Below are 121896 nucleotides of genomic sequence, written 5' to 3' on the forward strand. Positions count from 1 at the left end.
AAAAGCAGGTACAGATGCCTCAGGGATGTGGCACAACCCTCAGCAAGTGAAAGCTTTGGCTTCAATGAAGTATGGTGTCACCACAGTGTGAGCCCTGGGACACCACCACTACTCAAATGGGGACACAGTGCAGTGGAACCCAGCTCAGGAGTGAAACTCAAAGGAAAGCACTGCAGAGCTGAATGGCCAAGAAGGGAAGAAGTGCTTGGGAACTCTTCATACTCAGGTGGAGGAAGGAACTATCCTGGGGTACTGTCATTTCATGCTTAGGACACAAAGAGTGACCTACCTATGTCAATATCTGTAAAGCCTTCTGCACTTATGGCATCCATTGTGCTTTTGTCTATTGTGTCAAGACAAAGACTAGCAAGCTGAGGTTCATCAAACAAACGAGCCTGGAAAGATAAAGAAATACATGTTAAGCATAAAGCTGACAAACTGCTAATCTTAAAAAGCAAGCATTTTACCTCTAGTATAGATATAAATTAAAATAAGTTAATTTGTCTAAGCACTCATTGTTTTTATACCTTAAAGAGCACTTGAAATCTCAAAGGAGTACATAATTAAGGAGAATTAGTAATTTCCCTCCAATTAGGAATTCTCCTAGTAAATCAAACTAAGCTTAAATTTACCTACTTGAGTAAGCAGCATAAAAGCATTATCTGCTCGGAGATGCTTTGTTAGGAAATCCACACAATGTGCTTCCAGGGCAGGGACTGCATACTTTTTAGCAGTGTATAAAGTAGTCATGACTGTTTCTGGACCAATCTGAACTTCATCTGAATAAAGAAACCTATAAATCAATACACAAATACAGATCATAAAAACATATCTTTAGAGGAGCAGCCAAACACAACAGTCTCTTTGCATTTAGAAAACAGGCCAAAGATTTGCACTGTGAACAGTGCAACAGTTGACCTCATAGCATTTTTATAAATAAAGAAGGTAAGTTAAAAGGTTCAAGAAAGACTATTATGATAACCTAATGGTATACATTTGTTTTAAATATGTATTACTCCCTAGGACTGATCTGGCTGTACTAGTTATACATAGCTCCCCAACTGTAAACAACAGCTGAGCTGCAGAATTACTTAACCTATGAATGCATGCTCTCAGTTTATCAGGAAAATATCAATGCACAATCCTCTATGGCAATGTTCCTGAAATTAATTTACTGACAGTGCACACTGGCTTCCCCTCCATAAGGGAATAGTGTCAAAGACTTAGACTGTGAGAACATCTTATGTCAAAGTTACCCCTCTGTAGTATTCAGAGAGAAAAGGGAGTACATTCTAGCAGATGACCTTGACTCTTCTATTCCTGTCACTCTTGCTTGTCTCCACTGCTTGAGGCAAGAGGATTGGTTGAGATTTTAGCATCAGCTGTGAACCACAAGATAGGAACCTCCACCAATACCAGGAAAAAATCCTGTTTCCTGAGCAGTTGTTATCTGAGACTAGACAAGGCAAGATTTATTTTAAGGTTGTGCATGGAAAATACAACTTTTTAAAAATAACTTTTCTTACAGGTAACATTTAAGATAATTTTAGCAAAATTTCATCAGCCTTTCAGATAACAATCAAGGATAATCTATGATTTACAAAAGTACATTTGTCCCCAACATACATTTGTCATTAAACATAATAAATCAGGGCACACTAGCGAATGAAAGAATTCCACAATGAAAACCAAGTCTTTCCATTATATTTCGTAGTATTTGTTGTTCAGAACATCCTGAAAATGAATGACACACAGACAGGTGTGTTTAGAAGGGTTTTTGAATGTAGCAATCAGTTTGTATCTAACAAGAGAAACTTGTGAAAATAACACTCTTTAAACTTCCTTGCAACATGGAGAAATTGAAGTAATATAAACCCAGAATTAAAGTTTCAACCTAAATGTCACTGTTTATATTTCTTATATTCCAAGAAAACTCTAATTCTCAGTAGCTGCAAACACACAACTAAATATAGTGTTCAGCAGTAAATTTGCTGCCACAACACAGGTACATATTTACCATTAAGAGACTCCAGTCTATTCAAACAGCCAGCTTGCACATCACTTTGGAGATGTGAAAGATGCTCTAATTATTTTTTTAAAACTGGATTTAAAACAATTTAAAAACTGGATTAAACAATGTTTAGGAAGAATTAATTTAATTAAATGCTAACTTTTTTTTTTTTTAAGTTTCACACAGTTCAATTAGAACTGATTTATGAAACTATGAACTATTATTACCTGTTAATGAAAATGATGGGCTGACTTGTTTGTCAGAACTCTTGACAAATTTACTTTTAACAAACAAATATTTCACAGGTGCACTTTTGCATACTAAACTGACAAGTTTTCTTCATTAAAGCACTAAAACAGTACATTTACTTTTTGGTTCTAATATTTAAAATAATCAGTTTAAAATGCCGTAACTTTTGTGGTATGACTTTATAGGAGCTTAAAGTCCAAATCACGTGAAAGCTGATTATCAGGCTGTAAAAAAAAGCAATACTGCCATACAAACTACAGTATGCATTTTACCTAACCAAAAAAACCCAAATCCCAAATTGGTTTTGGAACATGATTTTGGTTTTATTCCTCAAGTGAATCCAATGAAGCGACACACCAGAGGGGATCATCTGCCTTGTGTTTTACTTTCTGCTGTACCTTCCAAAGAAACAGGGTGCAGTCCTAGGTGTGTCTTGCCTCTAAACATCCCCTGCTCGTACGTGCCATGAGTTGTGTCTGTGTTAACTCTCCCCTCTGTGGCACGCCTGAACTAGCACAGCTTTATGTTTCACCACTGTGCCTCCTCCACTTAACTCAGTGGGACTGACAATCACTTCTCCTTCCCCCCTGCCTTCTTCCCTCTCTCCTTCCCTTGAGACAGAAACAACCTAATTTCATTGGTATCCAGGATGAGGGAACGGGAAGCTGGGGGTGTAAGTGCATAGTGGAAGAACATTTTTAGTGACAAGAACAAACAATTTTTCCAAGTGACCAATCAATCATTCACTCTATATAAGCCTCTCATACATTTTATGCTACTTTTCTTTACTCTCAGGTTACCCTTGTGTGAGCATCCTCTCAGTAGCTGAAATGTTTTCACCATTATAAAAGCACAGAGGAATCTTTTTTTCAAGTTAGTCATGATTGCCCCTTTATTTACTGCTTGCCAAAATTCTCTGAAAAGATTTTTGGAAGACAGACTGCTAACTTGTGCCATATCATCACTTTCCTTTATTCTGTGATCAAAGGACAAGTTAGCTTGTTATAAAATATGAATGAAAATTAAAAATAACAAACTTAGTAAAATCAGCAAAAAGAAACTGTAAAGCAGAACCCTACTGAGACAACTTGAATTTTCTTGATCATTGCTATTCAATTTGTAGTTAGAAACAGTTGTTTCATTGGGAAATAGATTCAAATCTTGTGACTTTGATATTATTTCAGCTCTTAAGGATTTATCTGTCAAACTATTTTTTTATAAAAAAATATTTCCCTTTAATTTACAAGTAGCATTTGTCAATAGATCTGCATGAAACACATAAACTACAGGCATGACTTAACAAACTACATGAGTAAATAAAATGGAAATTTAATATTAAAATTTAATACTAAAATCAAATATTAAATTTAAATAATTAGTAAATTATGCCTAGAAAGTTTTGCATTACTTAAACATTTCCTTTATTTGATGCTCATTTGTTATGTGTATTCAAAGATCCTGACTTAATTTTTAGCCAATATGCCTCAAACTGGTATTTACAAACATTAAAGAAATGCCCTGTGAAAGGTAACTATCATTATCTGAGTGATTTACTAATGATAGATAAAAGAGGCCAACTGTACAAGGCATCATTCCTGCCCCTTTCAGTCAAGAAAAGAATCCATGTTGTTCCCAGCATGGAAAAAGTCTATTACTGGCATGTATTACAGTTCTCCCTTCATTATACATGTTGCAATGTATATTTATTTCAATATAAATTCAAAGAAATATACATAGTGTGGAAGAATGTCCTAAAGAGCTGGCATAGCACACCTGAGAGGTTTCAGCAGTCCACCAGTGTGGTGATGTTCTGACAAGATACAAGCACAATCAGTTTACTGACGCAAGTCCCCTGGCCATTACGCACTGGCAGCCCTACCAACACAAGATGCTTTTGTTTGCTTCTAACAGCATCTCTTCATTCACTTCCACAGTGTTCAAATACCATCCTTCTTATCTTTACTTAGAAATCTCCGTTTCTGTGTTTCTGTTTTTACCCAAACTTCTCTTATTATATCCACTTTCCACCGTCCAACGTTGTCTGCCATATATATATAGCCAAACGCATACATGTGCACTGTCATTTACTTTTAACCTTTGAAACCAATTTGCTTGAAAGATACTTCCCACTACCTCTCGCTCCTCTGCACAAAAAAATCCACAAAGAATGCCAACAGCAACAGGACATTGCTTCTGCATGGGGGTCTGTTGGGTTTTGTGCACATCACTTGCTTTAACTCCTGTGCCTGTGACTACCTAAGGACCAGGTGACCTTTCTAAGTTTTCCTATCTCCTAGGCCTCAGCAAAAGAAGAAAGTTGCCAAGACTTTGGAGTTATTCCTATTACAAAAATCTTTGAGATACTACATATTTATTTCCAGACAGTATTACTTTTCACCCTAATATTCACTACAGAGAACTGTTTTATATATTTTATAGTTTATATTTTTTGCCTAGCAGAGTGGTTTCTTTGACAAAAACCTTAAAGTTATGCAGTTTAGTTGTATTACCACATCACAGCCCGAGGTACAAACAAACTATTAGTAATTGTTTCTATGAACACCATAAATTTTATTTGCCACTACACTGAGTAAAGAGAAATTATAGGTACACTCATCAGTTTTGCGAGCATGCAAACTAGCGGCTCCTATTCTGCCCAAATCAGAAATCACTAACACACTTTAGATCCTTTTTGCTATCACTGTGCTCCCAGTCTCATACTCAGGAAGTTCTGGGAGTAAAAATCAGCTGGTTACTGCCTTCTGCTGCATGTTCCCTCTCTGCCCAAGTATGATTACAATAGGTGTCATTATGGCAAAAAGATATAACAACTTACTATCATCGCTGACAAAGAAAAGTGAACAGGAAGATGACTAAGACTTCAAAGTAAGTATCAAATTTCAAAGTATCAAATGAAACTAAAAGCTTGGTACAACAGCCTCTGTCTCTTCTTAGTTACTATTAGAAGATGCCTGGATAGTTGCCATACCAAGGGGGCCCACTAATTCCCATCATTTTACTTTAACAAACCAAAACACTGATTCCAAGAGCCCAACCAGACACCCACCGAGTGCTTCCCTAAACGGACAGTCAGCTGCCATGGAATTAGGGCACTTCTCTTGGGAAAAGAGTGCAGGGTAAAGAGCGAGAAGGGACCAAAACATGTTGGAGGGGCGGTGTGACCTTGCGTGGAGTCCACAAGGTATTTCCGCGCCTTCCGTGCATGTCCCTCCAGGGACGGGCAGTAGGGACAGGCCGGGTTTTGTGGGGACAGGCGCCGGGAGGGGCCGCGGAGCGAGGAAAAGGCACGGGCGGCCAAGCGGGGCCGCGGCGCGGAGCCCCCTCCGTGCGCGGCCGCCCCCGCCCCGCGCTGACCTGAGGAGCGCCAGGAAGGCGGCGGGCTCCACGTCGGGCAGCTCGATCTCGGCCGAGGTGGTGGCCATGCCGCCGTTGAACATCGCGTCGAACACGGCGCTGCCGGCCGCCAGCACGAACCGGTGGGCGGGGATGCGCTGCTGGCCGGGCCCGGGGGGCGCCGCCCCGCCGCCGCCGCCGCCGCGGGCGCTGCCCTTGCCCACCACGAAGTGCACGTCGCTGAGGAGCTCGTTGGAGAAGAGGAAGGCGAAGCGCTCCCGCAGCGAGCCCTTGGTGGCCTGCCAGTTGTACAGCGGCTCCCGCTGCAACACCTCGGGACTGTGCCACTCGCCAGCCCCGTCAAGGCGTCTGGGACCGGCCGTGCACAGGGAATGCGCTGCCAGAGCCGCGGAGAGGGAACACGCGGACGGGCAGAGGGCACAGAGCCGCGGCAGGCGCGGAGCTGATAAGGGATGTACCTCGGGATGTACCTCGGGACTGTGCCACTCGCCAGCCCCGTCAAGGCGTCTGGGACCGGCCGTGCACAGGGAATGCGCTGCCAGAGCCGCGGAGAGGGAACACGCGGACGGGCAGGGCACAGAGCGCCGCGGCAGGCGCGGAGCTGATAACGCTACCCGTGGCAGCGAATAAATTGCATCGATCGTGCTTAGGAAGGCGAAGTGCAAATTCACTTTCACAGAGCCCGTTTCGTTGTGGTAACAGGGAGAACAAGGGCTGGTGAACTGTTTTAGATACTTGTGAAGTGAAGCTGAGACATCGGCGGCTTTAAGGCACGTACAGCTCGCAGTCCTCACACACGTACCGTGTGTCTGGACATTCCGTGTTTTAACTTGGAGAAGTCAAAGCAGAGAGGCCGCTTGTGCCCCGCAGCCCTCGGGCAATTCACCGCCCTTGGAGCAGGGCTGTAGGCAGGTGGATTAACTCTCCGGGGCTGGACACTGCCGTGCTGGCTTCTAGGAAAAAGAAGGGAAAGGAATAAAAGGTGTTTGCAGCTTCCCAGTCGTGTCAAACCGCTGCAGAACTGAGGCGATTCCTTTTGCCATCTGCTGGGGTTGTGCTGTAACCACAGCGGCGATTTCCACGGCGGCGCTGGGAGATGTTTGTCACCGCTCCCGGCTTGTCAGCATTTATGGAAGTGTGTGGCTAAAAGAGGAATAGAACATGTCACCGCTCTGCGTTCAGGTTTATAATTAGGACAAAACTGAGACCAAGCAAATGTGGTCCGTTTCGCAGAACAAGTTTTTGAGAACCTTTAGCAAGATGGAAGCAATTTCAACAGGGTAAACTATAGTGGGAAAGGGCACCAGAAGATATAGAGTACCAACCAGAAAGCAGCAGATAGCTTTGCACAGAGGCTATATTTAAAAATAAAATCATACTGCTGAGTTAGAAGAATGAAGGTATCATCTCTGCACTTTTCTTGTCCTAAGGTGGACAAAGAATGGAAGGAAGGAGAGACCCACATACCCTTGATAGCTTAGGGACAGAGATGTGAAACACTGACACCTTGGGCACAAATGGATAATTTTCATTTAAATGGGACCTTTTATTTCAGTGGTGGGATGGCCTGGGTATTAATGAGCATTTCTGCCACTGCTCGCCACTGTTCTCTTTTTTCTCTTATCATTCTGTGCTCACTCACAGGTTAATCAGTCAGCTGAGAGCCAACAAGCCATGACTGCTCTGCTTAGAGAGAGCCTTGTTTGCAAAAAGTGTCGGTAACACTCTAGAGAAGTTAATGGGGATGGGAGAGGGCTGGGGAAAAAGGGAAAGGTACACCAGAGAAGTAAAGGAGGTCAGCTGGGGCAGACAAAAAGTGTAAGACAGCTTCAGGGATGAGAAATCAGAATAAGAATAAGAAGGCAAGGCTATGAAACATAGGAAAAAATTGGAAAGACCTGTGTGATGGTCTGAGAAAGAAAATGGAGAATGAAAATGAGGGAAAAAAAAGGCAAGGGACAAAGAAAAGGAGAAATGTGACCAGGATGTCCATCTGATCTGTTCAGCTAAATGCCAAATGCGCTAATTGAAACAGTTTTGAAAGTGACAACTAAGAAAATATTAAGTAACATATTTCCTTTTCACACTGAGCTTTTCTTCATGTAGACAATGAGCCTCAGACATTTGTTTCACCTTGTAATCTTTGTGCTAGCTTCCTTGGAAAAAAAAAAATCAGCCAGCTTTTCTTTGGCATTCTCAGTGGGTGGATCACAGCCATTTTTAAATGTGATGTCATAGGATTGTATTTGCCAGTCCAGATCAGAAATAATACACAATGCTTTTCCCAAAAGGGCTACACATGAATGTCACTAAAATGCCATCCCATTATTTGCTTTCTTGATGTGTTTGAGTTTTGTCTAGGAAATATAGCAGAAATTAGTACAGGATAAAAAATATTTATATAAGCAGTTCAAGAAGACATTTTTTTTTGTTTGATCTCACATATCAAAATGGTTACAAATCAAGGGCTGCAAACAAAAGTTCAACAGTATTATATTATGTAGCTGTGAAGATTGCCCTGATCTCTAGCCAGCAAAACAGAAGGTCAGGGAGTGTCTACACTATTTGAGCAGCTAATTTTCAGTGTCTGTATAATAGCCTGAGCAAGCCCATGCTGACCTGGTGCCTTTTTTCTGTGGAAATTCATGAAAGAAGTTCTCTCCAAGTCTTGAGGTTCCTTCACCTGTCAGCAGGAAGAGAGAGGACAAAGTGTGTTTACATGTACTGAAGAAGAAGCAGAGAATGCCATGATCAAACTGCAGGGATTTCTGAGATACCTGTGATGCCAGGGGTGTCCCAGGGACACAGGAATGCCTACCCAGTGGCCCTGGCCTCCCCTGCCCCTGAAACAGGGCCAGCTCTGAGAGCCATCAAAAAGGTTTAGGTTACTAAGAGTATTGTTTTCAACCATTTGTTCCTGAAATGATTTAAATTCTCCTCCCTTTCCTTCTTTTCCCCACATGAACTCAGCTTTGTGTGTGCTCCAAGGAGCTGTTTGTTGTTAAGATCAGAGTTTTTAAGCTGGCAGATATTTTCACAGTGATTAGCAATTGTTCTCATAAGCAGTGAGCATCCTTTCTCTGCTTCAGGAGGGAAGGGAATAATTCAGAGTAAATCACAGATTTGTTTCTGATTAAGCTTCCTGGCTGGGGCCATTTGATGACATATTTTCCTTTCCATGCTCAATTAGACTCTTAAAATTGCCTACATCTGATCCATGCCACTGCTGTGAATGACAGACATGCATATTACTGTTCCCACCACTGAATTACCAGTAGCATTACAGTTGCTCAAATGTGTAATTTTTAATAACTACCGTTAATAACAACCACAAAAACAATGTTGTATCCTTGGGCTTTTCCTTGTGGTATTTATGGTTATCTTCTCTCTGGCTTGCATTAGCCTGTACTGTTGGGATGTGGGGTCTGCAGATAACAGTTTCAGTTTGTGGAGCACAGGATCCACTCATGCACAGAAAATTCAGTCTTAGATCTGAGTAATGCTAAGGGCAGGGGTTAAGTTTTATTCTTATGTCTTGTAAAATGCTTATATAATGTTGATTTTAAAAAGGCATAATAAGAGAAACTGGTGTTTTTTTTCTGTGGTATCAATTCACCTGCATTCTAAAACTGACCATAAGAATGCAACATTCTCAGAATTTTTAAAATTCATAATAATTCTTTGGCTATCATTTCTACAAGTAATTCTTGTATCTGAGCATTTTATTTTGCATTTTCAGCCGTGCTGGCTAGCTGTCCTGGAGTATTAAGGTAATTATGTATGTTGTGCCCTCTATTATAGTGATACTTTTCTCGTTTTTAGTGACAGTACTAATGGTTTGTACTTTAATTTCTATTACTGTATAGTAATTATAACTTACAGTACACTGTTACCATAAACATTCCTGCTGATCAAAGAATTTCTGTGAATTTTTTCAGAATTGTGGCTTAGAGATGTGTACATCTGATACAAATGTGACAAGGAAGTTTTTGAGGACTCCAATTGTGGAAGTGGCTCTTTCACTTCTCATTTGGCACATTTACACATTTCAAAAACATACAACAAGGGGCAACAGCAACATTCATCACATCTTTTCTCTTGAAAATGCAAAACCAATTATTTAAACCCTAGAAGATTCTACTCACCACATGCCTATTTTACATATAATTTCAAATACTGATGTGGCTGATTCTATGAAAAATGCTATACTTTGACATATAGTGGGAAGAATTAAAAATATTCTGCTACTGCATAGCTGAAGAAACAAAGTAGAGGAAATTATTTTATTTGTTATTATCCTCATGTCTTTATGACTGAGCAGTGGCTATTTTGTGAAGCTATTTACCTTTCAATCCCTGTTAAATGTGTTGAGGCACAGCAGTGTTCCAGACAGAATCCTTATTTCCTGTACTTCTACCAGAGTATTTAGCTAGCAGCTTAATTTCCACATAATTAACAAGAAATTGCACTTGCCATTTCCAGTTTAAGACAAATAGTACAATTTTAATCCTCCCTTTTAATGAAATGCCTATTAATTTTACTCTGGCATGTCTTTTTTCCCTCTTAACATCATTGTTTGGTAAATAGAGAGGTTGTAGCACAAACATCAGCTCTGTTTTTGAGGTACTGATACTCAGATTTGTAAATGTAATGGTCAGATCACTAATTCCTCTCTGGTTTCTACTTTGATGCTATGATTGCTGTTGGTGAATCCCCCCCAAATCCTCAGCAGATCATCAGCACATGGCCTCCTGACCCCCAGTGCATACCATGTGAGCTGCATTATGTTGCCTCTGATGCACCATGCAGTCTGAGATTTACAATACAGCATCCCTTATTACCTGTTACACCCTCAGCTAACAAGAAATTCAGAAACAGAAGAGGTTGGCTTTAAAACTGTTAGAGGATGGCAGTTATGTGTGGCCTAAGATGCTCCCTCAGCAAATTAGCACATTAACAAAACATTAGCAAAAGACCCAAACATGAAGCTTTTAATTCATCTCTTAATTCACCTTTTAATCCACAATCTTTATCTGGTCTATTGCTTACTGACTTCTCTTGCCTTAGAAACTCACTTGCATATATAGGAAAGCAGAACCTCCAAAATGTAGCAGCTTAGCTCCATAAAAATTGAATGACACAAGTTGTTTTGTAGCAGGATGGCATTTTGTAGCTGGCATCATAATGCAATGAAAGCTTGCTGCTTGGCAGAGGCCTGTGTGAACACATGAGCAGTGCTTCCAAGAGTTATAAATAGTGTCTCTTAATCCTTGCATTGATCTTCATGAACTTGCTCAAGGCTCAGCTACCTATGTTTGTCTAGATTACTGTGATTTTGACTTAAAATTAAGACAACTATGTTTTAATATAATGTTAAATCCTACAAGTAGTCATGATTTAATGGGCACTAATTAAAAGCAGGAGCTGTTTCTCAGGCTGAAAGTAGACACAAAGACCTAATGGCAAGTTAATCTCCTACTTTGTAGCTGACAATTAATAAATGACCTATTTTTATTTTCTCCACAGTGTTCTTTTGCTGGCAAACTTACAAATGCCTTCTCAGTCCTGACATCAGAACTGATCTGCCACCATTTAGTACAGAGACTGGAGAGAAACAACTTCCATATGATAAGAAGTGATTAATGTTCTGATCAAGAAGCAAGCAAACACCAGCCCAAGCACATTTACTGCTCGTGAGCTGAGCTTTGCCAGCTGAGGGGCCACACAAGTGGAACTGGCTTCTTGCTGTGGCCAGGATCCCCAGTGAAGAATCTGACATGTGGCATAAGGCTGATGCTTGTGATTTGACAGAGAGTTGGGTTGCCTATTTTAAAATGGCTGTTTAGACAGAAATTACGTAGATTCTGACACAAGAATGTTGCAGTGTGGTCAAGGATCACCAGTTTTGGCACTATGTTGCTGAAGGGACTGTCTTTCCCATGAAACAAAAGTTCAGAGCTCTAGGAATCTCTTGTCTGTAAATATGATCCTCTGACAATTTCTGCATGGGAAGGAGTCTCTGTTTTCATGTTTTCATGTTTTCTTTACTCCATTTTGCTTTCCTAAGCTTCAATGCAGTTTTTGTAGGATACATGTATTTTTCTATCTTATCCTGACATCTAATATTGCTAAATAGTTAAATAGTTGTTTGATTTTCTACAAGCTAGGGCATTCACATGTCTCAGTTTGATGTTACCATTTATAAAATCTGGGGGAAAAAATAAAGAGAAAAAGATTTTGCAACATCAAGAAATGAATATAATTGAGTATGTGACAGGGAGCTGGGAGGTTACATTTATTCTGGTGACAGCAGCTTATCAACACTGCTTTCATATAACACTGTGATTAGTAATTATGTTGTTAAAGACACCCTATTCCTACCTTCATTTTTATATCACTGTTCTGGTACATGTGAATAGAGGGTGGTGTTACAAGCAGTTGAAGTTGAAGTTCTTCTTTCCCCTTCCTCCCCCACAAGAACACTCGGAGTTGTCAAAAAATGCATGTGTTAGTTTTTGAGGACTCCTGGTTTTCAAGGGAAGGTGTTGTTTGATCAGTGAGATTGTTTGTTCTTTGACTTAATTTCTAAGTTAAGCGAAATTTTGAACTATTTGCCTTTGGGGAATATGGTCAGTGGTTTTTGGGCTGTGCCAGCCAAGCAAGTTTTCCTTTTTCTCTAGAATAGGTTTCATCTGTAAAAATAAAGTTAACAAGAATGCTGGTGGTTTTATTTTCTTCCTAAAGCCTGAAATAGAAGCCAGGATATTTTGGCACAGAGCAGGAAGGCCAGAGTTAGAAGGAACTGTAACGAGAAAAAAAAATAAAAAAAAAAAAATAGAGTTTCTGATATGGAAAGTGTGGCACACCAGAATCCACTCAATGAAATGTTCAGCATTATCATGGGTGGACTTGGGGGTCTCCTCTGTCAGGACATGGAAAGGAGCAATGGAGCTGGAAGGCTCACTAATGTTTCTTTCATAGGGTGAGAGATGAAAATGAAAGGGGAAAACATGTCCTTTGAACAAACATTTCAAATATAGTATTTCTGGGGTCTCTCCTGCTATCAGGTGCTCATAATTATTTTTCAAATCAAAAGTGGATAGATCTCAACACAAAAGGCTCAAACAATGCATCTCTGCTCTTGAGTTGCTATGTGATTACCACAGGATGTGCCTTGACATTTTCTATGCTGAAGTTTAAATAGGACTTGAGGAACAAGCTGGATGCAAATCAGCTGGAATATGCTGGCAGAGTGGCAAGGAAGAAGTTTCCCATGTAGTGTTTGACTTCAGAGACACAGGAACTGAGAAGCAAGGCTTGAGACATGAATCTTGAGATTGCGCTGTGGCAGCACATACAAATAAGCAGCCTATACATTTGAAAGCTTGAGAAGTAAACCGGCTGTGCATTGAAAGGTAGGCATTTGGAGGTGGTAAATTTAGCCCTGACTCATCCAATGGCAATTTTGACACTTGGGTGGACTAAATTACTTTTAGGAGTTGCATCATGTTTTTACCAGATAGTTTGATTGAGCATGGTTTAACCCATTTGTACGCCTATGGCCAGATTCTAGATCTTTCTCACTTGAAATAACTATGCAAGAATTTGTTTGTATAGAATAGGTAAGACATAGATACACTCTGGGTCACCAAGTTTCTTTCTGTGAGAAGTATTATATCAATTAGTCTATTGCTTAAACTGACCAAATCTACTGTAAAATACTTAGAATACTCTTTACTGCTCATAGCTGTTCCTGAAAACTAGTGACAGTTTCTTCACAGCTTCGTCCTTCAAATTAAAGAGTTCTTCCTCTCACTGGTGTTAACTCCTCAAGTATTTACAGAGAGCACTCTAAGCCAAGCTCTTCAGCCTTTCCTAGCGGGCAGGTCAGCCTCAGCCACCTTAGCAGTCTTCCTTTGTATCAATTCAACACGAGGGAGTCTGAATATTGCCCATTATTGCAGAGGGTGCTTTTACAATGGTGTTAAATTCTTCCAGAAAGAGCTTGCCTGGCACGCTAGGAGTGGATTTGTTGTTTTCTTCAGGCAATACATTCTCACTTGCCAAGGTCCTGGAATTAAACACTCAGTAACTTCTAGGAACAGCGGTTTTCATTTCTGTTTGCCTTGCACACAAGGCTCATTCCACCACTGACACTTCAGTGTTGATACTGAGGTATAGGCAAAGTTTGAAGCCAGAGGGAAAAGGCTGATGGATAAGGTCATATATATACCTAGTTTTTGCTAAAATTTTTTTGGCACTTAAATGGAAAAGATTAAGTCTTTTTTCCCCCAATATTTTAAAAACGCTAATGTCCATGTTCTTAATAACCCTTCTAAATACTGGCTCAAAAGAGATGCATTATTTTTTTACGGGTTTCTCAGGGAGTTCCGCACTAGCCGGACCAAGGGATCCTCTCTCCATCCACCACCTCTCATGAGACCGGATCGCTTCGCGGGGCTGCCCCGGTTCCTCGCCGCGCCTTCAGCCCGCGGTTAACCCGGGCTGTCACAGCGGCCCCTCGGCGCGCCGGCTCTGTCGGTCACCGGAGGAGCGTCCGTCCCCTCGGGGCTGGACCCGCACCCCCTGTCCCGAGAGGGCGGCATCGCCCGTCGGGCGCTCCCCGGCCCCCGGGTAGGGGCGAGGGGGAGCGGGGCGAGCCCCGGGGCTGGCGGAGGCGCTCCCCGAGCCGCCGGAGGAGCGCCGGGCGGCTCCGGTTTCCGAGGCGGATTTAACCTTTGCGGCGCGGGGCGGGGGGGCGGCAGCGATGGGGCGGGCGGCGGGCAGGGCCCGGGGCAGGGCCGGGGCAGGGGCCGGGGCGAGGCGGCGCCTCGGGCACGGCGCTGGGCTGGGCTGGGCGCGCAGGGCGGCCGCCGCCTCCCGCCGCGGGGATGAGCGCCTCGGCGGCCACCGGTGTGTTCGTGCTCTCGCTCACCGCCATCCCCGTCACGTACCTCTTCAACTGCCTGGCGGCCACCGGCAGGTGAGAAGGGACGAGCCCGGCGGGGTCGGTACCGGCGGCGCGGGGTGAGCGGGACGGGGCGGGCGGCGGAGCGGCCGGGTCCTGCCCGCGTCCTCTGACGGGAGCCGAGCCGGGATGCGGCGGCAGCGGCCGCTCGGCCCGGGACCCTGTCCCCGCCGGTGGCCACCGCCCGCAGCGCGTCCCGGCCGCTCCCCCGGGGCTCCCGGGCCGGCGCTGCCGCCGAGGGCGGCTCCCGCTCCCCGCCGGCACCCGCAGCCTCCCCCGGACAGCCGGCAGCAAAATGCAGCTCTGTGTCAAAGCCGGCGGGAGAACTCCGGCCCCGCAGAGCTCCCGAGGCGCGGGCTGCCCGCGGGCACCACGGCGAGTGCCGCTGGAAATGACCCTGTGCCCTCGCTCTGCCAAAAACCAGGATCCCGGGAGAAACCGCAGGTCTAGAAAAGGAAAGTCTTTCCTCATAGCAAAAACCGCTTCGCTTAAAGGTCTGTGTGGTATTTTGTGATCCCACAGCCCGGGGTGTTTTGCAACTTTACTGCACAAATATTTGCTTCTTGTTTTTAGGGCTTAGCTACATCTGTTCCTTCCTCATTTTCCTCCTTCTGGCCCATAACTGAATTTTTTTGTTTCTCATTGCTAGAGTAATGTCAAATAACACATGGTGACTGACTTGATTAACTGCCAATATTTATTTCAAATTGATAGACTGCAGTGAAAAGTCACTGCTATATTAACAGCTGTAATGGTATGAAGAAATTCATCACTGGGAAAACAGACTAGCAGAAGATTCAAAGCATAAAATAAATCAACAAGCTAGTACTGCTCATCCTGACTAACAAAGTATGTGTGTATATTTTCTGAAATATTTGGTCTTGCGAATTCTTTGCAATAATTTTAAGTCAAGTTTCACTAAGGTTGATATTGTCATAATATAATACGTTCATACACAACTTGTTCTCTTGATACAGGGTGGTACTATGCATGAAATGATGTACCAGATATTTTTAGCTTATGCTTCTGGACTTTACCAAATTTTCCCCTTTATTTTTTTCTCTTGCACAAGGACAAAACTGAAGACTGAGGAGGAGAATCTTACCTTAAAGAGAGCTAAAGATGATTTACACCCTTAGATCTATGAAACAATTTTAAATTGATTTTCCTAGCTTTCATTTTCTTGGGGAAGGAGACAAATTTGCTTTGTGCCAAAGATTTTTTGTGCTTTATGCCACTCCCACTGTAAATGCAGTAACATTATAGCTCCATCAACAGGGAAAAGATCCTTTTCCCTGAGCCCACCTGCACTGATCACTGAACATACTCAAGTGGTCCTGCCTTGTAGGGCTGGAGAGACCTCTGGTAGCACTTCCATAACTGACCATTAAGCCCAGATCTGTTAGGGGTGCTCCACATTGCTACTCCTATTCCACAGGACTGATGTAGTTTCTTTCTGAATTTGTAATTTCCTGAGTAGATAATTTATTGCTGAGGTTAGACAAAATGTCCCCAATGATCCTTTTTGGCTTTGAAATGTCTGTGGGTTTGATCCTCATCTTTTATTGCACATTAATTTTCCCATAGTTTCTGTTTATCTTAGTATAAAAACTGATTTTAGCCAGATAAATCTAGATTTCTGGATATGTTGTTTATCTAGTTATTTTCATATTTTCTTTTTTTAGCTGGTCACATGTGAAAAGAGAGGCACATGAATTCTGCAAAACTATAGGATGAATATTATGCTAGACTATGCAATAAACTTTAATATCTGTATTTTAAATTATTCAAAGTTACTTTATGAGTATGTGTGTTTGAGGAGAGCTGGCTGAAGAAGTAAAATTCTGTTTATCTTTTAAATTCTTCCTTTTTTTTTTTTTTTTTTACATACTGCTACAGTTCCTGGGTAATCGTTGCTGTTGGATTGCTGGTTCTGGTTCTTATTGCTCTGTCGGCTCGTGTTCTTGTCAAGAGAAAGCCACCCAAAGACCCTCTGTTTTATGGTATGTCCTGGGAAAGCTGAATGTCCTGGCTCACAGCAGTGAGGCTCACTCATAGCTTTGCTCTAGGCTGCCGTGGCTCGTGCACTTTGCCTTGCTCACCTGCAAAAATGACAGGTCGTGGTTTCCTCTCTGCCTCCTTTTGGTTGTCCTTTCTCCTTTGCAAGTGATGACAACAGTCAAGGCTGTAAACTTCATGTGCCCAAGTTATTTGAAAGGTTGCACAGTCCTTTCTACAGACACTGAACTTCTGTGGAGGCTGTGCCTACAGCTCTACAGAATTTCACATTCCTCAGAAAAGCTTCCTAAGAGCTGTGTTGACCAACTTCTAATTAAAAAATCCTGAGCTATATGGAAAAGTCATATTGTGTGTTAAATATCTGTGACCTCAAAGCTGACACATCCAGTTCAATAGTTCATCCAGTTCAATAGATCTGAATACCCTGACAATTTATTGGACTGTAAAGAAACATTGTGATTCCAAGTATTTATTAATTTTTTTCCTTTTTCTTATTACAGTTTATGCTGTATTTGCCTTTACCAGTGTAGTGAATCTAATAATTGGGCTGGAACAAGATGGAATTATTGATGGATTCATGACTCATTACTTGAGAGAGGTAAATAATAGTTTGTCTTAAAAATGTAAATAAAATCTTCACTATAAGTAACTTTTCTGTGTATTTGTCACAGAAAAATAGCCACTTATACCTTCAGAATGAACTTCTTCTTGAGTTTTGTAGTGGACTTGGTTCGTTATTGTTATGGATAAAACCTTCATTGCCTTGTAATTTACCAGGAGAAATAATGTAGCTTTCAAGCTCCATTGTTGTTACATTTAACTTCAGTAACACCGTTCTGTGTTAAATTTCTGTGGGAACTGAAGGGACTGCACATGATTGCAGAAATCCACAGATATCACTCAGGAGTGGATGAGTTACCACACCAAAATGTGTTAACAAGGAGAAAACAAAATTACTCCTTTATTTTTGCCTAATCACTTTACTAAAAGGAATTGAAGTAGAGTTAAAAAATGATGATGCCAGATACCTAGTCAGCAGAATCTGTTGGCTGCTGAATATCAACATCCACCAAAAATAGCTCAGTAAGAGCTTGACAGGAAAGTCACTGAAGTCATTGAAAAGATTCCATGAACTTAAGCATGAAATGAGTTGGATCCTACAAGGTTATATGTCGACATCCATATATTCAGTACTGCTGTAGATCTCCAGGTTGCTAAATATACCTGTATTTGTTCTATGCTAAATCTGTCTTTATTTTGTAGTTTTTTATCACTAAAATATGGAAAAGTCATATTTTCATAATGTGGCAGAGTAATGCTGACAGTCACACACAGGAGTTTCCCCTTCCACCTTGCACCCTCTATTGCAAAATGTAGAACTCATTCAGTTATGCCTGGTCCTGCCTAGGTCAGGTCTCTGCTTGGAAATGTGTATTGTCAGTCTGAAGCCTACCACTGCTAGAAGGATCTCCAGTTACTTTTCTGAACTTGTTTCTTGCTGTTCTTTATTAATTGTTACTCTTGCTCTAAGCACTGTATCTGTTCCCAAACGACCATGGCAGGGTGAGCCGTACCTGAACACCGCCTACGGCCACGTCATCTGCTACTGGGACGGCTCCGCGCACTACCTGATGTACCTGCTGATGGTGGCAGCTATTGCATGGGAGTGAGTCTCATTTGGGCACTGTTCACTTGGCTTGCATTCTCATATCATCTGCAAAGGCCTTTCTTTTCCATGCACTATTTACATTTTTATTTTGGGGTGGTTTCGCGTCATAGGCCGAAGCAATGCTGTTAAAATTTCATTGCTTTCAGGGGTTCTACCCTTGCCAAGTTACCCTTCCTCTCAGCTGGCTGAGCCCAGAACATGCATGAAGATGTACCCTGTCTTCACCCTGCAGCAGAGTGTAGCACATCTACATGGCTTTGTATTAGCTAAAAGCTGAAAGATGATGTGCATTAAAAGCATGTGTGAAAATAACTTGTGTTTCAAATAAAAAATTTATGGTAAGAATCATGTATTGCTTAGCACCATGATGATCTCTCATCCCTGTTAGAAAGTGATGGGAAGTTTAAGAGAAAATGGTTATTTCTAAAGATTCTTATGCTTCTTGCTGTTGAATAAAGAGTTTGAGAGAATAAGTACTTAAATTCCAGAGGCAAATGTACATGCTGGTAATAGTAGCATTAACAGTATGAAATTAATTATTAATTGTTTTATTGTCCTGTACAGAATGTGATGTGCACACTCATGCAGTCATACTTCAGAGGAGTGACACAACAGCAAATAACTGAGTATGCCCAAAGCCTGTGGTGTCCATGTGATAACCTTGTCCCACACCAATGCAGGATTTCTCCATGACCTCTCTCAGAGGCAAAATCCACTCTTGACTTGTGGCACAGATTTTAAAAGCCTCTGCTTGCTAAAATACAACCCCAGCAATGAGTATAATATTTAGGGTAGGGAATTTTTAGAAATAGTTCAATAATTATGTCTTGTTTTCTTTTGTAAACAGACAAAGCTATAGAACCATTGGTCTCTACTGGCTGGGTTCCATTATCATGAGCATCATTGTCTTTATGCCTGGAAATATTGTGGGTAAGGAAGTAATCTATATGACCATCTTTTTCCTGTGAAACATTTTCTAAATTCAGCATTGTGCTATTTATATTTTAGTGCAGTGTTGGTTCATTTCTGTAATAACATGAAAGAGGAATTTTAGGAATATCAGTAAAGAGACACAAGATACTCTAAAATTTAACTGTGATGAAGAAAAGATAGAGACTGGGGAAAAAAATATACCTTTAAATTTACTTTGCTTTCAAGGGGAAAAAAGAAAGTATTGTGTTTTGATATATCTATAAGGCTTTCATCTAAATCAGGTTTAAATAATGAGACAATAATGTCTCTTAGTACCATAAAAATATAAATCTTACTTTGCATAAAATTTCTAATTTGCTTAGAAGTCTGACTTTTCAGCAGCTTACAATGGGCATCCGAATCACCTTTAAAAGTAAAATCTGGAAGTTATTCTGTTTTCAAACTAAATTTAACATTGCTAGATTTCTAACATAAATCTGTGCATAGTGGTGCTGTTAGAGGTGAGGATTGCAATAAAAATAATTACATCATTGTTACTGGCAGGTGATCCATTAAGGGTGAAACCTTTCTGAAGATTTCCTTTTTAGCTGAGCTTAAACTTTTTAGCTTTAGTTGACAAATGCTCAGCTGAGAAAAACACACAGTTGATGTATCCAAATCCTGCAGTCAGCTTTTGGGAAGGTTGCTTTGGTGCTGCTTTTTATGGCAGAGGAGGAATATCCATAGTGCAGGCTGGGGCCAGCCCAGCTCCCTTCTCTGCAGATACACTCACCACAGAGAAAAGAGCTGGTTTAGTGGGACTGTCCCTTCCTCCCTCCTCTTCGAAAGCCTCTCAAGAGCATGCCTTCCGCCTTCCTTTCTGACCCACAGCACATTTCTCTGGTTTACCTGAGGCTGAGGAGAGCTCTCTGAAAGTTTTGTCCTCAATACAGCCCTTTGGGAGAAATCAGCACTTGGGAAAACAAACGCAGTATCAGGTCTTGAAAAATGGATACATTTTTTCCCCCCATTTTAGAAAGAATGAGGTCTCTATTTGAAGCAGGTTCCATTGAGAGATTTGGAAGCTGTCTCATCCTATGGGATTACCCAATGCAGAGTGACAGATGTGGCTTCCCATCTTCTCAAAAAGATTCTGAAATGGCTTCCTGTCTCATGGGCTCTCTTTTACCTGCATCTCAACTTCTATTGAGCACGTGATTTTCAAGAGGATTTGTGTGTTAACAGTGATTTCTAATGTTTTATGTTTGTTTACCATAGTTGCTTCAGGTTTGATGTTACATAGCATATTTTTTAATTCCTCTGCAACAGAGCTTACAAATTCTCATAAATCTTGTAATAATTTTTTAACAGGTAAATATGGAACAAAAGTGTGTCCTGCTATTTTCCTAAGCATACCATATGTGTGCCTCCCCATATGGGCTGGGTTTAGGATTTATAACCAACCTTCAGTGACTCACGACACTCCAGTCAAGGTAAATCTGTTGTATTTCAGTGCTGGCTGATTCTGGTGGGTTTTATAGGTCCCCTGGCAAGCATGGAATGGGCTGTCACTATTCACTCTTATGACAATTGTTGTCTGGCTCTGAAGACTGCAAAAATATCTATACTGCAGGACTATTTCATTATGGTGGAATAAAGAAAAAGCAAAAGAATTCCATGTCTAGAGTAAAGAAGCCATTCATAGGTGTAATTGTATTTCTACCCTCTATCCAGTTTCTGTCTCAGATTCTTAGCTGATGAAAATACTGGCATTTACCAGCTCCATAAAGCACCACAAAATCCTGTAGAAACACTGCAGTAAAGTACTCTTCTGCAGATGACTTACAGATTTAATGTAATTTAATAATTACATTATTAAATTACATTATTATTATAATTATGTGCTTTCTCTAATGTAAGATTTTATAGGTGACACACTGTACATGAATTGATACAAAAATTCTTTACACATTCCTTATAAAAAAATCTGTAAAAATGTTTACTTAAAACTTTTTAGACTTTTGCCTTTGAAATAACTAGATGGGTTTTAATAAGATTAACTGAGCCATCAAAACAATGCATTAATAGTTTATGCACTGTTTTATTTTAAAAAAAGTCTAAAAATCCCTGCAGTACATAGCACAGAACAGATATTTTAACTTTTAGTGGCTGTAAGCAAGCCAGTTTATTGCCACAGCACTCTGTACCGGTTGTAAGCAATATAATGAATTAATATTTTTGCATCCCAAGAGCTCCTGAGTCTCAGTCAGGTTCATTCTGTACCTGCAGACATGGGCAGAGATGAAGGATTAGTGGCTGCTCAGAGGCAGCAGGCAGCCAGAGTGCGAGTGGCAGAGCCCGTGGCACAGAGTGACAGCAGGCCAGGCAGGACAGACCTCCCCAGAGAGGTGTGAAACTCCAGCCAGCCACCCACCCATTCTTCAGGAGAACAGAGAAGCATAGAGACATGTTCATATCCCCTCAGGGCTGAAGAATACCTGCAGAAACACACCTTTTAGGGCAAATCCCAATGGAAGGCAAATTAGAGGAATCTTCAGATGCTAAACCTGCACAGGCTTATAGGAAACCACATGTCCCATTCCAAAGCCTTTTGAGCTGGTTTATTTAAAGGAGTCACTAATTCTGTCCAGGAGCACATTCTTTAGACTCATCAAGTGTAGTTAAAGGTAGTGATGGCAACTTCTACTGCACACATTAGTGAGAGCAGCCTGGATGAAGGTTTCAGTTTGTTTTCCTGGTATTAAGAATACTGCAGAAATAGAAATTATAGAAAATATGTGATGGATTGATTACTTGCTGAAATACAGCCATGTCTCCTGGGCTTGCCAAGAGATAAAGTGCTTACCTAGGTTTGATATTTTAATTCATTCAGTATTTCAGAGGAACTTAGATTTAATGGTCTGTTTCAAAAAGAGAGTGCAGGAAAAGCTGGTGACCTGAAAATTTAAGATTACACTTCTTTGTGAATACTTTTTTGGAAACCTAAACTTCCTTGCCCAGAAGGTTGTAGGAAAACCCTTGATTCTTTTCACTGGGACCTCATAGCCCACACAAGCTGTTTGTTTTTCAGAAGTTGTATTTAATCTTCACAGATAAGTTATGCTCCATATCTGAGCATGCCTTTAAATCTTAATGTGACTACTCATGAATTTTTCATGTGACTCTTTCAGTCCCAAATTAAGAATTGTTTCCAGGAAATAATTGTGTTTAATGCTACTAATCGGTGAGCTAATCACTGTAAGTCCTGAACATATCAGTAGATCATTTGGAATTAGCTGTAAAATTAAACTTTTTTTAACTATAATTATTTAGAGTTGGCATTAAAAGATTTAGGAAGAAAATATAACAATGGTTTTAAACATGCTGTTGTTAGTATATAAGAAAATACATACATGAAAGCAACAAAAGCAAAGGGTATTCTGTTGGCCAAGGTATACATTGCTATAATATTATTACAAACCCATTAGTTAAAAAATATAATCACTGTGGGGGTAGAAGAGAGGTATGGAAATTTTGGTTGTTTTCTAGTAGAGGAGAGCGTGCAGGGGAGTGGAATGGAGCTATGTCCTCATTTGGAATCAAGCCAAGCTGTGCTGCAGTCTTTGTAAAGCCCAACAGATTTATCTGCAAGTATATCAGCTCAGAAAAGTTTAATATAATTTAAAATTCTTTAACAGAATACACAAACTCAGATTTGTACATGAACTCTGAAGGGACTGACTTTTACAGACAGCACACAAGATTATTCCAATTCCTTAAAACTGATGATGTAAGAAGCCTCTCAGAAGTTGTGGAAAATAGCTTTTTCCTGGAAGTGAGAGAAATTGCCAAGTGTGCCTACCCACTTCCTTGCTGCACAAAAGAACCCCTGGGAGATCTGTGCAGAGTTCAGTGTTGTTTGTGGTACATGGGAAACCTGTGGCAGGCCAGCTCTGCTTGGCCAGTGCTCTGAACACGGAATTCAATTTAGCATGGGGTGATGGGGCTTTACTGGGTAAAAGAGAGGTAAGGAAAAACTACTGTAGCTGAGGCCTGTCAGCAAATTTTGTCTTTCAAATCCTTACTTCTGCTTTTTTCCTTTTAAGCTTTGCATTTTTATTTTGTTTGCACACCTGCATAAAGAAAAAAGGTGTGAATTTTCTGTATCCTGGCAATTTCACAAACTAGTACTGCACCAAAGGTTGATTTCACTTAAACTGGCTTTGTCTCAAAACCCTCTAAGCACAAAGTTCTATTGTAGCTTTGTGACTACAGTAAATACACACATCCATTTAACATTTAAAGAGGAATATTGAAATATTTGAAAAGAGGAGATTACATGTATCTATAAGCTTCATACATAGTCCAAAAGGGAAAGAAAATGTACCAACTTTCCATTATCCTAGGTAGTCTCTTATTGAAACTCATCCATAAATGACCTTTTTCTTTTATAGGAAGAAATATTTGAATATAGACATTCTTTGCAGGTAATATTAAAAATACTCCCACACCAGTACACTGAATACTGTGAAGTGACACCATACTGCCAAAACCTGTTACTTGTGTTTGAAAATCAAACTAAGGTGTCACTTTTATTTTCTGGAAAAGATCCTTTAAAAGAAAATCAGGAAAATATTGTTATGAAAGGGATGGGTTATGTTTGCCACAGCCTTATTTTTGTTAATCTGTAATCCAGATCTTGTAGTATTTACTCCGAAAGTGCGCTTGCAAGATTGGTTCTCCTGTTTCAATAACTTTATTGTATCTCGATCCTGTGTGCTTGTAACTGTGCCCCCGAATCCTAATTTTTGTTTTGCACTTTGGAGACAATTCCACAAGTGTATAACAGGAAGGAAAGCAGGTTTTTCTTTTGCTGTACACATGCCAACAAACGGCCAATAAAAAGGAAAAGGAAATGAGTAACAAATATTCATGGAGAAGTTTTCCCTCTGAGCTACAGAAAGATACTCTGATGTGTTTATAATTTTGTCTGTGACTACACAGTACAGAAAGTGTAGCTCAAATGATTTCCATGGGCCCTGTAGGTTTTACTGTGCAGGCAAAGAGATGCCTTTGGTTCCCCCAAGATGAGACATCGAAATGGCCTTGGCTGTGCAGAGTGTGGTCCCCTCCCCTCTGGCCCTGCAGCAGGGGGGATTCCTGTGCTGAGGAAAGGAGCCACGAGATCAGAGCCTGGAGGTGCCTCAGTGCCAGCCCAGGAATGCACAGCCTTCAGTGGCAGAAGAGGAAAAGGAAGGGTTTCCACATGCTCAATACACACACCTTTCATTCTCTGTTTCTGCATTGCACACTAAGATACATTGTTTGCTCACTGAACTCAGCAGAGGACTCAACCAGCCACAGAAAAACTTTTATTTTATGCCAGTGATAGTTCATTCATTTTAATAGTGTCAGAAGCTACTGAAAACCAGCATTCAATTATGAGATGGATCCAGTCCTTTTACAAAGCATACTAGATTTAACTTCAATATGTTTGAGACAAACCTACATTTCTCTAAGGCTTTTCTACAGACGGACATTCAGGAAAACAAATTATTTCCAATCACAAAAAGACAACTTTGAAGAAGTTACTCTGCTTTAAAGCCTTAGGTGATTGCACAGTTAGTGTTCATTTGATTTGGGTGGCTTGAAATGACAGTAATCTGTATTGAAATGGCTTCAGTTGGATCCATCCATTTCTAGACTTTATTCAGATTAATTTTCTTCACTACATGCTGTAAAGTCTGGAGCCACCTTTTTAGGTGGAAATCTTTCTGAAATCAGTGCATAGATGTGATGTTTCATGATGTTCCACCACTCCACCTTCTTTGCAGTGACTGATCTGGAGTGAAATACTTGTCTGGGGTGACATGGGACCAGGATGTACTGCCTAAACCCATTCTGTGTTGCAGGTGGTTCAGGAAGTCCAGAAGAAAGGACTCTTAAGACGACCAATAGATTTAATGTTAGCTGCATACCTCATCCTAGCCACGGGGTTCTGCATATTTAGGGGCATGGTAAGTTGAACATATTTTAATAATTTAAGCTAATTTTCAGTTGAACTTTTAAATTTGAGTCTGTATGAAAAAGCACATACATTGTGGTCAGGGGAAAACCTGTAACATTTGGGTTCAAGTAGGCCTTAGATATAAAAGGATAAATTATACATGGTAACTATTGGTGCTTTGCTTCTCCATTCTGTGCTGTGTGCAGCATGTTTTTCAAAAGAAGGTGCACAATCACCAGAGTAAATAGCATCCCAAGAGAAAATCAACACCACCTAAAACTGTTTTCTGGTCTGTTCCATTTATGGCCAACATGGAGACAAAACAACTAAAGTAATTCTGCATTCATGTGTTTCCAAGCAATAATGCACATTTAAAATTATATACAAAACCAAGTTAGCTTACACTGCATGAGAGAGAACATTTCCACCTAAAAGGAAAAAGTATTATCCATGTTACCTGAACAACACATTGTTTCTACTTACCAAGAGACAAGTTTTAAAAATGGTCGCTCTCTAAGCTTAGTAGATTGAATTAAAATTTCTGAGGGAAGGAAGCAGCAGTGAAAATGCTTTCAGGAGTAAATCCAGTAGTAGGTAAACCTATTCCCTTGTCAGCTCTAATGCATTTTCTGTCTTAAGCAGAATGAAACTTGTGTATCATTCAGTGAGCACAGCCCAAATGTTTAGGCATCTCAGATAACTGCCTGCTTGCTTGATTTGTAGATTTGATCCTTTCTAGAATAATTCAAGTAGAAGGTGATGATAAATACCCAGCAACATTTTATTTACCTAGTGCAGATTGTCCTTTTGTAGTTGTGCTGCTCACATTCCTGTCTCTCTTAAAACTTGCCTCTCAAACATTTTTTTCTTCTAATTTGTCAGACTGCTTTATTTCTTATTGATCTTACAGGTTATATATCTTAACAGATACAGGTTAAATCAGCTGGTTTACCTGTAATTTTACTGTGGAAAATGGTCTTACTTGGTTCTGTAGTCCCACTTAATTTCTCAGAGGAATTTTTTTTGTTGGTTTTGAAACTGTGGTAATTTCCTAATAAATTTCCTTCACCAAGCAGGAATTGCTTACTGGCCTTGCTTATACATACAGAGACCAACTGAACATCTCTGTGTAAGGTGCAGGAACCATAATTTTGTGCAAAAGTTCATAAAACACAATCCATTTCAGTCCACTCAGACCTCCTTTTTGGATGTCCATGTTGGAAAGAACAGAGAGGAATATTGACTGTAAAGGTTTGCATTGCACCCTCAGAGTCACACAATAAATGAACATGAAATCAAGCTGTGCAAAACTCACAGTTCAGCCCTGTAGTTCAGGCATTAATGATGCCACAGACACACCCAGGGACAGCTGCTCACGTGGATAGCTCAATCTAGAGCAGAATTTTCTGTAGTAGTTTTAAGGCCTACTATGAAAAGGAATTGTTTTTGCAATCTTTCCATGTTCATTTGGAGCTTTTTTTCCTATCAGAATGTAAAATCTCTGCTTTTCTACTCTCAAAATGTATTACTTTAAGTAACACCTGTCTCATGCACTGCTCTCCACTGCTACCTTGTCCCAGTGCAGTTCTTTTCTTGGACTACATCCATAGCCTGCTAACCTAAAAATGGGTGCTTATCCTGTAGTTTCCACTCTTGGAGCAATTTTCCATTGGAAAGTTCATTTGGTGGGATCAAAGGCTATTTATCAGAGCAAATCAATAGCAATTATACTTTCACAACAGCATAGCCAACTGACTAAATTCTCTTCCAGTCAAAATCTTCTTGCAGGCTGCCAGCATTTCCTCACGAGCCCACTGAGCAGGGGCTGAGAGGAGGCTGCATTTCACCTGTTAATTGGTGATCACATGAATCACCTTTGCAAGCTCCAGGGTAGCTGTGCTGCAGACTGTGAATGCACCTCTCAGGATGGTAACACACATCAGGTTGGCTGTTTCAGAACAAATTGATCACTGGAAGTTTTAAAACTTCTTCTCAGATTGCCCTGGACTGCCCTGCTGAGCTCTGCCGGCTGTACATTCAACTGCACGAGCCCTACATAAAGGATCCTGCTGCCTATCCCAAGCTCCAGGTAATGCACCAACTGTGGAGTGGTAAGGAGTGATTTGTAAACTGCTGCAAAGATAAAGCCATGGGTTTCAGAGATGACAGGATCAATATGGGAATTCTCATTCATGGCAAGTTAAAGAGTATTTTCTAGTACCAATTCTAGGATACAAACGCCTTGCTGTGATAAGCTTAACTTAGGTTCAAATTCCTTACATGGAGCTACACATCTAATTACTCAGGGTTCTTTTAATACAGCCCATGAAACAGATCTGCATGCTTTTTATGTTCATTTCCCTTCCTTAGAAAGGTAAAGTAGGCTTTCAGTCTAGAATTATGGAGCAAGAAGGGGTGTAATAAGATTCCTTAAGCTCACATTGCACTTCTGTCCCCACTGGCACTTCATACAAAAAGCAGTGCTGATGAGGGATTGTGTTGCTTCAGTTCTGTAGTATTTGATGTTGACATTCTTTTGCAGGCCTGGCTGCTGCACAGGGACAGGCCCCAAAGCAGTCAGAGGACACAGGGGTAAAGAAACGAGCAAAAACCAAGTGTCACTGCTGGATGAGTTCCTTCTGGGAAAGGGGGGGTGTGGATGTGTCTCCCAGCTGAGAGTGCAGTGGAGCCTGACAAAGGCTCCCTGTGTTGTATGGACAAGGAGTTAAGCCAGGCCATGGTTTTTGGCATGCTCTCAAGATGGTAAGGGGCAGAAATACATGTTCTGGATGAAGTGGATATGGATGGGGCAAGGAGACAACAGCCACCAATATTAGGAGAGACCTTAGGGTATCTGGATCCAGTCAATGGTATCCAGGTGTGACAAAAAAGCCTGGGAATCATTGCTGCCAGAAGTGTAGTTCTGAGTAGTCTCAACTTCTCAGTAAGCAGCTGACTGATTTTTAAATGCATCTCCCTCACACTGCAAAGCAATTAATATTTGTGTTTGAAATGCAGATGCTGGCGTACATGTTCTACTCGGTGCCATACTATGTGATTGCTCTCTATGGCCTGCTGGTGCCTGGTTGCTCCTGGATGCCTGATTTGACCCTTATACATGCTGGAGGACTAGCTCAGGTATTTTGTTGCAAAGTGTTCACTTTTAAATTACATAATAATAAGTAGAGACCGATAGAATCAATAAGGGGCCCGTGCAGGTTTTGTGCTGATGTAATCCAGATCACCTTTTGTATCTGTAAAAACCCCTTAATTTAAGGGGGTGAAGAATCAAATGTACTACCCTCTGATGACCACATTCTTGCTTTAGCAGACTTCTCTCCTTCTACACAATGTTTTTATTGGGCTCATTTAAACCTTATTAAGCACCACACACTCTTTAGCTGGATCATGAAGGAAGCCCATCTTAAAGCTGTGACAGTCAGTTGTAGAAAAACCCAACAAAACCCAAACATGACACAACAGCACAATACATTGTTTCCATAATATGTGTTGGCCAAGTAGGTAGTTTGAAATATATAAATGGAAATAGGATCTCCTTGTCACACAAAACGTACAGCATCAGTGGATGATATTGAGAGAACTCGGGGAACCTCCTGGGCCACAAACCACGGTAACACCCAGATGTGTTTGTGTTGCCAAAGGCAGACAGTGATCATATTTCTTTTACTCATTCCATTCTGTTTCTCTTAAATAAACAACTGCAGTTAATTACTAAATGGGGCTGATGCTTATGAGAAGGCTGACCAAAACAAAACAATTCAACAGGAACTAGTAAATTACTTATGACAGACAGATGAGCATTAAACAGATGAGACACAGGGACAATTGGTTTGTTCTGTACATAGGAAATGAAATGTGTGTGCTCAGAACATCCAGGAAATGCAGAAAAGAAGCACAATAATCCTGCCACAATATTGACAACATAGGGACACAGCAATAACTGTAATTCAAATACCACTATGAGACAAACACAAACCAACACTTGGTTCCTCAGGTCTGAGATAATCATGGATACACACCACAATCCACTTTAACTGCCCAGTAAGAAGGGTGGAGTGACATTTTCTATCTGGGAGCAGTTAACAGAGATTAGGACTTTTTTCTTCCCTGTCAGTTTATAGAGAATCTTGAACTATCATGTAATATCAAAACAGAATCTAGCAAACATTAATGAGGAAGTTTAGATGATCAAAAGGTATCAAATACTCTACAACTGTGTTTGGCCAAAATCTAATTAAAAAAAACAAAAACACAAGCTAGCTATGTAGGCAAGGCTGTGTCAGGAACTGTCCTCTACTGAGATTTGTCAGGTTTTGTAAATTGCCCAGACAATTGGGAAAGGAACCTCTCCTTCAAAGATTTCTTAACACAACAAACAGCAAATCATTAGTCAGAGTGTGCCAACTATCACAACCTTGCAAACTTACCAGAAGGCTCAGCCTCCCAGTCTGGAGGTGATTTTTTTTTTGTTGGTTTGGGGTTATTTTTTTTTCCCCTTCTATATGTTTCCTGTAACAAATAATCACTTTTTAAAACAGCCCTTTGTACATTTTAGATGTGTGAACGCTACACTTTGTGGCTGAAGTCTAAAACCCCTCTGTTGTTCTTTGTGGTTTGGCCTCAGGATGTCCATTTGAACATTAGACTAACACCCAAAATTTCCCATTTCACTATTTAAAGATCATCCTGGCACCAGCAAATGCTGTGGGCTGACAGAAACTGATTAAGAGAAGTCTATGTTGCTGTGCACTTTTCATATTTTTTCTTGCTTCAAAAAACAGTAGTTGACATTTGGGAGGGTTTTTTTGTCATTTTTACTTTAATGCACTGCAGGATGAACCTCAGTCATCCTACAAGTGAAACATGATTTAATTGATTTGACTTGGTAAACTGTGACCAACCTGGGATGTAAAATGTGAGAATGAATTGAGGATTCTTTCTAGATTACTTGGGTGTTTTGTCATTTTGAGGGAAAAAATACATTTGCAGGTTTGTTTACTGTTATCTTAAGTTAAAACACTTGTTTAATTGATAATTAAAACATATGTAGTTACCAAAACACATTTTGCTTCCTCTGACACACAGAGGTCCAATAAAGGCAAGTATCTGATGGTGGAAGCAGTGGGCACTGCTCCTGGGAATGAACACTGCTCCTACAGATGAGGAACATGGAGATTTTAATTATTTTTATTTCTATCATTATGATGTACGTTTTACAAAAACAAGTCACAAAATACCATGTGATGCATCTAAACTAAGAACCTCCAAAGTGCCTACTAGCCTTTCACACAGACACACATTTACTGATTTTCAGAATTACAAACAACTCTCAGCTTGAATGACTCCATTACTAACATTCAGACTCCAAAATCAATTGTGACCCAATAATTACTAGACTTTCTGAAGCTTCAGGAGGAGCTCTTTGAATTTCAGATGAGTAAAGTACCAGGAGCTTTGATGATACAAAAGGGTTGGGACAGCCTCTGAACTTAATGAAATTGGTATTTCCCTATGCAAGTGAGCCACATGAGAAGGGATGAAGAGTCACAGCCTTGCTAGCCAAAATCATTCTGTCTCACCAACTCTCTGCAGCCCATTTCTCTGTTTTCTCAAACACAAAGTTTACTCCCTCTTAGTGTTTTCCATAACCCTGCCATTTTTGGTGGCTGCTTTCTGCAGTGCTTCTTGTCTACCAGAGACCCTAAACCCAAGGAATGGATTTTTCTAGGTTACTCCCCCTCTATTTGATGGCTTTCTTGGGCTCATGAAACCAGGTCCAAACTCTTCCAAATTATAGTCTTTGCCTGATTTTAGTCAGCCTTAGAGAGAAGGCACAGAGTGAAGAAGGACACCTAACCTTTTTCTGGGTCCTTCTCTGTCCTTAACTTCAGGGTAAAAAATACTTGAAGTATTGCCTATGATTAGGCAAGAAGGCAAAAAATATTGTAAAAAACCCAAATCCAGACTGCTTCATACAGAGAAGCAGATGAATGAGAAGCAGGCAGACACAGACTGCAGTTGCCAAGCTGGGCAGTGCCACATCCAGCACCAGGCAGCTTCCAGCTGCTGTGGGAATGCCCGGGGAGCAGAGCAGCCAAGGCTTCGGGGTAACAAAGGCTGGATGTCAGGCATGTAAGGCTACCTTAGAAGGTTACCTGCAGCATCTCATCTGGTTGATTTCTCAGCCAAGGCTCAGGGGTATGTTGGAGCCTCAAAATTCTCCACTTGGAGAGGGGATCAGTAACAAAGCACCGAGGAATGGCTTATTTACTGAGAGACCCCAATCATGGTGAGGTAACAGACTCGAGGTTTCTCTCACTGAGCCCACACTACTGCACACAGGCACAGAGCTCTGCAGGGACTGACAGCTCAGAATTAGGGGTTTGGTGCCAGTCTGCCTGGTACCTGAAGGAAGAGCAGGCCTGGGCTACTGGTGAGTGAGAGATCTGCTTTTAAGACATATCCCCTGCTCCAAGTAAGAAAAAAAAGAGGTGAAAGAAAGAAAAAAGAAGTAGCAGCAGAGAACAGTAATAGAAGAGAAACACAGGAGATTAAAGGCATAACACAATTTTCACAGAGGCAAATAAATTAAAAATAAACAAAAAAGACTTTACAGATGTAAATATCCTCCTTGGTAATGAAAGAAGCCATGTGTTACAGTGAAAAACAAGCCTAATAAGCAATAACTTCATTATATGGTGCATCATTAACTACTAAAATCTTTGTAGATTACAGACAGGACATCATGTTACTGCTTTTTGGTTTTACAACAATTAAAGCTCACTAATGTGCCACAACTCCTGTAAGAGACAAGACCACGCAGTAAGGCTTGGATACTCAGGCATCTCGGAGGCTCTGGGAGTTCTGAGTCTCTCAGAAGCATCCCCTTACAGCCCCTTTGGACAAAGCTTACTATGAATTATGAGAAATTTACTATCAACTTACTCTGATGCACAGCTGGCTACTCTCACAGACAGGCAGGCCTCACAATCCTCCACAGAGAAGTAGCAGCTTTGCAGCTTCTTCACCCCAGATAAGGCTCTAAAATGCAACTCAGAAGCTCTCAGTGTCTGGGGAAACATCAGACAGCCCAAGCCTCCTGCCTGCAGCCTGCTCTGTCTGGGAATCTGCTGTCCTGTGCTATGAGATGGCTTTTCTGCTCTGCCTGGGCTAAGAAGGCTCCCACACCAGAGAGGGAGCAGGGATTTGAGCAAGCCCACCCAGGTACCAAAGGCAGGGCCTGCCTGAGGCAGGTGAGAACAAATGGGCTGCAAGAGACAGAGTGAATCACCAGGATGATATAAAAAGGCTGCTGACAGTGTGCCCCTGAACATCTGTTTGCTGTGCAATAGCTATTTACAGAAACATACTAAGTGGCACTCTGCTGAAGTGTGTTTGTATTTGATTTCGTTGATTACTTTGTTTCCTGGCTCAGGTTTGCTCAATGAGCTCTCCCAATTCAGTTGAGGTGGTTGGAATCACCTGAAAACCAATTTCCGTTTCTCTTTTGATGGATGGTCTCAGCCTAACCTTTTGCTAGGGTGGTGTATTGAAACACCTGCACTTTATTTCCCTTTCTACTTTGCTGTGACCAGGACCTTGCTCTATGTGAGGCCAAAATGATTCCTGCTGAAGCCAGAGCAGAGGATGTGATTTGGCCATAGTGTACTCCTCTGTGTTCTAAATTCCTGGTGTCCCAGTGCTCTCCTTATGATCAAACTGATGTTTATCTTCTCAGATCTCCTCCACTGCTAACTAACTAAATAGTAATAAAAAAATTGGACATACAATAGTTAATGTGAATGAGCTGTGGCTTGAAATAGCAGGTAACAGATGGAAACAAAAGACACCAACTATCCTGACACTTCTATCTTTAAATGTTTGTTTATGCTAAAAATATGCTTCAGGCCATCAAGCCTGTCTGTGCCTATAACCTTCACTGTATGCTCAGTCTATACTTCAGAACAGCTCCAGCCCAAAACCCAAATATTGCAGACATTTTCTGAAATCATCAGGAGTTCTGAGATCAGAATCTGAAGCAGTCTGGATTAAAAATTAAATAAAACCAAGCCCAAACCAGAACTAACACAGATTCCAAGACTTTCCTTTCTAACTTTACTCAGAGTGAGTGTCTGGCTGCTCCCACTGATGCCTAACTCCCAACAACCCTCCCAAGCAGGTGGGTGAGAGCCCTCCCCATGTCTGGGCTCTGCAGGGATGTGCCCTTCAGTGGACACTTTTCTGGTGAAGGATCATGGGCCCTCTATCACGAGTTATGACCCAGAAAGGCGGGGTGGAATCCTGATGAAATGATCAGTGCCACCATGTGCATAAGACAAACCTCTTACCATGCCACTGATGGTTCCAGTTATGCTTCATACACCAAGATATTAATGATTTTAGTTTAGACTATATTTTTATACCACTGTGCAAAAGTATGATGGATAATTCTGAAATAAGAATAAGGGCTGGCTTGGAAAATGTCACTGGAGATGCAGACTTGCATGCAGATTATGCCATCTTTCCAAAAATATACATCAACTTTACCTTTTTTTAATATATGTGTTATATACACACCACAGGCTCAATTTTCCCATATTGGTGCTTCTCTTCATGCTCGAACTCCTTACATCTACAGAGTCCCTGAAGAAGCAAAAGAGTTTTTCCTGATATTGAACATAATGTATGGGATTCTTCCCCAGCTGTTCGCTTACAGGTGTGTCAACAAGCCAGAGTTTTTTATGAAACCAAAACAAGAAGAAAAAACAGAATAGCAGAACAGTTTCCAGCTCCTGTCCTTGGCTATGTATATAATTGGGTTGGGATGTAACTGAACTGCTCGAATGGAACCCAGACGAAGCGTGTAAGATGTGTAAAATTGCACAACTGTGTAGTCGCACGGTCTGCTTTGTTTATCCTACTGAAAAAGGGAAAATAAAGACAACTGCCTTTAGCACCACTTCTCAACATTGTGACTTTGCGCAGCAGTGGATTGCCAGTTTCCACAGCTATTTTTAAGTAAGCTGCTTTGACAGTTTTAGAAATACTGCATGAAGTTAAATAATAATAATGATGTCAGTGTTTAGCCTCCGCACGCTGAAGAATAGCAGTGCTAGCAGTCCCTGCACAGAGCTACTGCACAACATGAAGGTCAGCATTATGAAGCATGAAAAATTAACATACATAACTCTGTCACATGCACATGTTTTATTTGTCAAAAAGTATGTCTTGTGGGTCAACCTTGTTAAAAATCCCAAGAAATCTTTTAAGAAGCAATCAACTCTTATGGTAAGACTCCATATATGATAAGCAAATCATATAGTTTTGTTAATTCTCTTCAGGATTCACTTCTGCAAGGACTGCTCACTTGCTTGACGCCGAGCAGGTGCTCACCAGCACTTGTGGGCTGGGCACAGAGGGCTCAGGGCCGTGAGCCACTGGGCTCTGGCTCGTGCATTTCCAGAGAGGAGGGGTTTTGGCTGTGTCTCTGCAGCTAATTTGGCTAATGCTGCTGGCTCAGGAACAAGCAGCAGCAAACACAGCGACCTTGGTTTGGGCAGCTTATGCTTCTATTTGCAATTACAGCTATTTCTATGCCTTCTATGTGTATTTATATTAAAAGCAGTACACCTAGTGCCTTTCTCACAGATGAAACTAGCTGAAACATTTTAACTGGAAACACTTTATTTGGGTATGTTGACTTCTTGGTGTTTTGATTGAAAGAATTTTATTTTTAAGCCTAATCAGTAACAAGGAAGCAGTTCACATGGCTGTGTGTTGCACCCTGCACGAGGGGACCCTCAGGGCACTGAGAAATTCAGGCTGTAACACTCTCCTGCTGAACACCGCCGTGCAGTTCCCACCAGCAGTCAGAGGAGACGCCCCAGGTTTTACACCTCCAGCCAAAGGGGCAGGTTCAAAACAACCACAGCTCACCTCAGGCAATGCTTGTTGGCACCCAGCATCCCTGGTGCAGCTCCTCAGGCTTTGGGATAGCTCCATCCCAGTGCCTCTTCCCACGGCAACAAACCCAGCGCTGCCGGGCTGTCACAGGACGTGCTGGCTCACAAACAGGTATTCGAGCCTCTGATGTTACTTCTGGTGTCTTTAAAGAAACTTTGAATACATTCAAGGTGAATTTAATGACCTCCTGTTATCCAGAAAAGGCAAAGTACAGAAAAAATAAAGATCTCACCTGCACTGGTATCTATTATGGTCAACTCATGTTAACAGAATGTTTTGCTTTAATACTTGACTTACATTAATACCTCACATTATTACACGTATGAAGCCAAATATGACGCTAACTTAGTTGCTTACAACCTCAAACCTTACTCCCAATACACATTCCAATAAATTTATTCTGTAAAAACAATACATTTTTTTTGTTTCCTTTTTGTTTTGTTTTGGTGGTTTTTTGTTTTTTTTTTTTCCCTTGTGGTTTTTGTTGTTTTTTTTTTTTTTTAGTTTTTTACAGTAAACTCATCAACTACAAACCTTGAATACGCAAAAGATGTTCCAAGGACAAGCATAACAAGGATTGATAAAACCAGACTAAATATGTTTTCACAATAAAAGCTGGCATAAAAATAAATAAAAATCTCTATTATCACAATAGCAACAATAATGTACACAGAGTAATGGATTTGGAATGCTTACTTACTAGTCTAGTTCTATTTCCAAAAGGAAAAAAAAAGCCAGAATGACAGCATCCTTTTTTAAGCCTTTCGTTATTTAAAATTGATGTTTTGTTTTGGTTTCCCATAGGGCTGTATATCACAGTAAGCTTAAAAATGGAAAGCATCCAAATGAATGATTTCAAATTGTGTTGGCATTGGAAAAATCCTCGTATTAATCTAAAGAAACACAAAAAGACTTTCACTAACTCCACATATAGGAACTAAGTCAGATAGTGTACATTACATCATGGTTTGGAGAAGTATTAAGAGTATAACTAGCTAGGTACTTCTAATAAGGAAAGGTATTTTATTATATTATTGAACTTGGCGGTGATTTCAGCTGAAGAAGAATTTTTCTTTTATGTTGTAAACTGATCAAAACCCAAGAGAGAATGGATATAGGAAAATTTAAAATTATGTTTGTGTGTGGAAGATTATTGTAGCATTGTATGGAGGGGACTAATTTCTAAGATTTAGTTGTGTTTAAAAAATGTTGATTTAGAATGATATAATTTAGAGTTATGCCTTTTCTGTCTAGAAAAGGAATCTAAAACATGTTCAAGTATGCAATATCTTCATAAACCTCAGCCACTGGAAAAAGGGCAACTTCATGCAACCAAATAATATGAAAATCAAAAAGTAACCCTTAGAAAAAAGGGTAAAAATGTCATTTCTGCAAACACAACAGATAGGAATGTGAATAATGTGCATACAAACTGGGATGCTGTTGATGGTACTAATGAACAGATGTGGTGACTCATATCAAATCCAAGAATATTAGACAACCAAACATGTAACCTTCTTGTATTTTCCCTTAATATTCAGCAGTCATTTTGTTGGTTAAGTCTGAAAGAGAAAGAGAAAAAAGTCACATTTAATGTAAGAAATAACATGCCTCATGAAACTTGATACAACTGATGGCATATTTCCACACTTAAAAGCCACAGGTACAAGTGAGCACCTGGTCTGTTCAAACAATTTTTTTTTCTAGAGAAAACTGCTTTGCTACATCAACTAAACATAACACTACAAAATATTAATGAGCACAGTTTAAAAGTAAACATTTAGGGCTGTATTCAATAGGCAGCTCCAATGATGTATGTAGGTGGGTTTTTTCACTGCACTAAATGCAGGCTTCATGCAGGAGCTCAGGCACCGCTGCATTCCTGGATGTCCAGCCACAGGAACACCCTCTTGTTCAAATACACAAAAGCTTAGCAAGCATGAGCAAAGATAAACATTTTCATCACTAAGGGATTCAAATGCTGCTTCTGAAAAGGAAACAGTTTGGCTCCAGTTCACTGTAAGGTGATGACAGAAAAGGAAGGAACTCCCACTTCCATGGCTGAGTCAAGGTCAGCTCTTGCTTTCCCTGACATTAGCGGGATCAGGCTCAGACTCTGCGCATGATCACGGTGAGTATCTACGAGCCTCAGTTTCCTCAAATTGAACAGAGATGGCAGAATTCACCTGATGGCCTTGGGATGTGTTACATTAGCCAGCAACATGACAGCATACAGTGACCATCCACCTCTGACCAAGGCATCCCTTCTCCTGCAACACTACAACTACTACAATACAACACTACCCCGTGTTTGGACACTGCAGTTCTCTCCTATGACAAGTGGTTGTGAACAGTAAAAATGGAAACCTGTGTTTTCTGTGTGGGAGCTCCTGGTACATCCTGACTAACAGCACACAATCAGGGGTTATTAGCAAGTGCTCAGCATGCAGCCATGGTTTACAGAACTACCGGAGCCCTGACTCCCCCAAAAGGTGTAACCATGTGCTGCCCATCCAGTACATCACACCCCAGAGGCCTCTCCTGTTTCAGAGTCAGTGAGATCACACTTAGAGATGCTTTGGGGGGGGTTCACTGCTGTTCCTTTCCCTTCAGATTCAGACACCATTACAACAACTACACATGATCAGTCAATCAAGCCCTGCTTTCTGCTAAGGTTCCCACTGCTAACACAGTTGGTTCCTATGCTGCAGCTCTCAGATCCAGCACAGAAAGATGTCCTTTTAGACTATGAAACCTTTGCAATTATTAACCACAATTCCCTTCTGGGCTATGTCCAGAAGATTGGGTAGGATCATTCTTACGTGGGGTGCTGGGAACATTAATACTTCCCTCCACACTGTCTCACAGACACAGCTGCTGGGCATGGGAGGGACGACAAAGAGAGATAATGCGAGTCATTCTCTAGGGTTTTCACAGTTTCCAGTGCCATGTTCCATCATGACACACATTTTGCCTCCTGGGTGCAGTGCAGATGCCCCAGAAGTCAGCAGGTCCCTGGTCCCCAGCAGCAGAGAGAACCCCTGGAGGCCTCGCTGCCAGCCCTGCCCTGCAGCTCCCGCTGCCGGCCCTGCCGCAGCCGCTGATCGGGCATGCGGCAGAGCTCAGCACATCCCCTGGTCTCCATGGTTTCACATCTCCTCAGAAACAGATCAACTCTCAAACATCTTTGTTTGAACAAGTCTCCCAGCTTCACTGTAAGCTGTGGTACGTGTGCCATGCTGCCCAGCGCTGCTGCACAGAGGAAAGAGCACAGGATCTGACTGATTCCAGTGCAAAGTTTCTGTTATCAACGACAGCACAGAGAAAACTGAGCAGGGAACAAAACTAAACCCACAAACTGCCGGCTGTTTTTCTGGCACTGAAAATTTCTTCCTTAACAGTGTCTGGCAACTAATTCAGCCATCCTGTACTTTAAAGCTGCATGGGCAGAAGGATAATTGTTTACTTTACAATAATTGCTATTCCATGCTGGTTTGAGGTCAAAGTGGTTATGGGATTTGATGTACACAGAGCTGCAAATATTTCATCTGTACTGGTTGCTTTAATCTGAACTTGCATTCAGACATTTATGAGTTATGTCCCATGTCCTTAGCCAGCAGTGCTGTTATTCTGAGCTACTGGAAGGCAGCAGACAACACAACTCTTTACCCCATATACTATGCTACTATTTGATTTTTACATAGAAATATTTACTGTGCAAGAGTTAGACACTTTCTTACAAATGTTATCTTTTGCTCTGAAGGGTAAATTTTAGCATGCCTCAAATTGCAGGAAAATAAAATCAGACAGAAAAACATACTCTGTTTTCATTTTTTGTACAAAATGCTTTTACATTGAACCGAGCCCTAAATGCTATGCTTTCAATGCTGATAGCACCCCCCACACCTGTTATGCAGCCTGACCAATGTTATTCTTGGTAAGTAAGGAAGAGCAAAGTAACCAAACATCTCAAAACCACATCAGAAGGACACAGTGAACCTGTGTTTCTCTGGCCATTGCACTTGTACTTCACAGCAGTAACTGGGATTGTTGCTACCCCACAAGAACACCACAACAAAAAAGCCTAGACACAGGCTGTTTTAAATATGTTCTCCCAAATGCAATGGTGTCAGGTGGCAATACTTTGGACGAGATTTTGATCCCCTTATTCATGCTGGCAGTTGCCTCCACAAATAGATCCACTGACTCAGTTGGTAACTGATTGTCAGTGTGAGTAAAAGGATCACAGTCCTTTACTCCATTTTAATATTCAGGCTGTACCAGGAGCAAGAAAATGTATTTCATTTCCAGCAAATTTATTCTTCTCTGATGACAGTAAAATCATTCACCTCCTGCACCTGTACACCAAGCAAATGCCTCCTTTACCAGCACACTGCCCAGACTGTCACTGAAACAGTGAATAGCAAAATGAAAACTTGTCACATACCCTGTGTGCTCACCCTGACCTTCAAACTCTCTAAGAAGGCCAGAACCACAGCCAGCTTTCAAACATGAGTACATGGCCATCCAGAGAGTAAAAGTAAAAAGCAGTTTAGGTGTTTAGTTACAAAGATTTAGAGTTAGGCCAGTCAAGAACTGAAGACACAAGTCACCAGATATTTAAATGAGGAATGTAAATCTGCTGCCATGAATTCACTGATTTATGAGCTAACTTAATACCATGAAAGTAAACTACATAGAGCCATGAATACCTTTCCACAGAAAATTCTCTTTACATGGTATTCTGTGAAAGCCAAAACAATTTAGTATTTCAACAGCAGACATCAATTCTGGGGTGATTCTATGCCCAAGATTTGAGAAAACTCTGGGATGGGCTGTCTTAGCTGTTAGTTAGTGAATTAATATTGGATGATTAACCCCTGAGGCTCAGGCTCTGCCTCTTTCTGGGAAAGGAATCAGACAAAGAACAGCAGTTAAGGAAAGAGCTTGAAAAACAGGCAGTGATGGGACACAATTACCAACTATGGTTGGGTCTGAGAAAATGTCTTTCTTGAGAGTGCCTGTAGTACTACTGCAGAACAGCTCAGAAACTAAGGGATGGAGATAAAAACAGAAAGCACCTTTGTCTACCCAAGGGATAAAAAGAAAATCACAAGTTGAGCCCTTGAACAGTATGAAATTGTCTGAAAAAAAAAATATAATAGCTCTGAAAGTACTTTTATTTGCTCTGGGTTTGAGTCTTCAGGAAGCCATCACTTCACATTTTCAAGCTTACCTCTACCACCTGGAGGTTAGAATTTTCATTAAAAAATATAGGTGAAGGTGCTCCTGCAATCATTTGACTTCAGCTGTTAGCCCTTCAAGAAGATCCCTATAATGCTGAGGGTAAGAGTGTGATTAAAAGGCAAGATTCCATCTGATCTGAGGAGGAGAAATGTGCCTTCAGCCTACAGTCCAGGCATTATAAAAGATAATTACTACCTCATTATTAATAGTATTATTAAGAGAAGAGTTTGGTGGCCCAGCCCCATGTGCCTTCCAGAGGTGGCCCAGCCTCCATGAGCAGGCAGCTCTCAAGCAGCTGGTCACAGTGGCAAAACCATGGGGATGAAACACGCCTCTCCTCGAGATCAGGGCCCTGAACCCTTGTTTTGCTTGTCTGTGCCTTCAGGGTATCTTTCTACACCTTATTTTGAGCGAGCATTGCTTTGCACCCCGTGCCGTTCCGGAGGGTCCTGGTGCAGTCTCACGCCCTCACCAAGGTCCCGGTGCAGCCCACCTGGGGCAGCGGAGCAGTGGGCTCTGCACACCACAGGGGAGGAAGCCCATTCTCTTCACACTGCCTGCTGCTGGCCCAGGGCTCTTCTCATGAGCTGAGTGACTCTAAAGAGACCATCATCCCATCTATGGCTGTGAATTTTAGCAGATCGAGACATTCTTCTGAATTCATGTGTGTGAACAGAACTCTGCAGGCACATGTCGGTCTTTTTCAGCCTTCCTTTTTACAGCAGAGAAGTCCAAGAGTGTGGGCTGGAGGAGCTCAGAGCCCTGCAGTAGAGCCTCAGTCTGGGTGTCCAACAGGACGTGGCTGCAGTGTCCAGCAGGACAGCTGGCCCCGTGGCCCAGCTGGCCAGTGTGGATGTGCTGCAGGACTGCTGTTTAACACCAACTGAGAGAACCTGCTGCTCTTCCCCCAAGTGCCCTGTGTCTTCTGAAGGCAGACCTTCTAAAAAGCCACTAGGTGTGGCTCTGAGGAGCAGCAGGACATGGAGTGTCCCCTCCTGGTCCTCAAAGAGAATTGCACTACTGACAAAACCTCGATGAAATGCTGGAGATTAATGTGTGAAATGATGATTTTGCAGCAGAAATACCCAAGGTGAAATATGTGGATCAGGATGTGAACTTTTCCAAACTTATCAGTGCTTTTATCTCTGCCCTTAAAACCACATGCCCATTGTCTCTTTAATCCATATTACTAAAACTCCACCTTTCCATAATGTTAAAATCATCCAAGACCTAGTAATGGAGTGGTTGCTCTGGTCTGAGTTCAAGGCTGAGTGCTGGGGCTGCAGAACTCAGAGCAGAGCCATCTCCCCACATGTGTATGGCAGTATAGATTGTGAGTATTTCTTCAAGTTGGTGCTGGCAGGAAGTGTAAGATTGTTGACAGTATTTCAGTGTTTCAGTATTTCAATATTTCAGTACAGAGGCTAAAATACCTGTAATCCTAAAAATGCTGAGAAGCATCACAATGTTGTAGCATACTGGACTCCACCTCCCAAGCATGTCACACCCAGAAGAAAGAGCCATATGAATGTCAACAACCACAAAGCCAACATCCTGTGTGACATTTTAGCCACTTAGTCTGTGACTGACTTAACTCAGTAAGCATTTTGTCCTTACATGGAAAATGTGTCTGAAGTTCACAGACATATCCCCTGTCACTGCTACAAACACAGGAAACACAGCAGGCCCTGCTGAATCTCTTGCTACCTCAGATGCATCTCACAAACAGTTTTCCCACTCAAATACCTATCTGAAGACATGGAAGTGTCACAGAGCTCACTAGGCAGAACATGGGCCACACTCATCAGCTTCTGACACCCTGTGGGTGACAGGCTGGGAGGGCACAGCTGGGCAGTGTCTCCTTGCATCAGCCTCTGCCTCAAGCCAGCAGCTTGTTCAGAGTGAATGGGAGACACTCAGGGCACATTTTCCTCGTGACCCCATGAGCTACCTATCAAAGTCTTTATAAAGCAGAGAGACATGGGGGAAGGAAGCTCTTGGAGGAATCTTTTAGCAGGAGGCAGCAGCAGCTCCCCAGAGGTTGTGTTTTGTGAGCAAGGGCTGTGGCTGAGCACGCAGCTGGGTGCTAGGGCACCTCAGCAGTGTCAGATGAGAGCCTGTGCTGGCTGCCTGCCTCTCACACCTGGGGATTCGTGTCACTCAGCTCCTGCTACAGCCCAGCCCGGCTGCTGCCCACGTGGCAGAGCCCTGGCATGGGAACTGCACAAGGACTGGATCTGAGTTGGAGCTGTAAGTGCTGGAGCAGAGGCCTCTGCTGCTCCAAAGGCTCAGAAACAGCAGAGGTTGTTAAAGGTGGCTGAGTAACCAGTTGCCATGCTAATCCTCCTGCTCAGCAGCCTTCTTGTCTTGTTGTGGTCACAACAAAGAAATATTGATATGAACACACGATTGACACAAACACACAAGGAGATTGTATGAAGCTGCTCTGGATATACATTCTGTATATCCTGTCCTTGTAAGGTCACAGCCCAGGGCAGCATCTGCCCTGGGAGCTGCAGTGTGCAGAGTCTGTTATGTGCACATGAACCCTCATGAACTCTGAAGAAGACACTGGGACCTCACAAATTAAGCAAGTGTGAGAGGGTAAGTAGGCTTCCCCTGTTAGTGAGCCAACATGCATTATGCAAACGGTCTGATTCTGCTCTCACATCAGTTTTGCATCATTCCAGCTCATGGTTTTCAGTAGCTCCTCTCAGCTGACATCTATGCAAGTGTCAGAACAAAAATAATGCTCTTTTTCAGTCATTTCTCTAGAGCAAAATTTGTACCACTGCAGGCACCAAGTCCATGTTTTTGTTCTAGACACATTCTGAGCACTGAAATGTAAGCCAAGAAGGTGGCATGTGGTATACACAGGTCATCCCTGCTCCAAAGACCCCTGGGAGCAAAGTGTATGGCAAGTGAATTACAGGAATTACCCCTTCACTGGTTTTCTGCAAATCTGAAGAAGTGTTCCTTGTGTCATTGCCTGCGTCCCCAGCATCAGAGCTGCTCTTATTTTCTTCCTCTTTGCAGTCCTTATCATCTTCATCTCCAGGAGATTTCCGTGACTGCTTGGAGGATTTCTGAAATGATCAACAACGAAGTTAAAATTAAAACCTGAGCTTCAGCCATAGAAAGACACTTCTGAAATGTATGTGGAATGGTGTCTGATCATGCATTTCCCTGCTCAAGGTGAATACTGGGGAGGATACATAGGGTGAAAAGCATTTTTCAGGTGAAGTAGGTGGAGTTACTGCCACCAGTGAAGGAAATTTCTGTGAGATTCTGTGCTCAGCACAGGTTGGCAGCTCAGTTGACTGAAAGACAGACACAGTAATAGGAGCTGGGTATTAGTGTTGGGTCACCTGTAGGTTTTGTTAGTTAATGAAACAGATGGTGCCAGCCTGACAAAAGTTTTGATTAAACACAGAGATGTAAAATGAGAATAACATTAGCAGAGCTGCTTTCCATACTTTTTTTTTAGTGCTGTCAGCTTTAATATATTAACATTAGAGCCATGTGGAACCGATACATCTTTTCTGTTCCCTTTATGTTATGCAATTCTACAGTACAAAAGGATAAATTGTGGCATTAAGCCACCATTTTCATAATCCTCTGTTTGCCCAGAGTCTTCTGGAAAGAAGATGGTAGACCAGACTTGAATTTCTAATGTAAAACATACAAAAGGGGTGAAAATACATTTTGTTCGGTGGATCAACCACAAAAAATTCACACTCTCCCACAAACTGTGCCTGGATCAGATTGTTTGCTTGCTTCTTCTCACTTCAATTAGTTTTCACTTTCAGAGAAGGGAATAACATGAATGTGAATAAATTGACTCTGCCACACTTTCCACAAATTTTCAGGCAAAGTGCCACTCTGGAGGCACACACAGAACCAGAGGAGGAGACTATAATGCTGCTCCCCTTCACCCAGGTGACAAGTGAGAAGTTTATCTGAACCCAAAGGTGGCACTTCCCAGTGGATTATGTCCACCAGCCACTCTAAGACAGACACATTACTCTTGGCTTGTGATCTACACTGTTACTTAAGACATTAAAGGGCTGGTAGGTACTACAAGGCAGATCTTATATATACAAACTGAGCATCCTACTCTCTCCTTAATGAATTAGTTCTTCCTCCTTCCCATTCTGTATCCTGGACTGAAGTATTTTACACTCAGCTACAAGAGGAGCAGCTGAGCACATCTGACCATACCAGATCTATTTGGGAGATGGGAGAGGGAAGCTTCAATTCTCCAGGACAGGAACCAAACCTGAACTCATGACTCTCAGGAGGCCCACTCCTAAGGCTTTTTTCCTTCTTCTTGGGGAGAGATCTATCTGAGATGATCAAACCTATCAATCCATCTTTGCATGGGTTTTCTTTCCAGCCCTTCTGATCTCCTTCCCATAGTTTCACCTTCTTCTCAGTGTGTGGGCACTAGAACAGGGCAGAGTATTTCAACTGGGGTCTCACCAAGGCTGTCTACCAAGTAAGAGACTCCCCTTTGCCTATTTGAGCACCACTGTTGTGGTTTCAGAATCAAAATGCTAAAGGAGGAAGAACAAATTTCCATGAGGTGAACAGTATTCCAATTATAAAGGCCCATGGGTAACAACAGGAAAAGTCAGAAGATAACCTTTGAAGTGTAGGATTTTTTCCGTTTTGAGCCGGCTTTTTCATTCTTTCTTTTTCCTTTTCCATCCTCTTCTACCCGATCACCTTCCTCCTCACTGCTGGCATCTGCTGTATTTCCTCCTTCTCCTTCAGTTTCTGATGAGCTCTGTTGCTGAATCGCCTTCAAAATAACAACAACAATAATAACATAAACAATAAAAATATCTGTAATACCTAATAGTTGATTTTTGTTCTGCATTGAAGATAGAAATAGTGAAAATGGACATCTTACACTTTAATTGCTATAGTTAGGAAGAGCTCAGGTTATTTTTGCAATTATCAGGAAAACGGGCTGGAAAGCCAATTTTCTCAGTCACCACCTGAACTCAGTTATCAGATGCAGAGTCTGGGATAGCATGTTCTGAAGGGTTTACACAGAAACAGAAGATCTGATAACAAAAATGTGTTTGCTGGAGGAGAACTAAAGGCTGCTCAGTGGAGAGACCTGGCATGTTCTGCTTTGGGAAAAACTACTGAAACTTTTAGACTTTGGCTGCAATAGGAGAGAATTTTTTTTGTGAGAGAAAATGGCTGTTACATTCCCCTCAAAGGACAAGATCTCTGTGTTTTGGGAAAGCAAACCCTGACCAGCAGGCTGAGCACTCTTTGACAGCCCATCTCCCACAAACTATTCACTGGATTTTTTTAAAATCCCCAAGTGTATGCAAAACATGTGTTGGGCTGAAAATATGAAACAGGAACTGAGAGAGGCAGCAGCTTTTCTGCAGGTGGTCTGTATCTCTGGCTTGTAGGGTTTTGAGATAATAATGTAATAGGTGTTTGCCTTCTTTTGGAGGTGATTCCTGCCTTCAAAGGACCACATTTTTTTAATGAGAAAAGTTCTTTGTTTTATACAGCCCACCAACTACTCCTCTCCCCCTCCAGCTTCACTGACTTTCTGCTCTGGACACCCAACAGGGAGAGCTGTTGTACAGCAGCAGCTGTCTCCTAACAGCAGCTTAACCCTCCACCTCCTCACTCCTCTTAGCTTTGACACTCTGTGTTATACATTACCAATGTAAAAATCAAAAGGGCAGAGACCTTAAGGTCTGTGTAAAATACACGGAGCCTGATATAAAAATAAACAACAGAGAGAAGAAGTCAGAAATTATTCATGTTTGTAGAGGAGTAAATAAAACCATCCATTTTTAATTTAACTAAATGTGTTGCAGAATTTTCCACTTCACCACCCCAGAATATCATTGAAAGCAAAAGGCTCTGCAGTATGATTAAAGTTCCATTTGTCACAGAGTGTGAGACCACAGTTGTCTTTACATTACACAATTACCAGAGCTGTGAAACTTTCTTCCTCCATCAAAACCAAAACCTTACACATCACTCTTAAAATGCTCACTTTGACAAGCAGTAAAAGAAGAAAACAAGAAAGATAAGGAGGAATAGGTGTGAAACTCATTTACCTGATATCCAGTAAACTTTACTCCAGGGTTGTTTTCTATTTCCCACAGGCCTTCATTAAATCCTTTTCGCTTGTTCGATTTCCCAAACTTATCTTTATATTCTTTATATGGGAAAAGGTCTTTGGGCCCCAGGAACGCACTGCATTTTAACAGAGGTAACATTCAAAAAAGGACTTATCACTCTCCTCTTCAAAAAAATCAAAACATGAACAGTGCAAATGTTTTCCCTATTTTTCCTGCTCATTCCATCATTTATTTTCTAGTTTTATTTATTTATTTATTTGTCACACTGCCTTTCAGTTACTGCTGTGAGTCTGGTTTAATGGATTGGCTCACCATCCTGATGTTTGATGTAGTAAAATCATGCTGAGTATCTCTAGAAGCAACTGAAACATCTCTATTTTATTAACTCCTGCTGGGAACTGACACTTTATGAACAGTTTATGAAAGTTTATGAAAGAGTTTATGATGTCATTACTTGCCATAGTAAGGGACCAAATTTCCAATCCTAGTATTTTAAACCCAGAAAGGCCTCAAAAGTGCCCCATGAACAGTTAAGCATGTAAGGACTGCCTAGGACCCATGAGCCAAAATTTATCCCTTGTACTCTGGGATAGAAAAACCAGTGGCATTTATCATTATCTATACTGCCAGTAAGCCTGGGAGCTGCTTTCTTGGAATTAGCCCCCCACATACTAAATTCTGTACAAACACAATAAAAATGCTCTTTCCCAAAAATCTTATAATTTCATATAAGAACAAAAACAATGGATGAATATAGGCAGATGAGTAATACAAGGAAACAATGAGACACACAGGGTGCTTGTGGCCAAATAGTTTTTTAGACAGCACAGCAAAGGACAGATTTTGTGCTTTGCTGCTGCCTAAGTCAGCTATGCACTGGGCCAACTAATTTCAGGAACAAGCACCACAATGCAGAGAAAAATAATTATAAAAAAAAGAAGAGTGATGTTTTGTCTTGCTTTTTCTACACACATTACAGTAAAACACTAACTTCTTCTTAACTCTTAAACTAAAGAAAGTATAACTTTCTTTTTTTGGGGGCCTACATCTACTGTATTCTGCATCATGATGTTGAAATTGTAATCACAAGTTAAATTAAAGCAATGAAGGCAAAAGGACCCCTTCATTCCCACAAGTAAAGATTCTGTGTCATCAATGACCAGAGCTGAGCAAGTCCCAGTGTCCTTCACCATAATCACTGTCCTACTTTCCTAATGATCCTCACAATTCATGTTAACTCTCTGGACTCCATTACTGTGGGAATGTGGAGCTCCACCATGTCCAACACATTTATTGTTTTAACTTCACCATGATGTTGGGAATCTGCCCTTTTTGCAGATGGGCTTCTGAGGCACAAAGATTTGTCCAAGGTCAAACTCAAACTGATAGCAGAGAGGAAAAATCAGCTCTATTTTCTCTCAGTCTAATACCTTAATCACAGGATCATATTTCTTCTTTTCTGCAATCATTATTTCAGATTAATGCCTGATTTATGCCCAGCATTTATGAATGTGCAAAGTTCCATTCACTTAAATCATCCCACTGGCCAAGCAGCTTGCCAATGCAGAGCCAACTGGTCGCTAAAAAGGCATCAGATGACAAGTCCCTGAGGAAAGAGCTTCCTTCTAACTCCACGTGAGAAAGCATGGGATCCACACTCAGTTTGATATTGAGAAATACCTTAATTATATAATTTCAAAGCCAAGAATGCATTTCTACCTGAAAGCCAAACAGCGATTTCCAAACGATGTCATATTAATATGAAATGCTACACTAAAAAAATTATGTTATCTATGCTTTTGCTAATACCAGGAGATGTCTCCTTGTTGTCAAAAATATAAACAAACAGTTCTAACACAAAAGGAAAACTGGGTGAAACTTGGTATGAGTTACCTTAGCTCAACAGTAATGTATGCAAATGTTTCTACAGCCTTTTGTGTAAAGTAAACACTGAAAAACTGTCTACATCTTTGCTTGAGATGCATTCATTGCCACTGGGAGAGTATAAGTATCTACTGCTCTGCTATAAAACTAAGGAGCTGCAATCTACAGTTCATTTTTAACAGTTTGGCTTTTCATTTACAAGGTAGGAACTACAAAATGTTTTCCTGTTTCAGATGCTACAGTAAGATCATGAGCTCACCAAATCCAAAAGAGATTATCAGTTTGGGATTCACTTATTTTGGAATAAAAGTGGTCAGTTTTTTTCTTAAGTTTTTCTCAAAAATGATGTTTCCATTCAAAAAATAATTACATTTTGGTTTCTGATTTGACAGCACCAGAAGTTTATTTGAACTTTATTCTTCTCAGATTATTTTGTGACAGTACTAGTAGACCACAATATATCAAAATACCAGGTTGTTTCATTCTAGCAATGGGATGAACTATTTTAACTAAAGAAATGCTATTATGAGTTCTGTAAAGCAGAAACTGTCTTTAAAGATTTTTTTTTTAAATAAAATGTGATGTATGAGGTATGGAGCTTATTGTGTTCTGGAATAATATTAAAATTAAAAAATAAACAATAAATTTTTAATAAAGCTTCAAGCCTCTAACACTGAATTTAAAATATCATCAGAATTTCATTTTTTCCAGTTTTAAATGAATTCTAGAAAACATGTTACCTGAAAATGGGGAAGGAAAAGTTTTAAAATTAAAATATTTCATGTAAAATGGAATGTGACTCAGACATATTTCAAACTAGAGACATGTACATTATAATCTTGAAACTCTGTACTTGGTAGCAATAATGATGAGACCTAACTTACCTCTTGTGCTATGATTCCTTTCTTTCCCTATCAGCTCAGCCAGCTCAGTTCTTCTATCACTTCTGTGAGCTCCATCCTACAATATCCCCAGCACAAATCTCCTGGGAATGCACATATTTTAAAGCTCTGTGAGGACTGCCTGAGACTCTGGGCTCTGCTTCCTTTCGTATCACAGACTACCAAGTGAGTTCTCACACAGTCCAAACACAAGAGCCTGATCTCTGCTGTCGTGGATATTCAAGTAAAAAATGTCTGCCCCTACCTCTGAGTTCAAAGCTTTTTTTGGACCCTTTAATGAATTCATGGCAACACATTTCTTGATAAGAAACACAGGCTTTTATTGTTTACCTCATGGTAGACCATGAAGGCAGCAACATTCCCAACTACTTTCAGCTTTCACTCCCATTTGTTAATACAAATGAGTTGGGCTTGCAGGACCTATCTCTAGGCTCCCAATGGCTTCAGTCAGGATTTGCTCCAATAAAATCAGAGGAAATGTTGTCAACTGCAGTGGAAATGGACATTTTCAAAGGAACAGGTCACGTTCATTCACTTACGTTTCATGAGTCCCAAAAAAGAAGATGGGGTATTTATTTGCTGGAGGCTTCACGGCTCCTTCAGGAAGTTCATCAATCTGTAAGAAAGAAAGCGGTGGGAAAGAGATTATTCCCAGAAGTGGTGTCCCTCATCCAAGAGTCCCTTCCAAGCCATGGAGGTTCTAGCACAGGTATCCTGCAGCCTTGGGAAGTCCCACTGTGTGCTGGGGTGGGGAAGGGAAGACAGCTGCTGGTTTTTCAGGCAGGCAGGTCATACAAAGTCAGAATATGACTGAAGTACTGAAGGGAGACAGCAGAAGGCCCAGGAGCACACACAAATGATTTTAATGATTTCATGGGCATTACAATACAGAAAGGCAATAAAATCAAGTCTGCTTAATTTAAGTGTTAACTTCAGATGCTGCCTCATCAAAGGCATCGAAGCCCAGAGGGTAATCCTGCCTGTCTCACACAGCCACCTCAGTAACTTCTGCAACAAATGGGGAACAGATGATATCTCTGAGACTCTGCAGCTGGAACACTGGACAATCTCCCAGTGGTGCTTCCTGTGGTGATGGTGGTACAGAGCGTAAAATGTGTAATGCACACCAGGGAGGAGGGCCAGGGACTCTCCTTCCTCTGCAGCACCCTGATAACTGGCTTTGGTTACCACTCCCCTCTCCACTCTCTCTCTTCTTTCACATTTTAATCCTGGCCTCGTATTTCTCAGGATACAGCTGTAGAGCAGTGACAGGAGGGGTGCTGAGGGTGTTCTCCTGAGACAGAGCTGGTATTGGAACAAACCCCTCAGCTGAGCACTGCCCAGACCCCTTCTCCCAGTGTCTGGGTGAGCATTGTTTGTGATGCAGGAGGTGAGGGCCAGGACTTAATCTTGTCTATGTCTAATTTTGTAGTCCTCTGAAACAGAAATATGAGAGTCCAGGTGCCTACCCACATAAACCAAAAACACAACAAAGCTTTAAATAAGATCTAAGAGCCTGCCTTTCCAGAAATGGCACTTCTGAGCATATGTGGGTGTGTGAAATTAAGTGTCCAGAGAACTCTCTGGCTAATGAATCTAGATATCTACAGGGCAGCACCAGTGAGCAGGTGAATGGCTTGGTGCCTGGTCTGAGGCAACTCAGCCTCAACATAAGCATATCAAATCCTGCCAAATGTCACTGCAACTGAGAGCAAAGTGCTGACATAACAGTGCTATACAAAATCTGCTCCTCAGCAGAGCACAGGGATGGAACCTGCAGGTTTTCACTCAGGAGGCCAGACCCACATGTGCTTTCCTTCTCTTTTCTTGCTGAAGGACCCCTAACACTGAATTCTTACTGATTAATAAGCATCAGATTGTTCTGAAAGGATGTCCTCTTTCACAGTAAAGCATCTGCTTGGTTACGTAGCTTTCAAAGGCGTATGAGCTTTTGTAAGAATTCAAACCCTTTTGGTCTTTCTGCAAGGACGCCCCTTGATGGAGAAACGAGAGCCACATGTGGAACTGTAACATCACAGGACTCCTTTCTGTAGAAGAAATGGATGCCTATCTTGTAGGTCTAACCAGAACATTCTCTGAAGCTGCACCAAAATCTGGAGATCTGAGAGGACTTCCAAACCATTCCCTCAGGGTGTGTGTGGTGGGGCTCTGGCACACTGGGTCATGTGTCACCATGCACCCACTGCCCAGCACAGTCTGCAGGAGACAATCCAGGATGGTCACAAGTGTCACATGCCTTGTGGCCGCAGCAATTACCTGTTTCTTCTACCTAACAAAGCTAATAATTTGATAAATGAAAGGAGAATCTATTACTGAAATGCACATAGAAGGAAGATGCACACTGGTGAAGGATGAACACGTGCATTCACTTTCAGCTCAGCTGTGTGAAGGGAGAAACTGAAACAACATGACAGGCTTTTTGGTGTCCTCTGTCATCGGGAGTACATAGAGGAAAGGCTGTTGAAAATATTACTTTAGAGCTCTAACATTAACTATTTGTTTTTTAAAGAAGTGCCCATAGTGTTGCTATTTGCTCAGAATTCCTTATTTAAATACAGGTAGTAGACTTATTACAAGAGTGATAAAAAGACTTAAGGTTAGAAACACTGCAAGTCCCTTCCCAAACTGATAGCAAGTCAGGGAGATACTGCTTGTCTGCAAAACATTTTATGCCTCCTTAAAGATGGAGGTATCTACATGTCAGAGGAAAAAAAGACTGTGCTGTAAACTTTAAAATCTTTACCAAGATTTTACTAAGTAAAGGGAGAGGTAGCACTCAACTGTCTGGATGCCATAGTCATCCTCCTTTTTATTGTGACAAGGAAGATGTCCAGATACCAGACCCCAGAAAAATGTGGACTCCTTTGACTGAGACAAACAGTGTCTGCTGGGACTTGAGTGCAAATCTCATTTGGCCACTTGAAACACGGCGCCAGCTCTGGGCTGCATTACAGAGCAGCACAGCCCAGTTACTGCCTCAGCCCTCTCAGAATCTCTCATGAAATGAAGTAAACAGCTGCAAATGATCAGCAAAGGAGGGGAATGAAGACATGCTTACTAGGGAATTCTGATCAGAAGGGATTGGGGATCTTACATCACACAATGTGCTATGCTCTAAAGCAGTGAGGATCTCTAAGCAGTATCCCAAGTGGAGTTAAGCCTTCTGTCTCATTCCCAGCACTTAATACTGTTAGCTAAGGAGCAGCACCAAATCAACAAAGGACAGAACATACATCTGTCACACAGCTCACCTGCTCCCCATTTCGTGGCGTATTTCTTTATTCATCCAAGTATCCCTTCTGACTATGTATCATCACAGGAAACCATAAAAAAGCTTTTCATAGCTTTTGGGAGTTGGCATACACGTATAAACACATGCAGTATAAATCTGCACCAAACAGCTAAAGGAGAGGCTGTTAATGCTCCCACTCTAACATTTCACTCTGCAGCTGAGGTCAAGACTTTTCCTGACTTCACTGACATTGCTGTGAGCTCCCCAGCTCTGGGGCTTATGTTGCTAGTACTGTAACAAGGTTGGATATAAAGTGACAGTGTTATCTTAGGGCCATTGAACTCTGTGGCAAAAACTCCAGGGAATTTAGTGAAGGATGAGACCCTCTCTGCCATTAGGAAAGATCTCTCCCCATTTTACCTCTTTCACACAAATCCCTGCATTAGAGACTGTGAGATGAGAGCTTTGCTCAGTCTCCCTATTCCCAGTAAAGCCACCTTAGCCCTCTGTGAATGTGGAGTCCCTACGTGCTTATTTAGCTGCAGAACAACTCTGGCACTCCATGACAATTGCTGCTGTTTTGTTGTAGCAGAAAGCAAGCAGTACGAGCAACCATACTGCAATCTCCTGCTGCTGCACTCAAGTCACAATTTATTCCCATTCTACAGGATGTTTTGGTTAAATATGCTGCAGATTTGGATCCGATATTTTCCCCCATATCAGCAAGATCAAAGACAGAAAGAGAGAGGGAGGGAGGGAGAGGAAGAGAATGAGCGCATGAGCACAAGAGCAAAAAAAGCATCGCTGCCTTGAACCAGGAACAAAAGAGGGAAGAGCACCCATACTAGAACACCGTGTTGTAGTCACAGAAACCTCACTAATGACTAAAGCATCTGTCTATCAGAGAGCCAGACTGCGACTGTGTTTTGCTCCTGGAAGGAAACAAACAGATTCTCAAGTACCCGCTATAACCTGCAATCAAACAGGAGCTCCATCCCTGCCTGAACCAGAGCGGGCTGGAGCTCGCTGCCACAGAAATCAGTGTGAGCAGCGCATGGCGTGCAAATCTGATACATGCATCAGCAACACCACGGGCAGCCGCTCCAATTATGGCTAAAATTAAAGCAGGTGGTTTCAGATTTCCAGTTTTATCCCCTTAGCTCCCGTTGCTGTCATCTGCTTAATGAATAACAATTGCTTTCTTTTTGCACAACCTCAGCAGAGCTGCACTGCCCAGCATTTGTTTGCCAACCGAGCAGCAGAGCTTTAAAGATGGAACTGCGAGGTTTTTCCAGTAAACAAATGCCAGGCTTCTAGGGTCAAGAACACTGAACAGAAAATTCACCTCGGTCCTCTCCAGCCAGAGCGGGGCTTTATCAAGCCGTGTTGCTAGTGACTACCAATGTGGAGGCAAGAAACGTGTCAGGATCTTTACGCTGTAGTTCACCGCTTAGGATGTGTGTGCAGCCCAAGTGCTCTGCTCTCGGCGGCGCCGGGCAATCGCTGACTTCTCAGGGAGTATTTCCCACCGGCTGTCACAGGGTGGGTTTGGCAGTGCTCACACCGCAGTGTTCCCTTCCCGGCTGCCATGAGAGGTTGGGGACCCTGGGGAGCTGCTGGGTGGGCTGGGCTGGCTCTGCAGAGCCGGAGCCCAGCGAGAAAGGACAGCAGCGGCTCCCGCAAGCACAAATCATCCCCGTGCCTGCCTGCGGGATAACGTGGCATGTTCCTGACAGGCGGAGGAGCTCGCTGGGAGGGCTGGTGCAGAAGCAGAGGAAGCTGCACCCCCTCCCGGGTGTTGTGCTCTGCAGAGCTCTACATTCCCTGCAGAATGGGAACCATATCTGCGAGACACGGAGAGCCCTGCGCGCTTTGTCTCTGCCGTGCTTGCACAGCCGCTCTGGGGGGCTGATGTTACTGCAGAGGACGAGGAAGGGGATGCTCTGCCCAGCAAGGCGGAAGGGCAGCCCAGAGGCATCTCCTTCCAGCTGGAGGGGCAGCAGGTGTCGTGTTTTATGGCATCACAAAACCTCTGTGCTGTCCATAGGCTGCTGTTCAGAAACAGGAATTCCAGGCTCTCGGGGTGGCTTTCGACCAGACCCTGTCCTACTGCGTTGCAACAGAATTTTACACCAAAATTAAAAAGGTGTTATGCAAAAGTACCCATCAGGTCCCTGTTTACAGCATAGAAAACTTTACATCAGCATCTGGGGGATGCTTATTTGGGCATCGAAACCGCAAGAACAAGTCCTTTTATTTTGCAAAAAGAGGGAATTAAGACTGCAGAGCAGTAATCACTGATTGTTTTGACATAGTGTGAGTGCCTTTGATTGGCAAAAGCACACAGAACCATTGCTGAGATCCGTATCTCCCACTGAAATCCCTGGAGTCGCAGCACAGCAGTCGAGCAGAGGCCTGTGGTATTTGCTGAAAAGTGGTTCAAGTTGCTTATTATTGCCCAACACATGTGAGCAGCTTGATCTTTTGCAGTTAGCTTATTAGCAGAACTCTAGATGGATAAAAGCAATACTCTTCAAAATCCATTATTAAAATAGGATATTTTGCTTTACTACAACATTTTTATTCCAATGGATTTATTATGCTTTTTAATAGCTAATGCTACTGGGAGTCAGCAGTATAGCAGTATCTTTTCTAAACCATTATTTAAAATACTGTTCTATAAGATGTAAAATATTAATTTTTTTTTCCCTAGAGGATCCTAAAATGAAAAAAAAATAAATTAAAAAATCCAACCTGCTTCAAGCTAAAAACGGTGACTCAAATTCTGTAATGCTTAATTTGAAGAGCAATCCAACTAAAGCTGATTGGAGACTGCTGACTTCTTCTCTCATGTATCAGGACTGATATTTGAAGCAGAGCACTACTCCCCAGTGTACATCACATACCTGAACTCGTAGTGTGGAATGCTGGCATATGCACTTTTTCACCCATTAAAAAAGATAACCCTGTGAAGGGTGAGACTAGAAGCAGAATCCAACTTAATAAGGTGGAATTGCACAGCTACAAAAGTAAAAATTAAAAAAGTCTCTGGGCACAGAAGAGTGCCACCAGCAAAAACAAAAAGCAAAACAAGATTAAAACCAGCAGAGCATACTTTTGAGCACTGCTGAAAATGGCTGAAGGGTATCCTGCAGACAGCCAGAAATGACAATATAAAGACATCAATCCTCCTTTTTTTTCTGTGCATGCTCAGGACCTCAACAAGATAGAAGACAATGAAGGGTTAGTTGGAGTCCAAATAATGCTGGCAGCAATGTCTCACTAGGAAAGATCAGCAGTCTTGTAGCTGAGTTCAGCCCCTTTACATCCCTAATTAGCAGCATATTTTTAAGACAGAAAGTTGAAATACACTTTCTGCAGAGCTGCCTTAATCTCCAGTATGAAAATGGGGCCAGAGCTTAGTTCTGCGTGACTGGTATCTATATGCATGACTTTGTAGATAACTGATCTATTCATGTGATTCAAGTCCTCTCTGTACTTCTGGGGCTGGTGGACAGAAGACAGTCAGGGAAGACTAAGGAGATACAAAGACAAGTCCTCTTTCTGCCACTGGCCCCTGGGATGACCTTGGCCACACAAATCACTGCCTCTCCTCTGGTCTCACTTTTATGAATGGATACTATGGGACTCTTCTCCTTATAAAGCACTTGAGGGCCACTGCTAAATTGAGAGGAATTAGTAATAACACATACTTCCAGCTCTGTCAGTGTTGCATTTCATGCTACCAAACTGTAATCCTCCCAGTGTACACCCCAAAGTCGGGCTGCTGCAGAAATGCTCTGTTTTCTCCAAGTGAAGTGTTTCCCTACTGTGAATGAAGCAATGGTGCTACCACTAGGATTCTTTTTTTCCCCCAGTCTCTTCCCTAAGGAAAGAAAAGGATGTGATCACACTGTTTTCAGTCTGACTCTTATCTGAAATAACTCAGGGACACATCAGACAATTTTGCCAAACCAGACAAAAGGAGAAAGGGCAGAGAGATATTAAGTTTCTCCCATGTTTTGTGATAAATAGGCTGTCCAACAGAAGATAGGCAGACAAGCAGTCCATATGCTGAGAGACAGCTTGCAACACAGGCTGAATCAAAACATCAGACACTGGGAAATCCACACAAAAGCAAGCCAGAGAAAAGTAAACTTCTTAATTTTCATGGCTCACAAAATTACTTTTTATTTGTGTATGGGTGGGGAGAGATTGTTTATTTTATACAAATATTGCCGGCTCTGAGGCATTTAACATTACTTTCCTTCCCTTTAAGCACAGTGAAGGCTTGGTTCTCCTTCATCTGAATTATCCCTCAGATATCAAAATACTGTTTGCAATGTACATCCACCAAAGCAAATCAGAGTGAGCCCACCAGCACCTAATGAAAGCAGTTTCTGATGACAAAATTTGTTATCCTACTTTACCATCTTACCACAAATATTTTTGTCTTGAAATATACAAGTGTGCAAGAAATGCACATATAAAAATGTGTTTAGAAGACATACAGCAAATAAAAATTAATTAACCAGTCAAAACATCAATAAGTGAGAAATTTCAGGGACTGGATATTCACAAACACTGTATTTCTGTCCCCCTACTCTCTTCTTAAAAGCCAAAGAGACATGAAAAATCACATCACCTCCTTCCCCAAAATGTTCAGATAAACCCTGTCACCTTCTGTATCTCATCTGCTCAAAGGAGTGCATGGATGGTAAAAGAACTCTTTAGATTGAGGAACATTTTTTTGCTTCTCAGTATTTACACTAGAATGCTACTACTTCATTTATTTTGTTTGGTTTTAAGGAAGAATGCTATATTTATGAGGTAGGATTTTTTTGCCAGTTAACTTGATCAAAACACTTTCAATAAGATGCAGCTGGCCTAGAGCGTTGACATTTGGTCAACTACACACAACTGAATTTATACTTGAGGCTCGTTTGTATCACCCAAAGCTCCATATTCCACTGTCCAAGCTTTTAAAAGAAGTGTTGCTAGTCCTTAAACTCCTATCAGCACACTTAAAAGCAAAAGGTAAGCAATTTTCCAAAAGACTGCAGTTCCCTAAACTTGGCAGGCTTAATTTACCATTTATTTCCTATTTTCTACCCCAAAAAAGTCAGTTGAAAAAATTGGATTTACACAATATTTCCAGGCTGAAGAATACAGAACATCCCTGTGCAGTATTTGGTCCATCTTCCCCAAAAAATACACAGAACCCTAATGACACTATGACTTGTGGCTAAGATTGTTTTGGGTAAGGAAACATGATCAGTGGACAGAGAACACAACCCTCCAGTTTGTGACAGGGGGACATACACATACCAAAGAAAGGAACAGTCTCCTTCACTTTCTGCAGCCCCTGGCTCCTGCTAGGGTGGATTCAAGCTTGAGACTGGAAATTCCACTATTCCACTATTATCTGGGCTTCTGGCTACAGAAAACCCTCCTGCTTGTCTCCTCTGTGACAAGGGATATAACATCAGGAGCCTGAAACACTCCTGGCCACTGAACAAGTGCCTGCGTACAGAAAATGCTTACTGTCACCTGGCAAAAGAACACAAAATCTTTGTCCCACACCAAGTATATCCTGCAACTCTCTGAGGTTCAGGTGCAGCAGCAGAAATGAGATGAGTGTCCTATCAGTCCTCCAGAGGGAATGGAGACACAGCCGAGCATGTATTTGTCTTCATTACGCTGCTCTCTGTGGACCCAAGAACATAAAGACTCACGGTCTTAATGTGTTCACACCAGGACATCTATTTGCAGGATTTAAGACCCTCCTTCAAACATCAAGTTGTGTTTCCTGGGATGCTGAGCTGACGTACCCTGTTAGCCACCCAGCCCTTGGCAGGCACAAACAAGACGCGTTTGTGCGGCCGAGCTGCACGCGTGGCGCCGCAGCCACACAAACACTTCTGCAGGCACCAGTGGGGTGCAGGTAGATCTGGAGCCTGCTGTGAGTGCACAGCCACGCTTACAGCACCAAACCTCAGCACTCACAGTGCCCAGGGGTCGATGGAGGACTGGGAGAGGCCTCAGCCCGTATTTGGGGTTATGGACGCGCCTCATGGCCGAGCATCACTGGCATGCAGTCAGGTGTTTTGCTGTGATGCAAGTGACATGTGAAAAACAACAACATGTATGTGAGCTGGTGGCAATGAGAAGCAATGAAATCTAATTGCAAAGGCAATGAAATGGAGTGATTGGCAATAATTTTGCAAAGGCAGGTTTTTCTGTTTAGTGTGCTGTCAAACAGCAAACTTGTACCTGCAGGAGGGCTCAGGGTCTCTGAAAGCCCCTGGTTGCCCTAAACCTAACAACTGTGTGTAAATAATTGTTCCCATTACCCTCCCAGCCTCAGCCACCCTCTATGGCACAAAACAAGCCATTAACCCCCATACTATTTTGGTAAGATGGAACTTTTGCCTGTGTCATCTGGGTTGCTAAAACCATGGACAGAAAAAAGATTCACGGAGTCACAGTGGTCTCTGTGCAGCACTCGGACCCAGCTTTGGTATTTTTGCTGGGTTTGCTTTCAGTCTCTACCCATATTTCCAGGAGCTGCCATTAGGGTGTAAAATGCCTTCTTTGCAAAGTCCCCCAGTCTAGATTAAACTCTTAGGAATTTTAATCCTCCTGTCTAAAGAGACTCGGGAACAAGTTTTTCCAAGTCAAGTCATACCCCTCCCCACCTGCCCATTTTTCTGCTTCCAAAACCTCAGAATGAGAATTTTCATTTAGTTTTGACTCTAAATACTATGTTAGTGAAATTTACCAAGATAGTACCTAAAATAATAACAATCTTATTTATTAAAATTAACATTTTTCTCAAACCCAGCCCCCCAAACTCAAGCAGCAGCTTTCAGGAATGAAATTATATTAAATCATACAAAGCATTCCATTATGTACTGTAGACCTATGAACTTAAATCCTAATTACTAAACCATGTTAGAAAAATATAACTCAAATGAAATAATGAGAACATGAAAGACAAAAAGATGTATTTTTAGAAACATAAGTGGCATTAATGTCAGAGACAAGATGAATACATCAATATGGTAGTGGCCAGGTTTTCTAGGGTGACAGCCCATCATAAGGAATATATTTTACATCAAAACCACTTAATTCAAGTTTTTAAGCATGTGAATAGTCTTTTAATTCACATGGATTAATCATGAGCTTGAAGTTGCCTATATGTTTATATTTGTGTAGGATGAAGAGTTACTTTTTAATATCCATTGTTTCTATCCAGTATGTTAAGCTGAATAGATGTATGAAGCATGTGTCAGTATTTTGTGTTACTCTCAAAGAACCTCTCAGAATATGGTGTTGCCATGAACACAAGTTACCTGCAAAGCCCAGTAACTCAAGCTGCAGTTATGTCACAAAGTTTACTCCAGAACCTGCATTCCTCCTCTGATTTTCTTTGCCTTTCCATCTCTATACCTTCTGGCCATCACTGCTGCTCATTTCTATCCCAGTCTTGGAGAGGTAACCAGAAGATTAATTTTAAGGATCCAGGCTGTCAAGGAACAAATTACATATGTGGAACTGTACTATTTCCCACATACATTAATATTAAATATTTAAAACCTATGAATCAGGGATGGCATCCATACTAAGCACGTTTTAAATCAGGTTGCTATTTTGTTTTAAAAAGCAGCTATAAAAAACCAGCGTATTATTCTAACTCATCTTGTGCAAATAAACGGAAAAGGCAATTACAAACAAAGAGGACTTGGTTAGTGATACACACATCTGGAACTAGGAAGGACATTAGGGAACACTTCACATACAGATTTGTACTGGGATCCAGACAGAGTGTTTATATAGACCAAAAGCCTTTCTGTCAGTATTGAAAATTTTAATTCTGTCACTTGCCTTTACCTTCTAATGCAATGGTGATGACACATGATGTGTCCAAACCACGCTCCACAACCACTGTGCTTTAGTTCACACTGCTTTCACCTGTCAAGATCCCCAGTTCAGCCTCACATGCAGCATTCAGGATGGCATCATTTTCAATAAATCTGCCTTGGTTCCAACCCTAACACCCCTGCCATTATAGCAGGTCACTGCCTAGCTGACATTTGACAAGCAAACTAACACTATCATCTAGCAGCAAATGTTTCAGAAAAAGTATAAGCTTCTCATTAAAAAATTGTTCCCCTTGCTCCCACATCTGCTAAAGAAGCTGGCATTTCTTCTGAACATATTGCCACTAAAATCTTTATTATTATGGCCTTCTAGAACGTTAACAGCTAGAGGCTTGATCCAGCAAGCACAGCTGGGCATACAGTTTGGCAGCATAAACAAAGCCATTGTCTTTGTATGATCAGATCCCATCCAGCACAATAACATGGCAATTATATACACAGGTGAATCCATTCATTTGTAAGGCAGGAGATGGCATAAAGCATCTTCTTAAAGATAAGGAGCAAACATTCACAGCATTTTAATGCTGAAGAGCCCCATCTGACAAATGTGTCTTCTCTAATCTGTTTTCATCTTTTAACAAGGAGTTCTTGTCATTTTACCAGAAGCACCATTTCAAAAAATCTGTTCACAAAACTGACCCACTACCTTACAAACATTAAAAAGCTCCAAAAGCAGAATCTCACAAATAAATGCAAAGAAAACAAAATATTATCAGACAGAATAAACTTACTACTTTGCAGACATTAAAATTCTAACCATGAGGCCTAATAGCTTTGTGCTACCTTCTTCTAAAGCTGTGATAGAAATACTGACTGTGACAAAGGTAAATAAAATTCGCACAAGAGGAAGATTTTCAAAAAGAACTTCTGATAAAAAGCAGCAAAAGGGGTACCTGAAAATGTGCACATATGCAAGTCACCTGATCCAGACACCATACGAAAAGAATTATCTTTTGAGTTTGCTGCACCACTAATATCTTTCAAAAGTCTTGGTATCTGGAGAGGCATTGCAGTAAGGAATGTCAGATTTTATTTTTTCTTTTTTAATATGAACGTCTGCCTTCTCCCGTAGGCTGTGGTCCTACTTTATGTTTCTACAGGCATGGCAGCACATATGTAAGCAGTTTTATTGAAATCAAGGAATCTTTATGCAGTCAAACTCATTCTCTGCCTTTGGGACATGGTCTTTAGAGAGCAAAGTACTGGGATAAGGTATCATCTTCTTCCTGCTGTTCCATAACACCCAGGACAGCCTTGCAGTGGGTCTGTGCAGGGCAACTAGCACATAAAATTCCCCAGCCCTTTCCTACTGGGGGATAATGAAATACAGCAGTAATAGTAGGCTGCTAAGAACACAGGAACTTCAGTTCTGCAAACACTTCCACATGTGATTAATCCTGAATGAACGCTACTTAATTGGATTCCAGATAATAGAGTCTGAAGAAATCCTTAAAGAAATACAAATTTACACTGGCTCAGATGGAAACTATGACATCTGGGCTGAAAACCAACAAGCAACTAATTACTTTAAGAAAAAGATAACAAAAACATTAGGACACAGTGCCTAGCATGAGATGCCTTGCTTAGGTGTATTTCTTGCCAGGATATGCCTCTCTCAGCACCTTTTTCCATGTTCTGGAAGTGGCATTTGGGAAAGCAAGGTGGAAACCTTTGCAGATATTCAAAAATAGTCTCAGGATCATAGGTGTGTATGCAGAAATGTGCATTCCCTACACCCAGTGATTGTAAACCCAGTGACAACTGACTCACAGTCCTGGGTCTGGGAGAAATACGAGCTGCACGTAAACTGGAATTCAGTCTGCAAAAAGAGAAACACAACACAGCTGGGGAAAAGGCTTGGCAATGTCAGAGAGAGAAAGCTGGAAGCAGCAATACTACAGGAAGCCAATAGTGGACCACAAGTTACATTTGAATAACCAGTGTGCTGCAGAGGTCGTGGCACTCTGCAGCGATCCCATATACAAACACACGTCCTGCCAGCGTGGGCAGAGAGCCCCAAGGGTTCCACTGCACCTGGGAGAATGATCCAGCCCCTGTGCAGGACAGGGATGGACAGACTGGGAACATGTTAAATGGAGCTAAGGAAAAATACACAGATAATTAGGGCAATGCACACACCAAAAACAATCAGCGAGGCTGGTGGGGTAGATTCAGTGTTCAGCAACCAATTCAATCCCAAGAAAGGAAGGAGGCCATACATGGACAGCTTTGTTTTTCCTATGGGGTGGCAAACACAGCCCTCCATGTGTGCTGCCTTTAGAGCCTCCCCTCAGCCATCGTGCCTGGTTGGTCTCTGCACAAGCAGAGGTAGGAAAGAGAAAAGCAAAACTCAAGAGAAGGAAGGATACAAATCTCCTTTCAAGGTACAGTGCTGCACTTCCTGGCATCACCTTATCTGCTGTGTCAGGACAGACAACCCATGGCACATCTGAGTCCAAACTCTGCTCCATGGGCACCTCCCTCCCTTGGTCCCACACCACAGAAGATACCCACAGTGCATAGAAAAGGTGAACTGTAAGTGCCCTACATACAAACATCTCCCAGAGGATTAAGTTGGAAGAGGAGCTGCAGGACCTGCCTCCTAGTTACCAAAAAACAGCTTAGAGACTAGGGAAACAGTCAGGAATGGACACTTGGATTCTTGTTTTCTACATGTGGAAGAGATCCAGTTGAGGAAGATGCACTGTCCTCCAAGAATTAAAAGAAAGAGTTGACCATAACCCTTTATGGAGGTTTGAATGCTGTAAAATATAAGTTTTGTGAAGCTGAAGAAAAACTAGCAAAAAAGAGCTGCTTGGTTCCAATGACTTTGTATGTAAAACACATCAGCATATCAAGCATCAGCAACTCCAGAATTGTTCTTTGCAACTATAGCTTTTGTTTCTCTCTTTGAACTGCTTCTCCCACCTGGACTGCATCTCTAGACTGATGCTACAGATCTCTGTAAGGTCACTCCCTGTGTTATTATTAAGTTTCAATATGTACTTATATTTAGTACATTCAGTAATCCAGTCTGATATGGGATTGATTCCCAGAAATAGTTTGCATTATTGTGCAATTGTATCTTGAGCTCTCCCAGACTTAAAGTTTCTTCTACTCATTGCCTTCAGTGTAGTTTTACTCTTTGTATTTTAAGTGGCTTCATAGGCAGGTGCCTTCCAAGCCCAAGAAGGTCAAAGTTCCTGAGTTTAAAGGCTGACACACTGTTTCCTAGTTGATATCAGTGACACCACAGTGACATCTGTAAGGTCCCTACAGCCTGGAATTTTTTCCTTCCTTCCTGGCTCTCCTTACTCTGCTGCATGTAGGATGTTTTGTTAACTGATGGTCTTAAGGAAATTCTTTGGTGTATGATAATTCTTTGCCCTGTTTTTCCTCTTTTGTTATATGATGTCTTATATTCAAGCAGCCAAACCAGAGCTGGCAAACAGCCTCTCTCTAGGTTCTTTACACATTGCTGCAAGGCAAAATAAACAGTTGTTTCCAGTTTGCATTGTCAGAGCTACAGATGTATGCTAATTAACCTTTCAATCTGCTGCTGGAAAGCTGAAAGAGATTTAAATGTACTTTTCTAAGGCACAGACCAAAGTCTATGGACACCTGTCCTTTCTAATGTTGGGCTCTGTGTGGCCCAGAGCAGAGTACATCATGTCCTCCCTTTATGTTGACTCTGAAGGCATTTTCAGATTTCAGCAGAGCTTTACAAAAGGCCAGGAGGCAGAGATAAAATCCTTCAGAAATTCAAGGACATTACTTGTCTTTTTTGGAAGAACACTGATGCCAAGGATAATATTTGGGTTGACCTGAGACCACTTGAAGGATGGGGAAACTTCAGACTGGGGAAATAGGAGCTACTTCATAACATGGGAAGCTCATTGTTTTGTTAAGATACTGTGGTATTTACCCAAATTTCTTACCTTCCTTGTGTTTTCTAGAACCAAAAAAAAAAACAAACCCACAAACAAACAAACAAAACCAATCCCCAAAGTCAGGTCTCATATACCCTTCAGGCAAAAGTATTATCAAGCCTGTCATGTCAAACAGTCTGAGTAGAAGAAAGGAAAATGAAATGAATCTGCAGTTTATATCCAATTTCAGTATCAGGTTTAGAACTGGCTGCTACACAAATGAATGAAACAATCTCAGATGTGCAAAGCCAGTACTGCAGAGACCTTCCCAAGAGGAGGAAGCAAGGATCTGTTTCCTTCTTTAAGTTTTAAAAGCTTTACCTCATGATACTGTCTTGTTTGCCAAATATTTCTTGGAATCTTTCAAATAAAGGTTCATTCTCATTGCTCCATTGTGCTTCAGCCAAATTACTGGCTGCTGATGCTGCCTTTGTTGGAGTCCAGAGTCAGCTGATGCCCTGCCCATGTGCTACACCTGTGTTTTAAACATCCAATCTTTTCCAGGGGACCATGTGTACCTGTGCACAGGACAGGCATGTCTCAAACACACGGACACATCCATGGGAGGTAGGGATCAGAGATGGATGGCACAGGAGCAGCCTTGAAAAGTACCAAGAGACCTAAAGAAACAGCACATTACTGATGGTCAGCTAACTCCCAACACCTTTAGAAACCCATCTCCACAACCTCTTCCTGCCTGCTCCACAACGACTACTTCCCAGTGTTTGTTGCTATATTTATCACTCAAATTAGAGTATTACTGAGAGGCCTCAGGCAGCCTCGTTCTCCCTCGTGCCTCTCAAGTACACAGTGGAAAGGTTTTTGCTGCCCAAGCACCATCATTTGGAACAGTTAAAATGTCCAACCTCTCCCCATTGTTATCACTTCTCCAGCATTATCAGGAAGTTCTTTCACCTATCCTCAAATGACAATTGTATATGTACTTACTGTCAGCAATCTCTTGCTTACAAGATTTTTATTACCCTGATTGCAGGAAGATTTGTTAATGTGTTAATATGACAGGAAAATCAGGAAATTAAGAGTTAAGCCTGAAAACTCTGTCTTCATTTTGTTGTCTGCAAAAAGTTCATTCTGGTTGGGGGCCATAAAAGCTTCTTCAACCAATAAAAAAAGAAATCTGTCAATTAATGAGGGGAAAAAATATTTCTCCTATCTTTTTGTAATAGCAACATACAGATTGACTTGACAGGCTACAGATTTCACTGAAAGTGGCACTGTTCCTTCATTCAAAATACATATCCAACAATTTCCATGAGATCAGTTGATGAAAATTATTCAGTGGCTTCAAAGTAACAAGGAAAATTATCTATCAAGTCTGCAGAGTATGGGTATGAAAAACTTTAGTTGCTTATTGCCTCAAAATTTCCGAGACAACTGTCTTTATTCTGTGCTAGCTTCATTTGGACTTAAAATTGTGACACTGCAGGAGAAAATGTATTCATCTATTGTCATATGCACAAAAAGATCAGACTTGCACATTTGGGGCTAATTATTTAAACTAATTAAAGAGGGGAAAAAAAACCAGTAGAGACATTTAAAGAACTGAATTTTAAAGATGTTTCCCCATATACCCCTGCTGTGCTAATAACAAACATGGAACATCTTGGCCCCAAAATTATTTGTTTGCCAAACAAGAGCAAAGGTTTTACTATAAGCTATGGTTCAACCTCATGTATAAAAAGGATGACATTTTATGCTACAATCCTCAGATGAAATCTTTTTAATTCACACTTAAAACTGATTGCAGGAGGACAGAAAAAGACTATCAGCTACTTAAGTTCCCTACTTTCCAAACAGTAGGAGAATTAATACTTCACTTCTTGTCATTTTTGTTTCATGAAATTAAGGAATCAGTACTCAATGAACTGATTAAGTCAGTGAAAATGCATTCATCCCTACTCTAGGATATGACCAGGTATCTGCAAATAAGTTTAAATGCTGTCTAAGCAACATGTGCCAATGTGGTGCAGTAGAATTAAAAATTACAAACAATTCCCTAAAGGACTAATTGCCTTAAATGTGCTCTTCTCCCATGCACCAGAGCAGAACTCATAGAAGTGTTGCCTGAAGAAGCCACGACCTCACCATCAGTTCCTAGGATAAGCCACACCTTTGCAGTGATCAGCAACTCATGTCTCATCTCAGAAAGGAACAGAGACCTGCCAGGAAAAAATGCTTGCAAATCTCCAAGGACTGATGTCGAGTGAGGTACATAATTAAAGAGGGAGAGAGACTGAAGAAGCTCTGAGTTGGTAAAGGAGAAGTCACAGGGGACTCATATTTAGTAACATGGCAAAAGTGAGGTCATAAACCAGAGCAACCAGAAGGGGAAAAGGAGGAAAGCACATGGTGAAGGACTGGACAGGTCCCAAATGGCCAAGGAGAAAAGCTCAAAAGACTGCAGACCAAATTTTGGCAGAAAAACACAGAGAAAGATCTGTTGTCTATTTCAATGGACCCTTTGAAGTTTTCTGGATCTAATCTGATTTTTGTCTGTCATTCTTTGCCAAAAAAGATAAACTCTGCCAGGGAAAAACCCACCTTCCCTTATTCTTTTATTAATACAAAAACAAATGGTCTGTTTTAAATATCAAACACTTAAAACGCAGAACCTTTCTTCTATGATGTGCTGGAGAGTTTGATATTTGCAAGCTGTCATACTGGCCATTATAACAGACCAAAGTTGGTTCTGTACCTTGTACTTTATCAAATGATGTCAGAACATAAGCCTTGGTCCTGCACCTACACCTGAACCAAAATCAACCCGCTGGCTCCAACCACACTTCACTGAACAGCATGGCAGATGTTTATTTACTAAAATGCCTGCATAGGGGTGACCAAAATATATTTTTGAATTTTTTTTACTGATACTGAAAGTCTTCTGTTTCTCTTTAGTAGTAATTTCTTTCAATAGTGTCTAACATTATATTACATTATGATACTATAGTGTTATGAGCCATTCTAGGCTCTCGTCTAACAGTCTTTAGGCATAAGCTTACTTTTAAACCATTCCCTTGAATTATTTTAGTTTATACTTTCATGTGCCTTACTTTTCTGCTTTGTTGGAAGGGGGACACAGTCAACAATATTGAAAATACTGAGCTAAAAACCACCATGTAATCAGTACATTACGATGGCTCAGACTGCCACTGCAATTGGTTCCCATTAAAATGACAGCATTTACTATGTATTACTCCAAGCAATATACTGAAAATTTCACATCCATTTGCAACTAATACATTGAAGTGCCCCAAATCTCATTCTGCCATTGCTATTGCCAGATGTTTTTTAACAGTGGCATTCATAGGAGTATTGTTAGCTAAGCAGCAAATTTGGAGTTAAAGTACGTGTTAATTCAGAGTTACAATAAAGGAAGTGGACAAGACAAACAGGAGCCCAGGAAATAGGAACTTCACCCAGACAGGATAGGAAATACACCTTCATAATGGTGTGACACCAACACTTTAAATGCTGTGCTCTCCTCCCAGCACAACGTGTTCTAAACAGCTTTAAACATCCATGTGTTTTACATCAAAATACATTGTCTTACCTGCTTGGGTCTCCTGTACTATCCCAAATAAACTTTCCCATCCCTACTTAACCTCCTGCTGCTTATCCAAATACAATTCTTGTCTCCCCAGCTGCACAATCCTAGACTTCTGTTCAATAATGGCATCAGCCATTTATTTGGGCATGTTCTTATTTTATTGAGGTCATTCCAGACTTTTTCTCTGCTCTCTACAGTTGCATTAACAGCTTCCTTCCTATTTTTAAATCAGCAGCTAATTTCAGCAACTAAGTGCCTATTGTTTCTTCAGGGTCACTCATAAAACAAACACCATTATTGATCTTTCTGAATCTACTACTAGTTTTTCCCTTTTATCTCATCTGAGTGACTATTCAAGGGGCAATTTCTCAATAAATCAGGACATTTATCCTAGATAAACTAGGGCATCTGAAGAAAGAGATTTTTCTGTCTATGTGTTCTAATACAGCTCCTATCACAGCAGTATCAAAGAAACTCATAAACATTAGGGATTTTGTCTCCACAACACCTTTTTAAAGGGACAAGAGTTGTTAACTGTCTTTTACAAACAAGCAAGAAAGACACAGGGGGATTTAGTGCTTCAAAGGCAAAGACCACTCATGAAACGTACAACTAATTAAATTCTTATTTTCTATATTTTAACCACAATGGCATCTTCCCTGTTTCTTTGCATGCTCTCTGGAAACACATTTGCTTGTTTGTTGGATTGATGACCTGGCCAGTTTCTATTTATTCTGTCTTTTTGATGAGCATCTGAAGACAACAGACATCACAGACAAATATAAAAACCATGATAAACCAAACTGTATTTCCTTTACCATTATTATTAAACTTAATATTCTATAAATAATAATTAGAATAATTAAAATATAATTCTAAACCTATTTGTTGTCCTCCAGTCAAGCTAAAGTAAATTTTGGCTTTGCACAAGAGAATGTGATATCAAAATGCAAAGCAGCCCTTCCAGATAACAAGACCTAAGTGACCTCTTTCAGCCATCACGTATCTGGCCATTATTGTTTTGGCTAAGTGTGGCAAATTCTGTCCTTCTCAAATGAATTCAAGACCAATCCACAAAGAAACTTTAAATGCAGTTTGACTGCCAGAGCACTCCATCAGTTATAAGACACAATTTTCCAATGGTGCCCTGGCATTTCATCACTATTTTGCCACTTTCTGCGTGGTTTTTCTCTCTTTACTCACAGGGATGGAAGTGAGGTTTGCCAGGTTTGTTCTTACTGATCACTGGATCAACATAGCTCTAAAAAGAGGGGGTGGGAAGCTAATGTAGGGAATGAGAGGGCTGTCTGTGCTGGGTTTGTCTGCAGTGCTGTGGCACGTGGAGGTGGCTGAGCCCACAAGCACCGTCCCTGTGAGACAGGAGTCACTGAGCTGGAGCCTCTGGGATCTGAGGTACCTCCTCTGCATGACACTACCCATGTGCACAGAAATACAGGGCTGATTCTGAGCCAGGTCACTTATGTCTGTGTGTTTCATTAAAGGGCAGGCAGATCACTTCTGTCCTGCTCTAACACTTTGCAGGTTTATTAAACACAGTTTAAAAAGTTTGTCCCTTGACAGGAAATTCATGCCAAAGGTCGCATCGATGCCAAACACCACTTGGTATGGGCAATAACACTGCCATTTAAATGTATTGTTACTCATATTACTAAAGCTACTATATTAGCATGAAATAGGTAAGTTTTTATGAGAATTCAAAGATCAGACACGCTAATTGCATAATGAATAGAGAAGTAGCTAGCAACCACTCAAGGATCTGGAAGCAAGTGAATCCCCTAGATAAAAGACATTCAGTTAATCAGAAGTATCTGAGCTGCATTTTCAACTCAAATATTTCTTTTCTCCTTATTTGTTTGCCATAATGTTTTCTGAGAAGCAAAATAAAGACTAATGCTTTCACTAGATTTTTCCTTCATTGAAGAAAGTGCATAAGGCAAAACTTGGCAACCAAAATGAGTCCTAGCAAAGGTGGCATGAACTGTAATTTTAACAAGGTTCAGGCAGACATCAGCCTGATCTACCATGAAGTTGTATGTAATGGCATCACAAGGTACAGGAGCACGTTCTGTGCACACTCAGCTGAACTAACACCCAGTACTAATGCTCCCCTCTCCTGACAGCTCTCTTCCTACCTGATGGTAGACTGGGTTCTCTACAGGTTCAGCCTCTACTTGCTAAGTCATGTTAAAACTAGAGACTGCTTTGTCTTCACTTGAACTTTACATCCTGTTAGAATGCACAAAGGAAGTGAGTTATGTGAACAGCACACCTATTTTGTCCTAGTCAAGATGTACTTTGTTGGATATTATTGCCATTCAGGTACCTATTTAGTAACCCAGTCAAAAGCTATGACCAGTTGGATGGCATATAATGATTTTTTGAAAGGAAAGAAAATGCCATTAAAACAAAAGGCCCTGTTCTGCTTCTGAGTAAACAAATGGGAGTTTTACAAAGGCTCAAAAAGGAAAGGGATTAACATGCTTCAACGTGGTAATGGTCTCAACTGTTCACATTAAAATTTTCACAGTAAATTAAACCATGACAGAGGTAGGAAAGAAGTCAATTTTCAGCGGCTCATGCTGTTCTGCTGACATAAATTGCCATTTTTTAGGTAGTATATCCACCAACCTGTATAATGATAGAATTACAAAACCACAACCCGTTGTTGATTATGTTCGGCCTTTTGCATGCTAATTTTAGCCTGCTCTGCCAAAATAATTGCATGCACCACCTCATTACCAGGCTTCTGGATGTTTAGAACCCTGTCACTATTCTTTTTTCACCAACCTTTGCTTAAGCCTGTTGTGTTGGCCTTCCCTCCTTGTGTCTGCTGTTCAACAGCACTTCTTCTGCTTCCCAGTTCTGCTCAGGACACCTTTCCAGCACTTACACCCATCCTTTTCCAGGGCTGTCTTGCCAAGGGTAATGCTAAATGTCAGTCCATCTCTACCCTGCTCATCCATGTTTCCCTGCAGGTTGCATACAACTCTTTACTATCTTCATGCTCTTTATGATCTATAAAGAACAGCAACTTTCCTTGACTAGCGAATGATGGCATGAAGCACTACCCAATCATCCCAGCAAGGCCGGGGAAGACAAGTAAATACAGACTCACTGTTTGGTGCCTGCCAAGAGTTCCCACAACACGTGTTACTTAGAGAGTTTACACAACAGTGACCAAAGAGGAGGGAAGGGACAGGCCATGCAAGTGTTCCAGTACCAGACCCCCCAGGGAAAGCTCTGCCCTGCGTTATTGTAGCAACACCAGAAATGGATGTTCAAGTACAATCAGCGCTTATCTGACCGTCAAATGACCACGGTGCCTTTGCTACCTCAGTTGTGTCACGGCAGCGTACAACAAAAAATGACAAAGGCCTATGAAAGAAAGTCAGCCCAGGGAAGGGCAAGGTGAGGCGGGAGGTGCGGGAGACTCAAAAAGCCTGGGTGCAGAGGGGTGGCACCAGGGCCGGGGAGCTGCCCTGGGCCAGACCCCGATTCACCTCACCCAACCTCCCCGAGCCGAGCTGAGCCCGCCGCCCTGGGGACACCCACAGCCTGACAGCGGGCCTCGCCCCCTGCGGACCTGTCCCTGCCCCGGGCCGTGCCCTTTCCCCGCAGGTCCCCGGGCCCGGCCCGCAGCGCTGTCCCGGCCGGTCCCTGGGCCGCGGTGGCCGGGGGCGGCGGCCGCCCTGCCCTGCCTTACCCTGCCCGGGCCGCGGCGGGGGCCCTTCTGTCTCCCGGGGGAGCCGGGGGCCGGGGCGAGGGAGGGCGCATAATAAATAGCATCGTTTTCATGCAGGCAGGGCTGCCGGCTCCCCAAGCCTCCTCCCCGCGATAACAACCCAGGTACAGCCCGCGCTCGCCCCCCTCCCTCCCCCTTCCTCCTCCTCCTCCTCCACCTCCTCCTCCTCCCGGGGGGCCGGGGAGAAATCTACAGATCAAAGAAAAGATGCACAATAATAGCGGGGTGGGCGCGCACCGCGGCCCCCCGTCCGGCGGGGCCGGAGCCGGGGCCTCCGGCGGCTCCTGGCCGCGGCCCGGCCGCTGCCCGCCCGGCCGCGGGGCGAGGGGGGCGGCGGCGGGGCCGGGCGCCCCCGCCGCGGTACTCACCCGGGCCGGCCAGTGCGGGTACCCCTTCATTTTGGCGAACACCAGGTCTCCAGCCTTGTATTCTCGGGGCCGCGGACGAGCCATCGGGAGCCGCCGCGGGAGCCGCCGTGTGTCCCCTCGCCCCGCGCACGCCGCCCCGGGGGCAGCCGGGCGAGCCCCCGCGGGGTGCGATGCGCCCGGGCACGGGGCGCAGCCGGGAGCGGGGCTGGGCCGCGGGCGATCCCCGATCTCTCCGGCGGCGGCGGCGGCTGGAGGAGATGGGGTGTGTGTGTGTGTGTGAGTGTGAGTGTGTGTGCGTGTGTCTGTGTGTGTGAGTGTGTACGCGGGGGAGGGGGAGGCCTTGGACACAACCCCAGCAGCCCCCGGTACCAGGGAGCGGGCTGGCCGGGCGGGGGCGGCCGGGGAGCCCTCGCCCCGCGGCGGCGGCGGGCGCGGCGCTGCCCGCGGCCCCCCCGTGCGCGCTGGGCTACGCCGCCCGCGCCGCCCGCTCCATCCCCGCCGCAGCCGCCGCGGCCCCGGGAATATGGAGCCGTCTCCGACGAATTACTCCTCGGGCAGCGACCGAAAACAGGATCTTCTTATCCCCCCCACCCCGCCCGCGCCTCCCCCCGCGCTTTCCCTTCCTGTTATTTTCTAGGTACACAGATCGGTTTCTATGAAAATAGGAGAGCAGAGAGCGCTCCAGTCCCGCCCGGCCCTCCCTTCCCCGCTGAAGCATGACATGGTTCTTTATGCGCGCCCGACATGGAGGCAGGGCGGCGAGGAGAAGCCGGCCGGTGTTGGCAGCAGGGCGCCCGCTTCCCCCGGCCAAAGGCGCCCGGCCCTTGGGCCTGGAGTGCCCTGGCCCCCGCTGTCACTGAGGCCCAGGCCCAGCACGGACCGGCTTCTCCAGGTGCCTTCTCACCCCTCCCGAGCCCTCCCCATGCCAAGCAGCCTGAGCAGCCTCTAGGCAACGGCCTGGCTCCTAAGCACAAGGTTGTCCCAATTTCTATAACCAGCCTCTTCCCCACCAGACCCTCCATCTACCTTTTCAGCTTAAAACTAAAACCCACATCCACCAAGCCATGGATGTTGGAGCTTCACAATGGTGACTTCCCCTCACAGGGTGCTTGGGATCTCTTGCTTGCCAGGTGATGCCAGTTTTTCTCCGTGGAAGTCCTGGTAACTCACAAATCTCAGATACTGCTGCTTTTATCATAATGTTATCAGTTCAGCTGTAATGCTCAAACATCAATTATTATTGACATTTATTATACTCAAGTACTACTTACCTAGTAAAACTAGATAGGCACCTGCAAGGTGGGCCACAAGCAGCAAAGTTTAGGAAAGGTTTTTCTGCAGGTCTGGCTGAAACTCTAGCAATAGGTTCCCCAACCACTTCTGCATTTAAGATAGCAACTGTCCTCTTTGGGTTTAGGGAGACTGCCTGGTACTTCCCTGACTCCCAAGGAAAGCATCTGGCCACAGGCAGTTCCGGCTGATGAAGGAGGGAATAGATGGCTGAAGACTGCAGGGTCACATTTTGGGGAGGGAATAGATGGACCACAGGGAGCACTTCCCGTCTGCAATGGCTGGTAATGGCAGAAAAATAAATAAATGCTTCTCCTGGCACCTGTTCCTGGGCTGGCTCAGGACCAAGAAGACTTGTTTTTTATGGTACCCCCAGATGTGTCTCTGGAGCCCAAATGCTGCTGTTGCTAGTATGTAAGTTGAGAAAGTTCTCACTCTGGGTCATAAAAAAGGATAAGCACTTCACTGCTGGTGGAAGCACTGCTGTAAAATCATTAGCTCAGGTATCAGTACAGACTAATAATGGAAAAAGAATTCCAAAGGCTGAATAAACATTTAGATAATTAGCCATCACTGTGCTCAGTGCTGTTACCTGTTCTGAAGTACTTATCAGCAACAGGGTGGCCAATGAAGCCACCTGCAGTATATACATTCGGCCAAACATCTCACTTACACTTCCACATCAAATAGGATTTTGTATCCTCTTAAATTGATACCTAATTCCTTTCATAAAAATGTAATATAAAACCTCTGAGTAGAGGAGCTGGGGACTCTGATCTGACTCTCTCCAGAATAATCCTATGTGCTGTCTTACACACACAGGATTACCTTCCCAAACCAGCCTTCCCTCCAGAATACTTACTAGAGAGGTGGAGCTGCATTTTTTTTTTTTTTAAATGTATTGTTTGCTTTTCATCTCAGGTATGAACAGCTCTTTCTAGTAACTTATTTAGTGACCTTAAATCAGAAAGGAACAGGATGTGTGCCAGTTTCTTGCAAAAGGAAACTGTATACTCTATGTACACACCTGAACAACAATGTATTGCTAAGGTCAAAATAGCAACATTCGAAGTGACTAGATACAGAATTGAAACATCTCATTGCAAGGTGCACATTTTTGCTTCCTTTTGTCCCAACATTGGTATCTGCAGAGAATGCAGTGAATGAATAATATTTCTGGTATTCAGTGAACACAATCATATACTAGAGCTCCAAAGAAAACTCATCCCATGGACATGCAAAGATGCAGCTCTCTTTTCCTCATGAGTAGACTCCAAAGGATAAATGACTTGCTAAGGTAAGAACTCTGTTCAGGTTTGGCCAGCTGAAAACTCTTAAAACACTCAGCAGGTAGTTCCTCCATCAAGCTATGGTTAAGATGCTAGGAAAAGGTGGAGAAGAAGAAACAAATTTCCTTGCTGACAAATGAAAAACCAAATCAAATGTTCCACACATTAAGAGGAAAGTAAAGAACATTGGCACAAAACGCAAAGGAGTTTGGTAGTGTGCATAACCCCCTCAGCCACCCCTCACAGCATACAAGGCCTGAGAGCTCCTGCTAGGTCACCTCTATGCTGTTCTTTTCTCTTCTTTTATAAAGGACAGCACATCCACTCCTTCCATACAGAAGTGGAAAAAAGGAGAAAAGAGAGCTTCTTCCAAACACTTCAAGAGCAGTTTCAGATCATAACAGTGAGTGGAGGGTGCAGAAGCTTGCTGAAATATGCACTGCATGTACATAGACCAGGTCCTAAGTCTAGAGAAGCCAAGAGCTATGTCTGCTTTGGGCATAAAGATCAGCAGGTCACAGAGGCAGCAACAGCCATGTCCTTATGGATCAAGGGAGACCTGCAGCAGGGATGGGTGTCTCCTTCTCCCTCAATCTCCCCAAAATGATCGTAGCAAGTTGTCTCTCACTTCTCCCCCTGCCAGACAGGTGCTCTATTTCCAGAGCAGGGCAGTATACAAGTATACAAGTATACAAGTATGAGCAGGGGAGATGGTACTGACAGCGGCCCAGCAGGACCACGAGGGAGGTGGCAGGGACAGCAGTGAAACCCTGAGTCACCCAGGACAGAAGGAGTCAGAGATAACTGCTCTGAAGTCATTACCACACTACTGAATTTTGCTTTCCCAATAATTCCCAGGAAACAGTATTCTTATTATTGAGAAGCTTTCAGCTAGTTCTTACCATTTCTCTCCAGTTCATATGAGGAAAAGAATAACTACACATTCCCGGTTGAAAACTTTCATACTGAAAGGATTTCATTGATTTGAAAGTGCAGATCAATCTTTAAGAAAAGAGCATGTGGACAAAAAAGGCCTAATTTCAAAAGAACCTTCCAAAGTCCTGAATAAATTTTTAAACATACCTAAGTTTTGAATTAAATTCTCCATGTTCATGGTTTTGCACATACCTATTTGCATGCAGACAGTCTGGAATGTGAATCCTGTTCATGCTGGTATCTTGCACATGCCATTTTTGGGGAAGCTGCCTATATTGTGTCTACTGAAGCAACATGGATTATTACATTTGCCTCTAACATTCTGTCCCTGGACACCTTACAATTTTTGCTTTCCCAGCTGAAATCTCTTCTGAGATCAGACTGAAAATGCCCTTCAGCATGGCCACCTGTACAATCAACTTTACTGTTAGATAATGAAATAAAGCTATTTACTTTTATTTACCTATGGCTGATATAATTTTCTTTCCTTCTGCATTTCCTTTTCCTATATGTAAAAATGTGTCAGTAATGATTACCATGATTAGTATTTTGCCTATGACCACAGTAAAGTAGTGCTTCTCTGTTAAATATTTTAATAGGAAATTGTTTTGAATCACAACTGAGCCATTCCCTTGTGCAAGACATGTCTGAGAGCACAGTCTGAAATCGCAGAGCTACTTCATGTCAGGCAGAAAGAGCCATGATGGTTTATGTCCATCCCAACATGCATAGAAAGGCACTTACCATGCCCATTAGGATATTCTTAATTACTGGAGATAAGCAGCTCACCAGGGGATCTCAAGCTTTCTCTTTAATAAGCTTAGAAGGGAGAAGGGTGTGTATCATATAGCTGGAGCAAGTTATCTATACTCAGTTTCATGAATCTTCTTATGTTATACACTCCTAATCATATTAAATTAGACAATCTTTAAGGTGATTGCTTTACATGTTGCAGAGGTGTGAACATGTATCCTAGAGGCAGAAGAGATAGAAGCACTTCAGTGAAAATTAACTTTCTCTCTAGTTGGGAGTTTTCCACTCTAAGCTGGAAAGGTTTGTATGGGATGGAAATGTTATTAGCAAGAATGCATTGCTGCCATTCCTTGTTCTCTAAAGGAATTTCAGCTAAAGCTACAGAATGCAAAAGATGCCCACAGTCAGTGCTGCTTAACATGTTCCAACTCAAACCTCTGTTTCTAGTTTCTTGCATATCTTTCATAATTTAACCATTAGAACTGTAATTTCAATGAATATAAACTCTTCTGACAATGATAGTAAAAGAAATAATTGTAAAATTACCAAATTTCCAGGTACCATATAAATGTAGCTGAGTTTCAAGTGTCTGAAAAGCATTTCTACACACTCAACAGGGATTAATAAACAAGTCTCATGTTCTGTCTGGACTAAACATGCTCTAGGCTAAAGTGAATGTGATTCAGCTCATGCTGGAGATGACTGTGGAAGCGAAGCTCATGAGAAGAAAAATGGCTCCCTGTGAAAGAACTGGGGAAAGCTGAAAGGGAAGCATGAACTAAAGCCTGGAAAGGATGTGGGAAAAGAAGAAAGGTATTAAGAAAGAGTGGTAAAAGCAGATATTTGTATAAGAAGACAAAGGTTTCAGAGTATCTTAGTATAAATCAAGAAAACCTGCACATTATCTAACAAAATTCTGTAGCCCAGTACATCTCATTCTCTGCTGGCAAGTTCTCCATACAGAGACTAATGACCTGTCACTGTGCTGTCAGTCACCTCATCAGCTTATGTGGAAATCCACACTGCATTCAAAGCCATTTATGACCTACCAGTCTCTTCAGTGGTAACCAGCCTGAGATTTTCTGGGAGGGGGGGTGGTGGTGGTGGGGGAACAAATCAGAATGAAATTTTTTAAAGATTGTATCACAAACTCTTACAGCAACCTGAGTATTTCACAACATTAACTACCTGACTTTGCAACTTCATTGTTTGAATTTTCTCTTGTGGCATGTGAAATGTTTTAGCAGTCATTTATTGAGAAACACTCATCAAAATCTAGTACTTCCATAAACATTACACATGATATGAAGATTATCTTGATGGACAGAAGTTGCACAATTTACTTTGCTTTTCCCATAATTTTATGTGCTTGTTATAGACATAATTCATTACAATTAAACTAGTGACTCTCATTTCCATTTGATACGCTAAACTATAAAATGCTTCTTCAAATGGCCAGGTGAGAAACTCCACCTCTAAAACTATAAACTCACAATACCTAAGAAAGAAAACCTGCAACAGATATTTCTCCTCTGGAGAAATATTTCAGATGTGTCATCTAAAGTCTCAGAGATTTATTGGGTGAGAAGTACGTTGAGAGTTGACAAGAACAATAAATTTAGTTCCAGATTCGTGACACTAACCCCATCGTAGTTTCCCCTCATAAATACTGGAGAAAAGGATTTCTCTCACATGGCCTCTGGTACATTCATCAAAATGCCTTTTGAAATGTGACTTAATGAATAATTACATCCAAACATGGACAGCGGAACATATTTATTTAAGGAGATTTGTAACTTCACTTTTGTATCACCTGAATGACAGGGTGAGAAGCCAGGAAACAAAGAAACAATGCAGCTAGCATGCAATTTCTGGAGATTGATTCTGCTTTGTACCATAAAACCTCTCAAGAGCATTGGAGTTTGATGATGAGATGGATCTATTGCTCAAGGATTCACACTTCCAAAACCCAACCCCTGTATCTCATCTGTTGTGCTGCAGTCTAATGTGTAAATGTTATCACAGGGAAAAAAAAAAAAAATCTGTCAGGAGGTTCTTCCTGGGTAGGTTGGCATCAGCAAGAGTTTAATAGAAGTCAAACTAAATGACACAAGACTGTCATCCCAACTGTGTTGAAATCAGCAGAAAAACTCTCAGCATGTCACCTCTGAAACTTTCTTCAGCTCATCCTTCTCTATTCCATGGGCAACATCCCCAAACTCTCAGTGACTTAAATTGCAAAACAGGGTCTTATGCCCATCCCCTCCATGTCTTTTACCTAGGCTGCATACAAATGTCTCTGTCTTCCATTTTCCATGAGCATTTTTCATCTCTTTGAAGGCACTTCTCTGTAGATATGACCTCTGTAGATCTTTCTTGACCTTTCCCATCCACATGCCTGCTTTCTGCAGTTCATGTGAAGCAGTGCCTTTGAGGATATGGCTGTTCTTTATAAGCACTTTGCTTTGCTCAAGAGTCACTTGGAAACATCCTCTTCCTGTCATACCTGTGTTTTATACCTTGGCCTCACTGGACTGAGCATCCTGCTCCTTCTTTGCTGTGGGTTAACTCCAGTGGGCAGCCAAGTCCCCCACATCCCTGTGTGGTCAGCACCACTTTGGTCACATATCCAAAACACACCACCATATGAATTACTGTAAAGAAAATTAACTATATCCCAGCCAAAATCAGAACCTTTTCCTCACCTTACCACCCCCATCCTGCCCAGATTTACTACATCATCTCCCTGGCTTCTGGATGATGAGCTCAAAGGGACCTAGGGGTAAGAACTGAGATGCTACTGGGTTTGAAGCATTGAGGAGAGTCCTCAGGCTCTGTGGTTGTGGTGATGCTGAGGGTGATGACCATGTTGGGTGCCAGGACAAAAACAGCCACGAAGAAGTGCCTGGGGAAGCGGATATGGATGATATTACAACTGATGGGTTGCAGGGGAAGTAAGTTATTGTTAATCAGGCAGAAAACAGGGCAAGTTACCTTCTCTCCCTCCAGCATTTCAAACAAATAAGGAATCCACTCTCTGGGAAGCCATTCCTTTCCTCTCTAGGGCATGATGGGAGGCTGGGATGCAGGGACCGAAGTGGTTGAATCCACCACCACCACACTTGGTCTGACATGCTATTGCTTAAACCTCATGTGTACTTTTAAACATCAGCACACCACCCTGCACAATGCAAGAACTGGTTCCAGCTGCCTCCTGTGAGAACTTCTTAAAAGCACATTTCTTCACACATTCCACATACCCTCTACCTCCAGATCATGTTTCTTGTGATGGCCTGCAAGTCTGCCCCTCCCTACTTACATCTTGTCATGTGGCAGCCATATGCTGATTGTTTCTCCATTAATCAAATCAAATATCCTGCTCACCTATTTGTCTCTAAGAGATCTGCAGCCCATACTCCTGCTCATGACATGTCCTTTTAAGAACTGTAACCTCATTTCTTTTGAATTCCTTTCTCAAAACTCCATCCCTCCCAGAAAACCTAGGACAGCTGATTAGGTCTGCCACACCTCTAATGAGTGAGGGTTAGCATAGGAGCCTGGAATTAAGAGGTACAGTGGCTGAAAAGAAAACATCAGGAGTAGATTGTGGAGGAGGAAAGGAAGTTACTATCCTTAATAACAATTACGATTAAAATGTATAATTAATATTACCTTGCCCAGTGTTTCAGTGATCCTTTGTTGTATAATGTATCTTTTTCCCCACAGTCTGACTTTGTTTTTCTCAACACTGCCCTCTTCAAAGAAGGCCTCTTCTTCTTCTGAGTTTGGAAAGTTACATGTTTATAAATAATAAATATTACAATAAAAAATCAGGGCTACTGCACTTGCTAGCAAACAGCCAATATGCACTAGGTCTCTTAGAAGTCAGAGGTCTGTTTCTGCTGCTCTTTGTGCCACTTTATCTACTTTGATGCAGTGAAGTTGCTCCTGATTTATATCACTGAAAAACTAAGTTGCTAAAACGTAAAATCGCAGTAAGATACAAAACCAATATGAATATTGCTAAGTAATACACATCCTAGCAGATGTGTATTATTTGCAGGGATTTGCAGAGACATCATTTTAAGTCAGGAAACATATATTTCTAGAGAAGTGACAGCATTACTATGTAATTAGAACAAAGAAGCTTCATAAGGAAATAGCTTGTTTCTGTCCACTTGTTTATTTTCTTTAGCTGTCACATTTAAGTGGACGTTATCTTATGGAACATGAACTCCAGTTCAAACCTTCCCACTGCAGTTCAGAGAACTACAGTGTTTCAGAAGAAAAACGTTTTCAGAAGAAAATTTATAACCTATCTTCACTGAGAAGTAGCAGCAAAGGACTTAGTATATTGCTGGAAGACAAGCATAAAATATTTAGGCTGGTTAGTATTAAGAAAGTCAAAGTGAATATCATGAGATGAAGCAGCCAAACAGAATTGGCAAAGATAGTCTTATAAGGGAGAGGTATTAATAGACTGCTACTCCCACTGGACATGATGGTCCTGTCTTACACTAAAAGTTTCAAAGGGCATAATGCCAGTGTAGAGCTGAGCAGGAACTTTGGAACCAAAAGCAATACCCAAATCTTCTGTCCATTCATGTAATGTCTCTGTTATTGCTTGTTCTGTATCCCCCCCCTGCAATTTCAGGGGGCATGGCAGCTGGAGGGCCTGGCAGCTTGCTCTACTGGACAGATGCTGGCCCTCTGAAGATAAAGGTCAGAGTTTGTTGCCAAGTGGGAGCCTAAAGAGGAGAAATAGTTCGAACATTAAGAGCTGTTTTTTGTCATCCAGTGATCAAGAGTGAACTTATGGAGCATGGATAGCAGAAGATCAGTAGAAAGGCAAGATTTGATACAACTGGTTAGGCACTGCAGACCTTTAGTTAAATTGTGCTGTCCCACAAGCCTCTGTTTAAGCAGAGCTCTGGACCTACATGTTATTTTGGACCTGCCCCAGGAAAAGATCTACTTTTCCATACTTCTGTGGGAAGGACTAATCTCAGACAGCAATAGTATGAAATTGAAATGAGCTGCAGTTTGCTTTCCCATGCAGTGTCCTCTTCTTCCAGGACAGTTTTTACCTTACAATGGTAGATTAGGGAGCTCATAGGATGCAGACTCCAGCATCCAATATAGAAGGATTCAAACCAATATAAATTATTTACATAGATGTCAGTATTGTCCACATAGCACAAAATTAACTTTAACAGGGGATAAGAAGAACTGAGATTCAGGGTAGTAATAGAAACAAGTAACAGCAGGCTGTTCTATAACCATAAGCTGTAAGTTATTTTACTTCTAGTACTGGCCATTACATAAACTTTGTGTAATTTGTTTGTCAGTTTCAGCAATGGCACTTTAAATGAACAAGCAAAAGATGGTTCTATTTTGTGTTAATTTCCTCAGGTTAATAAAGTGTCAAATTAAAGCAAGGAATTAATTTCTCATCAAATATGTAGTTTACATTAATTGTAGTTGTAACAAAGGTCAATAGACCAAATGGCCCTGTCTTGGTGAAACTTTGCTGATGGCAATGCAAGAAATAATTTGGCCACTGTGTATCTGGTGTATGCAGTTCTCTGCTGCACACGGCAATCAAAGGAAACAGACTCACGCAAGCCTGCCGAGTGTGAAGCTCCTGTAAACGCTCACTGCTCTCTTGTACGACCAGCAAGATTCTACTTTTGAGTTCTCTGGATAGAATTTCAGTCTTAAAAATATTATGTAGTTCTGCTCATTTATAGAATACTAATGAAAAACTGGTAGATGAAATTTATACTACATGTTGCCTAAATTGTATACATATATCATGTAAAATGGTATGCAGCAAATCATACACACAAATGTAAACCCTCAGACATCAGACATTCCTTTATTTCACTGAATATGAACTCATTTTCTCTCTCACACATGTTCTCACACACACCTACTGGTTCTCACTGATCCTGAGCATTCCTGGGGGACTGGCAAGGTCCAAAGAGCCATCTCATAGTAGATCACTCCACCATATGTTTGCCTTTCCACACAAACATTTGCCAGGAAATCTATCACCTTCAGTGCAGCACCATCATGTGACATGACAATAAAAATGTTTATGTGAAGTCTCTCTCAGTTTTTTGCAGACAGGAAAGTATCTGTAGGAATGAGGATACTGCAGTGCCCTCTCTTTTATCTACCCTCCCCCCCCCCTTTTTTTTTTTGCCAATAGCTTTGATCCTTTACAAGTGTCCTTCTGTCAGTAACCACTCTGGTTTGGATTAAGGACAAATGCTCCATTCCCCTCATTTTTTCAGTGAAGTACTCCTGCAAGCTCATTTGTTTGAAACTTGTGATTTGAACACTTAAAAACTAGGGCTTTGAGCCCCTAAATGTTTGCTTTCAGACTCATGGCATGTCAAAGGCTGCTGCCCCACCACTTAGTATGGTATGTTCCAGTCCTTCACGGAATGGGCAGTGGCATTGGGAGATGCTGCTGCAGAAATGAGCAGCAGCCAAGTCAGAACATGTGAAATTATTACTGCAATTGATGAGAATCTAGGTTATGTTGTCATGCTCCTAAGGCCTGGAGCTGTATTGATATTGTCTCCATATACTGACTGAATCACTCAGATGTCCTACAGGAAACTCCAAGAATAAATGACTGAGTAGAACAAATGTTGTAGTAGAGACATCTCCATTGAAAACATCCCATGGAAGCAAACTTTCTGACTTCAAAAGGCCTGAAGATGCCATCCCTTGACTTTGTGTCAGTGTGCATTGGGATATGCCTGGGCAGTGAAAACAGCTGAATCTCTACTGGATTTAGTGGAGTCTTCCCTTTCCTGGCTAACAAAACTGCTGGAGATGGGTTTGCTTTTAACATGTTAATTTATTCCATTATAAATGCTGATTAGTCCCAGCACTGGGCTTTTGTTTTTGGGCTGCCCTGAATTCTTCATCTAGGAGAAGGTGTCAATATGGTGACAAAACTGGCTTAATTTCTAATCTGTAAAATCTATACAAATCACACAACTCTGCCCTGTATTATGGCATACATACATGCACTCTTAACCCACAGCTCTTGCCATTTAGAAGGTAAGGTTTTTCTACATTTTGGTGGGTTTTGCACTACAAGTCAGGGAGGCCCAGCTGAGGGCTTCTGCACTATTTAAAAGGATACCGCAGGGCTGTTTTAGTGTAAAAGTAAAAACAGATGACACTATGTGAAAAGGGCTTCTCTTGCTTGCTTGCCAAAATCTCTACAATTTCAAAATTCAGCTATGTATCTTTTAATATTCACTTCTGTGATCATTTGTAACATAAAAATGCTTTTAAAGTGGCCTCCAAGACTTTCTAAACATTCTTGTTTTCTGTTGTACTTCTAATCCTGTTACTTGTAGGGTGAAAGAAGATAATGTTGGCTTTCTCTAAAGCTGACTTACTTTCAGGAATATATACAATATGACTCTTGTTTTCCTTACAGTGCTAATGATGTACATAACAGGTAAAAATACTAATAAAAACATTGGGTATTTTTAAGGATTTGATGGGCTACATGTTCCTTCCATCTGGAATCTCAATGATTTGATCAGAGTTGAGCATAATAATGTAAGTAAATTTTTGCCTAGTGTTTGAGCCTCTGTAAAATAATGGAATCAGTTTGCAGCTTTCTTCTGACTAGCCTAAGTTGGCCACATGTTTCTTTATGAACATTGATTGTAATGCCAAAATATGTTCAAATTATTTTGTGTTTGAATTAACTGACCTTTCAGAATATTTTTGAGGATGACATGGAAATCAAACACTTGGAACATTTTTATGTATAGTTTCTCCCTTGACACTAAAATGGCCACCAGAGTACTTAAGTTACCTAAAATGTCAATGCAGATCTGAATGCTTCCAGGAATAAGCAATACAAAACTCAGTAAAGATGTGGTTTTGAAAATGTTATGGTGGAGTGTATAAAAAATTCAGAAACTTTCTTTGTTCTGCACATGTCTAACACATAGCCCAGTGGAGCCTATGTCTGTGACAAAGGTTTGTCACAAAATCTAAGTACAGACAGGTTATAAAAACTGATGGCATCTGAAGAAACCAACAACATTCAGGCCAAATATCACAGCATGGATTATCATGGTGTGAATTTTATTTATGACTGGTAGGAAATAATGTAAAATAGTTTTGAGTGACTTATCCTGGCATGTCAGGGAAACTAATCTGTATGAATTCAACTCTGTAGTCCCTAAAATACATTATTTTTATTTTAAGTATTCCAGGCTGCATATTCTATCTGCCACAGAAAAGTAGTGTTCGTGTAGATCCAAGGAGAGTCAAACAATGTTTTCAGAAGGAGGTATTAGAGGACATAATTAAACATCAGTGACTAGGTCAATAGGCTCTTTGTGTAAGACAAAAGTTATAAGACCCATGCTTTCTTCTGAAAATCAAAAGCCAAGCAGCCCAGGAATTCCTAAGATATATTTAGGATTGGTGTGAGAAGTGGTTTGTCAAATAATGAGGTAGAACTGAAGTCTGAAAACTGACTGAAAAGGAATTTTGAACAAGCAATTACATATAGAGGCTGGACTTTGGATGCTGGATAGAGAGCTTTAGGCCAAGATTATCTGATTCTTTTCTTTAAACAGAAAATCTGTGACTCTTGATACTCTTTTAAATGAAGACATGTGTGGACTGAACTAGTTCACAAGTATTCAGTATTGACTGTGTCAGTAGGAGCAAGAATGTGTTTGTATGAAAAGTAACTAAACAGAAACTTTAACCAAGGTAACTATAAAATACTACTAAGTTGGGATTTCTAAACTGGGTTTTGGTCTGAGGGAATGACAAGAAAGTTTTTTCAGAATTTTTTTTTCTTTTTTTAAGAGAAATGGGAATTCCACTGGGAAGCTTAAGTTTAGAAAATAATATCCCAACCTCTACAAGATGTCAAACTGTCACACTGAAAAGTACACTACCATTCCTTGTACACATGGCACCAGCTACACTTTGCTGAGTTTAAAGCAGAGAAAACTGAAGTTGTAAATGCCCAGGGAAACTGCTGAAATGTATTTACAATGTATGTGGACTATGGAGCTGGTGGAGGTGCTCTCTTAGAGCACTATCAAAAACCTGAAGGCAATAGAAATCTTTCCATTAACTTCTAAACTTTTCACAGGGGCCATTTTATAGTATAATTTACCTGAAATTGCATTAATTATACTGCTTGTAGCTCTGTACCATACCAGATCAATGTTCTGACTGATCAGCTTATACTTCTAGACATTTTGTTGGGAACACTTATGAATTTGGGTAGAAAATAAAAGCACGTGCTTGCGAGTTGGATGTTCAGAAGTGTTCCTGTATTTTTAAACTTGAATCTTGTTGTTAAGAGATGAACTTGGGACACTTCAGAATTATGTGTGGCAGACAATTGTTGAACCTTGAGGGTTTTACTGTTTTTTTTTTCTCTTCTGCTGTCCCAGAGAAAAACCAGTCTTTTTCAGAAAGGGAAAGCCAGTACTTATGACTGCTACCAAATTTTGCAGCCTACTAGGAAAAACTATTGGGTCAAGCCCTGCTTTAGCTTTATTCAACCTGCTGTGAGCTGAGGCACTGGCACTGTACTGCAAGCTGTCCATTGTGTCCGACAGCACAAATAAAAATGAATAAAAAATAAAAAAAAAATAAAAATAGTAGTTCTAAAAGTTTAAAATAAATAAAATTAAAAATAATAAAAAAAAATTAAAATATCCATGAGGAACCTTCTGCAGACTAGCACAGGAATTGTGGTTTCAACATCTTGCTGATCATTTCTTGATGCAATGATGGTAATGGCTCTCCCTGAAGCTCCTCAGCACATGCTGGTGCCGTACCATGGTGGAGATGCCAGAAGGACTTTCTCCTCTCCCTGGGGTCCCTGCATTAGCCAAAGGTGCACCCCCAGCACCACAGACACACTGCAGTCTGCCAAGGCTCTGCTGGGTCAAGTGGACTGCTGCTTCCCAGAGGCAGCTGGAAGGGTTGCCACTGCTGTACTTGTCTACAGTTTCAAGTTAGTTTGTTTATTTTCTTTAAAGAAAGTCTTTCAGCTCTTCTGGAAAGGACAGAAAGAAAAGCCACATAAAAAAATATCTATGCTGCTGTTAATGTAGTCCTTCTCAGGCCTCTGACCTTTCTCACCAGCAGGGTTTTCCAAGCTTTGTTCCAAAACAGAGATCTGTATTTTCCTGAAGTACAGAACAATTTCCACCAGAGGTCTCTGTCTACTAATATTTACAGTCTGGTATGATTGTTTATGCACTGCAGGGTTCCCAAGTCAGTGTCAGGCTTTGTCTCTTCACGGGAGTAAGAAACAAACCCAAGATTTCCCAAATCTGAGTGCCTGGGAAATCATAATCTACTCTGCAGGGCAGTAATACCCATCTGTTACACACACAGATTTTCAAGAAAGGCTTCCTTATATAAGTTATTTAAATAACTCTCTTCAGCAAGTGTAGCCTATCTATCAAAACCAATGTTTCAATGAATTTGAGAATTAAGAGTGCTTCATGAGAGAATTATTAAACTGTAAATATCATGCTTTTGCATGCAAAACAGGTAAGTTCATTTGAAGCAAGGACAATAAACTTCTGTCTTCTCAGAGTGTATGTGATTCCTAACTTGAGATCTAACTATGCTCAGGGGAACTGCTCCAAGAGACATTTAGCTTTCAGGCTACAATATCTTTGCATCTCATCTGGCTTTAATACAAGTGTACCATCTGCTTATGACAAAATTATTTATTTTCATGCCCACATTCCCCTATCTTTATTTTACTTACTAATCTACTTCACTCTATGGGATGCACTCAAAAAATGCAAGGTGCTAAAAACAAGGATTAAACATTTCTACCTTGAGGTCTGGTCTCTAATTGCTCTGTGCAGCACCTCAATTTACTAAGAAACATTAAGAAGTCTCTTTTGAAGCTCAAACATTATCATCAGGGTGGGGTGAACTCCCTTCCCTCACCTCAGGAAAGAACCTTGCACCCTTCTCTGTGCCAAGCCACTTAGTGGTGTTTTGTTATGGCAGAAGATGGTGTGACATGAGAATCTTGCAGCAGAACCACCAGGATTTCCCCAGCTCACAGTACAACCACACCACCTACTTGTGTGGCATATTACAGTCAATGTGGTACAACAAAATGCTGCTAATGGCTGCTCACCCTGAAATCATCTCGAATATATCCTGGTGTAGTCTCTCAACTGAGATGTGAAAGGTGCACATTCCTTTCCTCTCCAGCTGTTCAAAAGCCACAGTTCCATATCTGAAATTGAAACAAGGCCAATGACCAGTCCAGCACATCTGTGGCACCACAAGCAGCCTCTCTAAAGAGAAAGTAGATAGATAGACAAACACCATGGGAGCATGTGCAAGGTCTGATCCTACCCATCTCAGTGGGGTGACTCACAGCAGTAGTTTTTGTGGGGAATGCCTGAAGAATTATAAGCTACAATTTCTTAGCAGCTCCTACTCATGTCATAAAACATACCATATATATATGCTCTCAGCGCCTTAATTTCCACAAAATATTACAAGCTGGGGCATTGAGGCAGTACTGGAAGGTGCAAATATTGCACTGAGAAAAATTCTGAAAACAAATTCAGCCTTAGAACACAAGAAATAACAGTTGCAAGATAAGAAAAGCTATTAATGCTCTTTGCAACACCTGGCACAAGGCCTACAACTTACCTTAGCCAAGGAGCAAAATTTACTCGAACCTACAACATAACTCATACTGGAGTTAAGGTGGCATTATATGGAAGTGATTGCAGGCTGAATTCCAAGAGCACTGTAATTCTTTGTTCAGCTTTGACACATTCCCTTCTGTTCATGCACAGATAGCAGAAGGGGTATTTATTGGATGCACAGACTGATAATGTGCTCACTTACTCAGTGTCCACTGCTATAATAATCCCTTTGGGATTAAGTGAAAGAGGAGGAACTGCTTGTGATTTAGGGCAAGGAATTTTAACCAAACAGCAGAAAGTTCCACTGTGTCTGAAACTGAATATTTTAGTCAAATCAATGCCTGCACCTGTCTTCTGCTTATAATTCATCATGAGACAGAAGTCCCTTGGTAATCTTGAAGAAATTCTTGCAGTCCTTTGAAAAAATCACTTGTAATTCAGTAGTTCTTTGATTTGCAAACTCTGGGTAGATTTTGATTCATGTTTTGCTCCTTCTCTTCCAGCAAATACCCACATTCCAGCTAAAGCTGATCCTTGTTTTGTTAGTATTGTCTCTGATTTAAGATGGTACGTTCATTTTTTTTGGAATGCACCATAATCTAACCTCTCCTTCTACCTTGCATTTAGCTGAAGAAATGTGTTGTGATTATGATAATGATGAGATGACAGGCAGACCTGGCTATCAGGATTCAATTCCAGTTCTGATACTTTGCAGTTTGATTCTTTCCTCCTACATAGCTGTTGCAGGCCTGGATGACATTGAAGATGCAACTCCCTCCTCTTTCTACTCTGCCAGAGCATATTATAACTGAAAGGCCCTGGAAGAAGCTACAGAGGGAGAAAGGATTGTCTGGGAATGACACATTTAATTTGAAGCTATGGACATAGAGAATCTCTAAACATTATCTAAAAGTCACAACAGTATCAGAGATTCCATCTGAGAAGACTGTCCCTCCCCTCTTTAAAGCCAAGGACAGCAGTATTCTCCTTTAAGCAAAAAATGACAAAGACTATTTCCTTACAGCTCAAAAGCTCTGCAGCTTTGACCCATATGATGGACCAGAATGAAGAAATGTATCAACTAAACGATGCTTTTGTCCTGCTTTGTGTCCAAAAGAGACTCTTCTGTTCACTTCATGTGAAAGAAGCAGAAAGATGGAGAAACTTTCTGTCCTGGCTTAGTCTCTAAATAAGAGCCAGGGCCCTCCTTTTCTGCTGCTCTAAAATTAATGGCCTTTCAGTAGCCTACAGTTACCTCCAAGAAATTAAAATTAAGCAAGAATGGACAAGGGAAGATGAGGTACAATCCAACCAGTAAAAAGGGTTTATGAGTATTTTCTTCTTTATCTTTTTAGGAAAATTCTTTTATAGCAGAGACGTTCAGACCCATTTTACCACATATCTTTCCCTAACATCTGTCCTTTTGCTTTATATCTGATACAGCAAAACATTTAGAAGTGTCCTTCTATTGAGAGAGATTGGCCTGGAAAAAAGAAGACTTTTTCCCTCTAGATATTGACTTCAGCAGAAATACATATGTGAGAGCAGCATATGACATTAACAGAAGACAGAAGTGCACAAGTTATCCAAGATTCTCACTTCGAAACTTGGAATGTGGTCCAGTTTTTAACAAAGTACAATAAAACAGAAGAAAAAAAGCTCAACAATAGCAAAAACATTGTCAAACAATTTGGAGAAATGCATGAGAAATGACATTAAAATCCTTTGCTCTCAGTTTTTGAAGCTACAGATATTAAGATTGCAGCAAATATTTTAAAACTTTCAGAAGAACAGAACTCATTTATTCCACCTGTCAGATATTGGGCATAATGCTGCCATTATTTAACTCTTTTACAAAACTGAATTCCATTAATTCAGTTACCTGCAGGAGTGAATTCAAGGCTTTTGACTGATGGGACACTAATTCTAACAGTCCCTGTCAATTCATGCATGATGGTGTTGCACAGAAAGTATTCATTCTTAAAGATTAAAAAATAATGTACTCTTGCTGTGTGCTGCTACTCAAAGTTAGCACTCTAGAAGTGGGAGTCCCCTTTTCAGGGCAGAAGGCTTGAGGGAATAGGAAAGCCATGATTTGATTATGTGAATAATCTTTCCTTATGTCACAGTCCACATGAGAAAGATGTTGCAATGTGGTCCTTGAGTAAGGATTCATCACTGCACTTGGTTTTCACACTGGAAATAACAGATAAAAATGGAATATGAACAACACTTTGAATTATAATGCATTATGTTTTGGGCTGGCTGGTTGGTGGAATACAATGATGAATACCTGAGCTTTCCCAAACCATATGTATGTAATGTGCTGGTGGCACTAGTTTCTCTAAGCTTGCATCCTTTTCTCACATTTTTAATTCCTACTTAGCTTTAGATTCTGTAAGAATTCTCAGGACTAAAAGTAAAACCCCTTTTTCTTCATTTAATTGAATTACAGCTCTGAAGTTTTGCATTGGTGTAAAGAAGCCACATAGCTGTTAAGAAGTGTACAGCACTTTGTGCCAGGCTCCTAGGTTGGAAAAGGGGGATGAAAAAGTCACTGTATCACCCAGAGAAAACCTCAAAGTATACCCCACCTAACCATACTGTGGGTGCATTTTAAGCCCTGAAGTTTGCAATGAAAATAACCCTGGGTGCATGCCCTTGTACACATTAAGGCACTAGTCCTTAAGACACAACGAGGCTGTAAACTGAAACTTGCACCAGGACAGACACATGGTCTCCCAACTGGATCCAAAAACTTGGGATACCCTCCAGGTCAAATACAGCTCCTATAAAGCTTACAACTATCTTGAATATCCACTTACCCCTAGCTGCTTCTTCCATATGGTAGCCTCCTTCTGCTAACATGGCAGCATATAATAATTCTAACAAGAATAGCAACAAAACAGCATTCAAACTGTCCTTGTGACTATCTTGGGCCTTCAGAGAGGCTGCAAGGCCAAAACTCTGGGGAGGGAGCATTCTCTTTGCAATGTATGTTTCACTTGAAAGCATTTTCTGTATGCAGAATTAAACATTTTTATCTTCATTAACAATGCCCTGAGACTCTCCTTTGATGTTAAATTAGGAAAAAGGTGCACTCTTTACTGTTCACAGAATTTGTGCAGTTTTGGGATTCTACTTACATCTATGCTAAAGGACAAAAGAAATACATCCAAGAAAGAGCTGTGATTTAATACGAAGATAGAAATTGCAAATACAAAATGAGAAACTGGAAATTAGAAATCTTCCCTTCTAGAAAAGCATTGCTACTCCATAAAGTACTCTAAATTTCAGAAGCAGGGTGCCAAGTAGGGTGACATTGCTTGTGTGCTCTGCTAAACCATGTCCTGCAGAGATTTCTGGGATAGAGTGTACTCACTTCAGTTTGCAGGATTCTTTGTGGTATTTATATTAGTGAAAAATTTGTTGATGTAATGTCATGATGGTGGTCTTCTGCCCAAATCCAACATGTAATTAATGTGATTAAAACCACAACTTTTCAAAGAAAATTTGGCATGCTTTTCTACAAGGATACGCAGACTTCTTGCGTTTGTAGTACATATCTGAATGCAAATATGTGTGTTTGATTTCCCCTGAGTGCTGTGTGAACAGTTATTATTACTGACCTGGAAATTATTCTACTTTCCCTATTTGACTATTGTTTTTGTCTTGGTTAATGCATCCCTGAAACCAGATGTGCAACATTGGATATATTTCCATTACTTAACATGATCATGTGCATTTATTACCCCGATGTTTGAGGCAGTAACAGTTGGTTTGTGCTGCACACTCCATGACCTTAGTCTGGTACAATGTCCAGCAGGCCTCACAGGACAAAACGCAGGGTGATGTAAGGAATACATATCAATGAGGCATTGCCTGGGGTACTGTTGCTAGGAACCACTTGAAATGAAACAAAATTTAGATTTTAGCTCTCTAAAACATGCCTCTGTTAGATTTTACACAGGCATCTACCATGTGGCAGAACCAGCATCACCTCCTGCTGTTAGCAATGAAAAGGTTCCTCTGGCCAGTTCTAATTCCAGCCAGAAGAGTGCAGCAGGATATACCTGTGCTGAACATGTCCTCACAGGGAAGACCTAAAAAATGGCCAAAAATTTTTTTAAATATCATCCACTCCCTACAATAATAGCCTGACATGTAAAACAAAGTAACTGCCAGTTAACTGATTTCTTTCAGTCAGAGAAAAGCGCAATATAAAGAAGAGGATAGATTACCAAATAGTGGCTATTACTCCTTAACTCTAAACCCAGTAACTTATATTGCTGTAAATAGAAGACTAGTAATGGAGGAAGTGATTGTGAATACTGAAGTTTTTTAAAAATAAAGACTGAGGGAATATAAAGTCATGCAATAATCCTCCATAGGGATACAGAAAGGGTTTTATGGAACCAGATTCTTAAATATTCTGCAATGCCACAGTGTACACCCAAGCCTTTGTGTTACTGTCACAATTTTATCTTAAGGTCAAAAACTACTGCTCTGAGTGTGCAGTAAAAGTCATCATCTGCTGATCTTTGCTTAATTTTAAACAGAAAGTTAAGAGTTATAGCTGGAGGTTTCATGCCAACCAGCTCAGTTACCTGTGGACAGCCTTATCCTCCTCTGCATGAAGAGCATGCACCAGACTCATCTTACATCTGCTCAAGAGCACTAGCAAGAGAGCAGAGTGTGAGTTACATACTGTCTTAGCAGCTCCATGTGAGGACAGGCACCCTTTTTTTGAGTTTTGTTTCCAGCTGAACTGCATGGCCTGAATAAGGGGAAAACCCCCACCCCTTCATCATAAAAAGATAAAGATACACAGACACAGGTTAGATACAGGTTACAAAGATACAGGTGAGAAACAGACTGCTTTCCAACTGTACTCTTAAGAAGGTACATACAATCTTCTTCAGACAATCATAGCAGAATACAGGAAAAAGAAGGTAGAGTAGCATTCCCAAATGCAACAGGAAAAGTTTAGGAACAGAGAAAACAGAAATTTCCCCATTCATTTTAATATGCAGATACTCCTCCATTTCTGCTTCATCTCCCATGCACTGGCATCATCCAGTCACTAGCAGTAGCTGTGCATGCCTGCATAGCTTCCAAAATGGGTTCTTCTCCATTCAGTTCCTATTTTCTTCAGCAAAAAAAATCTCCCTTTCTGCCACAAATAATATTCAAGATGGAGCTCTTCATCAAAGATTCTCTGTGGAAGGTGGTGACCAAAAATGTGCACAAATGCCACCCACAATAGTAACTGTGCTGCATGCACTCCTTCTCCCTTTGGAAGCACCCTGTGGCTGCTCTCCAAATTGCAGTCCCCCATTTTTTTGTTCAGCTAATGCTCTTCTTCATTCTTGTTTGTGCAAGGTAAAATGGAGAATAAGAAACACAGAGACTGGATATTTTTGTCAAATTCCACAGAAGTAAGAAAAATTTAGGTGCACCACCCACCCCCCCCTTCCCCTGGAAAGGAAGGAGATGAAGCAGCTGAAGGATATAAGGATGGGCACAGCAGAAGCTTTAGATACACTGTCCTTTGTAGTCAGAGGGTGAAGGTGTTTTGTGCTAAAGCAGGGGAAAGCAGATTGCTGGGAAAGCTAAATAGATGGTTTCACTCAAAGGTGTTTTTCCTGGATATGCTGAGGAAGGCAAAGAGGCTCAATCTATAGGCCATTAGCAAAACATGGAAATTCTGCACACTGACTTTCTGAAGAGAGAGAAGCCCCCATTTTTGTAGATATCATTACCAAGCCTTGCATTACTTTGCATAGGATAGCATCAGGCAAGTTGCTGCTTTGGGGCACACTGCCTTGGAGCTGCTTGCAGCCTCAGAAGCCTGCGTGCACCTCTCGCACTTGGCCTCTCTGTGCTCAGGAATCCAACGTAAGGTTTATATCATCCCACACAGAGGTGCAGATGTTGGCTTCCCAGAGCAGCAATAACATGTCTCCTCTCCAGTAAGTTATGTTGTTTTCCTAGCGTCTCCTCTGAAGTCACTCTGGCTGCTCCTGGTTCTTCCACATCTCTATATGCCATACACTCACACATTTTGTTCTCTTTGAGAATTTTTGGCTGGAGACTGTCGGAATGTCATAAGGCATATCTGTCCAGATTTTGAACTTGCCTAAACTGGCCAAGCTCACTCAGAGTTAGTGTTTTATATCTGTGCAGGATCTGTTTCATGCTCTCTTACCAGCAAAGATAACACTAGTACAGTTGTTACATTGGCCATGCAGGAATATTGCCTGCAAAATAATCATTTGTAGTCGAGACAGGGGCATAGAAATGAGTAAAGACTTTTTTCACAGTGTAATATTTTGACTTGTTTTAGTAAGTTAGCAGTTACAAAGCACTGCAAGCAGCCAACATGAGCCCATTTACTCACACATGTAACTAACAATCCTTGTTGAGACATGATTCTAGTATTATAAGCCCACTACTACAGAATTCATTGAAATTGCTCCCAACTTACATTACCATAAATGAGAACAGAATTAGGTTTAACATGAATATGCAGCCATGTGCATATGCAATTTTTACTATGCATTGGTATATATGTGTGCATAAATCACCTATGCATGAAGTACATATACATATTGTCATTCTTATAAATCAGCAGATTCAAATAAGATATTTTCCTAGAAAACAGCTTGTATAATGACTACAGTTAAAAATAATCATTTTGGGATTAAAATGAGAATTCAGATTGAAATATTTCCATCTGCTAAGTTTTACTGCAGTGCAAGTTGCTCAGTACATAACAGTAATATATTACTTGCAACTATGGGATCCTCTTTTCTAAAAAATCAAGAAGACATTGCAGTTTATTGTTGTGACTGAACAAATGTTAGGAGTAGCTGTTTCTGAATTTGAAGGGATACAGAGAGGAGGTGAGAACAATCCAGGATAATTCAGTTCATCCTTGACAGTGACCTCACTGGCTTTAGGCTTAAGTTAGAAGGGCAGACAGGGCTTCTGGTCTTGAGAAACACTGGCCTGTGGTAGGAGATGTACAGACAGGGAGTGAATAGGAAATGTGTCACACATCTTAAGAACTTACAGTCTGATTCCAAGACTGAAAAAGGGCAAGGAAGCTTCAAAAGTACAGAGTGCTCCCTCTCATATCATCGTATGACAGAGAAGGCTTGAGCTTCTTCTAGGACACAGTGTGTCCATTTGGATGTTTTTTCAAGCAGCCATCAACATGCTTTTCCAAAAAAGTGGTAACCAATTCCACAGTCTGACTCTGAGAGTTTCTCAGACTTAAAACTACTTGCAGAGCATACAGTTGTTGAATGACTGCCTCTCCCTAAATTTGCAAGCTTCTAAAGAGTGGCAGATGCAGGTGCTAATAGCAGCAATATTATAAAAATAACACATTTTAGAAATCCCTACACTGAATGAACAGAAACTACAGAACAAAAAGACTAATGACAAACAATTTAAAAGACTGAAGCAAAGAATCAGCTCACACTTAAGACATGTTTGGATTGGCCTTAAGTTACTGAAAAGAAAAAAAATCAAAATCTGTAGCATGATGCTGATATATGGTACTCCTCACAGTCCAAATTAAAGAGAGTTTTGCTAGATGCCTTGGCAAGCATAAGTTTGACAAACTCTTTCAGTGCTGCACTCAGCAGTCAAAGCAACTTCTGTGCTTATTAAACACCAGCATCTGCAGGCAATAATGGATAGTAATTCACAGTCAGTTTTAATAGTTTAGTGTAGGAGCTACAGAGACACAATATAAAAGGCTACAAATGCTTCCACGAAGCTTTAAACCAGTGCAGAATTAGATGAAGTGCTCACCAGAGAGGGACTGTCACTTCATGGTTTTACCTTTCCTTTGCCTCATTACAGACCACATGTAAAAGCTGGAGGGTGCTCACAGGGAATGGAGCTGACAGGGCTACAGTTTAACAGGGTGATGTTTCAACAGTACATTTCCAAGTTAGCAACCTCTATAATCCAAGGACTGCCAAAAGGCAAGGGGAGCCAGGGGGTGAGGGGTGAAGGCAAGGGGAAATTAAAAGCCAGTCTACCTTCAGAAACAGAAACATGCTTTCTGAGGTTATGTGGAAATCTCTCTAGGCAGCGATCAGTTCAAGAGTTTTCCAAGTCATTCAAAGCTGACTCAATCATGCTATGCATACTTAATTCTGCTTCAAACCTTGTCTTGCCCCCTCTTCAAATCGGGGGGACCAGCAGTAAATGCCGCTCTGAACAAAACCTTTGATCCAACCTTCCTCCTCTCATTCTACTGTTGTCTCCTTCCCAGCTCGAACTCTCATTTCAGCTTAGAAATGAATGCTCACTTGCAGGCTGAATGCAATCCTTATGGGCTGTATCTCAAACTCTAAAGGTGTTTTTACTTTAGCTGCTTTTCTTTAATCTATGCTTGCTGATTAATCAGAAATTGCTTGTGAACCCTTTTCAAGGAGGACCTGGCACTCTACTTAAAAATCCCTGGATTAAGTCCAAGTAGTTTAGCTGTTTTTTAGGCTTCCCTATTCAATGCAGGGCATCAGACAGGTATTTTCAGAACTTGTTTCTCCACTTTGCTGGGTTTTGCAGTGTATAACTTCAGTAAAGATTCACTAGAAACAACAGATTCTGGTTTTGCAGCAGCTCTTTTCAAAGTACTTAGAAAACTGGGGCTATAAAAACAGATCCCTTACACTCCATTCAAAACAGATTTCTGCAAATACTCCTGTAAGCACCAGGACACTCACTGTTCCAGAGGGACACAGATTTGCTACCACAAACTATTCAAAATACCTGTGTTCTGAAACTGGATGCTTGGACTGGCTACCCCGCAGTGTGCACCCGTGCCTTCTCCTTTGGAGTCACAGAAAGATGACAGGATCTAGTTTTTGAGGCTCTTGTTTTCTAAGGGAGAAGAAAAAAAGATAAAAATAAAAAAAATGCAACATACTTGAGTAGCAAGGGTGGGCATGTCCAGCCCAGTTCAAATCTCAGGCAAAAATTTGAGCCCCCAACTGCACATACTCACAGATAGCAGATGTGAACATCTCTGGAACTTAGCCCCAGCCAGGGGAAGCTGCTGCAGCTTTCCAGACTCACTCTGAAAAGCTCTAAAAATAATGGTACTACTATTCTGAAGTGAGGTTACTTCCTTCAACATCTGTGGTGAATATGTGATACGGGCTGCTATAAGCATCACACGTATTTAAAACTAACAGGAGATGTCAAGGCTTGGTCCAGCCACATTGTGGTCATTAGGAGGAGGGAGCTACACAAATGCTTCATGAGATACATATGCTGCTCTAGGGGTACTAACAGTTAGCTTATTCTGAGAAATCTCCCATCCTGTCCAGATTTCTGAGAAATAAAAAAAACCCCACCAAACCCTTCCAAAGTATAAAGAATAAAGCGGGCACAAAATATTTTCAGTGTAGTTCTCAATGATGAGATATTTACCTTCTGTTTAGTTGGCAGCTTTTAAATGAACCTCTACCCTTGCCTACTGCACAAAGAAAAAAATCAATAAAGTATCTGACAACATTTATTACATTACTTCTAATGGCTCATTAAAATAATGACACTTCCTTATTATGGAATAAGTTAGTACCACTGTCAAACCAGTGCTCTCTATAGACAGAATGTGTTCTCAGTTTGTTGTTTTTTTTTTAATAAAAATTAAGAATAGCAGTATTTTCAAGCAAAAAGACCTACTTTTCTGAATCAACCAGAGGCATTATTATTGTTTTTTATTAACACATACAAAATTATTAGGGTATACAAATGTGTTTCTTTTTTTTTGACACAGTGAAAACTAAATAAATGGGCATTACAACATTTGTTTACATCACATTTTGTTTCAAAAAAAACCAGTTAATGATTAAACAAAGAAGTTTATATATATATATTTATATTAAAAAAAAAAAAAAAAAGCTTGAAATAGCTGGATAAGAAATAATTGATTTATACTATCAAAAGGCTGGGAGCAATTGTGTCTCCTGTGATTGTGCCCTTAGCTTTCAAACTATGACCCCCACTGATAGGAGTTTCTATTAAAAATCCAAAGAAAACAACAATAAAAACCTCAACAAAACAAACACTACCCTGCTCCTCCCAAAAAACCAAAACACCAATTCCCCCCAGAACACAAAACCTCAAAGCAATGGCACAACTTTCTGCACGCTAATATTTTTTCCTGACGGCTTCAAGCACAAATGGATTATTTTAAATATCACATAAACCTACAGTAAATTAAAAAAATAGAAGATTACTTTACACAATGCATGGAAACCATTTTGAGTGAGCACAAACATTTACAACTGCATCATGTTTTTTCTTGCATAACCCATACTCACACACAAACCAGTTTTCAAAAGAATTGGTGAAATATTCAGTCCACATTTGTTTCTTTTATACAATATGAAATGGTTACAATACCATAGTATTTTTTAGAATAAGTTAAACATCAAGACATATGGCAATAGCATTGTACTATCCTTTCTACATACATATGAAATCCTGAATTTCAGTCTATTTTTATTAAGTCACAAAAATGAATAAAGACTAATATCCAGTTATACTGGAAAACTAGACTAGTTCTAGAAACCACAAATACTGTAAGCACTTTGGTATAATATGTACAGATTGTGCTGTCAATGTCATGCTTGCATACTAGAATTGATCAACAGATTTCCACTGGTGGAATAAAATAAAAAAGGTACTGTAAGTCTTGCTTTCTTATTTCTTTTCCTCTTTGCAAATGATTGAAAGAAGACACACCACAAGTACACACACAGCATTTGTATGATGTGACTACAAATTAAATATTAAAGGGTTTTTAAATACAATGCAAGGCCAGTCTTCTTAAGTGCATAGAATGTAATGCAGAATACTGTTAATTACAGGGGCAACTACAAAGATATGAAACATTTTAACAGATACTGAACAACGTTCTTATAAAAAAAAAGAGGTGTGAATGACAATAAGCATTCTTCTATCGTTACAAAGATCAACACACTTTATCCCCCACTGGTAAGAGAAACTAACTGCTGCCTCAGAAAAGATGTATCTATCTACTGCATCCATTTTTTCTATTTTTTTCAGAGGCTTAAAATTGCACCATCAAACTCCTAAGCAGTTTGGATATTTGGTTGGGGATATTTTTTCTCTTCCCCCCCACCCCCTGCCCCATTTTTAACAAAACTTTTATCTTCCTGAAAGTAGAACTCAAAAAGTGCATTTTACATTAAAGGGCTTACTTTCCCCCCTATTTTATGGATGCATTTTCTGTAGTTTAGAACTTTTAGCTTAACCTATTCATTCTTTCTACCAATTTATTAGAATGTCTCATTTACTCAGGCTATTCTGCAAACAAGTTAAGTAGCCCCTTTTCATGCAAAGAAAATGGTACTGAATTTTAAGAAATCCAAAATACTGTAATCTTTACCAAAGTGAAATGCAAACTTACAGAGTAAGGACTGCAAGATTTTCAGAAGATTTGGACTGTATGCAGTGTTCCCAAATTTTTACTCTCTCCTTTGGATTTTGGGATGCGGTTAAGTACATATATTCTGTTCTACTAAGACTGCAAGTCAGCTTCAGATTAAGGTCTCAGGAACAAAATGGTAACCTCAAAATTCTCAACCCAACCAGAGGAAACTCACCCCAATCATTACTCATTTCTTACACAACACAAGAACCCATTTAACATGTAAACACAAGCAATGACGGTTCTCATTTGAAGGTCCTATTGTGGCAAGTAATACTTCACAGGTATCAGAAACACTTCAGTTAATGTCTCCATATTTCCCCCATTTCTAAGATGTTTTCTTTTCCTTACAGAGGTTGTAGCTGTTCAACATCAAACCAAACAATTGCACAAAAACTACAGCACCAAGCTTTGCTAACTGAAACTGCTGGAGAGCACACACAGGAGAAAATTTGACTGTGGTTGTTGAGTGAGCTAGAAGTCAAATGAGCTTAAATGAAACTAATGTTAACACATTCCTTAATTGAAATGATTAATTCTTAGCAGAAATAAATTAAGATCAGTCTGATCTTACTGTAAGCTAGTTGGTGACCCAGCCAGACTTTTGTGCAGATTGGGGTTTTGACTGTGCCTGTTCCGACTGCGAACAGATGAAAACATTGTGTTGCAACCTGGGACTTTGCATTTGTGGAGCTGGCGGAGATGCACAGTTTTGTAATGAGCCCTAAAAGTTCCTTTATTACTGTATGTTTTTTGACATATATGACAAGTTATTGGCAAACTGGAAGGTAAATTTATGAAGTTTTGATTAGCTTTCTCAATTAAAGTACAGTCTTGGTAGAGTTCATCATTGGGCATTAGGCTGGGTCCTTCACAGCTTTCATCACTATCATCCAAGGGCATGGTGCATATTTCACTTCCTCCATCAGAATCCCAAGAAGAATGAGCACTGCTCTCAGACTTAACACTGGAAGTTGTGCTTAGATCCAGAACAGCTCCATCATTTAATGGATCGTATCCGTAACTCTCAGAACAGGGTTCTGCAATTTTGCTCATTGGAAAAACGTAGCTGCCTGTTCTGTTCATTCCTTTGAAGATTACAGAAGTATGTCCAACATGTTGTTTTAAAGAGACATCTTGGCAAAACTCCTTAGCCATGTCTTTCAAGAGGTATGTTGCATTGAAATGGTTGTTGAATTCCAGTGTATCTTTAGTCAGAAGCTTATGATGAAGATTTAGGTTTGAACTATGTCTAGAAGAACAAAGACAAGCTTAGCAAGAAAGTGTTTCACCTCACTTAACAGCTGTTTCAAAATGATCATAAACAAAGAAAAGGAAAATCAATATTTAGTAGCATGCATGAATTGTATACTTCAGATTTGACCAACTGACACACTGGGAGTGCAAGTGTACAATTTACATGTATGACTGGGTTTCTGAACTTGCTTGCACTGGCATATATCAGATTGTAAGCAATAACTCTACAGCAATCAATGTTTCAGATTCTCTCCTGCATTGGGGATAGCTGTCTGCTCTGCTAGATCTAGTGCTAAGCCTAAAAGAGGTGAAGGATAGACTAAAAACCTGTAAACTGAACTGAGATGGGTAAAAAACAAATTTCTTTCCCAATGGACAAAGCACAAAAGGACTGACACCTGAGTCTGCAAAAAATGTTGATGATCTCAAGTACTGCAACCATGTAACAGAATGAAGCTGTACACATCAGTACAGAGCCTTTTTTTTGTCAGGAGCTTCCTTGAAAAATGAAAATTGAATTATACACAGCTTGCAGTTTTCAAATGGGCATCTCTATGTTCAGTTTAAAACCATCAAAACCTACAGAATCACTGCTCCTCACTGAATATTATCAATCAGCTCACTGGTAACTTACAGGCTCTGTCTAGAAGACTGAGTTTATTGTAATATTGGCAAAACATTTGTCTTTCTCCTTGCCATCATGGTTTAATTAGAAACATAGATTGTTCAAAAAGGCATAGAAATATTTAGTGCTTGTAGTCACACTACTCTATGTTAATATCTAGAAACTTCTGCAAAGTTGTTCCAAATTACTATTGTTTTGTACAAAGCTTGTGAAATGTCTTCTGAGCTCACTTTTTTTTTTAACCCCTCTTCCAAAAGCACCTATGTTAAAACTTATCTCAGCATATTGGTGTGGGAAGGAATTTGTGGCATGTGAATACAAATCTTACTGCTGGCCTTCTTTCCTGTGGCCCGTATCGCAATTACAGTGGAGAGGAATTCACATCTGGGAAGATGCAGGCAGCAGGGTATGAAGCCCTGCCAACAGCAGATGAATCTGTGCATCTCAGATGCAGTGGCCAGTCCTCAGAGACCGGCTCATCCTCTCTCTGGATTGCATCAGCTGGCTCCAGCACTCCTAGCAGATTACAGACAATCTAAACCTCGTGTCACTCTGAACTACTATCCAGGCATGCTTCCTGCAGCCAAAAGCTGCTCTAACACCACTACAGACTTGGAAAACTTGTAACACTTCGTTGCACTTGAATAGGTTTGTTACTGCTTCAGATACATTACTGATGGTCAACAATAAAGCTTCAGCTCTCCTTTCTCAGCTGATGTGCTTAATAGGCTGAAATAAAATGAATTACAGCAATACAGTACTGAAATGAACATTAAACTGAACCAAGCTTATGCTTCAGTTTAGAAATCAGTATTTAATCTCACAGAAAAGCACTACTGATGTGGATACACACCAGATAGTGTTTGACTACCACTGCATAATGTCAATTTTGGGCTGACAAAGACTAATCTTGCTTTTCTTATGGGCTTTTTCACACCAGTCTGTTTGAAATCCTTGAGTAAATAATGGACAAGGGTAAGTGAAGATTTCCTGAATTGATCTCATTGCTTTTTCATTTAAAAACACTGTATACATCAAAATACACATGAAACTACATATTAAACGTGTAAGTCCACACATACATCTACTGGAAAATTGCTGAATTCATACCCTTATGGGTTTCCCTTTATGTACTCATGTATTCTTTTAACCACTGCAGTCTTTATCAGTTATGAAATTTTCATGGCTTTATTTAGTACCTTGTAGTCTATTGCAAAGGAAATGTTTCTTTCAATGGATTTCCATTTCAAGAATGTTCTGATAAGTTATCATACCTGTTATATGAGGATACACAGAAAATATTTGTAGGCTCCATTCCTCAAACACTCATTTTAATTTCAAATTAGGCTCCATTGTGATGGTAAAATAAATACAATTTTCTTCATAATTGTCTTACCTGTCTCGACTTCTACGAGAAGGGAAAGCAGCATTACAGCCCTCAACTGTGCAAATATGCATTTCTTTGAGATGTACATTTTTGAAATGCATTTTTACACTGTAAGGGTTTTTAAAAGTCTTCTTACAGATGTCGCAATGAAAGCGGCTTTCTTCCTTCTGAATCCCTAGTGCATGTTGACTGACATGATCCATATCTTTAGAGTCTTCAAAACAAGGAATGGCAGCACCCCTGTTTGACAAAGTGCTGAAAAAGCCCCCGGTCAGCAAGTGGTGTTGCAATTCAGGGCAGTCATTTTTAGGAATCCTGTGCTTTGACTGCTCTTTAATATACATGGGGGGTTCAGTCATTGGTTTTATAACATCACTGTGGTGGTGTTTTGGATCTTCATATATAATCTCATGGGAAACTATTTTTAATGGTTGGTTTTCTTCTGGTTTAACCTCTTTCTCACAGTGTTGCAATTCATTCTCAGAGATATCCTCGATGTATTTGTTATTTGGCGCAAAGACAGATTCAAAATACTTTGGGCCCTCTACCCCAGAGAGAGATTTCCATGAATTACCTGAATGGGGGTGCTTTTCCACCCTGTCGGTCACCCGCTTCTCTATCTTATGCTCACAGGTCTCAAGCTCTCCATCGCTTACCCCCTGCAGACGTGATTCATCCTCAGAACTGGCAACATCACTACTTTCATTGGGTGTCTCAACAGCTTCTTTCTCTATCTTAATGGGCATACTCGACTTACGAGATTTCTTCTTGGGGAGCACGTCAAATGGCAATTCATTGGAAACAAGCTGCTCTGGTATGGAGGAAGAAACAAGAGGCAGAGAAGGAAGAGTACCTGGAGTATTGGCAAGCTCAGCTGGTGTGACTGGACTACGGTAAAAAGGAAGAACAGGCTGTACTGTCTTCAGGTTTGGAAAGAGGACACCGTTATGTCCAATACTGGAAAATCCAGCCTGGCCTTTTGAATCTGTACAAGAGCTGGCATAGCTGGAAATAGTTCTGCTGTCTGGAGTTAAAATTGTGAATTCTGTCCTTTTACTATCTCCAGGTCCAGCAATGGTCAAACCATTTCTTAGATCTTTATCCCTGTTATTTCTGTTCATTGGCATATGGAGTCTGGGGTTAGGATTTGCACTATGACGGTTTCGACTACGCAGTGAGCTGAACACCATATTGCAGCCCTCAATGGTGCATTTGTGCTTTATCTTCAGATGAACAGCATTGTAATGTATTTTCAAAGTACCTTTGTCATAAAATGTTTTTTCACATGCAGTGCAGAAGACACGCCCTTTCCTTGGCCCAGCACTTTTTTCAACAGATTTCATTTTGTTTTCTGGAGATAGTGCTGTCATTTCAAGCTTGGCTGCTGCATTATGTGAACTGGAATCACTCAAAAGGGCATCATCTTCTGTTTTAGTGACATCTGGACCATTTATGCTCCTCTCATTTTCAACTTGAAATGGTGCAGAACTAGAAGTTAAAAAACTGCTTTCAGAAAATGGTATCTGAAGATCTTGTTTGGTTTCACTGCTATGGTCTTGACCTTGCTCAATCAAATGTCTTTCTGGTGGTGAACCTATCAAAGGTGGAGGCACCGGACTGAAAAACTGAAATGGCAGCATGAAAGCCATGTTATTTACAATATTCTCAAAGGGATGAATGTTGGTGGGACTCATTTTGTCCAAGGAAGCAGAAAAATTAGGACTGTGTGGGTTGCAGCTCTCAATGAATGCCCTAATATCCAAATTGGCAGTTGGTGGTGGTATTATGATCGACTGCCCTTCTTTCTCTTGAATTGCCATTAACTCTACAATGGACTTAGTTTCGCCAAAGCGAAGAAACTGCTGCAAAGTAGCCAATTCTTCTTCAGTGGTCATTATGCTCCAGTGATCCAGCACCTTTCCTGAAGCATCCTAAAGCCAAAAATATTTAAATGAGTTAGACATTAGTTAAGGCAAACAAAAAACACCTCCCTTCAAATCTCTCATTTTTTCCAGGGACTAAAACTTCTTCTCTAGCAAAAAATTGAAAACATGCCATTTAACGAGATTAATGAAAATTCTGTGATAATTTCTTCCAAATTTTACCACATTGGTGGTATTATTTCTTCCTGAACTGACAGTAATACTTTCCAATAAACTATTTTTTTCCACAAAAATTAAGACACGTTATTTGAACAACAGATAGTATCCTGTAAGCACAGACAGCAGAGATGGAGCAATCAGACCAAGATTTAGCTCCTCATTTAAGTCAAGCATTCTTTCATTGCAAGTTTAATAATCTTCCAAGCAACTAAGATCAGAGAACAAATGAACCTATATTGATCTATTGCCAGTTTTCACAGAGCACAGCTGTAATTACACCAGTGTTGGAGTTCTTTCAAACTCTAGCTATGCCTAACTTTTCCCAATAACTACAATAAATATTTTATCACAGAACATGTATTTGATGGCCTACTGAGATTTTTCACAGTGCATGTAAGAGTTTCTAAGATGATGCAGAACGTAACATTATAAATTTTTCATGTGATAGAGGTTCAAGGTAATTGATTCCATATTTTTAATCCTAACACTAAAAAGCAAGATTATCAAGACCATTAAATATTGATTCATGTCATAATGTAAGATCATAATGTTACTTTACATAAAAGGTAACTTCCACAGCAGCAAGGACTAACATCAGTGTAAGCACATAGGGCCAAATACACTCTGGCTGCAGCTCCAGTAAGGTTGGTAGCACTACCAGAGACGAATACTGTCCCTGGTGTTTTAAATAATGATAAGTTTATTTCTTAATGTTTTATTCTGCTGGAACAAAGCAAACTCTCTGTTTAAATAATACTGGAACAAATTCTAAAGCCTTTACTTTGATACAGTAACTTTTGATTTTTATTTTTGCTTACCTTTGTTGTTATATTTGAGCAAGTAGAAAGATTTCAATTAAGTCCAACTTAAAAAGAGAGCTATCACCAGAAATACACTTTTCTTTTCTGGCATTAAGCTCATACAGGTCTATTACTGCCTTTCAGATGCACCACACTTAACACATTGTGAACCATTGAGAAGATTAAGCTAGAAAACCACTTGACAGTCCTATTTCTATTTTAAAAGCCACTTTAAATACCTGTAGCACATATCCACGTATATAATCCTGCAGTGTCCAATCCAGAGCATGGAGAATCTGTATCACCTCTTCCTGCTTCAGAACACTGAAAAGCCGATCGAGCAGAATTTTAAGGCGCACAGGAATGGCTTGGGTTCCATACAACATGAGGCTACTGATATCAAAGACAACATTGGATTGAACTATTTCTACTTGGCTTGATGGGTAGAGGTTTGGAATCCTTAGTTTGCTCAGGGCTGAAAATAAAAATCACAAAATTTAAATAAACTTGAGTCCCAAGAAAGAGAAAATGGAATGCAATTAATACTGGGGTGGGGGCTGAGGAGTGACACAAAAAGTATATAATAATTATGAGGATCCTAAATGGTTTTCTATAGATTGTAAAAACAAATATTACCATGTGCTACCCATCCATGCCGGCATTGGTCACATTGTCGCTGATTTATTTTCCCAGGTTTGAAACACTGACAACTACAGTTCACGAGAGTGCACCGGATAGCCTGGAGATCAATGGAAAGCATGATAGGTAATATATAAGGACCATTCAGAGTGTGCATATCATACATCTACAGTACCCCCATAAAATCCACATGAAGACAGAGTTAACACACCAGCACAGACCTATCAACATGCAATATAAGTAATCCAGGCAAAGCCTGAGTTATACCTCTGCCTGAAAAAGTCAAGTCACCAGCAGAAACACCACAGTGATATGGAAGCAGAATATTTAACATTATACATAGCAATACTTCTGTGGATTTGTTTAGGCTGAAGCACCTTCATAATAATTATTATTGTTATAAATTATGAATTTATCTAAGCTATGATCCTCATATAGGATCACTTTCTCAGGGAGGTTTAAAAACAGATGTACAGATGAAAAGACCCCATCTCTCACAGTTTTTCTGGAACTCCACACTGCAATATAGCAAGTTCTAACGAGCAATGCATCAACTCTGCACAGATGTCATACCCTACACACCCAGAATTCACATGGAGTATTTGTATTCTGTCAAAGACATAGGAGTTCACTAATGCTCTTCAGTAACAAAGTTCACCAAAGAGTACCCCAACTCTTCAAAGACTAAACAGTCACATTTTGTAAGGGAAATACTTGAAAGCAAAATAGAGCACACAGAGAGCAACCAGTTGCACAGTTCAATTTGTACATCACTTTACTCTCACCAAGGTCATCTATAATGCAAATCAAATTAGTATTCAGATGTCCCTAATCAATGGGGTGATATAAACTTGCTTCCTGGAATTTCTTCTGTATGTGCCCATCTGCTGGAGAAGGCAAACAGAAAACTTGGAGGTCCTAGTTAAAGCTCCAGAGGGATTTGCTACAGAGCAAAGCTTTTGCAGGATTCTGCACTGCTTGGATCTGGCACTGAGTATAGTTCCTGCATAAACAGAATATTTATTGAGGGAGGGAAAGCAAAGAAACTGATGTGCAGAAAGTCTTCAGTGGAATAATAAGGAAAAAACAGATCATGCAATTGTAAAATGTCTGCATTTTTCTGCTTTTAAATTAATGTTCCCTCTCCTAATGTTTTATGCAAAATGGGGACTTCCACTCTGCAAAATACCCATAGGAAATTAAGGTAAGATTTGAAGTAAAAAGGAAACATGGCATTCCCACATTGGTACTTCAGAAAACATACAAGGAAGCCCAATTGTGCAAAAACTTGCTAAGAAAGATGGATGCAAGAAACACTTCAACTCAAAAGTACATGGCATAAAGTTAATTTCACTGAGATTTGCAATGGGCATTTCTTTAGACTTGAAGAATCTGTCTGACTCGGGGCAGAAGAGGACACTGCATACAAAAGGTTACTATAAACAAGCGTGTTCTGACATTTGGATGTCTAGTGCTTCAGAGTAATGGATTTGGAGAGAGATTTTAAAATCTCAGTATCTGGCTTATCCAGGAGTTACCTTACATGCACATCTCCAAACTGCAGTGACTTGATGCTGAGATTTGCCTGCATTTGAAGAATTGGAACAAGTGGCAACAGGGCTCTTGAAATCTCTGAATCACTTTGCCTCTAATCTTTTAAAGGATCCATTGCAAAATCCTGAGTTCTTGAGAAAAGCTCTGTGCTCCCCATAAAGTCATAAAATACACATCAATACCCTATGCAGTGTCAATTGCTTCATTTTAATGGAGGATATATTTTCACTCAGATGCTAAATACTTCCATCTAACAATAAAACACCATAAATTTCTTATGGAAAGGTTGGGGGAAGAAAAGGTATAGTTGACTGCGGATTCATTTCTACCACAAGCTATAAAACAATAAAGCAGTTTGAGTCTTCTGCCTCTCTGCATACATAATATTCTGTGACTTGCCTGGACTGAAGCCCTTCCACAGGCAACCCTGCTAGGTTCAGTAAAGTACAGTGCATTCCATAAATGCATCTTTTACATTCCCTTCAGACAAAATTACAAAAGGGTACTTCCTTTTTCTGCAAGAAGTAACAGAAATCTGCACAATGAAAAAAGCTGTCATGATGATAAGTTAATTGAGATTCCAAAATTTTTTTCATTCCTTTTCCTTTGGACATGTTCCACAAACCACTGACCTTTAAAACTATTTTTTTCTATTTAATTTGTGTACTTGGACACCACACCAAATTTTGCATTTCATAGCTTTCTGTAAGAGACTTCTTCTGTATGGTACATGTGTTTATTTTGCTTTCCTGTGTATGTGTAGAAGACTGCACATGCCAAAACAGGAACAAGTAAAAGGAAGGCATTTTGTTTTACATATATGAAAGCAGCTGTTACAAAGGGAGTAGAGTTTCTTCTCTATTCTAAATATTGAACTGAACCTCTCTCAAGTCACATTATTGCTTCTGGAAACCAGGAGTTCGCTTGCATCCTGCTAACATATCAAAGGTGTGCCCTCGAATGGGGGATCCATTGCTGACTTAAAAAATTATTTGAAAGAATGCCTAAGAAGAAACAACTGTGATTTTTCAGGTTTTTAACATTTCCCTTCATTTGTGTTTGTCACAGTCTGTGTCTCCTAAAGCTTTTCTAGCAACATTTATAATAATATTATATAATATAGTCATAGAGAATATATGAGAGAAAAATTAACTTCTGAAATAATCAGTGAATTACAATTTTAAATTGTCACTGTTCAGCTCCAAAAGGTATTTGTAAAAGATGCACTTTGATTATCTCCCAAATTAACACATATCAGACTTTACTGAAAATCAATTTAGCAAAATTTCATGAAAATAATACCCTTGTCTTTTGCCCGTTAATCCTACTATCCTTAATACGCCTATTCTAAGGTAGTGTAATTATATCAAGTCTTTTAATAAGCTTTATTTTCCCAGCAAGTGGAATGTACACACAATTTCACTCTGCAGAACAAAGGAATAACTTTCTGTATTGCATAGATGCAAAGCTCGAAAATTATAATTAAAGGATTGGAAATGTAGAAGGAAATTACAGTGGAAATTTTTAAAAGTACAATCCTTTCATTCACATCATTATTTAATTTCATCCTCTAGAAACAGAAGGCAGATGGTCTAAAAAAACTAAATCTTATGCTATCATCAAGGATCCTGGTATTGCTTTCCAGCCACTCTCTCCTTCACAAATGGATCTTTCCTAATCCATTATTAGCCCCACTTTCTTAATTCTTTAAAAAATAGAGTTGAAAAGACTGATCAAAACGTTTTGTGGTTTTACCAGCATGACCGTGGGAATCTGAATGCTGAACTTTAAATAAAAATGATCCCTCATTACAAGACAGACATTAACCATTCAACTGGTCACTGAAAAACTTCAACTACTAATCACTGAATCTTAACATCTGCTGCCTGAAAGTCACGCCTGCTCACATTCTTTTTTTGCCAGATATTGATGTGCCTTCAATTATGCTTCAAAAGTTACTGAATGTTTCTCTGAAACCTGCTCACAGCCCTCACAGCTAAGGAAAAGCCCAGGCTAATAGGACATGCTCATGCTGATTCTGGGTATATAATCACTTCACAAAGTAAGTTTGAGGAAGTCTCCTAGGACCTATGCTCACTTGCAACATACAACAGGTTTAAAAAAAAGCAGGAAGACAAGAAGGGCACTGTAAGTGCATCCAACCTCATTCAGTGTTAAGTGGGTTCTGGTTTGACAGCACTTTGGCTTAGGAAATAAATTAAGAAGCAAGGAAATACTGAAGACCTTGTCAGGACCGAGTTGGAGGTACGTGCTCATGCTGGAAAGCTGCTCTGGGTCTCTGCATGCAGAGGCTGCAAGTGCAGCCACCAGTAACATGGAAGAGCAAGTCCCAGATTACCCTGGTGCTATTTAACAACAGAAATGCACAGGTCAGCACCCTCACTCCTGACACTTTCTGGCATTTAAGAAAAACCCTTGCCTTTTTTGCACAATTTTCCCTCACTTTAAAAACTGCTGCTTTGTTTTTCAAGCTACTGCCATCACATGAAGAGTTTGAGTGCTTCCCTGCTCTGCTATGAGGATTACCAACAGGAGTTACATTGAAACAAATACATGAGACAAACTTTCATTAGATGAGCTATAGCAGATACCGATTTCATTGCCCTGTCTTGAGGGATTCTAACAACAAACTGCATCTCCTATGGCCATCTCATCATCATCAGTGGTAATCCCACTGAATATATGTAATCCACCATGGTATGTGCTCTGGTGAGCACTAATCCTATAGGAAAGAAGTGGGATATATCCCATATTTGCAGAATAGAACCACAGTGACTCCAAAGTAACAACACTTGTGGAGGAAGAGGAATGATTTACAGTGGGGAAGAAATAAAATTAAACATGGGACATATGTCAGGTTATTTTTCCTGCTTGCTCCTTGTAAAATATTTGCAAGGGAAGTAAAGGGATTGATAACTCTACCATCCTTAAATTAAAAGGACAGCCACAGCTAACTCAAAGGCCAAATCCAAATCTGTGTGCACCTTTCACAGGGAACAGTAACTATAAATGAGTGTGAAGTTGTCCTTCTGTTCCCTCTTTTCTTTCCTGTTTTTATTATAATCCACTAGGTTTCTTGTGTTTCCAGAGTTTAAATAAGTTCCTTTTTCCACACTGAGTTACATTTGATTACTTTTCTGTTTGAATCCTTTGCACAAGCACTAAAAGCAGAGACAAATCAAAAACCCCTTATCATAAGCATCTTTCTCAGTACCATCCTTTTCCACATGATACAATGAGCAAAGCTTTGCTTTGTCCATGGTTTGTCAGGCAACTTTTGCCACTTTCCCTTGGGATATATTCTGCTGATAAATAACACTGTCTGTCAGTTTTGTCATGATTTAAAACAGGTTCTCAATTCCCATTTTGTTCACCTTACTTTCACTGTATCACAAACCTGCTTACTCATATCAGACTAGTATCTGGGGTTTTATCCATCCCACATGTATTTGTATCCCCCCTGTCTACTCTATAGTGCATATTTAGCCCTTGTGTCTGTTCTTCCTGAAAACAGACTTCAGTTTCTAATACACTGTTGAGCTCTATGTTGTGTACTGGAACTAGAATATATGCCAGCATGTTCCATGTACAATCACAAAATGTGCTGGGCTTCTCTAGATGGTGTAAGTACTTGTTGAAGACATAGCCCAACAATTAGACATGAAAGGCACGTTGATATTAAATCTGTTAGATTAAGCACCTTGTATCTCTAATTGTTTCTTGAAAGTTTCAATGTACTCCCAGCTTAGTAAAGTTCTGAATCCCATCTGCCTGTGGAGACCATTAGCAGGGCCCCTGCAGCATCTTCAAGGAAAGGCTCTGGGCCATTTTCTTCTTCCTGACATGCTGACTTCAAAGAGGTAACAAGATGCCTGGAGGATGGACAGAATATGGAAGCCCTTTGCTGCCTGTAATGGAGCTGGGAAGACACCCTGGGAATGGGAAAAGGGAGGAACAGCAAGCTGCAGAGCGCTGATGTGCACAGGTCTGACAGCAAGGCCCAAGTGAGAGTTACTCTGCACAAAGACTTGGCCCAACTTGCTGCAACTTGCACGTGTTCAGCTCAGCATTGTGGTGGTTCCTTCTGTCATGTGTTTAAGGTCCTAGAAAGTTCCTCACCACCACAACACAGAAACACTGCCTGCCTTTCACAGTCTGAGCCCCCAAAACAAAGGGATTTCCATTCAAGTACATTTCTACCTAATCCACTAGACTTGGTTGCTGCAAGTTCTGTTATTTCTATACTAAAGTTTAGAAATATTTAAAATAAATAATTACACTAAATTATTAAAATAAGAAAAATGTCATTATAAGTTTTTTAATTATACTGGACTGAATGAACATATTTCCACAGCCTTATATCAAAAAACCTGTTTCTTACAAAGTAACAGCTGCTATTAATAGTTATCTAATAAACGTAAGCAACAACAAACAACTTTCCTAAAAAGCAAACGAGCTTTGCAGCTTGTAGTGTCCAGAAAACATATGGTATCTTCTGTATTTTGAGCTTCAAATTAAGTAGAGAAAAATAGTACACAGGTGTGACAGAGTAAACAGTTGACCAAATAGCTCCGACCTTCTCCATTGAGACACATTAAAAATGCTGGCCTGAGACAATTCATATGACAAACTTCTTATTAGTAAAATAATTTAGCAAAATTATTGTCTCCTGCTTAAGAGAGCAATTAGGAGACAGATGGGAAAGGTGGAGGTGGGCCACAATTTGCTTTGTACAGTGCCACTAAACAGAAAGCTACACTCACAGCTCAGTTCTTAAACTGATGATGGCTCCTCGGCAATCTGGCTGGTTTTCATTCACACCAACCATCTATTCCTACCAAGTTAAGGAGGTGCAAGAACCTTTGAAAAGTCAGACAAAAAACTTTTGTTTCAGAAGCCAACCATGGATTTAGAAATTGAACTTAACAGCTATTCTACAGAAAATTTTGGCTGGTGCAGCTGCCGCTCAACTCCCCCTTACCCCTGTGCTGTGGGAGAATTGTGTTACGATTTTTCTTCTAGAAGTACATAAAGGCCACAAGCTGAATACATTTTCTTGATAAGACGACAGAATACAGCCCATTAATTATCTGGACCTTTAACTATATATCCATACTGTTTATTTGGGGTCAGATACCAAAACCTGCCCTCCTTTTAAACATCCACAGCCTAAGAATATATATAATCAGGATATTTACAACCCAGAACCTGCAGCAAGTTGCTGCCCCATTACCCTCTCCCTCAGTGGGGCTGAACAAAACAAATTTTGGCCTAGAATTTGACCAAATCTCTCTCTTCTGGGGGCAGCTGAGCACTTTGAGTTAAGAATGCTTAATTGTCCTTGTAAAAACTGACTAAAATGTCCTCAAAAACAGACAAAAACATGAGGAGAGTGAATAAGCTCAGTAAGACACAAGTGAAATTAGGTAACACCTTCACAGGATGCCACCACTCCGTCAAATCAACTTTTCTTGTGGATTTAAAAGACAGTCCCCATGTCATCGTTTCATTAAAAGTTTTTCTGTATTTTTCTATGTGAGAAGAGTCCTAGGAGTGAGGAGCTGAGACAAGAGACTGAGCTAAACACAGCCTCACAACCGAGAGCTGGTTCGGGCCCCATGGCAGCTCTGGCGGCCGAGGGAGAGGAGCTCAGGGCAGTTTTGGGCACTGCAGTGGGCAAGGAAGCACAAGGAGCTGTTTCTGAAAAACGCAGCCACGCCACAAGGCCAAATTTTAATCACAGCATAACTTGTGGGATGAAAATCTCTCCTCGTGCATGTCACTTACCCTACGGGGCCCCTTAAGGCAACTCTTGTTAATGGCGCTGTCAAAATAATTATAAAGAGAGAAGAATGTGTGTGTGTGAGTGTGAGTGAGCACACACACTCGAGTGCTACGCTAAAGAGAAAGCACTGGACAGTAAAACTTCATTTTGCCATTCAGCAGTGTGGTTGTAGATAGACTGGCTTATGCTGCACTTAATCTCACTTGTTAACAACAGGTAAGTGCTGACAGACAGCTCGGTCCACCTCAGGGACATAGCCAGATCCTCTTTTACCGTTTGGTTTGGAAATGAAAACAAGAAATACAAATTGAGGAAGGAAAAACATCATGTTACCATTATTTTAGAGTTGTTATTTACTTTTGATTCTGAAACAGACTGAGATGCTACAGTTCCCACAGCATAACTGCCCTAGCCTGCATAGGTCAAACCTTTTGCTGGTTTTAAGCAGCGTATCTATCACAAGATATTAAAGTACTGCCCCGTTTTAATAAATTTACAGGAAAAGAAAAAAAATTCTTATTAGTGCATTTCAAAAATGAGTAACAGATTGCTGCATATTGATAGAAAAACTGGTCCGACTTTAGGGGTAAAGATAAGTCACTGGACAGAAATGGTGTGAAATTTTATGCGATACAGCACTAGATGCTACTTAATCTAACAAATAAATTGTGCACATATTACTTACCCATACTGACATGTTAAGCATGCTATACTAAATGCTGAAGCTACAGATCTAGCCATGAACTGAAACTGAATTAAATATTTAACTCCAAACCCTATGCCAGCAAGAAATAAGAGTTATTAACGCAAATGCACAAGTATCAGAGAAATGAGGAATATTAGAATATAACATTGCAAGGACTTTAAAATAAGCTTTTTAACTCTTTACCTATTTTATAAAATGGTGCATGTGTGAAATGTGGATGAGTTAATGTTTTAAAGATAATCCTAAATTCTTCAGCTCCTCGCACTGCTGCTTAACTCTCAAAGCTATAAAATATACATGCTTAAAATCTCTTCCTTTTTTCTGTTACAGAGTGAAGACATGGATTAAAGAATAATACTGAAATAACAGCTCTCTGAAATATTTAGTGTTACACAATTGCATTTAATGCAATTTCATAAATTTTAAACCCAAACACTGTTTGTACACATACACACGATACTATCTATGGTGCTACAATTATGCAATATTTTACGCAACAGTGTGGTTCCATTGGTAATTTCACAATTTAAAATGCACTATTCATTTTTACTGAACACAGGTGAGGAAATTTTCACCTGGCTTTCAGGCATCAGCTACTACATGAAAAAAATACCTATTTCTCACTGATGATCCTCTATATTTGAAATCTGATGTAAAAAATAGCATTTTTCTTTTCTCTATTTTTTCCTCTTTGTTTAAATTCTATAATGGTTTTAAAGTGTGGAATGAAATATTGTTCTTTATACTAAAACGACTGAAGTCTGTTAAAAACTGACACTTTTCCTCATTCATTCAATAATACTTTTTTTTTTTATTCTGAACATGGAAATTTCAATCTCTAGGACTTTTTAAATGACACCAACAAAACAATAAGAAATAAAAACTAAAAAGAAGACCGGCAATGACACTTGCTGTAAAACTCAACGGTAGCATCTGTTAGGACAAAACCTGTTGGCTTCCAGCACAGACGAACTGTGAGCATTCCTGTACCACTGAAACCAGAAAGGACAGAAGATGACCCAGAGGGAAAAAACCCAGTTTTTCTTCCTTACTTTTGGTGGACATTTTACAGAATAATGAATTCAAGATCCGTACCTAAACTCCAGCTCAAACCTGCATGAAAAATGTTTACTAAATGCCAAATCACCCCAAAATGCTTTTAGAACACATATCTGTAACAAAAGCTGTAATCTAAAATCAAATTTTTATCAGATAAAATATTTTTATCAGAGGTGTATTTAGCATCATTGTAATGAAGTCCTTAATACTGCAAATAATTCACTGGCTTGTTGGATTGGAAATGGAATGACACGCTCAATATGTAGGAACAGATCTTTTAACAGTATCATGAACAGACACGGAAACTGGAAGTCAAGACATTTGGTATCAAAAGCCAAACCTCGCTGCAGCCTCAGAAGGAAGAAGTTCAAGTAAAAGCCCATGAAGTGACCCTATATTTGTAATAATTTTTCCTATTTCTGTGAAAATTCAGCTCTTGCGAATGTTTGGATATGTTTGCAGATACCATTATTCTTAGAATTCTGAATAGGTTATAACTGGTTCAGTAGTTTAAAGAATAAACAGAATAACTACTTTTAAGAAATCAATCAAGCAAAAATCCATATGTATATTAAGTATAACAAAAATATATTTTCCATAAGGTTTGTTACTTTCTTATGTGCTCACTTATTGTTAAAAGTCTGATGGAGCTGCAAATTGCTCAAAATTCTAGCGCTTAATTCAAACAGAATTGCACAATTATACTGATCATTAAAAAACCCCACCATCAATACTATTCACAAAATGGTAAATCTAGTTGAATACGTGATATGCTCTTCAAACATCCGTATTTTTCCCTTTTCTGTAAAAGGAGCAATCAGAAAGGTATTCTTCAGGGTATATTGTTCTAATCACTAGAACAAAGCAAACCAACACACACTGTTGTTAGCAGTTAAAATAATGGTGGACCCACTTCGCCCCATGACCTGGAGTGGAGTGAGACTCCCCCACCTCCCACTCCTCCAGCACTGAGAGCTGAGCCACAATTTCCCTGTTTTAAAAGCAAAGGACAGAAACAGAGACTCTTGTCTAACATAACGCTTGCATATCTTACAACAAACTGCACTTATTTTCCAAAAGGATGTTAAAAATAGAAGCATATGATCTTTTCCCACCTAGAATTGTATCCTTACAATTAAAGACTATTAGCTGGCATCCCTTTTAACCGTCAAACTCAGACAGTGGCAGTTCTATAGCCACAAAGAGAAGCAGTAAATGAGAAGAACATGTTACTACACTGCATTTGAGAAAGTTTGGCTCCAAGCTATGCACTGATTAATATCAGATCTCCTTCTTTACTTGCCTCTTGACAATCTTGTCACATCTGGCTGACAAATCCTTACAAGCTTATCCAAACCAAGGCAGCCCAGATCATGCTCCGGGAGTAGCTTGAAGGAAGCGGCAACACCAGCCATGTGTACTGATGTGCCATCATGAAACTAATGAAGCTGACTTCACTTGCAGACTGCAGGAACACGAAGAAACACAACATGCCCCAAGGTTTTGCAACATAACGCAGAGTTAGCTCACCAAAAGATAAGACAAACAATCAGCTCCCGAGGTTCAAGAAGCCAAGTAGTTACATGAATTACAAAAATTTATATGGAATTGCTTGAACAGCAATCTCAACTAAATGAGCACAATAAAATCCAACTTCGGATCAGATGTGAAAATTGACTGTTAAATGCCTTTCAAACAATGGTTTGTTTTAAATTAAAACAAAACTAGTCTGTTTTATTTTCTCTCTCCCACATCCCCAAAATATCAGAATGTTGCCTGGCTCCCAGGTTATTCAAACTGAAAAATAGCTAAAGAAGAAAAGAAAAAGAAAAAAAAAAGAAAAGAAAAAGAAAGAAAAAAAAAAATAGTGTCACTTTTTATCCGTAGGATTTTACTGAAGGATAAACCACAGCCTGTGTATATCAGTAGTCCTCCCCTGGGTTAGTGATCTGCCCTCTCCTCATTTTTAAACCAAGAATTCGTTACACAGAGGACTGGAAGTATTTGACCAATTAATAAATCAGAAAGTAAAATGCTGTATCTTAAACACATCTAATAAAACCTCATTATGTATGAGCTGACAATTAAACCATGTTTATTTTTCTATGTGATGAAAAAAAAATCCAAATAAATAAGTTAAATGCATCACAATACAAGACACTTAATTAGAACAATTTATTTAAAAACCCAGATTCCCCCCCCCCCATACACACACACACTCATACTTAAACCCACCCACCTCCTTCCCCCTTCCCCCCCCGCCCCAAAATACAAACAGACTGATCCTAAGAAAAGAATTGCTGGCCTTATTTTCTGGGTGCTAAACAGTCAAAAATAAATTGTATATAAAGGGCATACATTACACTCCACTTCAGTGGTAATTTCTAAAGAACTTGGTAGTGAAATTACATTGTTGTCTGCTCTCTAGTGCATTTATACATCATGATAATGATAATGTATCTGGTTAAAGCACTTGACTCAAAACACATCTGAGTCACAAATCACAGATTTTACTGCTATTAATGTATATTGAGGACTTGTACAATTAAACATTGTCAAGTATTTATGATTTACATGCTACTACTTCAATTGGAAAACAATTACACAAGTGATGGCTCTGCTTATTATAATCAGGCTGTAATTCTGCATTACTTACTGTAGAACAGGAAAGTCACACAGTTGTTTACAGTGTACAGCAGAAAAAAACCCCAGATTTTTACAGAAACTAGTTTTTTACTTTTACAGTATATTTTCATAATTAAGAAATGGAGAGCACAGCTCCCTACAGCTCTCATCTCCATTGTTCATTACCCAAAACAACACCATTGCAACATTTTTTATATCTCCACAGTGCATAGCCACAAGAAAAAGTTGCACAGTAAAAACATACATTCATATAGAACTGCAAAGAACTTTCCTTACCTCAGACATTCTTACTGTGCTTATGTTTCCAGAGCTATAAAACAGTTTCCCATTCCCTCAGTGAGTTGTACAAAGAAGTACTGGAAACACTCCTGCCTGTACAAGTACTAAGGCAGAAGAACCATCACACGCCTCTTTACTCTTGTCTGACTCTGAGCACCTCAAGGTCTGATGTATGCTCAGGCTGTGCACAGGGGAGTGAAATAAGATCCTCCCCCTTGGTGTTCTCCAGACCTACAGTACGAAGTTGTGTCTGCCTCTCACCTCTGCAGCCAGCTCTCACCTCGCTGCCCCGGAGTGCTGTGCTCCAGCGCGCTCCTCCAGTCGCAGGGCAGTCCCCTCACAGCTGGCTTGAAGAGGGCATGACACTCATCTTTCACAGAGATTTGATCAAAAGGAGTCACGGAGGCTTGAGGCGCTCCTAATGCAGTGCGAGGAGATTCTACCTCTGCTCTGGCAGCCTAAGTAATGCATTAAATCAATGCAGCTGACCTAGGGCCTATTACTATTTTTTTTTCTTCTTCTCAGAGTGTACAACTATCTGCAAATAAGCTATGAGATACTTATGAGTAAAATTACTTGTTTTTAGCATCAGTGTTGTTTTTCAAATTGCAGCTGCTGCGCTTTTTTTTTTTTTTCTTCTTTTTAACATTTGCAGGTCTCAAAGGTTCAGTGAGTGGGGTGTGTATTTTTTAAAGTTAAAACATTTCCCCTTATCAACTGACTTCTGAGTTAGGGCTGAAATTTATTCCTTTTTATGAAGTTGAAGCTTCCTATTAACAGCAGTACAGGTCATAAAGACAGGAGAAGAATTACTTTCTAGTAATTGGGCCAAAATCTGGTTTCAGTTATTCAGGTGTTGGGTTGCATTCATGAGCTAGAGCAGAATTTTTGTCATAGTCCTTTCTCACCTATTAAAAAACCCAAAAAACCCCCCCAGGACAAAACACTTCTCTCCTTTTAATTCCTGTAGATAATTTCTTTGCACTCTCCTAACTCAGGAATACACTGTAGACTAAAGACATGAGCAAGCTGCACTGAACTCAGAGGGAATCCCTGTAGGAACATACCAGGACAACATCTGACAATGCTGATGAATACCTGTAATCCCATAGGAAAGGCAGCAGGAAATAAGATGGCTGTAGGGAGAAGGCAGCTAACATATTATTATTGTTGGTTTATTAGTTGTCTTCCACTAATCCTGTTTACTATTCACTTGATAAATGCACAAGGCTTAAGGGGAACCTAATTCACACTTAGCTAAATACTGGAGTATAGTTAATGTTAAATGTGTGGCAGTAATTTGAATCAGACCAGGGTAAGGACAACATGATCCCAGAATCTCATCCTACAGAGCATGACAGGAAGCATATGCTTTCCTAAATCCTTCGGTTTCTCCACTTTATACCTTATTTCTCCTGCTAAACTATTGAACAAGAGAGAAAAAAAGAAAGGGGGATGGAGTTTCCTAGAACGGTCAGACAGATCCTTCTGGCAAAAAGCACTCAAGTGTGGCAAGAATCAGCCACTGGTCCATTCCCAACAGAGCGCCACATGGAGGCTCCAGAGCCACCTCTGGGCCTAGCAAGATGCCCCAGGCACTTCTCTCTTGGGTACACAGGGCAGGACACATGGATTATCACCAGCCTTGTAACCTGTGGGAAAAGTGCCCAGCCAAAACCATGTTATTTGAACTGATTCTTAACAGCAAAGTTTTAAAATCATCTACCCTGTGATGGGCACAAAACCTAGCTGCTCTCTCAAGATGTTAACTCAAAGCCAAAGGCACACCTTGTTACTAAAATTGTATTTCCTTCTTAATGAATCAAGCAGTGATGTTAACTAAAAAGGACTCAACATGATTGAGAATTCTGCAACAAAGGTGAGAAGAGTAGCTTGAGATTACATAAACTGCCAGAAGCTCTGAATTGACTTCAAAATGATAAGTGACTAAAACTTAGATGTGTGGAGAGCTGCTCTCCCCTCTAGCGAGTTCCCAAGAAAAACCTATTTACTAGCTATGTGCCATTTGCCTGGATGATGATAATTCTTATTAAATGGGCTAGCTATCCATAGCAAACAATTTAAGACCAATTTACTGTTTTCTTAATTAATTATCTACTAACAGTCTTTTATTTTAAGCATTGTTTTCATTATTCAAGCTTTTTCAATGAATATTTAATGGGAGCACATTCATGCTCTTTTTAAACTGTTCACTACTTCTGATTAGTAATTTTTCAGTGTTTTACTACCTGTGTGTCTTTTAGCAGAATCCAGTGATCCCTGGCATAATGTGACATGTGCAAGGCACAGTTTTTATCTGCAGGTCAACTTCTAAAGGAATACTGGTACATTATCAGTGTTTTTTAGTAATTTCAGCTGATTCATAGTTCAAGCTTACTTGTACAGAGCAGTTATCAAGATGTACTTTAAGAATGACCAAAATGGAAAGCAGAGGGTGACTTCCCTAAATCTTCTTCAGCTTCCTGAAAAACCAGCTTCTTGTGAAAAGAAACAGACATTGGGACAGGGCACCAGCCTTGAGACAGAGGTCCTGGACTTCGCTTGGGGCTCTGCCACTGAAGTGCTATTTGACCTCAGGCAAGTTATTTAAATTGATTTATATTTCCTTGCTTCTGAATTACTGTTTTTTTTTGTTTTAAATCTATGTAAATTGTAAGGTCTTTGTGGAAACTATAGCATCTCATTATGTTCTTCTCAAGGACCATGCTGAGGGCAAAGGAAAAGGGTGCCCAGGTCTGAACTCCATGTATGTCATAACAAATACCAAAAATCACAGTGTAACAAGGCAGCCCAAGGAAAGCAGCTTTCTCCTCCCACCTGCCCCAGCCTGTTCCTTCTTCTCCATGTCCCAGCCTGTGTGCTCAGAGCAGCATGAATGTAGTGGGATGACTGTGAAGTGCTAAAGCTTCTTAACCAAATGCAGGAGGAGGTACTCATGGTTTTGAGAAGAGTTCCAACACATGGAACTGACTATAAACAAAAAGCTGCTGCTCTTAACTGATTTTATTATCTAGGGTACTTTAAAAATGGGTATTAACTGTAGGGAATCACTAAAAACAAAACTGAGTCCCACAGCACAAAGTGCAATACAATCCCCAAGAACAGATTTCTCCTGACTCTTAAATTTCAATCATGACTTGAATTTTGGTGTTTGATTCAAAAAAATCATTCTAAGGAGAGTATCAGGAAAATTACCAAGCACTGACTAAACACTGGGAGTAGGTTTGTTCTGCCACTGCGTTCTCCAGGCAAATAGGCATGTAAATTCTAAATTCCCCAACCACATGCTGCTGCCTCATGCTGTTCCTCCCAGAGCTCGCTGCACAATGGCCTTAACCTCCATGTCCTGCCTCCTTGGCCTAAATTCCAATC

At 40.8% G+C, this 121896-nt stretch overlaps 4 protein-coding genes and 1 long non-coding RNA gene across 8 annotated transcripts in view; 2 read left to right on the top strand and 3 right to left on the bottom strand.

Annotated features, from left to right (window-relative positions):
• Window positions 1-5940, bottom strand: part of BTBD1 (BTB domain containing 1) — a 13275-nt gene extending 7335 nt beyond the window's left edge. The window contains exons 1-3 of the mRNA XM_015638828.1: window positions 5636-5940; window positions 637-793; window positions 290-395 (exon numbers count right to left, since the gene is read on the bottom strand). Of these exons, the coding sequence (XP_015494314.1) occupies window positions 290-395; window positions 637-793; window positions 5636-5718 (346 nt within the window). The 5' untranslated portion in view covers window positions 5719-5940. The remainder of the gene's footprint in view (window positions 1-289; window positions 396-636; window positions 794-5635) is intronic.
• Window positions 5941-6090: 150 nt separating this feature from the next.
• On the top strand, window positions 6091-12354 carry LOC107209313. Its single transcript, XR_001523535.3, has 2 exons — window positions 6091-9405; window positions 11162-12354. It is a non-coding gene; the product is annotated as an uncharacterized LOC107209313 (long non-coding RNA).
• A 2003-nt stretch (window positions 12355-14357) lies between these two features.
• TM6SF1 (transmembrane 6 superfamily member 1) lies at window positions 14358-35760 on the top strand. 4 transcript variants are annotated; one of them, XM_015638829.3, is made up of 10 exons: window positions 14358-14618; window positions 16503-16606; window positions 17123-17220; window positions 18185-18288; window positions 19139-19221; window positions 20575-20696; window positions 25116-25220; window positions 27207-27299; window positions 28229-28348; window positions 33814-35760. In XM_015638829.3, the coding sequence occupies exons 1-10, from the start codon at window positions 14527-14529 to the stop codon at window positions 34003-34005; spliced, it is 1113 nt and encodes a 370-aa protein (XP_015494315.1). In that variant the 5' UTR covers window positions 14358-14526; the 3' UTR covers window positions 34006-35760. The 4 variants fall into 4 exon arrangements, with proteins under 4 accessions (XP_015494315.1, XP_018863455.1, XP_015494316.1 ...); XM_015638830.3 differs by having other exon boundaries at window positions 14476-14618; window positions 33934-35760; XM_033517004.1 differs by lacking the exon at window positions 14358-14618 and adding an exon at window positions 15351-15452.
• On the bottom strand, window positions 30401-72593 carry HDGFL3 (HDGF like 3). The gene is made up of 6 exons (XM_015638831.3): window positions 72177-72593; window positions 49892-49968; window positions 46543-46681; window positions 45087-45245; window positions 43381-43527; window positions 30401-36756 (listed from the first exon to the last, which is right to left on the bottom strand). Exons 1-6 carry the CDS (start codon window positions 72258-72260, stop codon window positions 36751-36753), a joined length of 612 nt encoding a protein of 203 aa, XP_015494317.1. The 5' UTR covers window positions 72261-72593; the 3' UTR covers window positions 30401-36750.
• On the bottom strand, window positions 49892-118648 carry BNC1 (basonuclin 1). Its single transcript, XM_015638388.3, has 7 exons — window positions 118501-118648; window positions 106451-106553; window positions 106054-106289; window positions 102922-104843; window positions 97187-100895; window positions 96952-97062; window positions 49892-49968 (listed from the first exon to the last, which is right to left on the bottom strand). Exons 1-5 carry the CDS (start codon window positions 118507-118509, stop codon window positions 100214-100216), a joined length of 2952 nt encoding a protein of 983 aa, XP_015493874.1. The 5' UTR covers window positions 118510-118648; the 3' UTR covers window positions 49892-49968; window positions 96952-97062; window positions 97187-100213.
• Window positions 118649-121896: the final 3248 nt, after the last annotated feature.

This window comes from Parus major, chromosome 10 (genome assembly GCF_001522545.3).
Source record: "Parus major isolate Abel chromosome 10, Parus_major1.1, whole genome shotgun sequence".
Lineage (NCBI taxonomy): Eukaryota > Metazoa > Chordata > Aves > Passeriformes > Paridae > Parus > Parus major.

Bases quoted from the DNA above. Each gene is read 5' to 3' on its own strand.
- TM6SF1 (XM_015638829.3), top strand. From the start codon at position 14,527: ATGAGCGCCTCGGCGGCCACCGGTGTGTTCGTGCTCTCGCTCACCGCC. The intron at 14,619-16,502 runs GTGAGAAGGGAC...ATACTGCTACAG, and splicing joins TGCCTGGCGGCCACCGGCAG to TTCCTGGGTAATCGTTGCTG. The intron at 16,607-17,122 runs GTATGTCCTGGG...TTCTTATTACAG, and splicing joins CAAAGACCCTCTGTTTTATG to TTTATGCTGTATTTGCCTTT.
- HDGFL3 (XM_015638831.3), bottom strand. From the start codon at position 72,260: ATGGCTCGTCCGCGGCCCCGAGAATACAAGGCTGGAGACCTGGTGTTC. The intron at 46,682-49,891 runs GTAAGTGAATGA...GTTAAAATGCAG, and splicing joins TTTTTTGGGACTCATGAAAC to TGCGTTCCTGGGGCCCAAAG. The intron at 43,528-45,086 runs GTTATCTTCTGA...TGATCATTTCAG, and splicing joins AAAAATCCTACACTTCAAAG to AAATCCTCCAAGCAGTCACG.
- BNC1 (XM_015638388.3), bottom strand. The intron at 104,844-106,053 runs GTATTTAAAGTG...TTTTGGCTTTAG, and splicing joins TACGTGGATATGTGCTACAG to GATGCTTCAGGAAAGGTGCT. The intron at 100,896-102,921 runs GTAAGACAATTA...TTGTTCTTCTAG, and splicing joins TCTCGTAGAAGTCGAGACAG to ACATAGTTCAAACCTAAATC.